This window comes from Neoarius graeffei, chromosome 18 (genome assembly GCF_027579695.1).
Source record: "Neoarius graeffei isolate fNeoGra1 chromosome 18, fNeoGra1.pri, whole genome shotgun sequence".
In the NCBI taxonomy this organism is placed as follows: Eukaryota; Metazoa; Chordata; class Actinopteri; order Siluriformes; family Ariidae; genus Neoarius; species Neoarius graeffei.
The window spans coordinates 53363960-53508138 of NC_083586.1; the positions used below are offsets into that span (position 1 = coordinate 53363960).

Here is a 144179-nt window from a genome sequence, read left to right on the forward strand (position 1 = left end):
TTAGCGGTTTTACCGAAAGTGAAATAGCTGGCGGTCTAAACGGCTGCCGTAGTGCAAACAACTAGCGATAACTTATCAGAGTACGCTCGGAATCTAGAAGCCACTGCTGGCTTTAGATATATTCAGAAGGTTGCTATGTGCAATGGAATCGACCCCTACAGTCTGGGAAAGAAGGATTTGTCATACGATCTCGAAAACTACCCTTCAGTCGAGTTCCCCGACATCTCGAACTATCTGGTGTTGCAGACGTCCTTCTACACCACAAAACACATGAAAGCGTGGAAGAGTATGGAGGCTTACAACTTTTTTTGTACGTGGCTGGGTAAAGGACCTCGGGATCAAGTCACTGCCCAATGAATCCTGTATTGTTTTTGCCCGTGTAAGTATGTTTTTATTTTTTTAAGCTTTTCTTTCACGTCTTTACAACGAAGCGCTGCAAGTTGAAGTGTAAACAAGCAACAGTTGGCTTGATTCTCGCTTGTGTTGGCTCTTATCTCTCAGCTAAATCATTCACAAAGATCATCAGAAACCCCTTTAAAGACCTGGATCTTAGTTAAACAAGACGGAGAAGTGATCACGGCGCATTGTAACTGTACGGCTGGGGAAGAATTTTGTCGCGACCTTCATGCATATGGACTTTGTGAGGAGGAAACAAAGAAACAGCTGGGGACTTTAGCGCTTCGTGACTAAAAAAAGTACCGTAAAATAACGACACATAGCAAGAAAAGTACTTGGAGAACACTAAGGACAGAGCTGAGAGGGAAATACAAACCTTTCACCAAGTGATCACTGCAAACTCGAGCATGCTTCGACTCGGCTCGCTTCGATGTCAGTGATGACCCTTTTCCACCAAAGCAGTTCCAGGGCTGGTTCGGGGCCAGTGCTTAGTTTGGAACCGGGTTTTCTGTTTCCACTGACAAAGAACTGGCTCTGGGGCCAGAAAAACCGGTTCCAGGCTAGCACCAACTCTCTGCTGGGCCAGAGGAAAGAACCGCTTATGTCAGCGGGGGGGTGGAGTTGTTAAGACCAACAACAATAACAAGACCGCGAAAGATCGCCATTTTTAAGCGACGAGAAGCCGCAGCTGTACAAACGCGAAGTCATCCATTATTATTATTGTTGTTGCTGCTGCTGCTTCTTCCGTGTTGTTTTTGCTTCGATATTCGCGCCAAGGTTTATGCAAACGTAGCGACGTAACTGACGTAGACAGCGACGTAACTGACATATACAGTGACGTAATGACGTGTCTTCTCTTAGCACCATGAGCTATGGAAAAGCAAACTAGTTCTCAGCTGGCTCGCAAGTTGAACGAGTTGTGAACCAGCCCTGGAACTGATTTGGTGGAAAAGGGGTATGAGAGGTTCAAAAGCCACCTTTCTCGACGTCTTTTTGTGAAATCCTGTGTTCGTTCACCGTTTTTTATTAGTTCACGGTGAACCCTGAAGAAACTTTTATCAGTTTCACAGGTTGATCGATTCGAACAACCTAAAACACCGCAAGCGTAAGGCATTTTTCATGCGAGCAATGCACCTTCTCCGTACAAATGCTTTGTCAACTGAGCTTTAGTAGACCACCAGCTAAAGGTTTGAATAACTAATGAGGCGGACGTGACGTCACATGAAACCCAAGAATTTAAGTGGCCGGTGAGTGTAATTTCACTATAGTCACCGGCCACTATTAATTTCATGAATATTAAGACTAATATGTCAGAAGTATAAGAGGTTTTTAAAAAAAAAAAAACTAATACACTTGTGGGAAGGATACAAAAATTGCAGTTGGGTTCATACAGAGTGGAGCCTGACTGATGTATAACTACACATTATTATATTTATACTCAGGGTCTCAGAAAAAAATCCATCTTGTCGGTCACGTAGTCGAATTCTTAGAGCTGTACTGAAAGCCTCATTTTGACTGTTGTACGTGTAGTGGCTAACATGATCCATTTCAAGGCTTTTAATAAAGATGTGCATCCATAAGGCTACAGGGCTTTGCTTCACAATACACCCGGTGATGAATGACCATGCTTATTTCTTCTGAAATGGGCCACGGCTTGTGATGAAATTGCCCCACTGATGGATGGTTGCCATGCCTGCTGCAATATCAGGGATGTTAATATAAACCTAGTGTGTGTAATTTAAGACATCGAAGGATTGCAATGTGTCACTGTGTGTCTGTAAGTGTGGGTGGCTCTTTAGCTAAAGGGCTTGTGCATTACTGAAAGACACGATATACCAAGGGTGCTGAAAAAAGTAACCCATCACCTACACAGAATTAAAGCAAGGACAAGATACCATTTCTGATTTACAGCCCAAAAAGCCTTCTTAACAAAATCACTGATTTAAAACAGAAACGACTAAAACAGGCCGAGTTTCTTCTTCTTCTTCATCATCATCATCATCATCTGGGGCCGATTTGCATTTCAAATGCTGATTGTTATGCAGAGAAGGCATTGCGTTTTCCTTTTTCCACCCCCCTCCCTCCACCGTTCATGCTGATTTCAAGGTGAAGCGTGTCTGAAGGGGGCACCACACGAAAATAAACTGCCACGTTAGCAGTGCAGCTGAGCAAGGTTCAGGGGCACGTGTTTGAATAATACATGAGGGACATGCTCTGGTACACCCCGCTGTATAAATTTCAATCTTACAGATGTTTTGTCCAATCATGTCGTACATACACATTAGGTGTCGTCTATTACTGTGCAGAAAAACAGCAAGCTCACAAAATTTTAATGCAGGGAGGGAAAAAAAAAAAAAAGGCATTGGGCTGCATTGGGCCCAAAGTCACCTCAGAAAACCCCTCAAGTGCTGCGTTGGAGGTCATTCAGGTGCATGAGGGTCACTGTTTGACTTAGAGGCATAATTATGATGATTTTTTCTGAAGGTGTCATCATGATGTCATATCCTGAGGAAACCCTGCAAATAGAACTGCATTAATGCTGTAAATATAATCGGAATGCGAAACTCCTTCAAACAGCTGAATGTACGATATGCATGACAAAGTCACAGCTTGCGGGAAAGTGGAACGGAAGAACGTCTAGAGGAATAACATCTGTGTGTGGTTTTTCTGTGTGCTTTTAAATGCATTTCAATACAAAGATCATTACATGACCTTGCCTGACTGAGTAAACATGACAATACTGTGACTTAATTAGCTCGTCTGGCCATAAGACCGATGAGTTATTGCCATGGCGTTGCGTCTGTCCGCGTCGTCCACAATTCAGTTAAATCGTATCTCCTCTGTTGATTCTCCATGGATTTCCGTTCTGATTGGTTTGTATGAAAGAACTCCTCACTCTGCACGAAACTTGATCGTTGTTTTGTCAAATCTTTTGCTAACAAGTTACTAATTAGGCCAAATTAATGAATTTGTCCAGGCCTCTCACTAGAATTTTATCTCCTCTCTCGTTTCTCATCTGATTCCAGTCCGGATCGATGTTTTGGGTAGATCTTCCCTCGAGGAACAAAACTGTCTTTTTTTTTTTCCCCCTGTTGTAAACAATTTGTTTACAACTTTGTTTACTTTCAGTTCAATCATATCTCCTTTCTGTATTCTCAATGGCTTTCAGTTCTGATTGTTTTGTTTGAAAAAACTGGACCTTTTGCACAACACTTGGTCATCTCATCTCATTATCTCTAGCCGCTTTATCCTTCTACAGGGTCGCAGGCGAGCTGGAGCCTATCCCAGCTGACTACGGGCGAAAGGCGGGGTACACCCTGGACAAGTCGCCAGGTCATCACAGGGCTGACACATAGACACAGACAACCATTCACACTCACACCTACGGTCAATTTAGAGTCACCAGTTAACCTAACCTGCATGTCTTTGGACTGTGGGGGAAACCGGAGCACCCGGAGGAAACCCACACGGACACGGGGAGAACATGCAAACTCCACACAGAAAGGCCCTCGCCGGCCCCGGGGCTCGAACCCAGGACCTTCTTGCTGTGAGGCGACAGCGCTAACCACTACACCACCGTGCCGCCCACTTGATCATTGTATTGTCAAAATTTTGCTAACGACCTGCTAATTAGGTCAACTTAAATTGTCTTCTCACTAGAATTGTACCTCCTCTCTCATCCATCATGCGAATTCAGTTCTGATCGATGTTTTGGGTAGATCTTCACTCGGGGAACAAAATTCAGGCCCTGTCCACACGGCAACGGATTCAGGTGAATCTGATAAAATTGTTTATCGTTTCAGCCTGGCGTCCACACGGCACCGACGTTTTGGGTGCACCAAAACGATATTTTTTGAGAACGGGTTCCAGAGTGGAAAAATCTGGCAATGGCGCCGTTGCGAAGTCGTCTGGATGAGTAGAACGGATTTGTTTACGATGACGTCACAACCACATGACTAGAACAAGCAGCACTCTCGTGCGCATCATTCGTAACACCAACAGCTTTTCTTTTAAATAAACAAGTAACTGAACCATTTCTTGAATTTCTTTTTTTTATTGGATAAGACTGCTTTTCAAAATGTTCACACACAATATAAAAAGTTATATAAATGATATAAAAATGCTTTTCAAAATGTTCATACACAATAAGAAAATTAAGTTATATAAAACTATGCACACTAATAAAACTAATTTGTACACACAGAAGGCACGATTTCCTCGCGTAGTCACAGCCATCTTCTTCTTCTTGTTGTGTGTGTGTTCCTGTGAGTACTTCACGCCGGGTAGAAGAAGGGGTTTATGCGCATGCGTCCTACTTCTTCTATTGTTCTGGTGTCTCCGATGGGACCGTCTTACAGCGCACGTAGAGGTGTGGCATGTGTATTGCATCGTTTTCAGCAAGCGTTGTGTTGCCATATGTACCTGATATTTTACTGATCCGTTGCCCATGTGGACGCGATATTATTTTACCCGCTAAAAAAAAAATCTCATTGCCGTTGTCGTGTGGATGTAGCCTTAGTCCTTTGTTGATTTTCCTGTTGTAAACAATTTGTCGTGGAGGTTGATCCTCTCTCACATTGTCACGTTTCAGTTCTGTTTGATGGTTTGGTCGTCATGGTTGTTTTGATGGCAGGCCAGATGACCTACTACATCCTTGACGTTCTGGTGTTTGGATTGTAATGCAATTGAACCGCTTCACTTTAAAGTAGGGAAGTAATGCAATGCCTGTATTGTGCAATGTGAATCTGTTTAGTGCTCCAATTATCCACATCTGTATCTAGATTTAAATCTGAAGTGGGTGTGACCTAAACCAGAAGGATTGTTCTTGTCTTTTCTTCTTTTCTTTCTTTTTTTGAAATAGTGACTTAGTTACACTCACTCATTTCTTATTGTTTATACCTAACCATGACTCTCTTCACAAATTTAACTGGTTCTATTTTCTAAAATATAAAAAACTAGTAGCTGAACTGAACCACCATGATCCTGACCAGGCAGTTACTAAGGATGCCCAAACGAACTCTGTAGATGCATTGTTCATGTTCATCTTAATTAACGTGGTCTTTCTTTGTCCTACGACTTCATGAAAGTAAAAACTTCCTCATATGACTTTTTTGTTGCCACCCAAAGGACCCCACTCCCGATGCACACCTCTCATCTTCACCAGATACTTTATGAACCTTTGTGACAAGCTTTCCAAAACAACAGCAACATGCCTCTATATTCGTATCTGCGCAGAACATGTTCTCTGTTCATTCCAAATAATGTATTCAAATTCAGTTAATTCCCTACTTTAAAAGTACTCATTAATGCAGAAGTCATATTGGATATTTGTCTCGCTGTCTAATTTAAAACTAATCTCTGTGTGACTATGGGAGGCTTTTTTCCCCTCCCATTTTGTCCCTAAATTAGATATGGCCAATTCCCACCAACCAACTAGGTTTCCCCTATCACACGAGGGTGAAGCTCATCATGTGCATCCTCCAAAACAAGTGACACCAGCCAACCGCATCTTTTCGAACTGCTGTTTATGCAATGAGAGGGGGCGGCATCATACTCCTGGAGGAAAGCACGATCCACCCATTTCCTGTGGCATCATTGGTATTCAAACTAGTGATCTCCGGATGATATAGTGCCACTTGTGAGCCCTGGGAGGCTCCTTTGGATAATTTAGGGTGTATAAGGTGATAACATTAGCTAGCTATTATTATTATTATTATGTAACTGAGTTTAAAAAAAAAAAGGTCACTAAATAATTACCATTGCCTCTGTTTCAGGATTAACTCATTCCCTGTGTTAACATGCACCTAGCTCATCTCATCTCATTATCTCTAGCCACTTTATCCTGTTCTACAGGGTCGCAGGCAAGCTGGAGCCTATCCCAGCTGACTATGGGTGAAAGGCGGGGTACACCCTGGACAAGTCGCCAGGTCATCACAGGGCTGATACATAGACACAGACAACCATTCACACTCACATTCACACCTACGGTCAATTTAGAGTCACCAGTTAACCTAACCTGCATGTCTTTGGACTGTGGGGGAAACCGGAGCACCCGGAGGAAACCCACGCAGACACGGGAAGAACATGCAAACTCCGCACAGAAAGGCCCTCGCCGGCCCCGGGGCTCGAACCTGGACCTTCTTGCTGTGAGGTGACAGCACTAACCACTACACCACCGTGCACATGCACCTAGCTGAACTATGGAAATGCAATTAACCTCTACTGGTACCGAATTCCTCTCTCATTTTTGCATAATATTCTTCCATTTACGTGAATTGCTCATCTCATCTCATCATCTCTAGCTGCTTTATCCTTCTACAGGGTTGCAGGCAAGCTGGAGCCTATCCCAGCTGACTACGGGCGAAAGGCGGGGTACATCCTGGACAAGTCGCCAGGTTACGTGAATTGCTATTTTGGTAAAAATGTTATTAGCATTTCATTTAGCCACTGCTTAATAAAGGACCGTGAGCTGGCCTAGTGGTTATCGTGTCCATCTCTCAATCAGGAGATTGCGAGTTCTACTCACACTCGGGCCATACCAAAGACCATCATAAAAAAATGGTACCTCCTGCCGTCTGGCAAGGTATGGTGCAATACAGATGTGAGTGGGGAGTCAAACTCTCACGGTTACCAGAGAACTAGCGCCCCCCACTGTAACCCTAGCTGTATAGGCAAGAGGCCTAGAGCTATAGAAGCGGAGATTGGTGCTGCCCAATGCGCCTTAAGGGCCTGGTTAGTACTGGGATGGGAGACTGCCTGGGAAAACCAGGTCCTGGCACAGGAAGGACTTTGACTGCTTAATAAAGCAATAGTCTGAGAAAATATTGTCAATACCATGACTTAGGATTCTGTTAACATTTTTGTGGCCCAGGAATTAGATCCTCCTCCAGCTTTAAAGGAACAGTCCACCGTACTTCCATAATGAAATATGCTCTTATCTGAATTGAGACGAGCTGCTCTGTACTTATCCGAGCTTTGCGCGACCTCCCAGTCAGTCAGACGCAGTCAGACGCGCTGTCACTCCTGTTAGCAATGTAGCTAGGCTCAGCATGGCCAATGGTATTTTTGGGGGCTGTAGTTAGATGCGACCAAACTCTTCCGCGTTTTTCCTGTTTACATAGGTTTATATGACCAGTGACATGAAACAAGTTCAGTTACACAAATTGAAACGTAGCGATTTTCTATGCTATGGAAAGTCCGCACTATAATGACAGGCGTACTAACACCTTCTGCGCGCTTCGGCAGCGCAGCATTGATATCTGAGGTCCGTATCAATGCGCTGCCGAAGCGCGCAGAAGGTGTTAGTACGCCTGTCATTATAGTGCGGACTTTCCATAGCATAGAAAATCGCTACGTTTCAATTTGTGTAACTGAACTTGTTTCATGTCACTGGTCATATAAACCTATGTAAACAGGAAAAACGCGGAAGAGTTTGGTCGCATCTAACTACAGCCCCCAAAAATACCATTGGCCATGCTGAGCCTAGCTACATTGCTAACAGGAGTGACAGCGCGTCTGACTGACTGGGAGGTCGCGCAAAGCTCGGACAGGTACGGAGCAGCTCGTCTCAATTCAGATAAGAGCATATTTCATTATGGAAGTACGGTGGACTGTTCCTTTAAAGATTATTAGATCAGCTTTATTTTTTCTTTAAAAGGCAACCCATAACCCATGGTGGGGTCTTTTGAGAGGAAGAGAAGGTGTGTCAATGATTTTGTTACATATCACCACCTAGAAAGCAGAGGGCTCTAAAGACTGCTCCTTTAAAAAAGAAAGTATATGTAAATGAACAGAATTTTGTCTTGTAAATGAAGAAATTATTTTTGCTGCCAAAAATTCAGGACATTTCTGTAGCGTTTTAACACTTGATCTCAGCATGCAGCCCATAACCGAATCACATACATGGCTGTAAATGGTTACCACAACACATGTTGAATACTGAGGTGAGTCAGTGAGTTAATGCTGTGAAATGTCCCTCTGTGTTGGTATGCAAGGCCTAATGTATCCCATCTGCTCTGCCTATTCTCCCATAAGCAGCCACCTGTAATGACTGAGTGCTCAAGGTCAACAGCTCAGAACCATAGCCATTAATCATGGAGAAAAGACAGGCCAGCGTGCCTCCCCTTTCTTTCCTGATTATGCTTGCTCACTCTAGGGCAACATCCACACGACGAGATTTTTTTTTTTTAATATCGCGTCCACATGGGCAACGGATCAGTAAAATATCAGGTTCATATGGCAACGCAACGCTTGCTGAAAATGATGCAATACACATGCCACACCTCTATATGCGCTGTAAGACGGTCCCATCGGAGACACCAGAACAATAGAAGAAGTAGACGCATGCGCATAAATCCCTTCTTCTGTAGCATCAGCCACATAAAGTTTTGATTATTAATCAGTAGTGTAAAAAGAAAGACGCGGAAAGAGGAATGAATGGGGGTAGATGGAAGCCGGCACGCCAACATTCTGATATCCTCCAGAATTCTTTAATGGTCCGGAATAAATTGAATGCTACACGTTGATGGATTACTTTGTTCTTCTACGCCCTTTTTGAGGAATGTATTGTCGGACTTAAACCAACATCTGAAGAGGTGAGATCGCTCCTTTTTTTTTTCCTATTTTTGCTGGCAGGATTGTTTTTGTTTTTGGAAAGCGCATGGGCGGTGCACGGTTTGGTACTGCTTCCGCAGTGTTTGGACTAAAGACTCTGCCCTAAGGGCTATTCTCTCTCTCTCTCTCTCTCTCTCTCACTTTGCACCATTACACAATAAATATTCACAGTGAAAATATTTTGTAAGTGCGTTTCATGAACCAAGTTATAGGATTTGTTGACAACTCGCATTGAGTTCGTTACACTTCTACCCAGCGTGAAGCACTGACAGTCATGTGGTTGTGATGTCATCATAAACAAATCCGTTCTACTCATCCAGACGACTTCGCAACAGCTCCGTTGCCAGATTTTTCCACTCTGGAACCCGTTCTCAAAAGATTTCGTTTTGGGGCACCCAAAACGCCGGTGCCGTGTGGACGCCAGGCCGAAACGATAAACAGTTTTATCAGATTCACCTGAATCCGTTGCCGTGTGGACAGGGCCTAGATGTACTTCATGTCCACGGCTTGATTTTTTTTTTTAATGCCTCTAGCCTCTAACCTCTGGCTTGTTCACTTTCTCATCCTTGCTCCCTGTCTCAGAAGGTTGCGAGTTCACATCCTAGCACTGCCCTCGTCTTTGAACAATGTCCATAGACCCTCTTAAATGTTTGGATTGAACTCTGCCACATTTGGATAAAGCATCAGCTCAACAAATACATGCAAATCATCAGTACTTTCCACACATTTGTACGCCAGGTCCTTTAGTATGCAGGCAGGCATCCTGAGATCTGAAGCTCTTCTTCACTGTAATAATTAACATTTCAATGTTTCGGAGTGTTATTACCCAGCATTGACAGCTGGGATATTTAACTGATTCATTCTTTAATTTCCAACCATATTTTTTCCATTTCAGTACAAATGCAGTGTCTGGAACTTGGGGTACAGACATCAATAACATCAGAACCTCCTGAAATTGCAGCAGTGACTAAAAATGTGCTTCATTTTTTCACCATGGAAATAAAAAAGGCAATAACTGGCAGCTGATAATAGCCATGACACTGTAATCATCAAGCTCTCCAGTCATACTGTTCTCAACAGAATATATAGAGCACATCGGAGAGACTGTCAGCAGGAAATTCAATATTTATCCAAATGGGAATGAAGTGAAATTACTTACGCTAGGGCAGTACGGTGGTTAGCACTGTTGCCTCGCTGCAAGAAGGTTCCGGGTTTGAACCTCGTAGCCGACTAGGACCTTTCTGTGTGGAGTTTGCATGTTCTCTCCTTCCTTTCAAAGGCATACAGATTAGGTGAACTGGCTATTCTGAATTGCCCATAGGTGGGAAGGGTTGTTTGTCTCTGTGTTAGCCCTGTAATAGATTGGTAACCTGCCCAGGGTGTAGTGTACCCTGCTTCTATTGCCCGAAATCAGCTGAGATTGGCTCCAGCTTCCTCTATGGATGATGATGATGATCTATGTTATGGGAACAGCATATGATAACCAGAGGGCTTACATGATGAGCAGATACAAATGTACAACATGGTTGTCACTGTAGAATATTTGAAGGAAATCAGGAAGATCAAGGCAAGAAAGGCCTTTATCTCTCTTTTTTTTTTTAATATGAGCTCCAGCTGCTATGTAAGGTGGTTCAGCACATGTTCCAGTACTATACACCCCAGGGAGCCCAAACAACTTCAAGACCAGTGGCCTTAACCTTTCACCTGATGAAGACCATGGAAAGGATCATACTCAACCACCTCAACTGACTCCCGGGGAGGATCTGGACTCCTTGCAATTCATCTGTCAACCAGGCATTGGGTGGATGACAAAATCACCTTGAAAAATACAAACACAATACAACCAGGAGTAGACTGCCACCGGGCTGTGTGGACCATTGACCACCTCCCCAACAGACCATGCCTGTGTGTCTGATGTGGTGGTTTGCAGTACAGGATCCCCACAGGGTACGGTGCTCTCCCCCTTCTGTTCATCCTGTATACATCGGACTTCAGGTACAACACAGGCAAAGGTTACCTCCAGAAGTTCTCAGAGGATTTAGCCATCACTGGATGCATATCAGAGGGGAATGAACAGGCATACAGGGAGGTCATAAAGAACTTTGTCAATTGGTGCGAGTTGAATCACCTTCACATAAACGCCAGCAAGACAAAGGAAATGGTGATAGATTTCCACAGGAAGAAGCCCTAGACTACACTGGTGAACATCCAGGGATTGGATATTGAGATGGTGGGAACATGGGTGTTCACCTCAATAATAAACTGGACTGGCCAGACAACATAGATGCCCTGTACAGAAAAGGCCAAAGATGTCTACACATGCTGAGGACCATGCAGGACTATGCAGTGGTCTGTTGGGGTAGGTAGATTCATGAAGATGGACAGAAAAAGACTAAACAAATGGGTAAAGAGGGCTAGCTCTGTCCTGGTGGCATAGTGATGCAGTGGTTAAATAAAATACCCAGCCACTGGGTTTGTACAAGACAGTGCATGCTTAGTGCTGGTTCCAAGCCCGGATAGATTTGAAGGCCCAGTGTGAGACTAGCATGAGCTAAACTGGTTATTAACCTTCTGAAAATAATAAGGTCATGGTCTATCTTCTAGAATCCATAGAGAAGGTGGCTCAGAGGAGGATGTTAGCCAAGTTGTCGGCAATCTTAAATAACTCCTCTCATCCCCTGCACGAGGCTGTGGGGGCCTTGAGCAGCTCCTTCAGCAACAGACTGCGGCACCCACACTGCAAGAGGGAATGCTACTGCACATCCTTCGTCCCAATGACAGACTCCTGAACAGCAGCACATTGTAACAACTGTTGTCACCATCACCCACCACTCACAGCACATCATCCAGTTGCATATCATCATCCCAGGCAATATATCTCAGGTAATATTACTTCATTGTTCATCTATCTGCTGTCATTTATTTATCTACAATATTTACCTAGAATATTTATCTGATGTTTCACCCCTGTGCAATAACTTTTTGATAGCATTCTTTCTACCATCTTTCAGTGCACTATTTATTTTAATATCACTCAACCTCCTGTGCAATATTTATCTCCATTATACTGTTCAGTATTTGTAATAGTTTTATATATATTTTGTAAATCATGTGTATAGCGTTTGTGTTTTCTCATTATCTCTACACACTCTCTAATACCTAATACACACACACTTACTTTCTGTAACATGAATTTCCATTACGGGAGATCAATAAAGCTCATCTCATTTTAAATCCAAGCATTTGTCCCAGAGAAAAATGGCTACATGGGCTATGAAAATGAATTTGTTTGTTCCTTTAGCATTATATGACATTTTTTATTTACAGGAAATGTACTATATACCTGTGATGGACTGGCATCCCATCCAGGGTGTATTCCTGCCTCACATCCAGTGGTCCTGGGATGGTCTCCAGGTCAATGAATGATCAATACATAATGTAGTGTAGACGTACGTACATACAGTATTTAGTTTATGTTTAAAGACTATACATGATGGATTGCAAACCATTATCCATCCCAATGGAGTCTAAGGCCCTGTCCACACGGCAACGGATTCAGGTGAATCTGATAAAATTGTTTATCGTTTCGGCCTGGCGTCCACACGGCACCGGCGTTTTGGGTGCCCCAAAACGAAATCTTTTGAGAACGGGTTCCAGAATGAAAAAATCTGGCAACGGAGCCATTGCGAAGTCGTCTGGATGAGTAGAACGGATTTGTTTACGATGACGTCACAACCACGTGCTTCACGCCGGGTAGAAGTGTAATGAACTCGATGCGAGTTGTCAACAAATCCTATAACTTGGTTCATGAAACGTGCTTACAAAATATTTTCACTGTGAATATTTGTGTAATGGTGCAAAGTGAGAGAGAAAGAGAGAGAGAGAGAGAGAGAGAGAATAGCCCTTAGGGCAGAGTCAATCCCACCAGCAAAAATAGGGAAAAAAAAGGAGCGATCTCACCTCTTCAGATGTTGGTTTAAGTCCGACAATACATTCCTCAAAAAGGGCGTAGAAGAACAAAGTAATCCATCAACGTGTAGCATTCAATTTATTCCGGACCATTAAAGAATTCTGGAGGATATCAGAATGTTGGCATACCAGCTTCCATCTACCCCCGTTCATTCCTCTTTCCGCGTCTCCATTCAAAAAACGAGCACGTGATTTAAAGGGACTATATCCATAGGATAGGGAGTGAGAAAGTATGTGCGTGTGACAGTGACCGTCACTGTGCGCATGTGCAGTTATGCGCATGTGTCTACTTCTATTGTTCTGGTGTCTCTGATGGGACCGTCTTACAGCACACATAGAGGTGTGGCATGTGTATTGCATCGTTTTCCGCAAGCGTTGCGTTGCCATATGAACCTGATATTTTACTGATCCGTTGCCCATGTGGATGCGATATTTTTAAAAAAATCTCGTTGCCGTGTGGATGTAGCCTAAATCTAGCAAGTCAAGGAGTCCAAATTTCTGGAGTCAGTGGTCCAAGAAAACAAAGTGCCATCCACAGAAGACATTCAGGGCAGGAGCAGATTTTTACTGAAAGAAAACAAATTCAAGATAAGCAGGAGACATGGAAAAGCTTGAAGTCTTCCAAATGTGATGTATACAACAAATCCTGGGAGTTGCCCCTCCTCAATCACCTTTGAACCAAGACTAATATGTCAACATCAACACAAGACTGAAGAGAAAATCCAGATACAAAGGTTGCAATAGTTCCCACACTGTGGAAAGTGCAGCAATTGGCACCAAAGAAAGACATGGACCAACCAAACAAGTTGAAAATAATCTGAGACATCAGTCTCAAAGAAGCCAGGAAGGTCACCAAAAGGAAAAAGATATCCATGAACTCTCCTTTATTTTTTTCTCCTGACTTTACTGCTTACTTCAATCAACCATAGTGTTCATTATAAACTTAATTGTCTGCTAGTTACGTCTGAATCTAAACACGACCATCGTAAGTGCTTTTTTGGTGTGGTAGAATTGACTATGCAACAGAATCATGTTTATCTCAATACTTTTTAACACATTTAGAATGTGAATAAACAACCTCGGTGTTGATTTACAGCCTCAGAAGCCACACCCCCTTTAAATACCTGGAATTATTGGACTGAATATCTTCGAATGTTCTGGGGTTTTTTTTTGGTCCCATCAGACTACTTTTAGTCTATTATTAGAAACAGTAATCCATCCATCCATCCATCCATCCATCATCTGTAGCCGCTTATCCTGTCCTACAGGGTCGCAGGCAAGCTGTAGCCTATCCCAGCTGACTACGGGCGAAAGGCGGGGTACACCCTGGACAAGTCGCCAGGTCATCACAGGGCTGACACATAGACACAGACAACCATTCACACTCACATTCACACCTACGCTCAATTTAGAGTCACCAGTTAACCTAACCTGCATGTCTTTGGACTGTGGGGGAAACCGGAGCACCCGGAGGAAACCCACGCGGACACGGGGAGAACATGCAAACTCCGCACAGAAAGGCCCTCGCCGGCCACGGGGCTCGAACCCAGAACCTTCTTGCTGTGAGGCGACAATGCTAATCACTACACCAGCGTGCCGTACGGTAATCCTTCTAACACACTATTGAATAGAAATATGTGATTTAAGGCAATGACCCCATCACAAGCAGTGAGAATTCAATCTGAATGACGGCAGCGGCCTCTCCTCTGGTCAGTTTGTGTAGGAAGAATTACCCTTCCAGCATGGGATTGCAGGCTGCTTATTGAGAGAAAATGGATTGTGTCTGAAAACATGAAGAGTCCCGAGAATGAAAATGGGATTCGTCAGTGTCACGGGAATATATACATTCATCATCGCTAGCCGACTGTCGTCACGGCCTCGTTAGCGAGCTGATACGCATGTTACAGACTGAAACAGATCATCAAACAGATCTGTGCAAGCTTGGAGGAAATGCAGGATTATTCACTAGCTCTGGCATACCCAAGATTACAAAGAAGACTTTAATACATTTTATCTGTTATATAGCTCACTTTACTTTAAAAATAGCCTAGGATGCCTAATGTATTGAGTCAACTTCAGAATTATTGGCACCCTTTTGGAAAATCAGCAAAAATTATATCAATAAACTCCACACACAATAATGCAAATAGTTTCACTACAATTAGACGAGATACTTGCCTTTCCTGGAACAAAATTATTCCCATATAGACTTTTTTTTTTAAGTAATGTCTCTCAAAACTATATTGATTATTAACACCATCAAGGGAAAGCATGGTGAGCACTGTCTCGTCACAGCAAGAAGGTTCAATCTTGCAGCCTTTCTATGTGGAGTTTGCAGGTTCTTGACGTGCCTGAGTGAGTTTCCTCCCACAGTCCAAACACACCTGGTCAACTGACTACTTGAAATTGCCCATGTGAGTGTGACATTACATTAATGGCATTTCACAGATGCTCTTATCCAGAGTGACGTACAACATACCCAGAGCAACCCAGCGAGCAGTCAGGAGTTAGGTGCCTTGGTCCAGGGAATTGAACCGCCAGCCTTTTGGTCCCAAAGCTGCATCTCTAAACATTAGGCCATGGTTATTCACCTCAGTGCTGGCCCTGTAATAGTTTGGTGACCTGTCCAGGGTGAACCCCGCCTCTTGATCGAAGTTAGTTGGGATTAGCTCCAATGTCCCCCATGACCCTGATGGATAAGCAGTGTAGATAATGAATGGCTGGCTGGATGGATGGATAATACCCCCAAGGAAAAGGAAAGTGAATCTAAGAAGAGTTGAATGATCAGTTACAGAATTGCACAGTTTAATTCATTTTTAGGGTAGGGAGGTTTCAAACTATAATGATGCCACCTCCATAGCAATACGCTATATAAATGGCACATAAATGCAGCACATGAACTCCAGTCTCATTGAACTCTACTGCAATAAGCACCACTGGCTGCAAAACATAGGTGAAAAAAGGAAGCATAGTCCCAGTGAATTGGGACCACAGTTTGTCTACGCTTTGTGAATACTGATGCAATCCGGTACCAGTGAAGTACAGTACCAAGATATTCTATCCCAAAGCATGGTTGCCTCTGTTGGGAGGTTAAGACTTACAGTTAGGTCCATATATATTTGGACACTGACACAAATTTTGTTTTTTTTTTTTACCTGTTTACTGAAACATATTCAAGTTATAGTTATATAATGGACATGGACATAAAGCCCAGACTTTCAGCTTTCATTTGAGGGTATCCACATTAAAATTGGATGAAGGGTTTAGGAGTTTCAGCTCCTTAACATGTGCCACCCTGTTTTTAAAGGGACCAAAAGTAATTGGACAATTGACTCAAAGGCTATTTCATGAGCAGGTGTGGGCAATTCCTTCGTTATGTCATTCTCAATTAAGCAGATAAAAGGCCTGGAGTTGATTTGAGGTGTGGTGCTTGCATTTGGAAGATTTTGCTGTGAAGAAAACATGCGGTCAAAGGAGCTCTCCATGCAGGTGAAACAAGCCATCCTTAAGCTGCGAAAACAGAAAAAACCCATCCAAGAAATTGCTACAATATTAGGAGTGGCAAAATCTACAGTTTGGTACATCCTGAGAAAGAAAGAAAGCACTGGTGAACTCATCAATGCAAAAAGACCTGGATGCCCACAGACGACAACAGTGGTGGATGATCGCAGAATAATTTCCATGGTGAAGAGAAACTCCTTCACAACAGCCAACCAAGTGAACAACACACTCCAGGAGGTAGGCGTATCAATATCCAAATCTACCATAAAGAGAAGACTGCATGAAAGTAAATACAGAGGGTTCACTGCACGGTGCAAGCCACTCATAAGCCTCAAGAATAAAAAGGCTAGATTGGACTTTGCTAAAAAACATCTAAAAAAGCCAGCACAGTTTTGGAAGAACATTCTTTGGACAGATGAAACCAAGATCAACCTCTACCAGAATGATGGAAAGAAAAAAGTATGGCAAAGGTGTGGTACAGCTCATGATCCAAAGCATACCACATGATCTGTAAAACACGGCAGAGGCAGTGTGATGGCTTGGGCATGCATGGCTGCCAGTGGCACTGGGTCACTAGTGTTTATTGATGATGTGACACAGGACAGAAGCAGCCGGATGAATTCTGAGGTACTCAGAGACATACTGTGTGCCCAAATGCAGCCAAACTGATTGGTCGGCGTTTCATAATACAGATGGACAATGACCCAGAACATAAAGCCAAAGCAACCCAGGAGTTTATTAACGCAAAGAAGTGGAATATTCTTGAATGGCCAAGTCAGTCACCTGATCTCAACCCAGTTGAGCATGCATTTCACTTGTTAAAGACTAAACTTCAGACAGAAAGGCCCACAAACAAACAGCAACTGAAAACCGCTGCAGTAAAGGCCTGGCAGAGCATTAAAAAGGAGGAAACACAGCGTCTGGTGATGTCCATGAGTTCAAGACTTCAGGCAGTCATTGCCAACAAAGGGTTTTCAACCAAGTATTAGAAATGAACATTTTATTTACAATTATTTAATTTGTCCAATTACTTTTGAGCCCCTGAAATGAAGGGATTGTGTTTAAAAAATGCTTTAGTTCCTCACATTTGTATGCAATCATTTTGTTCAACCCACTGAATTAAAGCTGAAAGTCTGAACTTCAACTGCATCTGAATTGTTTTGTTCACAATTCATTGTGGTAATGTACAGAACCAAAATTAGAAAAATGTTGCCTCTGTCCAAATATTTATGGACATAACTGTAGCTATAGAACAATCTGTAAACAAGAGAATGACTACAAAAATATATTACATACTGTTCTCATATGCTTAAACTTAAAATATCATTCGTTGCATTTGATTTATTTCATTAACTGCATCTGGAAATGACTGTAAAAAAAGGGGAACAAGTCCACTTTAGAGAACTGCTCCATAAAACAATCTTTTATATTAAATATTGCAACCTATATTTCCTTGGAGTTTTTGTTAGTAAGTAAATGGACTAAATGAAATGATGCAAGATAATTTCCTAATGGTAAGCTTAAATGACTTGATTTTTCAAGGAAAAAAGTGGAGAATATTTTTCAGAACCCAGGGGAACGCTGTATCTTGTAAACTCCATACCACTTGTAATTCCATGTGTCCATCTTTTCTCAAAAAACTATTTCGCCACACTATCTTTGAGAGAGAAAAATGTCTGCAAACGAAATAAAGCTCACCATGTACCTTGCAAACAAAAAGCGTAAACAGACCTTAAGTGATTCTTTTCAATTCCCCATGTCATCGGCTACAAGTAATACTGGTGTTCGTTGTCTGGCTGGCTTTTATGCAACTGGTTTTCTGCCTGCAAGTGTCCGATTGTGAAAAAGCCCAGTGAAATTAAGTTTTTGAATCCTCATTCACATCCACTCGTGCTCACAGCACTTTCTTGGGGATAATTGAAATGTCTCCAAATTGAAAAGAAATGGACTTCAAGCAGATGCGGCCCACTACGCTGCTATTATTGAGTGGCTGAATGGACTTTTGTCAGTGTGTGATACCTGTGCGTACTTTGAATGATGATCCACGGGTCTATGAGACTGAAAATGAATCCCTTTTGAATGAACAGAAATGTAATATTGATACATATGAGGATGGGGTTTTTTGTACTCCAAAGAACAAAAGCAGAGCGAAAGAGCCGAGAGTGAAATTTGAGAGACTTAATCCAAACTGTAATTATAACGCCACAGAGAGCTTTGTTTAACCTGGATACTTGTAAAAGAATTGAGTAAATTGTTCAAATGTGCACTACTTGTACCTTTTGAAGCATGTGGATTTAAGTATTATATTGTCTTTGATTTCATGGAGACGAATACTTTGCTTCTGAGTTCTCGTTTAAGTCATTTGCTTCAGCGAGATTGAGAAAGAAGACTGCTGACTCCAGAGGATTCATACACCATTTGTAAGTTAATTACAATTTAATTAGATCTAATTTGCACGCTGTTTGTAGGGACTGTATAATAGAAATGTTTCATAAACGGGAAATTATCGAAATCCCAGAACGACGAAAAACAGCCAACAGGAAGTTCAACTCGCATAAACAGGCATCCATCATGGATCCTGTGTTTAGTGGAAACGCTGACTAAAATTACACTGAGCGTCATGTTGAAGGATCCGACAGTGGCCTTGTGGCTGTCCTGGGATTTGATCTCAGAACCATACAGAGACTAGGACAGAATCATTTTGTTGGTGTAGCACTAAAAGACTGATTCAGGGTCAGATTTGAAAGAGAAGAACCAAGACAGTCAGTCAATGGATGGGTGAGAGGAAGGGTGAATGAAATGTTGGATGAATATAGGGCTGCATGTTGGACGGACTGTAGGATGGATAATGAAAGGATGAACAATTGGACAGATAGATGGATAGATAAATGTATGAATGAATGGATGTTTGGATCAGAGGTTGAATAAATAGACAGTTAAATGAATAGATGTACAGACTAGAAAAGCACTCGGAGAGCGCAGACCTCCACCAAGAATCCTTTAAAAAAATCCGGGATCCAGAAGGTGATCTGGATCACCGCCAAAATTTAATGGATTGTTACTTGTGCCCAGTCACACCTCTGGAAAAAATTTCAGAGCAATCCGTTCAAAACTTTTCCCCTAATGTTGCTAACAGACAAACCAACAAACAAACAAACCAACGCTACCGAAAACATAACCTCCTTGGCGGAGGTACTGAATGTTTGATGGATCAGTGAATCAGTGGATGGGTACATGGATGGATATGTTATTGGAGCACTTTAAAGAAGACTGATTTAGGGTCATTTAAAATAGAAGAATTAATACAATCAATGGATGATTGGATAATTGTTTAGATGGATGGATGGTTGGATGGATGGAATAGGTGGGCAGATTAATGGGTGGATGGATGGATGGATGAGTTGTGGCATTAAAAGAATGCGAAGAGCGAGCAGAATCAAGACTCAAGAAATGCAAGGATGGATTTTAGATAGGAAGATAGATACATGAGTCAATGTGGCACTAGGCTTATATTTGAAAGAAAAGAAGTGAGGCAGTTAATGGATGATTGGATGGATTGATAGATGAGTTAAAGTGGCACTAAAAGAAAAAGAAGTGAAAGAACAATCAAGTTGATGGATGGATAAATGGGTGGATGAGTTTGTGGTACTACAAGATCCGCTTTATGGTCAGATATGAAAAAGAATAATTGAGACAGCTGATGGATGATTGGATAGATGAAGGGAGGGAAGGGCTGAGTGGATGGATGAGTGGACGCGGTGTTAAAAATCTGCTTTATGATCAGATATGAAAGAGAATAATTGAGACAATGGATGGGTGAGTTGACGTGGTGCTAAAAATCTGCTTTAGGGTCTGATGTGAAAGAATAATTGAGAGAGTTGATGGATGGATGAGTTGACGTGGCGTCAAAAGAAGAAAAAGCGCAGAATCAAAAACGGTTGGATGGATAGATGATGGACAGATGGTTAGATGGATGCATGAGTTGACAAAGATCGAGGGACAGATGTGAAGAAGAATCGAGGCAGATGATTCATGAATGGATAGTTGAAGGGATGGATGGATGAGTGGATTGTATAGTGTAGATCATACAACAATCCTCAGGCTAAAAGTGGCTGCTGTCTTGTTGATAGAAGAGGAGAGACAGCAGAAAGAGGTTGTGTCCTTCCATATGGCCTCGAGTGGACAACCTCAGCTGGTTGCCCTGTCACAGCTGTAACGGGGCAAAAGCAATCACTCCATGCATATCAATGCTATCTTATCAGATGTGACTAACGAATGACAGAGCAGGGAAGCTGATGCAAAGCAGCAGTGTGTGTTTGCTCGCGGATTATTCTCTAGCTTGCAGTTTGGATGCTATAAATGCCTGCTGTCTTTCTGCACACAGTCTTGTGTGAGCATGGGAAGTTGCTTGGGCAAATAATCTTTATTCTATGCTTGTTTTGCTGATTATCTGTGCTGCACTGTTTGCTAGACTGGACGGCGTCATTGCATAGCATTAGCCAATTCAAAGCACTTTCGTGGGCTGTTCAATCATGAACGTGTGCTGTCATTCCTTCAGGAGTCTGATTTGAGTATCAGGTCATTATTATTGAGCCACTGTAGTGGGTCATTTGTAGATCTGATCATTTGGTGGATCAAGACTAATAGTTTATTTAGAATCGTCATTATTGATCCTCATTCAGCGTGACGATCTCATTTAGCTGGAAATGACGTTCAAATCAGCATCAGCACTGATTTAACATTGCATGGGGACAAAGTCAGGATTAGCCTCTTTATTTTCACTCACCCAGTTACAACACAGTCATTCACTAATTGTTCGATAAATCTAAATAGGTTTCTGATGCTCATCTCATCTCATTATCTGTAGCCGCTTTATCCTGTTCTACAGGGTCGCAGGCAAGCTGGAGCCTATCCCAGCTGACTACGGGTGAAAGGCGGGGTACACCCTGGACAAGTCGCCAGGTCATCACAGGGCTGACACATAGACACAGACAACCATTCACACTCACATTCACACCTACGGTCAATTTAGAGTCACCAGTTAACCTAACCTGCATGTCTTTGGACTGTGGGGGAAACCGGAGCACCCGGAGGAAACCCACGCGGACACGGGGAGAACATGCAAACTCCACACAGAAAGGCCCTCGCCGGCCACGGGGCTCGAACCCAGGACCTTTTTGCTGTGAGGCGACAGCGCTAACCACTACACCACCGTGCCGCCGGTTTCTGATGCTATAAATCGAATTAGGTTCAAAGTCAGTCTCACCGAATGGTACTGCAAGAGTCTTTATTCCTTCGTCACATCCTCTCTCGCTCTCTCAGTTTATCTTCTAATGGAATCTCTTCCCATGCGATAACTCCACATTTGTCATGATTGCACAAATATAGCAAAGATGAGCACTGAAGGATTTCTATACATTTTCCTTTCGAATTTCCAACTTTGGCCCACTTTTCTGAACATAGTGGTGCTTGAAAGTTTGTGAACCCTTTAGAATTTTCTAGATTTCTGCATAAATATGACCTAAAACAACATCAGATTTTCACACAGGTCCTAAAAGTAGATCAAGAGAACCCAGTTAAACAAATGAGACAAAAATATTCTACTTGGTCATTTATTTATTGAGGAAAATGATCCAATATTACATATCTGTGAGTGGCAAAAGTATGTGAACCTCTAGGATTAGCAGTTAATTTGAAGGTGAAATTAGAGTCAGGTGTTTTCAATCAATGGGATGACAATCAGGTGTGAGTGGGCACCCTGTTTTATTTAAAGAACAGGGATCTATCAAAGCCTGATCTTCTCAACACGTTTGTGGAAGTGTATCATGGCACGAACAAAGGAGATTTCTGAGGACCTCAGAAAAAGCGTTGTTGATGCTCATCAGGCTGGAAAAGGTTACAAAACCATCTCTAAAGAGTTTGGACTCCACCAATCCACAGTCAGACAGATTGTGTACAAATGGAGGAAATTCAAGACCATTGTTACGCTCCCCAGGAGTGGTTGACCAACAAAGATCACTCCAAGAACAAGGCGTGTTTGTGTTGGTGAGGTCACAAAGGACCCCAGGGTAACTTCTAAGTAACTGAAGGCCTCTCTCACATTGGCTAATGTTAATGTTCATGAGTCCACCATCAGGAGAACACTGAACAACAATGGTGTGCATGGCAGGGTTGCAAGGAAAAAGCCACTGCTCTCCAAAAAGAACACTGATGCTCGTCTGCAGTTTGCTAAAGATCACGTGGACAAGCCAGAAGATTATTGGAAAAATGTTTTGTGGAAGGATGAGACCAAAATAGAACTTTGTGGTTTAAATGAGTATCGTTATGCTTGGAGAAAGGAAAACACTGCATTCCAGTATAAGAACCTTATCCCATCTGTGAAACATGGTCGTAGTAGTAGTATGGTCTGGGCCAGGACGGCTTGCCATCATTGATGGAACAATGAATTCTGAATTATAGCAGCGAATTCTAAAGGAAAATGTCAGGACATCTGTCCATGAACCAAATCTCAAGAGAAGGTGGGTCATGCAGCAAGACAACGACCCTCAGCACACAAGTCGTTCTACCAAAGAATGGTTAAAGAAGAATAAAGTTAATGTTTTGGAATGGCCAAGTCAAAGTCCTGACCTTAATCCAATCGAAATGCTGTGGAAGGACCTGAAGCGAGCAGTTCATGTGAGGAAACCCACCAACATCCCAGAGTTGAAGCTGTTCTGTACGGAGGAACGGGCTAAAATTCCTCCAAGCCGGTGTGCAGGACTGATCAACAGTTACCGGAAACATTTAGTTGCAGTTATTGCTGCAGAAGGGGGTCACACCAGATACTGAAAGCAAAGGTTCACATACTTTTGCCACTCACAGATATGTAATTACCAAGTAGAATATTTTTGTCTCACTTGTTTAACTGGGTTCTCTTTATCTACTTTTAGGACTTGTGTGAAAATCTGATGACCAAATCTATATTTCTGCATAAATAGGTCATATTTATGCAGAAATATAGAAAATTCTAAAGGGTTCACAAACTTTCAAGCATCACTGTAAAATCACCCAAGTATTTATATATTGTACCAGTCAAAAGTTTGTACACACCTTCTAATTCAATGGCGTGTTTGTTTATATTAATTAAAAGGCACTTCATGTCTGAAAGTAATGATGGATGTCGTTTCTCTTTACTTAGTTGAGTGGTTCTTGATGTAATATGTATGGATTACTACAGTTGTGGTGTCGAATAGGGCTATTTACTGTTTGATCTCAAATACATGAATAAGAAAAAAAAAAAAACCTTGTCCATTAATTAACTTTTGATGAGACATACTTTTTAATTGAAAAGGATTCCAGGTGACTCTCTCATGAAGCTGGTTAAGATAATGCCAATAGTGTACAAGGTGTCATCAAGGTAAACGTTTACTTTGAAGAAACTAAAATATGAAAACACGCTTCGTTTCTTTAACACTTATTTGTTCTGTATGTTATTTCATTGTTTTGATGTCTTCACTACTGTTCTACAGTGTAGAAAATGGTCACAACACAGACAAACCTATGAATAAGTAGAGTAGGGGTGTACAAACTTTATCATACTTCCAACTTACCGACCACTTTCATCGGAACACCTGTACCCTTGCTTCTTTATGCAATTATCCAATCAGCCAATCACATTGCAGTACAAAAATCTTTTCAGAAATTGCTGATTTGCTGGGAATTTCAGGCACAACAGCCTCTAGAGTTTACAGAGAATGGTGTGGAAAAAACAAACATCATCCAGTTCTGCAGGCCTTGTTGATGAGAGAGGTCAGAGGAGAAGGGTCAAATTGTCTCAAGCTGACAGTAAGGCTAAGAGAACTCAAATGAGCACTCTTTACAACCGCAGTGAGCAGAAAAAGCATCTCCAAATGCACAAAATGTGTTGGGTGTGGGTTCAAATTGGATGGGCTTCAAGAACAGAAGACCACACCAGGTTCCACTCCTATCAGGCAGGAAGAGGAACCTAATGCTACTTTTTTTTGGATACAAGACTAGTTTTTGTTTATTATTTTTAGGTTTATTTTTCCAATACCAGGCCAATTGTGCTGCAATTATTACTTTTTTTTCTTAATTGATCACCACTGCGATGCTCTGGCGACTTGTCCAGGGTGTACCCCGCCTTTCGCCCGTAGTCAGCTGGGATAGGCTCCAGCTTGCCTGCGACCCTGTAGAACAGGATAAAGCGGCTAGAGATAATGAGATGAGATGATCATTCACCACTGCGATGATCTGGAGACTTGTCCAGGGTGTACCCCGCCTTTCACCCATAGTCAGCTGGGACAAACTCCAGCTTGCCCGTGACCCTGCACAGGATAAGCAGTTACGGATAATGGATGGATGGATCATTCACCAAAAAGCTAACTATTTGGACTAAATACACCCATCCATCCATCCATCTGCTGTTTTATGCAGTTCTCTAATCAGCCGATCCCTTGACAGCAGCACAATGCATCAAATAATGTTGATACAAATCAAGAGCTTCAGTTAACGTTCACTTCAAACATCAGAATGGGAAAAATTGTGATCTCAAAGTGTGACTTTCTTTCACTGTGGCATGGGTGTTGGTTTGAGCCAGATGGACTGGTTTGAGTATTTCAGAAACTGCTGAAGCGCCGTGTAAGCCAGGCGCTGGACATTAGGTTGTCATATTGCACTATGCCACTGGGGCGTTTTGTAGGCTGAGAGGGATGTCAAAACCTCACAACCACCCAGGCAATAACAACCTTTGGAACCCATAGCAACCTTTGGAACCAGCAGGAGGTGGTTGTGAAGATGCCACCATCACTTGGGTCCGAACTGCTTGGGGGAAATTCCGTGAGCTACTCCCCATCTTGACAAGCAAAAGCTTTTCCCTAAAGACCCGTGGCTCCGTTTACAACTCTTGTGTACGAAGCACAATGCTCTATGCCAGTAAATGCTGGCCTATGAAGAAGGCCGACCTGTATCGTATACAAAGGAACGAGCGCTCCATGCTTAGATGGGTATGCAGTGTGCGGGGAGACGCCAACATTCTAACTTCCTCCCTGCTAGGAAAGCTCCACCTCACCGATACCAACACAGCCACTGCTGTAAGACGCTTGAGGTGGTATGGACATGTTCATCACAGTGCTGCTTGAATTTCCAGGGTTGTTGATCTTGATGCGTGTGGGCGAAAACCTCAGGGCCGCCCCCGAAAAACCTGGTTAGGAGGGTGTCAATAGTGATCTCAAGAAGTACGGTCTTTCAGTAGCTGACACGCAGAATCATGGAAAATGGAAGGCTGCTGCGAAACGTCTAACCCACCTAGAGGTGGAACCATGATGTAAAACTGGATGGCAGCAGCTAATCTCCTGGGGTTTTCACACACAACAGTCTCTCGAGTTTACACAGTGCGAAAAACAAAAAAGACTGAGTGAGCGACAGTTCTGTACATGGAAACAAACGCCTTGTTGATGAGAGAGGTCAGAGGAAAATGGACAGATTTGTGGTTCGAGCTGCCAGGAAGGATACAGTAACTCTTTACAACCGTGGTGAGCAGAAAAGCATCTCTGCATGCAACAGCAGAAGACCACATTAGGTTCCACTCTTGCCAGCCAAGAACAGGAATCTTAGAATCAAGAACAAGTTCCTATTAAAGTGGCCGGTGAGTGGGTATTCAAACAGGGGTGTTGGCTCTCTCTGTGTGACTACTACAACACATTGATGGAAGGCAGTAATATTACAAGAGCCAGGAAAAGGGAAATGGATTGCCGTGACATCAAAGGGAAGGAATTAATGGGCCAAAGAAGATTATTGAGTGAAAAATATTAGACACACATTGCCATAGAGGAGAATACTAAGGTTCCAAGGAAAATTGTAAACAAATGATGAGACGTGTCTGTGAAGAATCTCAGTCATCCAGGTACATAGTAATCTGTGGTTGGTAGAAGAGAGCAACTGGACTTGCTTGAAGATTCTTGAAAACGTTTCGCCTCTCATCCAAAAGGCTTCCTCAGTTCTGTCTGACTAATAGGGAGTATCAGGTATTTATCCTCTCATGGATCATCATAGAATCCGAATCAGAATGCTGATGGCTGCATTGTAGGTGGCTGATAAAAGATGTCTTAGACACCCACCTCTGTTCAGTGATGGTCGTTCCCAAGGACGCGTTATCCTAATGGGCTTCATGGGCAGCTACCCAGGGCCTCGGCCACTAGGGGGCCTCGGAGGTAGCGAGATCGGAAAATATGAAACGATTTGAATTTCTCTAGTTGTTGTTGAAGGTTTGAAAATTCATCTTGGATATACAGATCTTCAACTGCTTTTATGCCCTTACGAACCCAATGGCTCAATATTCCATCTGTAATCTGATGGGAAATGCTGGGATTATCACACAGAGGAGTTTTACGAAACAGAGAGATGTTCAGACCGATGACAGCATGAGCTTCACGCCATGCAGAGAAAGAGTTCAAAATGAGAGGGTTCTTAGTAATGTTTAGGAGTATTTTCTTAGAGGTTAGGAAAGGAAGAGACTTCAACGGAACATGTTTTAATTGGTGTTCAATAGGGCGCCATCTTGCCATACATTTGTCCCCATGTAGCCAGCAAGGACGCGTTATCCTAATGGGCTTCATGGGCAGCTGCCCGGGGCCTCGGAGGTAGCGAGATCGGAAAATATGAAACGATATTTTCAGAAGTTTTGATCATATTGATAACATTTTTGATGCATTTCGCCACCCGTAAGGAAGCCCACCTTGTCCCGTCGCATAAATCACCCGTCATTGTCAATATGATCACTGTCCACCATGTCTTCACACGCTACGCCAGCTTGAGTTCAATGATTGAATTAATGACTTCGCTTTCCAGAAAAGTAGGAAAGTGTCCTTGTAAGTTGACCCATGGCTGTCAAACTGAATGCGCAAAGCTGCGTGCCACTGCTGTTTGGGACTTTACGTGTGTGAAAGGATGAAATGTTTCACATAGCCTAACATTTTGAGATTTATTTCTGAGAAGCAAGATATTTTTCTTTCTTTGTTATCGCTCTTTGTTTTCACAAGTTAAAAGTCGCCTGGATTCCCAAATGAAAACGAACGGTTATATACCGAATGAATGTTCTTGTTCTGAATACTAAAGAAACCGTTGTAGGCCGAGGTTATGTTCTTGCCATGTTGTTCATTGACTCACTCATTCAAAGGCTTCTCGAGGCTAAACTTTAGTTACCCAGACTTGTTAACCGTGATGTCTGATGGATTTTTTCACCATGCAGTTGCCTATTTCACCATTGCTTTTTCTCGATTAAATAGGTGTTGATGGAGATCAAGTTGTATCGTTCAATAGTATTTCTAATTGTGCCACTGTCATTATTTAAGTTTCTGTGTCTAGTTAGACAAACACGTCTGAGGGGGTGAATTTGCTGAGCGCAGTTGACAACAGGCGGGGGTGGGACCTCGGGGGTGTGTCTGCCCAGGGCCTCGGCAAGGGTGAATGTGGCCCTGGTCGTTCCAGGTTGACAAAAATGAACGATCCTATCTAGCTAAGATGTCTGCCAGTTTTCTGGAAGTCCTCTCATACTCCTGCACCAGTCAAAGGGAGCTCATCCCAAAGTGCGTAGAAACATGTCTGTGAAGATTCTCAGTCATCCAGGTACATAGTAGAAGAGAGCAACTGGACTTCTACCAATCTGTGGTTGGTAGAAGTCCAGTTGCTCTCTTCTACCAACCACAGATTACCATGTACCTGGATGACTGAGAATCTTCACAGACATGTTTCTACGCACTTTGGGATGAGATCCCTTCCCTTCGACTGGTGCGGGAGTATGAGAGGACTTCCAGAAAACTGGCAGACATCTTAGCCAGAGAGGATCGTTCATTTTTGTCAACCTGGAACGACCATCACTGAACAGAGGTGGGTGTCTAACACTACGTTCACACTGCAGGCTGAAGTGACTCAAATCCGATTTTTTCGCCCATATGTGACCTGTATCCGATCTTTTATTGACAATATGAACGACACAGATCCGATTTTTTCAAATCCGACCCAGGCCGTTTGGATATGTGGTCCTAATTCCGATTCCTATCCGATCTTTTCATATGCGACTTCAGTCTGAACCGCCAGGTCGCATTCATCTGACTTACACGTCATCAACAAGCCACAAACGTCACTATTCTGCGCTGAAGTAGGCGGCGGGTCTCTCAAAAAAAGTTACAACAACATGGCTTTGATGTTCCTTTGAACGGAGGTTGCAGTCACTACCCCACAGAACGCCTGAGCCAAAACCCTTGCCCTCTTCCTTCTCAACCTCCTCCTTAACATCAGGCTATTGTGCATGTTCTGGCTCCGTCGCAACAACAACTGCATCATCGCCAGGTACTCCATGCTGGCTACTGTCATACACAGGAAACTTTAGGTTACTTCCGTAAACACTGGCCATGCTCACTGCGTGTGACGTCGTCGTATCCTGCAATGCGCATGCAGAACACTTTTAGGTCGCTTTTCGTTCATACTGAGGATCACATACAAGTCGCATATATTTGTTAATGTGAACAACCTCACAAAAAAATCGGAATTGAGCATTAAGCCTTGCAGTGTGAACGTAGTGTAAGACATCTTTTATCAGCCACCTACAATGCAGCCATCAGCATTCTGATTCGGATTCTATGATGATCCATGAGAGGATAAATACTTGATACTCCCTATTAGTCAGACAGAACTGAGGAAGCCTTTCGGATGAGAGGCGAAACGTCTTCAAGAATCTTCAAGCAAGTCCAGTTGCTCTCTTCTACCAACCACAGATTAAACGATAAGATGGCATTGTTTTTACTTAACTGGTAAAATCAGTGATACATTTTCCATCACAAAACATACACCCAATCAATCATCTTAGAATCAAGAACAAGTTCCTATTAAAGTGGCCGGTGAGTGTAATCCAACAACTACTGGAGCACAAATCAGAACAGATTATAATAGCAACTTGTTTGTATGTGAGGTTTGCGGAGGAATTAGTCAGTGATCATTTTATTATATTTTATTATATTTTCCCCATAAAAAAACTTCGGGTTTGATTTCCAGTTTTTGGCCAAAGCTGTATTAATCTTGGATAAGACGACGCTAGTAAATGACAAGGACCTTTTAGAGACCTCTAATTCTATGACCCTAACATAATAAGGAAGGAAACACCAGGAAGGGTGGATTCAGACCACAGGGCTTTCTATAGTTTTCAGCACTGTTCATAAAATGCTATTTTATGAATTTTAATTTGCTTCCGAGTGGCGCAGTAGAAAAGTATTTACCCTATCATCGGGAAATTGCACACGTCCGAGCCCAGATGATGCCACAGCCATCCGTGACCAAAGGAGCAAGATTGAAGGGCGCAGATAGCGCTTTCATCCAGTGTGTTATGCTGCCCTGTGATACAGCATGAGCACCAGTTTGAAAAGGTGCAGTCAACTGGTTTCACGTCTCCCTGTTTGTGTGCTGTAGCGTCATGAAGAGAGTTGGCGAGTGACCAAATTGGGATGCAAGATCCTGTTTTATGGACAAGGATTAGCGTCAGAGATAAAATCATCGACACACAATAATAATAATCACCACACTGTTTCTTACATGATTAGAAAATTATTCAAATCGAAACTGCATACTTTTCCATTCCCGTGCAAGAACCGTAAAGAGATGAAGAGGGGCTCAGATGGTGTACGACAGGTCCGAGGAGTCCTTCGTGTCCTCTGAGCAGATGCTTTTAGAAAGCTTTCAGCCGAAGGGGGACAACGACAACGTCATAACATCGAGTCAAATAAATCACTGAATTTATTTAGGGCAGTGTTTCCTAATCCTGGAAGTGAACTACTATATTTTAACATTTCTCCTTTTCTAGAACATCTTCTAAAATATTAAGATGGATGCCTCAATAGATTGCTCTAGATGCAAGAAGCAGATTTTTTTTTAAATATTGGTTCCTTCTATTATAACTCAGTAAGCATAATGAATAACTGTGTCAATGAATTAAAGATTGGGGAAGGAAGGATCAGTAACAGGGTGGAGTGACCTGAAGCAGAGTTACTGTTATCCTGAAGTTGATTAACTTCTTGTTACAGAACATCTAGAAGTGTCTTGGTTTGTACGTTAAACTCGTGTCAAGTCAACACAGGTGTATACACACACGATGCCACCGACTCTGTTCAGGAAAAATGAGGATTGAAAAGGAATGAGCAAGAACACAAAATTCAACAGGCATAACTGATGCTTTTGATTAGCATCAGCTGCTGAATGTGGAATCACTGAAGAAAAATCAGCTCCAGGAGGCATTTCTGCACTGTATTCCATGTGTGTAAGCACCACGATTAAAATTACAACGTATACAGAAAAAAAAAAAAGCAATTTTAAAAATAAGATGCATATAATATCGTTTCAGATGTATACATTCAATGGCAGGAAACAGAAACATAATATAACACGGGTTTTCAATTCAGCAGTGAGTGCCAGATACAGGGACAAGGTGCTTGGCTTTTTTTTTTTTTTCTTTCAAATCTAGGATTTTTCTAATCCCAGTGAAGCGAACTCAGAAGAAAAGAGTTCCAGCACAGAGTGTTTTAGGATTGGGTCCCGTTAGATGACATGGATAAAGAATAAATCAACAATAAAATGAGCTCGAGAATGAAAACTGGTACGAATAAGTATATGTGTTACAACATTCTATAAAAATGATTTTACAAGTAAGTGTAGCTCTTACGTTTGAAAAGCGTATAACTGTATTTTGTACATCGTAGATAGAAATCATCACTTTTATCCTGATTTAGATGGAAGGTCCTACTTCCTGTAACACAACAAACAACGCAACGATGCAGGAAGGGAAAAGAAAGAGGAAAAGGTGCAGGATAATTGGCAAAAGAATCCATAACAGGAGCATATAACATACATATTCGATAGATTTTTCCATATCAAAATAGGGTTCATGTGTTAGTAACAGGAGCACATAGAAATTCAAATGAATCAGAGTTCGTGTTAATTCACCGAAGTCCCACTTGGTGATATCGGACGAACGCCGTCTCCCAAAATATAAGCATGATTGAAGGGAGGCGTGGCCATCCAACACCGGTGCATTGTGGGAAATCTCCGAATGAAACCGCAAACATGGAGAAGGACTTGAGATGAAATCAGTCCTGTTTTTGTGTCCGTGATGCCTCTTAACACATCTGTTGGGTCACTTTGGAGTTTTACGTGTCATTTTACTCTTTTAAAAGGTTGGGTCTTTTTTTTTTTTTTTAAATACAGAAGACAATTAATGCATTTACATTTTTCTGGCCTTCTCATTTCTTATACGCCAATATTTTTATATTTAAAAAAAAAAAAAAGACAGGCAGGAAAAGAAAAGACTGCTGCCCAGGTGCCTGTGTAAAGGGAAGAGTCACTGTCTCAGTAGGACCTGGGGAAAAGCGCAATATGTCTGCTGTGTGTGTGCGCGTGGTGTGTGTGTGTGTGTGTGAGAGAATGAGTGAATGTGTTATTCCGATTTATGACAGTACAAGTCCTTAAGTGCTTTCAGCTCCTCGATGAGGGTTTTGTTCTGGTTTTCCAGCACGGCCACGCGATTCTCCAGACACTTCACATACTCCTTCTTCTTGCGACGGCACTCTCGCGCTGCCTCCCTGTGGCCGAAACGCAGCGTTACAATCAGAGAACATTAACACGTTAAGGGTTGTTTTACAATCAGGGTACAAAGTTTGTGTCACAGGGGACCAAAATTCAAATTGATTCAAACTGGTTCTTGTACCAGTTTTTAAGTGAAGGACAAGTTAAAGAACAGATTTCAGGTAATTTTTTGACATATGTGTATGGTAGTTTTGTGTAAGATGGGAGAAACAAATGAAGTGATTCTCGGAGAGGACTTTTTTTTTTGACAATTCAGAATCCACTACTTCCATAGTGCTTTTAAATACAAGGCTGTAAGCTTTGTGTTAGTTGTCTCTCATATTTATGTCCCAATATCTTGACCACATTTTAGGATGAAAATAATAAATTTAAATATGTTATTTTATATTGAAAAATTAGCTGTCTCGGAGAGGACATTTTTTTGACACAATTACATACTAATTTGATCAAAATAGTCTGAAAACTTACTGGCATTCAACATTAAAACTTAACTATGTTTCCAATGATCTCATCTCATCTCATTATCTCTAGCTGCTTTATCCTGTTCTACAGGGTCGCAGGCAAGCTGGAGCCTATCCCAGCTGACTACGGGCGAAAGGCGGGGTACACCCTGGACAAGTCGCCAGGTCATCACAGGGCTGACACATAGACACAGACAACCATTCACACTCACATTCACACCTACGGTCAATTTAGAGTCACCAGTTAAAGGTGGGGTATGAGATTTTGGAAGGACGGTTCCCGCAAGCCATATTTTGAAAAGAAACAAGCCCGCCCTCGCCATGCTCCCACCCCCCGCGTCTCGTTAAGTTAGAGTGTAGAGAGCTTGGAAAAATAGCTAAAACTTTCTCATTTAAACTGTGTTTTCAGCCCCAATTTTCACTCCACACACATACTTTTCTCAAAAGTAGTAGCCACACTTGTCCTGATTCACACAATGTGTCTACCTACACGATAGGACTTGCAGTTTTTGAACGAGAAGCCTGAAAGTAAGGAGAGGACAGCCGCGCAGCCCCACAGACTGCCATTATAAACTTGGCAGAAAAGTCACTCGTTTTTAACTCGCTCTAGTGACCTCATTTTTTACACTACAGACAAAAAATTACATCAGTGTGTTCAGGGGAGCCTTGTGGCACTCACTGTGAAAGAATTTTGTGAATATCTCCTTCCGTTTTCGTGTAAATCCCCGTTGTTTGGAGGGACCTTTTTCTATGCATTTCTGTCTCTCCCTGCTCAGCGCGCGGGTTGGAGGAGGGGCTGCTCGCTCGCTCTCACACACGCACACACACACAGAAGGGCCGGGCTGCTCGCGGGCTTCAGTCTGATTGACGTGTCAGTATCCAATCATTTTGAGGTGGTACCTTGACAGGATTGGATGGCGTTTTTCCTTTATTTTACACTGTAGACTGGATTAAAATATTTCGTTTTTGGGTCAAAACTTCTATTGTACTGCTTGCAACATGGGTGTGAGGAGCTTTTCAAGCAATATGGTAAAAAATACTCCTGAAAAAAATCTCATACCCCACCTTTAACCTAACCTGCATGTCTTTGGACTGTGGGAGAAACCGGAGCACCCGGAGGAAACCCACGCGGACACGGGGAGAACATGCAAACTCCGCACAGAAAGGCCCTCGCCGGCCACGGGGCTCAAACCCAGACCTTCTTGCTGTGAGGCAACAGTGCTAACCACTACACCACTATGCCACCCCGTTTCCAATGATATGGAACCAAATATTTGTTTTATGGTATAAAGAATGATTTAAGTGCATCCCTTTTGGAGCTACCTGTAGTCAAAAAAGCACTTTTTCTAAATGACACGAGTACTTTTGCTAAATATGACACATATTGCCATACATTCACCAAAAATAACATTATCACCAATTTTTTTTTTGCATGGTAAATAGATCTATCACAGGGCTACAATAAACAACCAAGTTTATTTAGTCAAGCCTTTTGATATTGAAGATAATAAGTGTTAAATGTGATTTTTAGCTTGTGTACCCTGATTGTAAAACAACCCTTAAATCTGACCCGGTTTAACACAGTTTCTTTCCCACCACAAGTTGTCACGTTTCAGACCATGACTGTGTACGAGCTGTACCTGTTCTTCATGAGGCGGACCTCTCTCTTGCGCGTGGCCTCCTCGGCACCTCCCTGACCCGACGCCATCACCACCCCGGGAGTCATGTTGCCTGAGGCTGCTGTGCGGATCTGATACGCCTGTACGTCGCCGGATGCAGCTGAGAAGCATGACAGACAGAGATAATGTTATAGCGCCACAGAGCAGGACGCACAAAAATGACAACTTTTTTGTGTGTGTGTGTGTGTGTGTGTAATGCAATCTGCACTCAGGATATACATTAAGCCAGCCTTTCTCAACCGCTTCATTAGGGGTGCCGTCAAAAAATTATATATTCTAACATTGAAATAAATAAAATTAATTAAAATTCCAAAAAACGAGTGATACACTAATGCAGATCATCGCCGCCTCATGCATCATCAAAATTTGTCTCACGGCCCCCTTTCCCATGTCACAACGTCACCGCCGGGGTCAGCGTGACTGCGTATATTTTATACGCATACTTCTGAAGGGTGCCGTGACTGAAAAAAGGTTGAGAAACACTGCATTAAGCTTTCAAATATCCATCACAAATTACAGCTGTAATACGGACAAAAATTTTATACCGTGATTATATAGTTCTTTACATCATGATCAGAGTAATCAAATGTACCATGCACTGAGAGGCTCCGGTTGAAATTATGGATTCTCTGAGATGACTGCCATAGTACTATTTTTTGAGCAGCAAAGCCCTGGAGACAATAGTAGTACACCAGTGACCTCAGAGAATCCATCATTTCAACCAGTGTCTCTCAGTGCATGGTATATTTTATTTATATCCATCCATTTTCTTCCGCTTATCTGAAGTCAGGTCACGGCGGCAGCAGGCGAAGCAGGGTAATTCCAGGTGTCCCTCTCGCCAGCAACACTTTCCAGTTCCTCCTCAGGGATTCCAAGGCACTCCCAGGCCAGATGATATATAGAATCTCTCCAGCGTGATCTGGGTCTTACCCTGAGGTCTCTTCCTAGTTGGATGTGCCTGGAAAACCTCCAAAAGGAAGGTGCCCAGGAGGCATCCTAATCAAATGCTCGAACCACCTCAGCTGACTCCTTTCGAAATGAAGGAGCGGCGGCTCTGCTCCGAGATCCCTCTGGATGTCGGAGCTCCTCACCCTATCTCTAAGGGTGAGCCCAGCCACCCTCCTTCCGGAGAAAGCTCATTTCAGCCACCTGTATCCGCGATCTCATCCTTTCGGTCACTACCCAAAGATCATGACCATAAGTGAGGGTTGGAACGTAGATTAACTGGTAAATCGAAAGCTTTGCCTTCCGGCTCAGCTCCCTCTTCACCACGACAGTCCGGTACAACACCCGCAACATACTGCTGACTCCGCCTGTCCATCTCGCACTCCGTTTTACCATTACTCATGAACAAGACCCCGAGATACTTGAACTCCTTCACTTGGGGCAGCAACTGAAAAAGCTGAAAGGTGTCGGCCTGAACTTTTTTTCAGCAGTTTGTGCTACAGTAGCTCTTCTGTGGGATTGGACCGTATGGGCTAGCCATCTTTATAACAGATAGCGAGTGATCAAACACTCGTTCCTGATTCATATGCGACCCTCATGTCTTACAAAGCCAGCCGGTGGAAAGTAGGGATGTCCCGATCAGGTTTTTTTGCCCTCCGATCCGATACCGATCATTTGATTTTGAGTATCTGCCGATACCGAGTCCCGATCCGATACTTCTTATAATCCATAAAAAATAAAGACGAGGAAAGAAACGGATCCAGGATGTTCCTCATTTTTTATTTAACACCTTATTTTAACATCCAACAACTCCGTTAGCAAACAGAGCACTTACGTGAGGCAGTTTGAACAATAAATAACAAATTAAAAAAATAACCTTAAAATACCTGGCAAGAATGTAAACAAATAAAAAAAAATAAAGTGCCACAGTGCCGGTAATTTGCTTTTAAGAACGCATCTCACAGTGGTGTACAGTAATTTCAATTAAGGAAATGAACGTTTTTCTTGATGAAAACAAGCATTTCTACCCTTTCAGGTTTGAGCCCGTTTCTTTTGTCATCCAACGAAAAAAAAATGATCTCATGCTTTGCTTTCCGCTTCGAACTGCTTCCGTGTTCAACTTTGCCGGCAACAGGCAGCCAATAACCAATAGCGTCTCCGCTACAAAGTGATGTCATGCCGCACGCGTTGATGTTGCTGTGTTGAGACAAGAGGTCTGGTCTCACTCTGTGCCAACGCATAGCTATTGATGTGTTAAAAATGAGAATATATTATATAGATATATATCCGATCCCTGATCGGGAGGCAATGCCCGATTCCGATCGAGTCTGAAACCATGTGATCGGGCCCGATTTCCGATCACGTGATCGGATCGGGACATCCCTAGTGGAAAGTGGACAATGCATTTCTTAAAAGTTTGTGACCATAGGTGAGGGCTGGAATGTAGACTGACCAGTAAATCGAAAGACCGGTACAACGCCGCCCCAGTCCGCCTGTCCATTTTGTCATCACTCGTGAACAAGACCCTGAGATACTTGAACTCCTTCACTTGGGACAGTAACTCACTCCCAACCCGGAGGGAGCACTCCACCGTTTTCCGCCAGAGAACCAAACCATGGCCTCAGACTAGACTAGTCTGATTTATAGCCCTCATCAAAAATTCCAAACTAAAAGAAGGGTTAACTTTTAACTTTCGTCTATGAGATTGAATCTTGGCATAAACTCACTGGAGGCAGCCATGTTTGTCGTTTACGTCAGAGTGACCTTCGATCTGCGCAGGTGCAATATACCATGCTATCGCCTGCCTCACCAGGCATGATCATGATATGCAGATCTACACACACAGAAATGCTTGTTGAGCCACAGCTGTGACTCGAGTTGGTTACTAAACCGTTATTTTTGGTATTTGAAAAAGAGACCAAGCAGTACATAAAAACAATTACTGACTCACAAAATCAGAAAGCTGTTAACTCTACTGATTTATGTGGTTATTTTAATGTGTTCAGCTGAAAATCCCCCGGGCTGAAATGTTAATGTTTCTGTTTCGCTTGTATTAATGACTTCTATTTTTGTCTGTCTTTATTTGGAAAAACAAACAAGCAAAAAAAAAAAAAAAGACTCCAGTCGTCTGTACAGCTTGAAACTGTGATGTCAGTTCATGACTGACTCACACCATATCCATTTTTTTTCCCATCTGTGACGTTACAAGATACACAAGCCTTAATCAGTGGCGGAACTATTTTATGTCACATGAGCCATCCTTGGCCAATCCCTGCATGGGAATTTTTTGACGAGGGATATAATGTGCAATATGTTAAAACACACGGGTGAATTATTCACTCGGAGTGAATTACTCAACCAAATCTATTTTTAATAATATGAATGCTAGGGATTCATCACCATCTTGAACCTGAGATAGGTTTAAACAGAATAACAGTGTACTGGCTTCTGCAGCATCAATTAGAGATTAAAGTGGAGCAAAGAAAAAAATCCTGAACTTTTGAAAGTCAAACTAAGATTGGGGGGGGCAACGTCCCCCGAAAAAATGTTAATAACATAACACGCAAAACCCTGCATTCTTGTACTTATTTTCACTAAAACAAGTTATAACTTTTAAGCTTTTTTCTTTCATGTACATCAATGATTATCTCCTAGTTAATGAGTAATTTTCAGGAGTGCATTTAGAAAACGCGGTGTTTTTCCTGGCTACACAGTTCATTACTTTGAAAAAAAAAAATCAGACAGTTGAAGGTAAACTCAGCATGAATGAATGAATGAATTTTATTTTTTTTGAACATGTATAAAAAATGTATGTAACTATTTGTACATACAAAAGAAAGAAAACGAGAAATTAAAAAAAATAAATAAAATAACAAAGAGCTAAGACATTACAAAACACCGCACATTGTTCGAAAAAGGAGTGGGAAGAAGTACAATACTTTAATTTCCCACCCCTTTTTAACTACCCCGAAATCCAAACTACATTAATACACCTATAAAAATATATACCATATATACACTTCATGAATGTCTATATAAATATATCTCATCTCATCTCATTATCTGTAGCCGCTTTATCCTGTTCTACAGGGTCGCAGGCAAGCTGGAGCCTATCCCAGCTGACTACAGGCGAAAGGCGGGGTACACCCTGGACAAGTCGCCAGGTCATCACAGGGCTGACACATAGACACAGACAACCATTCACACTCACATTCACACCTACGGTCAATTTAGAGTCACCAGTTAACCTAACCTGCATGTCTTTGGACTGTGGGGGAAACCGGAGCACCCGGAGGAAACCCACGCGGACACGGGGAGAACATGCAAACTCCGCACAGAAAGGCCCTCGCCGGCCCCGGGGCTCGAACCCGGACCTTCTTGCTGTGAGGCGACAGCGCTAACCACTACACCACCGTGCCGTCCTATATAAATATATAATAACAAAAATATATACTATATACCATATATATATATACACACACACACATAAATATGTATACAAATATTTAATTACAGCAAAATCCCAAAACAGTCCTGTTAAAAAAGTAAAGGTCTGTTTGAGTTTCTAAAGCTTTCAGGTTTCAATGTTGGGGACATTGAGCCTCGTTTATCAATCTTTTAGTAGAGTTGTGCGTTTGCAGAAGCTAAAGTGAACTAAACATTTCCAATTCATATTTATGCGAGTTGAAGCCAATTGTTTACATTAGTTCGTATTGTCTGTAAACTTAAACACACCAATGAATACCAAATTTCTCATATAAATCAGGGGCGTAGCTAGGATTTTTCAGGGATGTGCGCGCGTGTGTCACACACTGACTGGCAGCCTGAGTGCATTATGTAACAAAAAATAAATTACCATTGCTAGTTTTAGGCAGCTTAGAAACCGGCTCTTCCATTATTGCTGTTTCTTCCACGTTTTCTTGATGATGTGTTCTAGAAAGGGCACTAAAACTTAGCTTCAAAGCCACAAAATGCAACTTTGATGGAAAAAAATATATACTAAATCGCTTACCTCTCTTCACGTCAAAAGAAGGAGGAAAGTTTCGCTTGTTTTGACATGGCGAATTATTAACACGAGGAAATACTTGTAATTCGCAACTAAAAAGACTGCAGCTACACTGGCAGCTTGACCATGCTTTCTAGTGCGATTATGTTGCGCTTGCGCAGAACAGTGTCAGTCCTGCGCGCCTTAGCTCGTGCACCTGAAGGCGCGCGCGCCGTTAACAAAGAACACCTGTCTTTAATCAATGAACTATGTTTGGGCTATTTAAGGACTGCGCCCGTGCAAGGACGATACGAAGTATTACGCCACGTCTAGGAATGTGAAAAATCCGAAAAATAAATTTCTCCATTCGGAAAACTGGAGATTTTCAAGAGTTTTGTCAAATATCCGGATTTCCGGGTAAATCCGGAAGACTTTCATCTATAATCAATATTGCAATAATGATTGAAAAATTATATATTGTGCAATGCCAGGAGAAGGGAAAAAAAATCATTCCATGTTACTGACCAACCACACTTCCACACTCACAGGGTGGACTTCAAGAAGGGAAAGTTCCCCATTTAGTCATGCAGCTTGAAGAGGAAAACAGGAGTGAAAATATGATTCAAGAGTGATTCACAATGAATAATTCATAATGTTTAGATTACGTTATTGAGCCGAAAAGTTTTGCCTCCTGAGAGATTTACGGAGTTGCTAGTTGGTATGCTGTAATGCTGTTTTAATGTGTCGCAAGTCAAATTCAAAGTAATGTTTCTGCACTTGATTTAGTAAACTCAAGAACATAATATTATTGACACTTTGACACGACTGACGACAATATTTTAATTAGGGATGTTAACCGATGACCGTTTGACCAGTGGTTGACCGAATCAACGTCAACCGGTTAAAATTTTTTTTTGGTTGTCGGTTAAAAAAAATAAATAAATAAATCGTTTTGAAGATGCCGATTTTGGAGCGGAGAACCTGGAATTCTGTGTTGTAAACGCTTGGGGCATGCCATGCGGTGTAAGGACGACAGCTGACAAATCAGAAACACCCATTCAGTCATGTCCCGCCCTCCCGCTGCCACTCGGCGAAAGAAAAGTGTAGACACAGGCTTTTTAGCTTACAAATTACTATTCTGTTTTGTTTTTTTTTAATTATTATCAGAAGGCACATGGAGTTTAGTCCTGCCTTGGCCAGTGCATTCTGAAAGTATGTTTCGGTCTGTAGCCAACAATGCATGTTATTGCAGATCAGATCTCTCCACACAAACTAAAGGCGCAGATGCCGACTTTTTCACGGCTGAATCGTGCAGCTCCGATTTTTTTTTGGGGGGGGCGGGTGTTGGAGTGTCTGAATAATTTCATCAGAGTAAATTCTGTATTAAAATTACTAAATAAGCAAATGCCGTTACAGTCCATGAAACAGGAAGTATGAGAAGAAAACAGTAAATCAGAAAGCTGCGCACATTTGCGCAGCTTCCGCGAAAACGTGCGCAGCTTTCTGATTTACTGTTTTCTTCTCATACTTGTACTTCCTATGTTTCATGGACTAACAGCATTTGCTTATTTAGTAATTTTAATACAGAATTTACTCTGATGAAATTATTCAGACACTCCAACGCCCCCCCCTAAAAAAAAAAAAATCGGATCTGCACGATTCAGCCGTGAAAAAGGCGGCATCCGCCAAAAGGCGCGCCGTTTGCATCCCTGTAAACTCATAGGTTAACCGACTTTAACCGGCTAATGAGGCTCGGTGGTCGGTCAAGATTTTTTTTTAGTTTTCGCCATCCCTAATTTTAATGTCCAAGCTTGAAAACAATTTAGATCTAAACTGTTAGCAGAAGTTAGTTCCTGTTCTAACTTGCCTTCACCAGCCTCACTGCAAATTCTTGCACGAAGTGAATAATACAAAACAACAACAAAAAAAAACCTTCACGACACAACTTGTCGTGAAGTTTCTACAGAGAAACCGGAAAACAAAGCCTTGAAGACTTCCCTGTGGTGGAAAACCTACTGACTGTTACAAAGCGCTGACATTGGAGACTCCTTCCATAAACACTAAAGAAGCGTCGTGACACAGAAATTGCAATAACTACTAGAGGTGTGACGATTAATCAAGCCCCGATCTATCGATCCGTTTCAATCCGCGATTCAAAAAATTTAATGAATCACAATTCACTGATGATTCATTAACAATACCTGATTTCATCCAGATAACCCTAGATGCATAAACAAATTTCGACAAACGGCAAAAGCCTGATATTAAAAATTCGATTCGGTATCCGGAGCTTTATGTGGGTGCAGCCATGTTTGTGGTTGCTATAGCAATCTCATGAGATCATGTGTTGATTTGTGAACAACATGGTGGATGAGTCAGAATTCCTGAAGCCACCGGCTTTTAAAAGATTTCTTACGATCTCAGTGCCTTACAATCTCTCTGGACAATGAATGTTGTGTCTCAAGAGGTGGAATTCACTTTAAACACAAAAGTGACTGTATTTTTGTGTTTTAAAAGATTGAGACAAAAGTCAAAGTTTTCATTGCTTTTTTGTTTCTGAGTGTTTTACAGTTTGCAAATTAAAACATGCCAAAAATGACTGAACTGTGATACATTCATAGTTACGTTCAAAGTCAGTGGATTGACCGGAGTCTGAATAAAGACTGCAAACACAACGCTACTTGTTTTTTTATTGCTCTACATTTCTAGACTGACAGTTAACAGAATATTGACAATGATTTGCATCAGTTACAGAATAGAGGAAAAAACAAAACAAAACACTGAATCGTTATTCAAATCGAATCGAATCAGAAGGTCAAAATCATGATTCGAATCGAATCGTGAAAAAACTGAATCGTCACACCTCTAATAACTAAACAGATTTTTTAAAATGTGTGCATCTCGAGCGTCCACCACACAACTTCCCTGTGCAAGTTACTAAAGAAACAATATAAAACTGCAAGGTCTGGAAAAGCTGTTCAGGCCCTCCAGGATTTCGCGATGTTGCGATTTGCAACTTCAACGCAAATTCAACCAATCCCCGTGCATTCAGGGCGGTGTTGCAATTATATCCAATCACCGCAACTTTCCCGCAAATTTGACCAATCGTTGGCGTCGTCTTGAGGTGACGTCGACAAACTACCTTCCGCCTTACTTCCGTGTATACGTTCAAGAGAAGCAGCATGTGCGCAGTGTTGCCAGATTGGGTGGTTTCCCGCCTAATTGGGCGGTTTTAAGTGCATTTTGAACATATTTTGGGCTGGAAAACGTCAGCAGTATCTGGCAACATTGCATGATGTGCGAGTCAGTGTTTATGTAGGCTTAAATCAGAATTCCTGAAGCCACCGGCTTTTAAAAGCCCAGTTTGGCGGCATTTCTTACAATCTCAGTGCCTTATGTTCTACCAATCAATGTTGTGTCTCAAGAGGTGGCGTGTGTGTGTACGCTTAGTCGCTTTAGTTAAAATCCGATACGCTTAGATTTATACCGATACGTTAAATTTCCTACCCACAAGTAACTAGATACACTACCGTTCAAAAGTTTGGGGTCACCCAGACAATTTTGTGTTTTCCATGAAAAAAGTCACACTTATTTACCACCATAAGTTGTAAAATGAATAGAAAATATAGTCAAGACATTTTTCTGGCCATTTTGAGCATTTAATCGACCCCACAAATGTGATGCTCCAGAAACTCAATCTGCTCAAAGGAAGGTCAGTTTTATAGCTTCTCTAAAGAGCTCAACTGTTTTCAGCTGTGCTAACATGATTGTACAAGGGTTTTCTAATCATCCATTAGCCTTCTGAGGCAATGAGCAAACACATTGTACCATTAGAACACTGGAGTGAGAGTTGCTGGAAATGGGCCTCTATACACCTATGGAGATATTGCACCAAAAACCAGACATTTGCAGCTAGAATAGTCATTTACCACATTAGCAATGTATAGAGTGGATTTCTGATTAGTTTAAAGTGATCTTCATTGAAAAGAACAGTGCTTTTCTTTCAAAAATAAGGACATTTCAAAGTGACCCCAAACTTTTGAACGGTAGTGTACACAGGAGAGCAAATAACAGATGCATTTACATATTGATTGATATTTGTGTTCAACAAGTGGCCTTTTTCCCCCCAATGTTTGTGTTGATTCTGTCAAAGTAATATGTCCGTGTGGTATGATGTAAACAAACTAATCTGTTGGCTGTGTCAAGATCATGTGTTCAAACCGTCCAATAAAAATATTGAAAGAAAACGTCAGACATCCCGGAATTTTCCGATTCATTATAAGCGATCTCATTGGCTGCCGATGTCCTCCCCCACCAGACGGACAAAGCCGACTTATTTTAATCACACAAGTTTGACCTCGTCTATTATCATTCATGAATGTGTTTATAAGTACATAATCTTTCTGCAAACTTAAATGTATGAATTAAGTTTTCTTTTCCTTTAAATATGCTTTAATCTTAATCGAGTCCATTTAATAAAGTGCCAAAATTTAAACTTTATAATATGCAGTTGCCTTACTTTTCTTTTCAGTGTATCTTAGTTATACATATATTACGGTAATTGCATCAGAAACATTCTAAACCATTAGTTATGGTAATACAGCGACTTATTTTAAAGTGGCAGTTCTTAGGTTCAGATCCCTTTGTGATCAACAGGAGGTCATGATGATCAATTCTCTTCATTGGACTGCATCAGACGGAGCAAAACCACTGTTCATATTTTCATGCACATTTTTGTTACAACACTACTTGATCATAGATAATTAAGGGATCCCCGTAGATTTTCAATCTATCATATACCTCAGTAATCTATAACAAAACAGTTTAACTTGCATGTTGAACTTTAAGGTGAGATTTCAAATGTGTATACATTAATACTATTTAGGTCAGAAATCATTGAAACACTGGTAAAATCTATCCTATAATCATGGATCTAAAACAGACCTGGGCATTTTACGGCCCACGGGCCGCATCCGGCCCTTTGGTTCATTCTGACCGGCCCGCGTAAGGTTAATGAGAAATTACAAAATAAACGTATTTTCTAATTTTACCTCATGCATGGACTGAATGTGCATTGCTTTTATTTTGAAGTTGTGTTCAACAAAAACGCAATGCGCGCGACATGAAAATGACATGAAATCCCACGAAACCTAATCGCGCGATAACTACTTCCGTAATTTGTCCAGACCAACCACAAACTTGTACGTCATCCTTCAACCGGTCCAGCCAATCACATCGTGTGACGTCACCAGCAGGCGCCGGAGCCGATCTCCGGCGAAAAGCACCAAATGAGGTGATTAGACTACAAATGTGGGCATCATTATTATAATATGATGTATCTTGCTTGATATTTGGAGTAGAAAGACAATATTGTGATGTCTTTATTGTGTTTTGGGGTGAATGTGACTGAAAAAAAAAAAGGTACAAACGTTCACATTTTGTTAACCATTGTTTTGGGAAATTTGATTGAATAAATGACATTTTTTTGTAAGGCAACCTCGTTTTTTCCATACTCTTACCAGTTTTAGCAGCTTGTAAGAACAATGTTATTTATTGCTTTATATAAAGAAATACAATTAATATTATGCAGAATTTAGTTCAGCCTTTTGGTCCGGCCCTTCACAAAATTTTCTGTTTCTCATGTGGCCCCATGGGAAAAAATAATTGCCCACCCCTGATCTAAAACCTCTCAGAGACCCTGAAAATGTACCTGAGCATCTATTTTCAAAAATATTTTAGTTTCGCTTCACGCCGTTGGCGCTCAATTGTCTGTGTATTATCATGCCAGAATTTAGGGCTTTAATTTTTTTCTGGGGAAAACACTGATATATATGAACTACTTAAGCATGCTCACCCTGCACCACCACCTGGTTACTGGGCACCAGGATCTGCTGGCCGTCGCTGGTCTGAGCGTACTGCAGGATGGTGGCGCCTGACTGGTTCCCCGCTGTGTTCGTCATCGTCAGAGTCTGCAGGCTCTGAACGCCGTCTGTGCCGTTATTGGCCAGCTGGATGGCTCCTCCTTGTGTGATGGCAACTGACAAGAAATGAAGCAGAAAGCTATTTACATACTGCAGTCTTTCCCAACAAACATTAAACGCTGAACTAATACGAACACGAGTTTATCATCACTGAAATTGCTTAGGTTTAGTGTACACATCGTAGGAGTGGTTAGACAAGGGTCATTTCTCGCTCAGCTTTCAAGATCTCTGGATGAAACTTGGTGCGCATATACTGTAGGTAGTGACCATCTGTGATCTCCATATCGTGCATGATGTCATTTTATGACATCATAAAATTTTCAGGAATGGCTATGAATGGGACCACGTGGGAAAGTACCAGGACAAGCTAGACAAAATTCTTTCATGGCCCTTATACCCTTAATACTTTTTTGCACTCGGTTGACCTCTGACCTTGACCCTTTGCCGGAATTAGGTCAAAAGTCACTGATGCGTTAAATCGCTACTCCTCCATCAGTTTTTCATGAATTTTCACCAAATTGGGTATGGAGAACCTATTCTGGGGGCTTCAAAATAGTTCGTGTCGGTTAAGCGATTTTACCTCTTTTCACCGAGTTACGTGACCCTGAACTTATCAATTAGGTGACTCTATAGCAAAAAGTCAGAGTTTTGTCTATTTTTCATGGCCCTTGAGCTAGCCTTGCTCCTTTGCCATAGAAAAACACGTTTTAATGAATATTTATAGTTTTGATCTACTGACCTTTGACCTAGGTCAATATTAGGTCACATATTTTCAGTGTCCTATATCTCATAAACGACGCAAAATAAGGCTATGAACCATGAATAGGAAGTCATATATGGACTTTCTTTTGACACCAAAAAGTTGACCTGGAGTGATGTAATTTCCCTTTGTCATCAGATTCCAGACAAGTGGCCTAATTTCTCTCAGTTCTGTGACCTTGACCTTTGTCCCAAGGCCTCAGGTGTGTTAATGGGGTACCACTAGTTTTAATTGGTTATTGTGGAATGTTTCGTAACAGTATTTATTTTTTTCGCAGTCCGGTTTCCAGCAAATCCCGTGTTCTGATTGGCTGGCGAGCGGGTACGTATCCTATGGTACGGACCCCAATTACGGACCTCTGGCGACTCGCTCGTTCACAACAACAACAAACATGAATGAGGACTCAAAATGGCGGCTCGCCTCGGTTTTCCCTTTCGGGCGCTCTCGTTTTCTGTTAGAATTTGATAAAGAAAAAAATAAATATATTATTTACCAGCTTAAGGTCGGTCCGTATGGTGAAATACCGTGACCTTGGCCTCGAATGCTGACCTCGGCCCAGAGGGCCTCGCTCAGTACTTTCAAGATCTCGGTCACGGTATTTCACGACATGGACCTTCCAGCTGGTAAATAACATTTTTCGCAGTGCGGTTTCCATCAAATCCTGCGCTCTGATTGGCTGGCAAGCGGGTCCGTATCCTACGGTACGGACCCCAGTTACGGACCTCAGATACAGACCTCTGGCGACTTGCTCGTTCACAACAACAAACATAGTAGCATTTTTTTGTCAACATTTATCTTTGGTTTTTTTAAATAAGATGATCAAAAATCTTATAAATTTTTGCCAGCATTTCTCAGGAGAATAGCATTAATTTTACAGCATGGATGGCGATAACGACAGTGTTCACAGCGAAAGCGAGTTTTACTACCCTGAGGAAGAAGAAATAAAAGAAAATATTTCAGGAGAAAGCTAAAAACCTCTAACTTACTAACACTGAGCAAAAACATGGCTGAATCCTGAATGACTCAATTTTGTATAAATAGGGGACTACATAGGCGGCACAATGAAGTTTTTTTCCTGCCATGGAAGTGCACTTGTATACCGAGGAGGAAGCCATTTGCATTACAGCCGTGAATGAGGATTCAAAATGGCGGCTTGGCTCGGTTTTCCCTTTCAGGCGCTCTCGTTTTCTGTTAGAATTTGGTAAAGAAAAAATAAATATATTATTTACCAGCTGAAGGTCGGTCCGTATGGTGAAATACCGTGACCTCGGCCTTGAATACTGACCTCGGCCCAGAGGGCCTCGCTCAGTACTTTCAAGACCTCGGTCACGGTATTTCACGATACGGATCTCCCAGCTGGCAAATAACATACATACATACACACACACACACACACACACACACACACACACACACACATATATATATATATATATATATATATATATATATATATATATATATATATATTAGTGCTGTCAAAAATGTCGCGTTATTAACGCGTTAACTTGACTCAATTTTAACGGCGATAATTTTTTTATCGCGAGATTAACGCTCTGTGACATGATGCCACGCCCCGCACAGCCAGAGTCCTCTGCCCTCCCCCGAAGAGCCACGGTGCTCGGCTAGGTTTTGTTTTCCCATCGGCGGCTCTAGCCCCACATTGCAGTGGCTGTGACAAGACGTGTTATGCTCTGCAATAAAAAAAACAACAACATTGGTACAACCAGTGTTCGAACTATGCCGATATTTTCGGGGGGGGGGGGGGGGGGGGGGGGTGTGTCCCTTATTTTCCCTTGGCGGGGGGGTGCTGCTTGCGCTTGTCTCAGAGCGCGGATCTCCATCGCACGCTCACTTCGGATATGCAAATGCTTCCCGTTACACACGATTGCTGTGTCAATAAACATCATTTTGCCAATATTTTAGAGACCCCCCCAACATTTCCCAAATCATGTTTTCAAGGGATCTCATGTCTGTTTCAGGGGATCTCAGATCCCCCGAGTACCCCCGTAGTTCGAACGGTGAGCAAGCCCATTCACTTTTTTATGCTGATAAGAGAATTACAATGGTTTTTCATGTGACAAAAATGTGCGATTAAATTGCGATTAATTGCGAGTTAACTATGACAGTCGCGACATTAATCGCGATTAAATATTTTAATCGCTTGACAGCACTAATATATATATATATATATATATATATATATTTTTTTTTTTAAATAACTCAGGGCTGATAATCTTTTACACAACATGTAAAAGATGACACTTTTACAATTACACAGATGCATCAGCCATGACTTTGCTGAAGATGTTTTGATGACGCAAAATCAGTACAGATTCGAGGTTTCCTTCCTGGTATAGAAAGGATATGATTGCTATTATAGTGATTTATTTTATCAATTTCAAAACAAAGTATTTTATGTGACTCACATAGATAAGCGACAGAAGTCTGCGCTGCGTCATTATTACATTTGCATGCCGTGTTTGAAAATTGAAATAAATTATTTTTACATATGATTTATTGTTTTTTTTTTTAATAAAATCACCTGTGTATTTTTATTAAAACAATTATCTGCCTCAGGCTCAGTCAGTATCAGTGAATAATAATCTCGGCTCTGTCTCGATTATTATTCACCGATATTAATTTCAATTTCTGCGAATAATTGTTAAATAACAGACGCCTGCCAGCCAATCAGAATCACATATTTTCTCTGGTTATGATATACTTAACAGTTATTCCACGAAATCGAGTTGTGCATGAGCAGATAGCCGACGAGGCGCGTAGCACTGAGTTCACTATAAGCCATGTACGACGAGATTGAGTGGAATAACTGTTTTATTCTATCCACATTCACTGGATTTTGAGAAATGGAGCATTTTTATTTTTAGCAAATTCGATAAATTAAAAACTTTATATAAAACATCCGACAAAATCATTTTCACTTGGTATGTAAACAAACCGGTGAAATGACCGTAGCAATTTGTAAAAAATGCGATAATAATAATAATAATTCTTGAAAAAAAAAAAAAAGATACATTCTTATCATCAAATACGTTCGTTCCATATTTTGTTGGAAATATGGTAGTTTTTATTTCGTCCTCGGTTGGTTCAGCAACACGCTCCGCCATTTTGTTTTTCTCAACTCACGGTATAAGAGCTGATATCCTAGTAGTAGAATACCCAATCAGAGTGCACGATTGCTCATATCCAGTGAACGTGGATAGAATAAACTGTGATGTTCAGTAGGGTTGGGCGGTATCCAAATTTTGATACCTTTAAACTGTCTCTGTGTTTTCCCGGGGTATACGGTATTACCGAGAAAAAAATAATATTTTGTTTCGGCCTACTGTGTAACGTGCGCCGATACCGGCGGACCTTGTCCAGACCTGCGCCTATGCCTCAAACGTACTATTTAAAAGCAGCATAGCGAATTGTGTGCATTGTGGTATGGATTAAGCAGCAAAGCAAATTTTGTGCATTGATGAATGGATTAAGAGATATTTCAAAGCATCACGCAACTCTTCCTTCATCTTGAAAATAGCATTCAACTGTCGTTTACACATGTCTGCGTTGAAACGCCATTTGCAGCACTATTTCACCTGCTCCATCAAAAAAAAGTACACGATGAGCAGGATCATACCCTTTCAAGCATGGGAAATAAAAAAAGAAAAAGAATCAACCAACACCCAAGTCCGTTTAGACTGCGCGATAAACCATATTCTTCAGCGCAAATGAGGCGAACCTAATTCAAATGCGTGATAGCTGCACAAGGCAAAATCATATGGGCCCACGTCATGCCATGGCGGGGAAATTAATAATCAAATGGCCTTACCTTGCTTAAAACGTTGTCTTGATCACATAACTCCTTACAATTATTCCACTTAAATCCATACGGTTTAACACACCCAACAAAGATAGCAAGCGCATTGCTAATTCCCACCAGAAACCTAACAGTTTACGCTACGATGTTTTCTTCCGTTTCTTCAGTAGATGACATTTCAAACGTTTATTACCCACAACCCAAATGTCATACGTTATATTATTTTACCTTGTTGTTACTCATGTAACCTACTCAAAACACTCAGATTGGAGGTGTTCCCCTCTCGCGCCGTGACCGTCTTCTTACATACTTTACACACAGCTTCATCTGTGTTTGCTGGCTCTCCCTTTTCGTTTGGTTTGAAACCAAAATACTGCCACACTGCCGATGTTGTTGTTTTTTTGCCACTAACTCGTTATCTTGACTTGCCATCTTTCAACCGCGGTCTCAGTCTCTTGCGAAGCTTTCTGTCAGACTCCAAATGTCATGCAGGGTTGCCATGGTAACAACATAAACAACCCTGCACGCGATGAGAACTTCTCATCTCATCTCATTATCTCTAGCCGCTTTATCCTTCTACAGGGTCACAGGCAAGCTGGAGCCTATCCCAGCTGACTACGGGCGAAAGGCGGGGTACACCCTGGACAAGTCGCCAGGTCATCACAGGGCTGACACATAGACACAGACAACCATTCACACTCACATTCACACCTACAGTCAATTTAGAGTCACCAGTTAACCTAACCTGCATGTCTTTGGACTGTGGGGGAAACCGGAGCACCCGGAGGAAACCCACGCGGACACGGGGAGAACATGCAAACTCCGCACAGAAAGGCCCTTGCCGGCCCCGGGGCTCGAACCCAGGACCTTCTTGCTGTGAGGCGACAGCGCTAACCACTACACCACCGTGCCGCCCCGATGAGAACTTCTTTAGGAAATTGATAGAATTAGTGAAAATACGATCACACAGTTATTCGGGATGATCTTCAATTTATTATTTTATATTATGACCTCATGTACTCCATATTTATTTAGATATTATATATTTTTTTTTAAATGACGGTAATGAGACCGATACCGTTGGTACTTTTGGATACCTCGGGATACCTTCTTACCGTAATACCGCCCAACCCTAATGTTCAGTGTGTATGATAAATTTATTTGTAATTAATTAAATTACTAAAGGTTTTATAAAATAGAGTGTATAAGTGTGTCTAAAATAAGAGTAATGTTTTTGTGATGAAGTAAATCTTTTCTAAAATCGATCTAATTCAAAATGACTAATTCAGTTACATTCAAATACAGCGGAACTGCTTTATCAAAGTGTGTGTCATCATCTCACTCACTGTACTGTCCGCTGCTGGTTTGGTAAATAGGGGTGGGCACGGTGACTGTAGTTATGGCTGGTGTTGATTCCTCCTCGTTTTTTTCCTCCTCTATCCGAGGCACAGCTGGAGTGTCCGACGAGAGATCGTTTAAGATTTTTCTGTTGAGGAAATCAAAGAATCGGATTTCGATCATGCTAACGAATGATGACTACAAAGAACCCGAGAGCTTTGAGACAATATGGACTGGAGAAAAGTCTAAACCTGTATGAGGGTCGTCTGGAGAGGATCTCCCTCCTCTTCTGGGTGTCCGTCACACTGTCCACTGACTCTTGAGAGTCCTCACTCTCAGCAATGGTGGAGATCTGAGACCAAGCATAGCAGATCATCAGTGTTGAGTCAGTCAGTGAAAGAAAATCAGACCTGTCAGCCAGGAGGTTCTCTCGCTCACCTGTACGGCTTGGACCTGGGGAGGCTGGATGACAGACGGCTGTGCGGCCTGGATCACCCCATGAACCTGCACCGTTTGACCATTCGGCAACTGTACCAGCGTGACGGTGGGCCCGGTCGCTGAGGCCTGGCCCGCTGCCATGGAAGCCTGCTTCGCACAAACACAGTGTTATTCAGAAATACTGTATACAATAAGAATACTTTAATGAGAAATTATAAAACACCATTCCTTTGTGTACATATTAAATATACAACCCCGATTCCAAAAAAGTTGGGACAAGGTACAAATTGTAAATAAAAACGGACTGCAATGATGTGGAAGTTTCAAAATTCCATATTTTATTCAGAATAGAACATAGATGACATATCAAATGTTTAAACTGAGAAAATGTATCATTTAAAGAGAAAAATTAGGTGATTTTAAATTTCATGACAACAACACATCTCAAAAAAGTTGGGACAAGGCCATGTTTCCCACTGTGAGACATCCCCTTTTCTCTTTACAACAGTCTGTAAACGTCTGGGGACTGAGGAGACAAGTTGCTCAAGTTTAGGGATAGGAATGTTAACCCATTCTTGTCTAATGTAGGATTCTAGCTGCTCAACTGTCTTACAGTGGTGCTTGAAAGTTTGTGAACCCTTTAGAATTTTCTAGATTTCTGCATAAATATGACCTAAAACATCATCAGATTTTCACACAAGTCCTAAAAGTAGATAAAGAGAACCCAGTTAAACAAATGAGACAAAAATATTATACTTGGTCATTTATTTATTGAGGAAAATGATCCAATATTACATATCTGTGAGTGGCAAAAATATGTGAACCTCTAGAATTAGCAATTAATTTGAAGGTGAAATTAGAGTCAGGTGTTTTCAATCAATGGGATGACAATCAGGTGTGAGTGGGCACCCTGTTTTATTTAAAGAACAGGGATCTATCAAAGTCTGATCTTCACAACACGTTTGTGGAAGTGTATCATGGCACGAACAAAGGAGATTTCTGAGGACCTCAGAAAAAGCGTTGTTGATGCTCATCAGGCTGGAAAAGGTTACAAAACCATCTCTAAAGAGTTTGGACTCCACCAATCCACAGTCAGACAGATTGTGTACAAATGGAGGAAATTCAAGACCATTGTTACCCTCCCCAGAAGTGGTCGACCAACAACGATCACTCCAAGAGTAAGGCGTGTAATAGTCGGCGAGGTCACAAAGGACCCCAGGGTAACTTCTAAGCAACTGAAGGCCTCTCTCACATTGGCTAATGTTAATGTTCATGAGTCCACCATCAGGAGAACACTGAACAACCATGGTGTACATGGCAGGGTTTCAAGGAGAAAGCCACTGCTCTCCAAAAAGAACATTGCTGCTCATCTGCAGTTTACTAAAGATCACGTGGACAAGCCAGAAGGCTATTGGAAAAATGTTCTGTGGATGGATGAGACCAAAATAGAACTTTTTGGTTTAAATGAGAAGCATTATGTTTGGAGAAAGGAAAACACTGCATTTCAGCATAAGAACCTTATCCCATCTGTGAAACATGGTGATGGCAGTATCATAGTTTAGGCCTGTTTTGCTGCATCTGGGCCAGGACGGCTTGTCATTATTGATGGAACAATGAATTCTGAATTATACCAGCGAATTCTAAAGGAAAATGTCAGGACATCTGTCCATGAACTGAATCTCAAGAGAAGGTGGGTCATGCAGCAAGACAACGACCCTAAGCACACAAGTCGTTCTACCAAAGAATGGTTAAAGAAGAATAAAGTTAATGTTTTGGAATGGCCAAGTCAATGTCCTGACCTTAATCCAATCGAAATGCTGTGGAAGGACCTGAAGCAAGCAGTTCATGTGAGGAAACCCACCAACATCCCAGAGTTGAAGCTGTTCTGTACGGAGGAATGGGCTAAAATTCCTCCAAGCCGGTGTGCAGGACTGATCAACAGTTACCGGAAACGTTTAGTTGCAGTTATTGCTGCACAAGGGGGTCACACCAGATACTGAAAGCAAAGGTTCACATACTTTTGCCACTCACAGATATGCAATATTGGATCATTTTCCTCAATAAATAAATGACCAAGTGTAATATTTTTGTCTCATTTGTTTAACTGGGTTCTCTTTATCTACTTTTAGGACTTGTGTGAAAATCTGATGATGTTTTAGGTCATATTTATGCAGAAACATAGACAATTCTAAAGGGTTCACAAACTTTCAAGCACCACTGTAGGTCTTTTTTGTTGTATGATGCGCCAAATGTTTTCTATGGGTGAAAGATCTGGACTGCAGGCTGGCCAGTTCAGTACCCGGACCCTTCTTCTACGCAGCCATGATGCTGTAATTGATGCAGTATGTGGTTTGGCATTGTCATGTTGGAAAATGCAAGGTCTTCCCCGAAAGAGACGTCGTCTGGATGGGAGCATATGTTGCTCTAAAACCTGGATATACCTTTCAGCATTGATGGTGTCTTTCCAGATGTGTAAGCTGCCCATGCCACACGCACTAATGCAACCCCATACCATCAGAGATGCAGGCTTCTGAACTGAGCGCTGATAACAACTTGGGTCGTCCTTCTCCTCTTTAGTCCGAATGACACAGCGTCCCTGATTTCCATAAAGAACTTCAAATTTTGATTCGTCTGACCACAGAACAGTTTTCCACTTTGCCACAGTCCATTTTAAATGAGCCTTGGCCCAGAGAAGACGTCTGCGCTTCTGGATCATGTTTAGATACGGCTTCTTCTTTGAACTATAGAGTTTTAGCTGGCAACGGCGGATGGCACGGTGAATTGTGTTCACAGATAATGTTCTCTGGAAATATTCCTGAGCCCATTTTGTGATTTCCAATACAGAAGCATGCCTGTATGTGATGCAGTGCCGTCTAAGGGCCCGAAGATCACGGGCACCCAGTATGGTTTTCCGGCCTTGACCCTTACGCACAGAGATTCTTCCAGATTCTCTGAATCTTTTGATGATATTATGCACCGTAGATGATGATATGTTCAAACTCTTTGCAATTTTACACTGTCAAACTCCTTTCTGATATTGCTCCACTATTTGTCGGTGCAGAATTAGGGGGATTGGTGATCCTCTTCCCATCTTTACTTCTGAGAGCCGCTGCCACTCCAAGATGCTCTTTTTATACCCAGTCATGTTAATGACCTATTGCCAATTGACCTAATGAGTTGCAATTTGGTCCTCCAGCTGTTCCTTTTTTGTACATTTAATTTTTCCAGCCTCTTATTGCCCCTGTCCCAACTTTTTTGAGATGTGTTGCTGTCATGAAATTTCAAATGAGCCAATATTTGGCATGAAATTTCAAAATGTCTCACTTTCGACATTTGATATGTTGTCTATGTTCTATTGTGAATACAATATAAATTTTTGAGATTTGTAAATTATTGCATTCCGTTTTAATTTACAATTTGTACTTTGTCCCAACTTTTTTGGAACTGGGGTTGTACCATCACTTCTAACATTTCCTAATCAACTGACCATGTCAAAACATTCCCAGGTCAGCAAGGGCAGGGCTTAGGTTACATTTCATAACTCAAGAGCAGCGATGGGAATAACGGCGTTAGAAATAAACGGCGTTACTAACGGCGTTACTTTTTTTTAGTAACGAGTAATCTAACTAATTACTTTTTACATCGTTATAACGCCGTTCCCGTTACTTACAATAAAATACTATGCGTTACTTTATTAAAGCTGTTCTCATCTGGCACGCTGCTCGCTCAGCCTTTCTTTACTCTGCTTTCGTGTGGGGCGGGGAGACAACGGCACAGTAAGCCAATCAGAGTAGATTTGGACAACATGCGTAGGTAGGCCACGCCTACTGCACTACTGCGCACTCTTTCAATCAGAAGACCCAGCGATGGCGAGCGGTCAGCCCAGCACTGCGCTTTCACATTGGAAATACAGCCAGTACTTTTCATTACTTGAAATAAAAGGCAAAAATGTCTACGTGCAATGCACATTATGTCGAGGAACAAAGCGTTTGTCCTCGTCAGTGGCCAGTAATTAGTAACAATTTTAATAACTACAAAAATATATTAAATTTGATAGATGTCTTCTCACATTGTCCCACAAAAATATTAATATAGTGTAGATAACGTTACTGGTTGGTTCTGTTAAGTGTCCATTTCAGTCATTAAACACATTTAACATTCACTTTTATTATGATTACACTAATTGAATTTGATTTTTTTTTTTGGGGGGGGGGGGGGGTAAACACAAAATGTAACGGAATAATTACTTTCCCTGGTAATTAGTTACTTTAATGACAAAGTAACTCCGTTACTAACTCAGTTACTTTTTGGGAAAAGTAACTAGTAACTATAACTAATTACTTTTTGAAAGTAACGTGCCCAACACTGCTCAAGAGCAAATTTGATTACACGACATCTGCACAAAGGTTTAAACAAAGCTAACTAACTCCGCTTGCTGTGCACAATTTCACTAGAGTGTCACAGTTTCATCGAATTCTCAATTCTGATTGGTCAGAAGGTGTTGATTTTCTACGACGGTAATTATAGTCACAGGGTTAGATTAATGCGCTGCTTCGAATACGTTATCATTTCTATAGTAACAACATACACAGGGACTTTTACTGTATGGTAGCAGATGCTCCACAACAAGTTAAAGGAGATACGCAGACCCATGGCCTCACTTCCGTTTATAAATGCCTTGAGACCTCAAGAATGGCACAGGAATAGTTTTAAGCGTTAACAATAAATCTAAGATAGTAATTTTTACGATTAAAGTGATTCATATAGGTAGCGGTCTGAGTGAATGACCTTGACGTCCGTAACGTCACAGCAGGAAGGCTATCGATCTCGTCACCATTTCCGCTATACTAAAACACAGAGCTGACTGCAACTCCAGTCCTCTATTTTGAGCTAATTTATTGCCACACCACGTAGATGTGCCAAAAACACGACAGAAGGTGGATTTATGTTCAAACTGCAAAGCTTTGGACGCGTTTTGTGAGAAGTTCACGGGCAAATTGGGCGGCTATGAAGTGGTCTCTGCTCTGTACATTTTAATGAAGACTCATATGAGACCTCTGATCTGTTGGAGCGTTAGCTATAAGCCCGTATTAAAAGAGGGTGCAGTACCGACAATTAAATAAAACAAGAAAAGGAAAGCATTTATTTTATTTATTTTTTAAAAGGAAAGTAAGTTCAGTTGCACCAGTTCTCCCGGCGTGTGAGCCGAGGGTTGTTGGTAAAACCCGGGACGGGATATATCGCTTGGGCAGTGATCTCCCTGTGGTTGTTGTTAAAACCGATGATGTTCCGTTCCGTCCCGGGTTTTAGTAATTGCCTGAGCCGAGCAGTAATGGCGGAGTACTCAGTATGGAGAAAATGGTGAATGAGTGGAACAGCCGTCTGATCTCTCCGCTGGATATTGCTGCCATCTCGCCCTTACGTGGAAGAAGCGAATGAACGGAGAACTGAACGAACAACTGAAAGTCAGATTGTTTTGAAACAATCGGCCACAAGATTGGCCTTCAAGAAGTGAGAACACAGATGGGTAAGCTCCGACTCTCATTTGGATGCAAAACAACAAAAACTACACGTTGTTTACCTGCATTTAGATTAATACATGTAACTTGTATTGTGTGTTTAAGTTACCGGTATAAGATTATTTAATTTGCTTCAGAATGTGATTGTCTCAGTTCATCTGATTATTTAATTATCCTTTTGCGTTTTATCAGTGAAAATGCACGCATGTACATGTCTGTTGCATAAGTTATAACACCTATCCTGTTTTAATGAGAGTCAACCCACAATCAATGAAGTCAAATCAGTCTTAGCTGAGCGAGCTGGTAACGGTATTTCTTACTTTCACCATAAATTTTTATTGATATGACTTTGGTCTATAGCTGTCAAAGGCCTCGGCCTTAAAACCAGTTCCCGCAGTGACGTCACGCACTCAGGGCAGGCTGGCTCAGCGGGGCAGCTCGAATAACTCTGAGGCCAATTTTAACTCTTAAAAATGTATATTTTTTAATTCCCATTTATGCATCATACAAGAGTCAAGGATGGAGATACTATCCACTCAGAAATTTATTTAAAAACAAAGGATCTGTGGATCTCCTTTAAGGAGGAAGGAAAAAAAAATGTTCAATAAAGAAAATGTATAAATCACTGATATGGAGAAGTTTTCTGGAAGGAGTCTCCAGTGTTAGCACTTTGTAACCACTGGTATGTTTTTCCACCATGGGAAAGTCCTCAGGATTAGATACATCATTAAACATATCTCTATGTATAAACAGATAAAAGGGAAATTGCTGTGGTATAAGAGAGAGAGAGAGAAAAAAAAAAACACTTTTGAGTGAATTTGTAACACACCACCCCATAGTTTATTATTTACCAACAACAGCGCACCCCAAATGTTTTAAAGTTCACATCACGGGTAAATTCAGGAGCAAGATCAATGTAATTCTCCTATTTTATATTAAACTTTGGTCAAATATCTGTAACATTCTGCATTTTGTGCAATTTTTTTAACCTTGCGCAATACCAGAAAAACTCAGTTGAAATCAAGCCATTTGAGGCGAATTGGTCCGCCTCTGAAAAAACTTGGCATTTGGATTTCCCGGCAAACATTGATTTTCGTGACGTCGCGTGCGGGACGCCTCCCTCTGAATCCTACGTCAGCGCTGGTTTGTTTATGAGAAAACGACCTGGTGGTTTTCTGCAAATTTCTTCAACGTTATCGCGTAATTATTAAAATGGTTAACAGATGTATCGTAGGAGGGTGTAGCAACACCAATCATGATGGGATTAGTACTCATCGTTTCCCAAAAGACCGGACAATGAGAGAGAAATGGGAGCGCTTGGTCTACACAGGCTGTGCACTGAAACCGTGCAAAGCTCTCGCAGCCTGCTGGCGCTTCCGCAGGTGACGTCACGAATCTGGCTCCAGACTCCCTTGGGATTTTTCCAGACACGTTTTGTTATTTTATTTTTTTCTGCTGTAGACAGATGGCCTTGTGCAAAATTACCCTTCTGGATGAGTGTGTAAAGGGACATACTTTCATATAAAAAAAAAAACACGAAATTGGTCCAGAATAAGCACTTTAATGCTTATAGACTGTGTATTTTAATGGAAAGCACTACACAGATTCAGTGATGAGGTCACATGATGAAGTTTGCAATCAGCTGATGAACTTGAACTCAAGTGCCTTGGCCTGTTTAAGTAACATATTGAGCCAACTGCAGGATGTTGTGTAAGAATCCTGTTACGAACCCATGCACACATTTCTGAACAGCAAAACACAGTGGAGTAGAAAACAAAAACGTCCAGAGTCTTACGGAATCGTCTTCTGATGTTAAATGGTCAGAATTATCTTCTGAAAGAATTTCACACACACAAACTTTCTAATTGTAGTACTCCAACAGCGCAGTGTGGATAACGCATCGGGCTCACCTGCGCCAGGGTGGCAATCTGCTGCGTGTCTGTCTCAGAGACAGCTGTCTCACTGCCCTGCTGCACATCTGCTCCTGCGTCCATGGTCATTTAGAAAAGCTGCAGTGAGAAAACGAGGTGGACTCGGTTAGCACGGCCTGCCTGAGGGGACGAAGAAAAGGAAAAACAATCACGACGAAGCCACTTACCCGAAGATTTTCATCTCAGACACTGTACTCTTTTGACATGATGTCCAAAATCATTGCGGAAGTCAATGTGAACAGGGAATTGCTTGGATTTTTCTTTTTTTGTGCGCGTGTCAACTTTTAAACACATTATTGTGCCATTTTATAAAACTGATCTTGTACTAAGAATCTCGTAACCCAAGTGTGCGCCGATTTCTGTATGATCATCATCGGTGGAATTATACATCAGATAATTTTTTTTTTAAATTGCCAGAAAATGCACTTACATGCATCGCTTGTTTGCTGTTGCTCTTCACTTTACATCTAAGGTCTTTTACAGTCTCAAGTAGGGCTGTGCGATATGGGAAAAAATGAATATCCCGATACGTTTTCTCCATTTCACGATATACGATATATATCTCGATATATTTAAATCTCCTCTAAAGGACCCCGTGAAATCTAACGTTTACTCTTTACTGTTTTCACTACAATCCCTGAAGATTAAATAACATTCTTGGTTAACTTTACAGGTGGTTTTCAACAACACATTTTAAATTTTCATGTTCGTGATTTAATCACAATTGAGTTGAAATAAGACTATTTTTATTCAACAAAGATGTGGCACAAACTGCAAAAACAATCTTGAAAATTGCAACAAAGGGGCAAAACAATACAGAGCTGCTCAGAGCTCAAACCAATAAAGCGCAAACTCAACACTGAGAAAGACATTTAGCCTAAATAAGAAAAGTGCTCATTCATTAAATTATTTAAAAAATAGATCTCCAAGCTATTAACCTGACTACTGAGAACCACTGGAACATTCACAATAGAGAGAGAGATTGAGGGAGAGAAGAGAGAGATCTGCAAAACATCATTTCTCTCTTTGCACACTTTTGAACTGAATGTTTTCTGGCTCTGACTCTCAGATGTGTATAATTCCGGTATTGCCTTCTCTGTAAAATGTCTGCGACCAGGCAACTCATGTTTGGGATCGAGTGTGTTTGGTAATTTTTGGAAGCCTGGTTTTTCCACTATACTAACTGGGATCATGTCTTCGGCAATGAAGTTAGTGATTGCATCCGTTACAGCTCTCCATCTCTGACTCGTTTTCTCATATGGGGTGGGCTTGGAGAACGAGGCCGCTATGGTCGTTTGTTTAGCTCGTGGGGGGTTTTAGCTCGTGGGCAAGTAGTTCGGAGTTTAAGAGACTCTTCATACTGTACCGGGTGAGTTTCAGGTGATGGAACATATTTGTCGTGCTGCTGCCTTTAGTGATGACAGGTGTTTTTTTTTTTGCACACTTTACAAACTGGCATTTGCTGTTCCACGTCTTCCTCGCGATATCCAAAAAATGCCAGTTGACTGACCCCTTACTCGTTCTTTTAGGAAGTAATTTGTCGCTGAAATTGCCAGAGCTTACACGGTAGCCTATGCAACACCAGCGATTGCACGAACTGAGTCAGCGCTGTAAACCGGAACCAGGAAATCTTCCCGCCGGAAGTGTTGCCAGATACTGCTAACGTTTTCCAGCTCAAAATATGTTCAAAACCCGCCAAAATGCACTTAAAACCGCCCAATCTGGCAACACAACCGAAACTAGAAAATCTTCCTGGAAGTTCCTTTCAGCACCGAGATGTCGCCCGGGATTGGTTAGCGAGTGCGTGACGTTATTGTTTTCTTTACCCTTAGGCAGCCTCTCACGTTACTGCCTGAGGGACAGAGAGAAAACCACCGGAAAAGGTTTTAAACAAACACGAAACAAATGCAAGTCGGAAGATGACCATAAAATACTCGATAGTTCCGATATGAGTGATTCAACGCTTATGGGTACTGAAATTGGGACATGAACTTATTCACCTAAAACCATTTCTTTTTTTACCATCAGGTCACAAAACATGTAATCTTTAATGAATGATATGTTAAAAGATAACTTTAATTTTCTGAGATGTAATAAAAACATATTTATATGCCAAAGTCAAGCCTATGAGTTCCAAAATGATGTCTGTTCCATTACTTCTGTTACGATTGTCCATCTCGCGTCTGTTACAAATTAATTACAATCTAGCTCTATACCATGTTAATCTTATTGAAAGAATGTGTATGTTTATTCTACTACACATGTTTATTAATTCTATTTGCTAAAACATCACCTTCCTATGTTTCAAAAAGTAATTCTACATTGTTAAAATTGAGAATATATATGTCCACAACACTTCTGTTACATTCTGACTTTGGCATATAAATATGTTTTTATTACATCTCAGAAAATTAAAGTTATCTTTTAACATATCATTCATTAAAGATTACATGTTTTGTGACCTGATGGTAAAAAAAAAGAAATGGTTTTAGGTGAATTTTTAAAAATAAGTTCATGTCCCCATAAGCGTGGAATCACTCATATAATAATTTTATGTATCACACACAGAGTTTTTGCGATATATCGAGTATATTCGATATATCACACAGCCCTAGTCTCAAGAATTATTTAGAAAATGGTGCCTATATACCGTACACTCTCCAGTAGGGGTCGACCGATAATCGGCCTGGCCGATATATCGGGCCGATATTCTGCATTTTTAGGGTTATCGGTATCGGCCATAATTTCCACCGATATGCCGATAACATGCCTTTTTGCAGCCATTTCGTTCCTAACGCGACTGTCACTGCACGTCCTTTCCTGCACTCGCCTCTCGGAGTTCAAGAACACGGTCCCGCCCACCACAACATCTGATTTGTTTGGCACAAGAGATACAGCCAATCGACACCCGTAGCTAACCGCTGTGAACTGTTTCAAGGCGCCCGTATGGGCACTCGGGCAGAAGCAGATCCCACTTCAAGGTAAGGACACGCTGCTTTTGCCGCAATAAGTCACAAACACACAAGTTGCAAAAGCACAACATCATTATATGTTTACATTCTTCATCTACTACTCGTTAAAATTGTCCATTTGCATCTGTGTAGCCAGGCGAACTTAGCTTACGGAAGGAAGCACTTGAATTAGCCTACAACCAACTAGTCTCGCTGAAACGACATGTCATGTTGTCCATAGTAAGCAGTCCCCAGCATAACGTAGGCTGCAGTCATTTTTAAATCCCCATCTGGAAACGTTGTGAATGTGTCAGTAGTTCTACTCGAACAGTAGAATGAGAGCCATACAGAGAGGTGGTTAAGGGAAGACGAAATAAAACGTAGTGTTTGTGTTCTGTAGGCTAGCGCAAGCCTACTGGCTATTTGTTATGGTGATGAGTAAACTTTATGAAGTGACTCGTGCTCAGAAAGCGCATTGCACTTGTATATGTTAGGTAACTTTATAAAGCGCTATTTGAACATTTAAACAAGCCAGGTGTGACTAGTATTTATAATTCTTGCGCAAGTGATTCTCCTCGCTAGCGCTTCTGATTCGGAAAACGATATACTCTTAAAGGAGCAGCTGCTCCTTTTAACCAGAGCTTTTAACATGCAGAGCAACTGCGCTTCCTTCACTACAATATAATCCTAAATTGGGAATATTAGGCTTGGGCATTAAAAGCATTAGAATGTAGATGGTTACTTGTTAAGTTGTTACATAATAAGGAGTGATAGCCGACTTTATGTTTGATTTTACTTTTTAAAAAATGCTGCAGGCAGCTCCCTACACTTGATTTGTTATTTAAAAACTACTTGAAGTTGGTAAGTCTTACTTAGTTCTTAGTGTAAAAGAATCCAGAGTGTATTTTCATTTATTTTCCACTGAAAATGGTGAGCTGTAATATAGTAGGGAGTGATTTTTTATTTTATTGGTGAATATTTTATTATTATTTTATTTCTCATTTTATTCTAACTAATGTTTGATTTTATTGTACAAATGCTGCTGGCATCTCCCTGCACAAAATTTCATGTTCAATTTTACAATTATACATTTCATGGATATGAAGGTCTGTGTCAGTGTGTGCTATGTTTAATTTCATGTGAATTATAATGTTTACATTTATCGGTTGCACATATCGGTTACCGGCATCCCAATTCCATAATAATTGGTATCGGCCCTGAAAAAAACATATCGGTCGATCCCTACTCTCCAGCCACTTTATTAGGAATACTCATCCATCCACCTGCTGTTTTATGCAGTTCTCTAATCAGCCGATCCCTCAACAGCAGCACAATGCATCAAATCATGCAGATACAGGATCCACACTGCAAAAAGTAAAATCTAACCAAGATTAAATATCTTAAATCAAGACAAAATATGCTTGTTATTTGTCTGCCAAGATAATTCTCCTTTCCAGGCAGGTTTTGTGTAAGAGTATTTCACTTACTTTAAGCATTTTTTCCCTCAATTATCTTTATAAGGTATTATAACTTGTTATTGAGATTTTATTACTGGTTATGAGTAAGTTCCGTCTTAAAATGAGAATTACCATAATTTCATAGGTGTTATATTAACCATGACAAGTTTGTCAAAGAAGTCAGAATTTCTTATTTCAAGCATCTTATCCTTTCTTTTAATCTCTTAACACAAAACAGATAACTAAATTAAATGAATTGTTGTATTGTCAATCTGGCAACAAAAATAGGCTACAAAGAAAATCAGTAATCACAGCTTCCGCAAAAACGTGTGCAGCTTTCTGATTTACTGTTTTCTTCTCATACTTCCTATGTTTCATGGACTGTAACGGCATTTGCTTATTTAGTAATTTTAATACAGAATTTACTCTGATGAAATTATTCAGACACTCCAACGCCCCCCCCAAAAAAAAATCGGATCTGCACAATTCAGCCGTGAAAAAGGCGGCATCCGCCAAAAGGCGCGCCGTTTGCATCCCTGTTTAAACTCATAGGTTAACCGACTTTCACCGGCTAATGAGGCTCGGTGGTCGGTCAAGATTTTTTTTAGTTTTCGCCATCCCTAATAGGTCATAGTCTCAGAACAGGCCTAGTTAATTTCTGACAATCCACAGCCAAGGCCAGGGGGCAGACGAACAGGCTAAACCGACTGTCTGCTAGCTGCACAGAGTCGTCACTCAGGGTCCACTACATCGAGACTGTGTCTGTTCCCCGGGCTCAACAAAAAGGTAGAAATATTCAGAGAGTTTGTTCCAGTAACCTAACCAATATAAAATTAGATCACACTGACACTACAGCCGCTGCCAGCACCTTTGATCTAAAGTTGGGGCTATTAAATATTAGATCTCTTACATCTAAAGTGCTAATGGTTAATGAACTCATTACTGATCAGGAGTTTAATGTACTTTCTTTAACTGAAACATGGATTAAGCCAAATGAATATATAGCATTAAATGAAGCGAGTCCTCCTGGATGCAGTTATATACACCAGCCTCGTCTAACTGGCAGAGAAGGAGGCGTCGTGGTTATTTATAACGATTATCTAGGTGTAACACACAAACCTGGTTATAAATTTAATACATCTGAAGTTCTTCATACTCATATAATGTATGTAGCCTCAAAAAATAAGTCTACCCAGTTAATTCCATTACTTATTATTTACAGGCCCCCGGGGCCATATTCTGAGTTTCTTTCTGAATTTGCAGATTTTATCTCAGACCTGGTTATTTCCTTAGACAAAGCTTTAGTTGTTGGAGATTTTAATATTCACTTCGATAACCCAGAAGACCCTTTAAAAACAGCGTTTGTGTCCATTTTAGATTCAGTAGGGGTTAATCAGAATGTCACAGGACCGACCCATAATGGTGGTCACACCCTCGATCTAATACTAACATTCAGGTTAAACGTAGAAAATATAGTCACACTTCCACAGTCTGAAGTTCTCTCAGATCATTCAAACTATGTCTGAGTAATAATATATGCACCTCACCACGCTACTGTATTAAACGTACATTCACGTCAACTACTGCGCAGAGCTTTATAAATGATCTCCCAGAGCTGTCAACTTTGATTGGGTCACTGTCAGCCCCTGCAGAACCTGATCAGGCAACTGAATGCTTAGAGTCAACGTTCCGCCATACTTTAGATAATGTAGCTCCTCTTAAAAGGAAAATGGTCAGAGAGAAAAAAATGAGCACCCTGGTATAATGACGCTCGCACATGAAAACAGACCACTCGAAAATTGGAACGTAAATGGCATCAAACAAAATTGGTAGCGTTCAAATTAGCGTGGAAGGAGAGCTTCCTGAAGTATAGAAAAGCTCTTAGTGCTGCGAGATCAACATATCTCTCCTTCCTAATAGAAGATAACAAAAATAATCCTAGATTCCTATTTAATACTGTAACAAAATTAACCAGGAATAAGTCCACTATAGACACATGCACACCTGCAGTATGTAGTAGCAACGACTTCATGAATTTTTTTAATGACAAAATTGAGAATATCCGACAAAAAATTCAAACTACTAATTTAAGGTCAGACAATGTAAGTGACCCTGTAGTTAACTATCAGATCAGCAACCTAAAAGAAACTGAATTACTTTCATTAATCTCCGCATCAAAAGCCTCAACTTGCGTACTAGATCCCTTACCTACACGTCTATTCAAACAGATAATACCTGAAGTAATTGAACCGCTTCTAAAAATAATAAATTCTTCTCTTACGATTGGCTATGTACCCAAATCCTTTAAACTAGCAGTGATCAAACCCCTGATTAAAAAACCTGACCTTGATCCCTGTCAGCTGTCCAATTATCGGCCAATATCAAACCTCCCCTTTATCTCAAGATCCTTGAAAAAGCTGTGGCACAGCAGTTATGCTCATATTTACATAGGAATAACATCCATGAAATGTATCAGTCAGGATTTAGACCTCATCATAGCACAGAGACAGCTCTGGTTAAAGTAGTAAACGACCTACTGTTGGCGTCTGATCAGGGCTGTGTCTCGCTGCTTGTGTTGCTTGACCTTAGTGCAGCATTTGATACCATTGATCATTCCATTCTTCTGGATAGACTAGAAAATGTTGTGGGAGTTAAGGGAACGGCCCTCTCCTGGCTCAGCTCTTATTTAACCGATCGCTATCAGTATGTTGATGTAAATGGTGATTTTTCTAGACACACTGAGGTAAAGTTTGGTGTTCCACAAGGTTCTGTCTTGGGTCCACTGCTTTTTTCTTTATACATGTTCCCTCTGGGTGATATTATTCGTAAACGTTGTATTAGTTTCCACTGTTATGCTGATGACACACAGTTGTATGTTTCTGCAAAACCTGATGAGAGACACCAGCTTAATAGAATTGAGGAATGTGTTAAGGACATTAGACACTGGATGCTTATTAACTTCCTTCTGCTTAACTCTGACAAGACTGAAGTACTTGTACTCGGACCACATGCAGCGAGAAGTATTTTTCTGATTCCACAGTAACTCTGGATGCAGGGCTCGAAATTAACTTTTTTTCTTTGTGTCCCCCAGTGGTCCCGAATTCTGTGTTGCATTGTCCCGAACAGGGCTCGAAATTAACTTTTTTTCTTTGTGTCCCCCAGTGGTCCCGAATTCTGTGTTGTATTGTCCCGAATGGAAGCAATAGTGTCCCCATTTTTTTCCTCTCTGAAATAACCAGTGGTTAATATTATCATATGAAGTTACTATTATATTTGTAACTATGCGATTTTGAACCCTTTATATCATTTTTACAATAAGTCACAAAACACAAGTGACATGTACTATACATCATCTACTTCAAAATTGCAGTTATTGCATTTTCAGTTTATTAAACTTTGGCGATCTCACTGTATGAATAGATACCCGTTTATTTAAAGGGGCCAACTAGCTCATTCAGAAAATGTTTCAACTCACTACATCTGCAGTACACTTTAGTTGAAAATAAGACCCCTTTTATGTTCATTTCATCTACTTATACCTTGAATATCTGTTGGCATATATAAGGCCAACTTATCATTTTCACCATTACCGTTATCCATTTTTATGTAATATACCTGTTGCCCCATTCAGAGATGTTTTGAAAGCCATCAGCCATACCATCAATGGATGAAATGCCCTTGAGCAAAGCACCTACCCCCCCCCCCCCAACGTTGCTACAGGGACTGTAACACTGTAAAAAACCGTAAAGTCACTTTGGATAAGTGTCATATCATAAGTGCAAACAAAGCAATGTAATGCACTTTTTTTTTATTGTAACCTTTAGTCATAGAAATCATTTACATTATTTACAGTGCTTAATTTCATTTTCTTTGACCTAGATAAATTTCCCATTCATTTCTATGGAATTATTTGAAAAACTACACACATTTTCAAACATCCGCTGCTCTGGCATGCTTTCACCTAGAGACATGATTCAAACTTTAAAACGCAGAGAAACTTCTCCTCTGTGGATCTGGCATTCAACTTTTTGCTAGGTTCTATACTTTTGGTTCAGACCCAGCTCAAACACCATGTGGGTTCCTGGAGAAATTCCGGCTTTATAATGGGTGTCTGTTGCGTTACACACCAGTGGAGCTCGTTAAGTTACAGTGTAGAGAGCTTGGAAAAATAGCTCAAACTTTCTCATTTAAACTGTGTTTTCAGCCCCAATTTTCACTCTACACACATAATTTTCTCAAAAGTAGTAGCCACACTTGTCCTGATTCACACAATGTGTCTCCCTGAGCGATAGGACTTGCAGTTTTTGAATGAGAAGCCTGAAAGTGAGGAGAGGGCAGGCGCGCAGCCCCATAGACTGCCATTATAAACGTGGCTGCGCTTTGACTGTTAAATCAGAAAAGTCACTCGTTTTTAACTCGCTCTAGTGACCTCAATTTTTACACTACAGACAAAAAAAGTACATCAGTGTGTTCAGGAGACCCTTGTGGCACTCAATGTGAAATAATTTTGTGAATATCTCCTTCTGTTTTCGTGTAAACCCCCGTTGTTTGGAGGGAGCGCTCTGACGGAAAGCTGCCCTTTTTGTGTGCTCCTCCCCCACCCGCACGCTGAGCAGAGAGAGACAAAAATACAGTCCAGCTCAGCTCCGGCAACTGTGACTGCTACGCGCACTGCATCACTCTCACGATTTCCCCCGGGGGAATTATCGTCTCTAGATCTATTTTTTTCCATTGTCCCGGGATTGTCCCAGATATGATAATTTTGTGTCCCGATGACATTTTTTATGGTCCCCGGGACGTCGGGACACCGTTAGTTTCGAGCGCTGGTCCCGAATGGAAGCAATAGTGTCCCCATTTTTTTTCCTCTCTGAAATAACCAGTGGTTAATATTATCATATGAAGTTACTATTATATTTGTAACTATGCGATTTTGAACCCATCTCATTCTCATCTCATTATCTCTAGCCGCTTTATCCTTCTACAGGGTCGCAGGCAAGCTGGAGCCTATCCCAGCTGACTACGGGCGAAAGGCGGGGTACACCCTGGACAAGTCGCCAGGTCATCACAGGGCTGACACATAGACACAGACAACCATTCACACTCACATTCACACCTACGGTCAATTCAGAGTCACCAGTTAACCTAACCTGCATGTCTTTGGACTGTGGGGGAAACCGGAGCACCCAGAGGAAACCCACGCGGACACGGGGAGAACATGCAAACTCCACACAGAAAGGCCCTCGCCGGCCCCGGGGCTCGAACCCAGGACCTTCTTGCTGTGAGGCAACAGCGCTAACCACTACACCACCGTGCCGCCCCGATTTTGAACCCTTTATATATCATTTTTACAATAAGTCACAAGACACAAGCGACACATGTCCTATACATCATCTACTTCAAAATTACAGTTATTGCATTTTCAGTTTATTAAACTTTGGCGATCTCACTGTATGAATAGATACCTGTTTATTTAAAGGGGCCAACTAGCTCATTCAGAAAATGTTTCAACTCCCTACATCTGCAGTACACTTTAGTTGAAAATAAGACCCCTTTTATGTTCATTTCATCTACTTATACCTTGAATATCTGTTGGCACTTATAAGGCCAACTTATCATTTTCACCATTACCGTTATCCATAGCCCTGTGATGACCGAGACTTGTCCAGGGTGAACCCCGCCTTTCGCCCGTAGTCAGCTGGGATAGGCTCCAGCTTGCCTGCGACCCTGTAGAACAGGATAAAGCGGCTACAGATAATGAGATGAGACCGTTATCCATTTTTATGAACTTTCCGTTATCCATTACCGTTATCCATTTTTATGAACTTTCCGTTATCCATTACCGTTATCCATTTTTATGAACTTTCCGTTATCCATTACCGTTATCCATTTTTATGAACTTTCCGTTATCCATTACCGTTATCCATTTTTATGAACTTTCCGTTATCCATTTTATGAACTTTCGCTGCCGGGTGCAAATGTTAGCAACATCAGCATAGTGCCAGGTCCGAGCCTAGTTGTGCTGCTGACTGACTAAACTTTCTGAACTAGAAAGACACCAAGAAAACTCACTTATTCTGTTGAACGGTATCTTCCGTCAATATCATCCACATCATTCCTGTTGTATTTTATAACGTGTCTAACAGTGTTCATTCAGTTGCTAGCGTTGCCTGCAGACCAGGCGATGACACTTTGGATCCTGAAGGTCCCGGAGACGTTATGTCTGGGCTGTCAGCTTCTTCCCCGCGGTCGGTCCGCTTCAGCCACTTCAGCATTTTTGTTCTGGCAAGAGTCGGCGCAGCGTGTGCGGTAGCAATTCCATTCCAAGTCCATATAATGCGGACACCGGCCGAAGATTCTAGAACAGAATGCGCTGCTCTGTAGCCTACGGATGCAGGTGCATCGAAAGTGTAGCTACTATGTATTTTTCGCTGTTAACGTTTCAAAATTAAAATTGACAAATTAGGTGAATGTCTACGTATGGGTTACGGCTTTGTAAATAATATTAATGTAGAACTTTTTTTCTAGATCTATTTTTTTCCATTGTCCCGGGATTGTCCCAGATATGATCATTTTGTGTCCCGATGACATTTTTTATGGTCCCCGGGACATCGGGACACCGTTAGTTTCGAGCGCTGTGGATGGCCTTTCTGTTTCTTCACGTGCAGCAGTAAAAGACCTCAGAGTGATTATTGACGCCAGTCTTTCATTTGAAACTCACACTGATAACATTACCCGGATAGATAGCGTTCTTTCATCTCAAAAATATTGCCAAGATAAGAAATTTAATGTCACTATGTGACGCAGAAAAACTAGTTCATGCTTTCATTACCTCCAGGTTGGATTACTGTAATGCCTTACTGTCTGGATGTTCCAATAAGTGCATAAACAAACTCCAGTTAGTTCAAAATACAGCAGCAAGAGTCCTGACTAGAACTAGAAAATATGACCACATCACGCATGTCTTATCCACACTGCATTGGCTCCCAATCAAATTTCGTATTGATTATAAAATGCTACTATTGACCTTTAAAGCACTGAATGGTCTCACACCACAGTACCTGAGTGAACTTCTGCTCCTCTATGACCCGCCACGCCTACTTAGATCAAAAGGTGCAGGCTATCTGCTGGTACCTCATACAGTGAAGGCTACATCAGGGGGCGGAGCCTTTTCTTACAAAGCCCCACGGTTATGGAACAGCCTTCCAAGTAGTGTTCGGGAATCAGACACAGTCTCAGCGTTTAAGTCGAGGCTGAAAACGTATCTGTTTAGTCAAGCCTTTTGTTAATGGTGTTTATGAGGTAAAGGAGTAGATCTGGAGGGTCCTCAGACAGAATGTTCTGGTAAACTGGGATGTATGGATGCTGTCAGTCCCCACTCACTTGCTCACTCGAGTTTGCTGACGGTGTAGTGGCTGCAGCTTTATGTCCCGGGGCTCCCTCATGCCTGTGTTACCTTCTGGCTCTCCCCTTTTAGTTATGCTGTCATAGTTAGTTGCCGGAGTCCCTGCTTGTACTCAGTGCAATATGTATACTGTTCCTACTTATTCAGGTGACATTGGGCATACCTAACAACCTGTGTTTTCTCTCTCTCCCTCTCAAATTTGTCCCTCTGAGTTACATGTTGGTCCTGGGATCGAGATGCTGACCTCTTCTGCTCCTCGGACCTGCCTGATCCATCCTGATGCCCTGTGTCTGGTTGGAGTCTCATCGCATCGCTCCTGTGGAGGACGGCCCCATATGGACAGTTGAAAGTCACACTTGGAGGACGCTCTGGACTCTTACAGTAATGCTTTTATGGCTGAGGACTACAGTTGACTTGCTAACTTTAGGACTGCAGTTGTCATGAACAGTTTTGCACTCAAGTTTCCATCAATGAAGAGTTTATAACATCAACGAAGCTGACTTCATGTTAAAACTGTTAATGTTATAGTCATGCTGTCTGTTGTTGCCCAAATGAGGATGGGTTCCCTTTTGAGTCTGGTTCCTCTCGAGGTTTCTTCCTCATGTCGTCTGAGGGAGTTTTTCCTTGCCACCCTCGCCACAGGCTTGCTCATTGGGGATAGATTCGGGATAAAATTGGCTCATGTTTTAAGTCGTTCAAATTCTGTAAAGCTGCTTTGCGACAATGTTTATTGCTAAAAGCGCTATACAAATAAACTTGACTTGACTGATCTCCTGGGGTTTTCACACACAATCGTCTCTAGAGTTTACACACCATGAATGGTGCGGAAAACAAAAAAGCATCAAGTGAGTGACAGTTCTGTGGGTGGAAACAAACGACTTGTTGATGAGAGAGGTCAGAGGAAAACAGACAGATTGTTCGAGCTTTTTTGCCAGGAAGGATATAGTAACTCATAACAACTGTGGTGAGCAGAAAAGCATCTCAGCATGCAACAGCAGAAGACCACACTGGGTTCCACTCCTGCAGCCAAGAACAAGTTCCAATTAAAGTGGCCGGTGAGGGTGTATTTATAGAGTGACATTTTCTCTGAGGAGATGTTTATTCAACATTTCCAGAAGGAGACTCCACTGTCAGTGCTTTGTTACAGTCAGAACTAAAGCCGCTCTGATATGGGAAAGTATTCAGGACAATTCTTGTTTCAATTGTTTCTTATTATAAAAAAACGAAGAAAAAAAAAACCCCGAAAAAAATATACAGGCTGGTGAGTGAACGAATGTTTATAGCAGCTAGGAAATAACTGGTTTTGTGGATGCTCCACAACATTAAACAGCCAAAAAGTGCCATATAGGAGGAATAAAACACATTGGGGCATGCAGTTATTGGAAAGTAATCAACTTCGAGATGGTAACAGTAACTCGTTTTATTCAATAATTCTCCTTTAGGGCTGCTATAAAACTAGTCTCATAATCTCCTCCTCTGAAGATCAACTACCATGATAAGAGATAAAAACGTCTTTTTTAACGCAGACTTTATCTTATCTATTTAATAATAGGTTTATCTGTCTCACTGTACAAAAAAAAAAGTCTAAATAATGAAAAACAGCAGAAAATATCTTCAGTATACAAAACAGAAATATGTAGAAATCGCTGTTTATTGTGAGACGTCTAATAGGGTATGTTCTGCAGTAACCATGTTCCTTTAACCTTCTGACCTGGAACTGTAGTGTACAGGTTTATATGTCAAAGTGTCTCGGGTTCACAGTAGTAAAACCGTGGATGGAAATAAACCACTGCCAAATCCGATGAAGTCATGATTTGTTTATGGAACCACACCCATGCTACATTTGGGCCAGATGTTTAAAATAACATCTGTTTCTACACCTCAGAGCTGGACGTAACAATATTCCTGTTTTTTTTTTGGTAGGTCCTTCCTATCATACAACATTTACCAGTCTGAGAGGGTGAAGGGTATTTCCATGCTTCGTCTGAGTCACTTGAAGCTGTTAACCACATTATGTTAAATGACTGCGATCTCTGGATGACAGGGCGAATGCTTTTCTGTTGAGCTGGTTAACTTTACAGGGCTCTACATAAACTTTTGAAACCACTTGTCCTGTCGGGCAAGTTGAAAGGAAATTTACTTGTCCGAATGTGAAGTTGACTTGTCCGAAGAAATATTTGAGAAAAACACAAAAACTATTTGTAACCCAACAATCTTTATGGCATTTGTTTCCGAATTCACAACATATGCATTATATCTATGAATCAAAAGTAATCAATACTTGATATACTGAGGCAAAAGTTCAAAAATATAGTAAAACAGACTGATTGATACCATAATTCACCAATTATTATGCTGAAGTTCAGAAGCAATATATTCCAATAGAGTAGAAATTCATCTCATCTCATTATCTCTAGCCGCTTTATCCTTCTACAGGGTCGCAGGCAAGCTGGAGCCTATCCCAGCTGACTACGGGCGAAAGGCGGGGTACACCCTGGACAAGCTGCCAGGTCATCACAGGGCTGACACATATGCCGCTTTTCCACTACAAACGCGGCTGAGTCGGGCTGAGCCGTGCCGTGCTGAGTTGGGCTGAGTCGAGCTGAGTGGGGCTGTTGGAGTTGCATTTCGACTACCACCGCGCTGAACCGTGCTGGCTGGAAGTGGGTGGACACATTGGGTGGAGTTAGCGAAAGTGGGTGGACGTCACGTGATGTCGTTAAGCGGCGCAAACAGTGACATCAGTGACCTTTTAAGCGGTAGTCTCACGACCCGGATAGTAAACAATAAACATGGAGGACATGGAGTCGTTAGTGTTGCTGGTCTTGGTGCTGTGGCTTGTTGTCACCGACAACGCCAACAGATACTGGCAAGAGCGTATAGATGAGGCGAGGCGCATAAGGCTCCAGAAATTCTCGTAATTCTTCTTCTTCCGGGTTTACGGTGTTTACAGATCCCAGCGTGCTCGCGGGGCGTGTGTGGGCATGTGAGGACACTCCTCCTCACCAATCAGTGCACAGGGGAGTGTCTGCTCACCCCCCCAGCCTCACTCAGCTCGGTTTGGCTCGCTTCAGCCCCACTCCAAAACCATGCGAGTTTTGGGTGCTAAGCAGGGCTGAAGCGAGCTGAGTCGTGCTGTTTTGAGATAGTCAAAACGCGAGCCGTGTCGGGCTGAAGCGAGCTGAAAAAGGGTAGTGGAAAAGGGCCAATAGACACAGACAACCATTCACACTCACATTCACACCTACGGTCAATTTAGAGTCACCAGTTAACCTAACCTGCATGTCTTTGGACTGTGGGGGAAACCGGAGCACCCGGAGGAAACCCACGCAGACACGGGGAGAACATGCAAACTGCACACAGAAAGGCCCTCGCCGGCCACGGGGCTCGAACCCGGACCTTCTTATTGTGAGGCGACAGTGCTAACCACTGCACCACCGTGCCGCCCAGAGTAGAAATTATGAACATAAAATTTTAAGAACAAAATAACTATACTATGAGATCCAAAAACACTAACCATTATACAGGTATATACACAGATCAGTACTCTGCAGTTCAGTAACAAATATCACAAAAAGTAACATTATCATAAAATTTATGACTTGATGAGATATCACTAGTTTGGACAAGAGAAACAAATAACAACAATGCTACAAATAAAAACAACTGATAACAAAATTGACTGATTAACACTGTAAATCACTGATTATTAGACTCTGAAATCGAGTTACCAAATGACAAGATAATATATCTTGTTATGAAAACCTCCACACCTCTATTGACTCTCCGATGAATGGATCCAAATAAAGTTTCTATTCATCTTCATCTATCAACCCTTGAGTTCTGCTCCATCAATCATTAATTTATTTATGAGAAATTGAAAACCAGAAAATTTAAATTATATATATTTTTAAATAATTTATTTTGAATATATATCCTCCACTGATTAATTGTTGTTGTCTAATTATTCAGTGTGGCTCCTGTATGGTATTTAATGGTAAAAAAAGATCATTTCAAATTATCCATAATTATATCTAAATTATAGAGCCCTATGTTTCAAATCCCTAAACTCCCATTACTAATTAGTTAATTAATACAGCCGGTAACCTAATTAGCAGCCGTTTGACAGCTTGGTATTTCCTAGATAACTTTCCCCACTCTTACCTCACTCCCTGTCAGTCCACACGCATGCAGGCGCACATTCCAAGCCCAGCCAATTCAAAGATTTGGAAATTACCACATACTCAACGGAAATATACAGTTGAATAATGATCCCACCAACAAATCCACGTGTATGACACGATTAAAACCGATCATAAACGACCGTTTACTTTTCAGCTCAAATACACGAAGCGGTATTGGCCGGTTTCGCAAGCGGAATATTGCGCATGCGCACATCGCTCTTTCCGAATAGAAACATCCGGCGATTCATCAAAACAATATGTCGAGTGTGAATAAACTGATAAATTTGATATGTAACCCGAATATCGGCGTATTTTGGCACTTGTCCGATCGGACAAGTGCCAAGAGTACACTTGTCCGATCGGACAAGTAACTGAGACGATGAACTTGTCCGACATAAAGGATCACTTGTCCCGGACAAGCATTAATGTCGAGCCCTGGTTTAATTCTAATTCTAAGGGTGGACTCACACTCAGACGATCTGTACTCTGCCTGAGCACGTTTGACCCCCAAAGTCCAGTTTGTGATCACCGTGTACCGTACTCAGGCACAGGATGCATCTATCCATGCCTGGAACATTGTGCTTAGTGTGAGAGGCCAGAGTTGGGAAGTAATGACGTACAAATACTTCATTCCTGTACTTAGAGTTCTCAGGTATCTCTAGCCACTTTATCCTATTCTACAGGATCGCAGGCAAGCTGGAGCCTATCCCAGCTGACTACGGGCGAAAGACGGGGTACACCCTGGACAAGTCGCCAGGTCATCACAGGGGAGACAGGGGAGAACATGCAAACTCCGCACAGAAAGGCCCTCGCCGGCCACGGGGCTCGAACCCGGACCTTCTTGCTGTGAGGTGACAGCGCTAACCACTACACCACCGTGCCGCCCGGTATCTGTCCTTTACTTCTGTATTTATTTTTCTGACAAGTTTTTACTTTTACGACCCACTACAACTTAACACGAACGTGTACTTTCTACACCTTAAATTTTCAAATCAGGCTCGTTATTTTAGTTTTAATGCATGTAAGGGGAATTATCAATTATTTTCACACATTTATAACACATAGAGAAGACTACACTGATGACACCAACTCAATCTGGCAACCCTGGCTCTGAAGCAAAACACGAGCTGCGTTCAAATTCAGCAAACAGGGTTTCTTTGAACGTTTTTTTGTGTGTAAACATTCAAAACTGTTTGATTTAAATACCTAATGCTTTAACTGTATGTTATAAGTCTGTGAAGATTCTCAATCATCCAGGTCATAGTAAACTGTGGGTGGTAGAAATGGGCAACTGGACTTGCTTGAAAATTCTTGAAAACGTTTCACCTCTCGTCCAAAAGGCTTCCTCAGTTCTGTCTGACTAATAGGGAGTATCAGGTATTTATCTTCTCCTGGATCAGAATCAGAATTCTGATGACCAGCTCATCTAAGGTGTCATTGAGGCATCATGTTGGTGTGGGTCACTGGAGGCTGGGTGTGAACGGCGAGTCATTAGGGTGATCAAAGGACTGCCCGTTAGGGTGATCAATGGCAATCTGACTCTCTCTGTCCTCCTCTGAGTCACCGAAAACAGCTGGGTCCTGGCGTACACTCAGCCGTCTGGGAAGAGTGTCCAAGACCGCCTTGTAGATGTTTGACAAATGATGTCTTAGACCCCCACCTCTGTTCAGTGATGGCCGTTCCAGGTTGACAAAAATGGCTTCTTTAACTCCTCGCTCATACCAACGATCCTCTCTGGCTAAAATGCGTACGTTACAATCCTGAAATGAGTGTCCTTTGTTAAGATGAATGTAGACAGCTGAGTCCTGGCCTGAGGAGCTGGCTCTCCTGTGTTGGGCCAAGCGCCTGTATAGCGGTTGTTTCGTCTCCCCAATTGAGGTTTTTCACCTGACGTCACAGGGTCACGTGACGCCCCGGTGTCGGACATTTTGAAGGTCAAGCTAGCTAATGTCAACATCATCATAGCTGGTATGTTACTGTAGCAATGTTTACGTTCAGTCATTTGGATGACTGTTAAAACCTTTCAGTCTCAAGTTTTTCCTTTACTGGATTTACTAGTTTACTGTAATTATGATCCGGCAGCTATTTACACCGGATCCAGTGTAAATAGCTGCCGGAGCGCGTTCCGGCTTGCTCCCCCTCAAATTAAGCAGCGCGCTCCGGCTTGCTGCTCCCGGAGTGCTCCGGCCGAGGTTCCGGAGTGCGCTCTGGCTTGCTCCCGGAGTGCTCCGGCTTGCTCCCCCTCAAATTAAGCAGCGCGCTCCAGCTTGCTCCTGCAGTCCTCCGGCTGAGTTTCCGGAACGCGCTCCGGCAGCTATTTACACTGGATCCGGTGTAAATAGCTGCCAGATCATAATTACAGTAAACTAGTAAATCCAGTAAAGGAAAAACTTGAGACTGAAAGGTTTTAACAGTCATCCAAATGACTGAACGTAAACATTGCTACAGTAACATACTAGCTACTATGTTGTTGACATTAGCTAGTGCTAACAGCTAGCTGCTAGTGCACTGCTACAACACAGACACCGACCCTAATAATACAGTTCTTGGTCATTGCCTGGTAACAGCAAATTTATAACGGGCCATTTCTCAACAGACTAATAAGTTATTTCAATGACATTTAATAGCATTTTGTTTATCCTGAGGACCAAAAGTAAATGAAAATGTGAACAAACCTTAGCTGTAATAAGATGGCGACCACCAGCTCCAGGGACGACCCGCTGATGTAGGCATGTTACCCAGCCTGACACAAAATATTTGTAGGCATCCAAACTCTTGTACGCTGTGTATGGCGATGGGTTTTTAACGACATAGGTATACAGATCATGTGGGCCGAAGTCAGGTAAAGACGAGGGCTTCGTGTACTTCCGTACGTCAGTGAACAATCCTGGTGGAAGCAGGTAAACGTCGTTCTCTAAGCCTGCTAACCTCAATTTTTGCAAATACCTCTCCCTCTGCTCGCCCTGTAAATGCCCTACGTCGCTGGATAGTGAAGGTGTTTTCTGCATCTCGCTCCTTTTTCTTTTATGTTTTTCGTTTGTCGCCTTCAAACTGATTCGAGCCGTGACGTCCAAAATGGCAGCGTCACGTGGGTGAAAAACCTCAATATACGAATCCGTGCAATCATCACTGCACTGAATTGCATACACCACGTTGTCCTGTTTGTGTCTGGCTATTCTGTCCTTAGGGTGGACCAGTTTCTGCTTCAGGGTGTTACTGGGTCTGAAATGTACCGGAATGTTGTGTTTGTAGAAGATCCTCCTGAGTTTCTCGGATAGACCAGAAATGTAGGGAATGACAATGTTCTTGCGTTTGTTCCTGTTATCATCCTTGTCAGTTATGTTCCTTTTTATGCTCTTTAGGAAAGCCCAGTTGGGATAACCGCAATTCTGAAATGCTTTCTTGATATGATTCTGCTCCTTCTCTTTTCCCTCTAATGTTGTAGGAATGTTCTGAGCCCTGTGTTGCAAGGTCCTAATGACCCCCAATTTATGTTCCAGTGGGTGGTGAGAGTCGAAAAGTAGGTACTGGTCTGTGTGGGGGGGTTTCCGGTAGACCTCGATACTAAGGCTTCTGTCTTGTACATCACAATCCAAGAAGGCTAGATTATTCCCACTGACATCTTCCCGAGTGAAGTTGATGTTGCTATCCACTGCATCATGCTATCCACTGCATCCCACACTTGAAAGGGCAGGACTCGGACACAGGATTCCACTCGTCTTGTATTTTATTGGTTTCAGTGGAGCTGACGTTATAGTAGAATTGTGGTAGTAGTAAAATATAGGGTTTTTCCAGAAGAAGAGGTAGAAGTAGAACCAGAAGTAGAAGTAGAACCAGAAGTAGAAGGTGAAAAACCTAAACATACAAACCAGCTGTTTTCGGTGACTCACAGGAGGACAGAGAGAGTCAGATTGCCATTGATCACCCTAACGGGCAATCCTTTGATCACCCTAATGACTCGCCGTTCACACCCAGCCTCCAGTGACCCACACCAACATGATGCCTCAATGACACCTTAGATGAGCTGGTCATCAGAATTCTGATTCTGATCCAGGAGAAGATAAATATCTGATACTCCCTATTAGTCAGACAGAACTGAGGAAGCCTTTTGGACGAGAGGTGAAACGTTTTCAAGAATTTTCAAGCAAGTCCAGTTGCCCATTTCTACCACCCACAGTTAACTGTATGTTATGTTTGTTCTTCAAACGAGTTATCAGGAAGCCTGTAAGGAGCAGCTAGTAAGGTAAGGATAGCTAAAAGTTACCATTAGCGAATCAAGATCGACTACGTTCGAGTGGATTACTGATTTATTACAAAGTACTTCACAACAGGCTTGTAAGTACTCGAGTCAGACTCGTGCCCTAATTTTAAGGACTCGTGACTCGACGTGGACTTGAGCCCTGATGACTCTGATTTTTTCTTTATTTTTTGTAACATACCATAATAATTTGGCATAAGATATTTACATCTAAATTTATTTTGGTACTAATTTCATGCAAGAGTGTCACACCTACGCGCCTTGGTGTGTGCATCAGATAGACTATCGGGCGTGCTCCGGACAGCGTGCGTGCCATAAACGACTCACACCTGCACAGAATTAAAGCGCAATCAGCGCGCCTATATAAAAACTGTGAAAACACACTTACTTTGCGAAGTATTGAGTTGTGTTGCTGACACATTACCGAGCCTTATTTCCTTGTTTGGGTTCCTGATCTCCTGTTTCTCGTCTTTGATTCTGCCGAGTCTATGATAGCCTGCCTGTTTCACCGTTTTATGATTTTGCCTGCCGTTTTGGATTGTTTACCGTCTTCACTTGTATTAATAAACACACCTTCTGCACTTATATCCATCTCCCAACCATCTCTGACAGAATACTTCACGCTCCCTGACAAAGAGAAGCGCATTCACCTGTTCATACGTCACGTTCAGGTTAATGGCGCTGAAACAGCCACCGTCACATGGTGCGGTTCGAGTCTTGGACTCAACTCGATTTTTTTTTTTAATGACTTGGACTTGAACACTGGAGACTCAAGACTGGACTCGGACTTGAGGTTTAGTGACTCGACTACAGCGCTGGTGGGAATCATTAAGTCAATAAAAGGAATCATTATTAAGTCATAAAATCATTATTAAGTCAATAAAAACGTGTCTTCCACATAAATTTATTTAGTTTTATTCCGAGCTTTCGGACCAACAGTCCATCATCAGGGACAATTGAGGTATTTCACCCACGTGACCAAGTCACGTGATGCAGCCATTTTGGACGGCACGCTTAAGTCCTTCAGTGCAAGGCGGTATGAGATGGTGGAGACCTTTGCACATTTTAACAAGAAAATAAGCTGTGATTCGTGTTAAATTGGATCTGTCTTTTATCACAAACACTGTACCCAGCCTTGGTATGGAGCCAAGGTTGTCGACAGAAGTCAACAGTTTGATGAAGGATGACCCCAGCAGTTTGAAATGGTACAAGGTAGGCTATGTTCACAACACTGTCTTGTTACTCGGGGGATCCGAGATCCCCTGAAACAGACATGAGATCCTTTGAAAACATGATTTGGGAAATGTTGGGGGCAGGGCTCAAAATTAACTTTTTTTCTTTGTGTCCCCCAGCGGTCCCGAATTCTGTGTTGTATTGTCCCGAATGGAAGCAATATTGTCCCCATTTTTTTCCTCTCTGAAATAACCAGTGGTTAATATTATCATATGAAGTTACTATTATATTTGTAACTATGCGATTTTGAACCCTTTATATCATTTTTACAATAAGTCACAAGACACAAGCGACACATGTCCTATACATCATCTACTTCAAAATTACAGTTATTGCATTTTCAGTTTATTAAACTTTGGCGATCTCACTGATACTGATACTGATAATAGATACCCGTTTATTTAAAGGGGCCAACTAGCCCATTCAGAAAATGTTTCAACTCCCTACATCTACAGTACACTTTAGTTGAAAATAAGACCCCTTTTATGTTCATTTCATCTACTTATACCTTGAATATCTGTGGGCACTTATAAGGCCAACTTATAATTTTCACCATTACCGTTATCCATAGCCCTGTGATGACCTGGCGACTTGTCCAGGGTGTACCCCGCCTTTCGCCCGTAGTCAGCTGGGATAGGCTCCAGCTTGCCTGCAACCCTGTAGAACAGGATAAAGCGGCTAGAGATAATGAGATGAGACCGTTATCCATTTTTATGAACTTTCCGTTATCCATTTTATGAACTTTCCGTTATCCATTTTTATGAACTTTCCGTTATCCATTACCGTTATCCATTTTTATGAACTTTCCGTTATCCATTTTATGAACTTTCCGTTATCCATTTTTATGAACTTTCCGTTATCCATTTTATGAACTTTCGCTGCCGGGTGCAAATGTTAGCGACATCAGCATAGTGGCAGGTCCGAGCCTAGTTGTGCTGCTGACTGACTAAACTTTCTGAACTAGAAAGACACCAAGAAAACTCACTTATTCTGTTGAACGGTATCTTCCGTCAATATCATCCACATCATTCCTGTTGTATTTTATAACGTGTCTAACAGTGTTCATTCAGTTCATTCAGTTGCTAGCGTTGCCTGCAGACCAGGCGATGACACTTTGGATCCTGAAGGTCCCGGAGACGTTATGTCTGGGCTTTCAGTTTCTTCCCCGCGGTCGGTCCGCTTCAACCACTTCAGCATTTTTGTTCTGGCAAGAGTCGGCGCAGCGTGTGCGGCAGCAATTCCATTCCAAGTCCATATAATGCGGCCGAAGATTCTAGAACAGAATGCGCTGCTCTGTAGCCTACGGATGCAGGTGCATCGAAAGTGTAGCTACTAATGTATTTTTCACTGTTAACGTTTTAAAATTAACAAATTAGGTGAATGTCTACGTATGTGTTACGGCTTTGTAAATAATATTAATGTCGAACTTTTTTTCTAGATCTATTTTTTGCATTGTCCCGGGATTGTCCCAGATATGATAATTTTGTGTCCCGATGACATTTTTTATGGTCCCCGGGACATCGGGACACCGTTAGTTTCGAGCGCTGGTTGGGGGGTCTCTAAAATATTGGCAAAATGATGTTTATTGACATAGCAATCGTGTGTAACGGGAAGCATTTGCATATCCGAAGTGTTGTGTTTACATGACAACGACTGCTGCTGCCAGGTTGGTTGTTGAGTAGCCTGACTTTTTTTTTTTTCTTGCGTGTGGTATCATTGTTGACGCGAGGTTGTTTTTTGAACATGCCAATGCGGACACGATTTCCCCTGATGAGTTATGACTTCAGACGCGATGCGTGTGTGGAGTCTGCATGATATGTGCGTAAGATAGGCTTCTTATGTGTTTGGAGATCCGCGCTCTTTTTTTCTTTTTTTCTCTTTCTTTCTTTTTACTTAATTTCCCTGTTTATTTCTGTGTCCCATTTCTTTCTAGCCTCTGTTATTGCGTTTTATGTCTGATGTCTGCTACATGCAACCCTAGACAAATTAACACTGCCTTGTTTCACTGCTCAGATGGGTTAACAAACACTGACCCATTTACTTTTTTCTATATATTTTATCAAAATTGCGTTAACTGATAAACTAACCTGAAATGAAATGATCACTGCAAAGTCTGGAGTACTCTGTTGGCCCCCAATCCTGTCTCTTCACAGCTGTAATCTAGGGTTGGGCGGTATTACGGTAAGAAGGTATCCAAAAGTACCAACGGTATCGGTCTCATTACCGTCATTTTAAAAAAATATATAATATCTAAATAAATATGGAGTACATGAGGTCATAATATAAAATAATAAATTGAAGATCATCCCGAATAACTGTGTGATCGTATTTTCACTAATTCTATCAATTTCCTAAAGAAGTTTTCATCGCGTGCAGGGTTGTTTATGTCGTTACCATGGCAACCCTGCGTGACATTTTGGAGTCTGACAGAAAGCTTCACAAGAGACTGAGACCGGGGGTGTCATGGCTCAGATGGCTAAGGCACCGTACCATAAATCCGGGGACCCGGGTTCGATTCCGACCCGAGGTTATTTCCCGATCCCGTCTCTCTATACTGTCCTATCTTAAAAAAAAAAAGAGACTGAGACCGCGGTTGAAAGATGGCAAGTCAAGATAACGAGTTAGTGGCAAAAAAAAATACAACATCGGCAGTGTGGCAGTATTTTGGTTTCAAACGAAAAATCTAATATGTCCCCTAAGGCACACCATAGCCTGGGGTACTCCACTTCCACGAGATCTCTCCAATGAGTTGTGTTTTGAGTAGGTTACATGAGTAACAACAAGGTAAAATAATATAACGTATGAGATTTGGGATGTGGGTAATAAACGTTTGAAATGTCATCTACTGAAGAAACGGAAGAAAACATCGTAGCGTAAACTGTTAGGTTTCTGGTGGGAATTAGCAATGCGCTTGCTATCTTTGTTGGGTGTGTTAAACCGTATGGATTTAAGTGGAATAATTGTAAGGAGTTATGTGATCAAGACAACGTTTTAAGCAAGGTAAGGCCATTTGATTATTAATTTCCCCGCCATGGCATGACGTGGGCCCATATGATTTTGCCTTGTGCAGCTATCATGCATTTGAATTAGGTTCGCCTCATTTGCGCTGAAGAATATGGTTTATCGCGCAGTCTAAACGGACTTGGGTGTTGGTTGATTCTTTTTCTTTTTTTATTTCCCATGCTTGAAAGGGTATGATCCTGCTCATCGTGTACTTTTTTTTGATGGAGCAGGTGAAATAGTGCTGCAAATGGCGTTTCAACGCAGACATGTGTAAACGACAGTTGAATGCTATTTTCAAGATGAAGGAAGAGTTGCGTGATGCTTTGAAATATCTCTTAATCCATTCATCAATGCACAAAATTCACTTTGCTGCTTAATCCATACCACAATGCACACAATTCGCTATGCTGCTTTTAAATAGTACATTTGAGGCATAGGCGCACGTTACACAGTAGGCCGAAACAAAATATTTTTTTCTCGGTAATACCGTATACCCCGGGAAAACACAGAGACGGTTTAAAGGTATCAAAATTTGGATACCGCCCAACCCTACTGTAATCCCTCTTGTCTGGGTCAGTAGGAAACCGGTAGTGATGTGTCGGTCGCGAACGATCCGGTTCAAAGAGCCGGCTCTTTGAAGTGAACGACGGGAGCCGGCTCTTTGGTGGGAGCCGAGTTGGGGAGCCGAATTAGTTTTTTGTCCTTAGGTGCCTCAGAGAGAGAGAGACTTTCACAAAAAAAGTTGCTGTCCGATTGCGTCTTTGTGTTGTCTATTACCATTCAAAGTAAAAAAAAGTAGCATGGTGTACGCCTACTTTTTTTGGTTGATGTCATTCACAGCTGCGAAAATACGAAAATTGGTGTAATGCTTAAAGCTGTGGAGCGCAGGAGAGAGGAGTCCGTGAGGCACCTGAGGAGGGGAAAATCAGCTGTGTATTTTATATTGGTAATATAACACAGTTTTGCATTATGTTTGTGAGAAAATAATTTATTAATTGGTAAGTAAGTTTTATTTCTATAGCTAGAACATTGTTACACTGCTATACTTTACAAAGCTTTACAATGGCTACAAAAACTAAAAAATAAAATGGAAAACATCCTATTGATAAAATATAAATAATAATGTAATTAATTAACTAGTTAATTGCAGCAATTAAATCAAAAATAAAATCTCAGGAGCCGTTTGGGAGCCGAAAGAGCCGGCTCCTTATAGTAAGAAGAGCCAAAAGAGCCGAAATTCCCATCACTAGAAACCGGTAAAAGGAGCGTCCTGCACGCTGTCCCTGTCTGTTGTGGCAGCCCACAGCACAACAAGCAAACACCATGGTTATTTATAGAGTGCTTACTGACAAATTAATCTATTCTAGGTGTCTGTAACACGTTTTTTTTTCAAGCTGGTTCTCCCTCTCTGTCTGCAGCGTTAGTATGTAGCTTGACGTTCAAAATGGCGGACACCGGGGCGTCACGTGACCCTGTGACGTCAGGTGAAATACCTCAACAGAAAGTGCATTTACTGTATTTAAGAGTTTGTTCATGTTTGTAAATACATTTTCCATTCTGTCCCTTATGGACAGTATGCCCAAAATAAAACTTCATAAATTTATGTGGAAGACACGTTTTTATTGACTTAATTTAACTGATTTTACTCTGATGTGAAAGCTTTTCGAAAGAAACGTTACGTAATTACCCCATCATGGTTTCCTTAGCTTGCAGTTTCATGATTTTTCTTTCTGGGGATGTGTTGCATGATTACTACATCGTGAGTTCCTAAGTTAATTTTGAAGTTTTATAATATACAGTATTAGGCTACCTATGTAATGTTACAGCTGCTATGCAAATTTCTTAAACTTTATGATTTCATAGGTTTTTCAAAGTAGCAGCATTGTGCAATTGCCACATTGCAATTTTATTGTTGTTTTTTTTTAATGATTTCTTGAGTGTGCACCTGCTATCTTTTCTCCTCAATTGTTGATATCATTTTTGTGCACGTGTTATTTAAAAGCAGACAGCCTTTCAATTTCATAAAATCGGTCAAATTTAGTTCCTCTAAAATTTGGTCACTGTGATACGTGTTTATTTCTGTAATATCTAAAAAAAAAATATCAGGCAGTTCTGTGGCTGGGAAGTTATTTAATTTGAAGGGATTAAAGCAAATAACATGCATGAAATCGATCGCTTCGTGCAGTCAAGCAGACGGATGAAGTCCGTGTGTGTCCGTGTCCGCATGCGCAGGTTTACCTTTGACCGTGCACTGACGGTTCTAACAGCTGATCACACCGAGGTGCTCGCTGACACTTATTAGTTTGGTCCTGCGTTTCCTTTCCTTTGTATATAACATAACGTCTTTTCTTCTCGCTTTCCGTTACTGTCATCAGTCTTTCACGTTTCATTCGCACACTCGCATCCTCCATTTTTCTCTCCTGTTTCAAATTTTTATCCCACAATGGGGAAAATCCACCACGTCATGCATGACATAGTATCTTGAATTGGATCATGGTGAAGCAGGAAAAAATATTGGAGAAATTAGGCCCATGTGGCCTTAAATTAATTAACTGTTCTAATTTTTTAAAACGCGAATAATATTGGAAGTCTGTGATTCGAATTCAGTAGCTTTCAGTCCACTAAACAAAAATAATTGGGTGTCGAGGGGAAAATCTGAAAGGCAGTACAGCTTTAATTAATTTCTTTCTGGTTTCTATTTCTTGTAATTTTGCTGTGGATTGTTTGGACAGGGTGTAGAAGAGGAGCCACCTTGTGGAATCTGTTGAATAAAGCTTTTATTAATTAATTGATTACAAAAAGTGTGGGTTTGCCTACTCATGGATAAAAACTCCAACCCGCCAAATATATTATACAGTATTATTATATACCATATATTATACCAATATTGCATGAGGTTCAGCTAACTTTGCACCAAAGCAACCAGTAGAAACGTCAGTACTTCTACTTTTATCAGTCCCCCCCACAAGTATCTGGACTTCTACTTAAAGTGCATATCATGGGTAAATTCAGGAGCAAGATCAATGTACTTCTATTTTATATTAAACTTTGGTCAAATATCTGTAACATTCTGCATTCTCTGCAATTTTTTTAACCTTGCGCAATACCAGAAAAATTCAGTTGAAATCAAGCCATTTGAGGCGAATTGGTCCGCCTCTGAAAAAACTTGGCATTTGGATTTCCCGGCAAACATTGATTTTCGTGACATCATCTGCAGGACGCCTCCCTCTGAATCCTACGTCAGCGCTGGTTTGTTTATGAGAAAACGACCTGATGGTTTTCTGCAAATTTCTTCAACGTTATCGCGTAATTATTAAAATGGTTAACAGATGTATCGTAGGAGGGTGTAGCAACACCAATCTTGATGGGATTAGTACTCATCGTTTCCCAAAAGACCGGACAATGAGAGAGAAATGGGAGCGCTTGGTCTACACAGGCTGTGCACTGAAACCGTGCAAAGCTCGCGCAGCCTGCTGGCGCTTCCGCAGATAACGTCACGACAAATCTGGCTCCAGACTCCCTTGGGATTTTTCCAGACGCGTTTTATTTTTTTCTGCTGTAGACAGATGGCCTTGTGCAAAATTACCCTTCTGGATGAGTGTGTAAAGGGACATACTTTCATATTAAAAAAAAAAAAACACGAAATTGGTCCAGAATATGCACTTTAAGTAAAAAAATGAGTATTTTTGCGACCTCTGGCACAGATCATCAGGGGAGTGGGGACAGTCGTACTCGGGTACGGCACAAGGCAACCGTATGTCGTGTGAATATGTCCTGAACCTGCTTTGGTGCAGATCTGGTAATCATTTCAGGTATTGGGCTGTTGTGACACGAGGTCAGCTCTGAGATACAGATCTTGTGAAGATGCAACGGTACCTTTGGCCCAAATCTAGTGCAGCATATATTCATTGTCTGGGGTATTAAAATGCTTGGTGGTGATCTGTATGGGTTTCAGATGGACTCTTGGTCGCGATCAATGCCATATCTAACTAATATGTCTAGAAAAAAAAAGTTAACTATTATAATGTGACTCCAAAGGGATTTATCATAATTGCAGTTAACATGGTTCAAAATGTAGCACGTTATACTCCATTAATAAGGGTTTATTATTCTGGAAGTGTGTTTGTTGGGTGTTTTTGCACTGCATCATTCATTCAATCAGTCCAACCATCAAGATTTCTGATGCCTTTTGGCGCCTTTTTACTTCCGCATACACAAACAGCAAGGATTAGGATTCACTCTGAAGAATCGACTCCTCCGAACTACTCGTTTAAGTGAATCGGTGCGCGACTTTTGATTCATTTGATTTGAATATGCATTCTCAAACACTGTACAAAATAAATACAACGAACCAATAGAGGAAATTACATGTTTTGTCTGTGTAACATATATCTACTTTGAAGTTGGGCTGTTTTTTTAATATATATATATATATATATATATATATATATATATATATATATATATATATATATATATATGAGTGATTCCACGCTTATGGGTACTGAAATGGGGACCATGAACTTATTCACCTAAAACCATTTCTTTTTTTTACCATCAGGTCACAAAACATGTAATCTTTAATGAATGATATGTTAAAAGATAACTTTAATTTTCTGAGATGTAATAAAAACATATTTATATGCCAAAGTCAAGCCTATGAGTTCCAAAATGATGTCTGTTCCATTACTTCTGTTACGATTGTCCATCTTACAAATTAATTACAATCTAGCTATATACCATGTTAATCTTATTGAAAGAATGTGTATGTTTATTCTACTACACATGTTTATTAATTATATTTGCTAAAACATCACCTTCCTATGTTTCAAAAAGTAATTCTTCATTGTTAAAATTGAGAATATATATGTCCACAACACTTCTGTTACGTTCTGACTTTGGCATATAAATATGTTTTTATTACATCTCAGAAAATTAAAGTTATCTTTTAACATATCATTCATTAAAGATTACATGTTTTGTGACCTGATGGTAAAAAAAAAAGAAATGGTTTTAGGTGAATTTTTAAAAATAAGTTCATGTCCCCATTTCAGTACCCATAAGCGTGGAATCACTCATCACTCATATATATAAATATTAAAATGTACCTAGTGCTAACATTTACAATTAGTTACTACAAAGCGTATATTGATTACTGTAGTTAATCAAATGTAATTAAGGCAGGTATCCGGAATGCAAATTAGACATTAAATAAAAAAAAAAAATAAGCACAACTCAATTAGATAAATGTGTTTTTTCGTGTTTGAGAGTCGGCTCGCCTGATTCGATTCAAAGAATCATTCTAAAAGAATCGCTTGAGTTGCTTTGGACGGTTTCTCAGTAAGAAATCAAAAATGACACTTGATAAACACAAATGTGCAAAAGTATAATCGTGTTTTATGAAAAGAATGTGAGCGATTCATTGCGAATTCATATACATGATTCGTTTCATGGTGAAAACGTTGGTGGGGGTTTTTTTCTGGACCTGAATGGAGAATATTTCAGGTTGTAATTCCCAGATCGGTCAGTAAAAATGCAGTTAAAGAGAAGAAGCGCAGGCTGAAATGTCCTGTGATGGCTTGTTAGCAGGCTAATGCTATATAACTCTACAGACAGCCCTCCCGGTTAGCCACTGCAGCTAGGCTGCTAAGACTGCAGGCTTGTGCGCGCGCTGGAAAGCGTTTTTCCTGTGGCTAGGCTAGCGGTTTGATCGCTTTTCGTCTCCACAGCTCAGCTTCACTGTCGTGTGTTCTGAACACATTTCTATTTCTAAGCGCCCATTTGCTTCCCCTGTGCTTCCCCCGACTCAGTATGACTCATTGAGTGAAAGTGGCTCGGTGTAGCTTGTGCTGAAGAAACAACAACATGCCCGCCGCCGCCATGATCGCTTTGTGTGAGGAAACGCCATGGCTGAAAACTAGACGCGCGTTTTATTTGCGTTGCGTATCTCCTCCTTACCCGGTCACGGACTCGCTTACTCGCTCTCTGTGTTCTCGCGTCACTCCCGGGCCTCCGGAGCTCCACTTTTTATTCAGTCCGACACGTAAGAGCCCGCGTCAGGGTACACCTCCGCCGCGTCACCGCAGACAACAACAACGCGAGTGAGGACGAAACTGCGGCACGACCCGCTATCGGGAACGCCCGGAAAGCGTCGAGCGCGCGCGAACACTCACGAGCTCGACACGAAGCGCTGCCGAACTTTCTCGAAGGCGAGGAAGGGGAGGGGCGAGCGTGTTCGTTCGTGCTTATACTGCGCGTGCGCGGAAACTCGTAACGTGATTGGATAACACCGAAGAACTTACTTCCAGCAGCCTTTCTACAACAGATGTCTGACTGCATCTTAAAAGTCAAGTTAAGTTTATTGTTAAATATGCTATACATGCTCGACATACAGCACAGATGAAATACCAGTCCTCTCTGACCCACGGTGCAAACAGGCAATGCAATAATAAAAATAAAATAATTGAAAAAAAATATATATATAAACAGTATAAACACTCTAGATAAGAACAAGACATAGACTAAACACTCAGACAAACAATATAAACAGTGTAAACACTAAATAAGAACTACAGTGGTGCTTAAAAGTTTGTGAACCCTTTAGAATTTTCTATATATTTCTGCATAAATATGACCTAAAACATCATCAGATTTTCACACAAGTCCTGAAAGTAGATAAAGAGAACCCAGTTAAACAAATGGAGACAAAAATATTATACTTGGTCATTTATTTATTGAGGAAAATGATCCAGTATTACATATCTGTGAGTGGCAAAAGTATGTGAACCTTTGCTTTCAGTATCTGGTGTGACCCCCTTGTGCAGCAATAACTGCAACTAAATGTTTCCAGTAACTGTTGATCAGTCCTGCACACCGGCTTGGAGGAATTTTAGCCAGTTCTTCCATACAGAATAGCTTCAACTCTGGGATGTTGGTGGGTTTCCTCATATGAACTCCTCACTTCAGGTCCTTCCACAACATTTCGATCGGATTAAGGTCAGGACTTTGACTTGGCCATTCCAAAACATTAACTTTATTCTTCTTTAACCATTCTTTGGTAGAATGACTTGTGTGCTGGGCGGCACGGTGGTGTAGCGGTTAGCACTGTCGCCTCACAGCAAGAAGGTCCGGGTTCGAGCCCCGTGGCCGGTGAGGGCCTTTCTGTGTGGAGTTTGCATGTTCTCCCTGTGTCCACGTGGGTTTCCTCCGGGTGCTCTGGTTTCCCCCACAGTCCAAAGACATGCAGGTTAGGTTAACTGGCGACTCTAAAATTGACCATAGGTGTGAATGTGAGTGTGAATGGTTGTCTGTGTCTATGTGTCAGCCCTGTGATGACCTGGCAACTTGTCTAGGGTGTACCCCGCCTTTCGCCCGTAGTCAGCTGGGATAGGCTCCAGCTTGCCTGCGACCCTGTAGAACAGGATAAAGCGGCCACAGATAATGAGATGAGATGAGACTTGTGTGCTTAGGGTCGTTGTCTTGCTGCATGACCCACCTTCTCTTGAGATTCAGTTCATGGACAGATGTCCTGACATTTTCTTTTAGAATTCGCTGGTATAATTCAGAATTCATTGTTCCATCAATAATGACAAGCCATCCTGGCCCAGATGCAGCAAAACAGGCCCAAACCATGATACTACCACCACCATGTTTCACAGATGGGATAAGATTCTTATGCTGGAATGCAGTGTTTTCCTTTCTTCAAACTTAATGCTCATCATTTAAACCAAAAAGTTCTATTTTGGTCTCATCCGTCCGCAAAACATTTTTCCAATAGAATTCTGGCTTGTCCATGTGATCTTTAGCAAACTGCAAAGGAGCAGCAGTGTTCTTTTTGGAAAGCAGTGGCTTTCTCCTTGCAACCCTGCCATGCACACCATTGTTGTTCAGTGTTCTCCTGATGGTGGACTCATGAACATTAACATTAGCCAATGTGAGAGAAGCCTTCAGTTGCTTAGAAGTTACCTTGGGGTCCTTTGTGACCTTGCCGACTATTACACGCCTTGCTCTTGGAGTGATCTTTGTTGGTGGACCACTCCTGGGGAGGGTAACAATGGTCTTGAATTTCCTCCATTTATATACAATCTGTCTGACTGTGGATTGGTGGAGTCCAAACACTTTAGAGATGGTTTTGTAACCTCCTCCAACCTTATGAGCATCAACAATGCTTTTTCTGAGGTCCTCAGAAATCTCCTTTGTTTGTGCCATGATACACTTCCACAAACATGTGTTGTGAAGATCAGACTTTGATAGATCCCTGTTCTTTAAATAAAACAGGGTGCCCACTCACACCTGATTACCATCCCTTGATTAAAAACACCTGACTCTACTTTCACCTTCAAATTTACTGCTAATCCTAGAGGTTCACATACTTTTGCCACTCACAGATACGTAATATTGGATCATTTTCCTCAATAAATAAATGACTAAGTATAATATTTTTTGTCTCATTTGTTTAACTGGTTTCTCTTTATCTACTTTTAGGATTTGTGTGAAAATCTGATGAAGTTTTAGGTCATATTTATGCAGAAAGATAGAAAATTCTAAAGGGTTCACAATCTTTCAAGCACCACTGTACACACAGACTAAACACTCAGACAATATAAACAGTGTAAACACTAAATAAGAACTACACACAGACTAAACACTCAGACAATATAAACAGTATAAACACTCTAGATATGAACTAGACGTAGACTAAACACTCATATATATATATATATATATATATATATATATATATATATATATATATATATATATATACATACATATATATATATATATATATATATATATATATACACACACACACACACACACACACACATAAATTGGTTCAAATAACATCACAAATAGACAAAACAAAAAGTCTCAACATCATTTCCAGATTTTATTTCGAGAGACAATTTAACATTTGGTATGATCTTGCAAAAACAAGAATGATGAACTCTCTAGGAATGTAATTCTATGTCTGGCTAGGTTTATATATTACACTATATTGCCAAAAGTATTTGCTCACCCATCCAAATTATCGGAATCAGGTGTTCCAATCACTTCCATGGCCACAGGTGTATAAAATCAAGCACCTAGGCATGCAGACTGTTTTTACAGTTTGGAGCTGGCCCTGGCATGGTGGTGTAGTGGTTAGGGCTGTCGCTTCACAGCAAGAAGGTCTGGGTTCGAGCCCCGTGGTCGATGAGGGCCTTTCTGTGTGGAGTTTGCATGTTCTCCCCATGGGTTTCCTCTGGGTGCTCCGGTTTCCCCCACAGTCCAAAGACATGCAGGTTAGGTTAACTGGTGACTCTTAATTGACTGTAGGTGTGAGTGTGAATGATTGTCTGTGTCAGCCCTGTGATGACCTGGCGACTTGTCCAGGGTGTACCCCGCCTTTCGCCCGTAGTCAGCTGGGATAGGCTCCAGCTTGCCTGCGACCCTGTAGAACAGGATAAAGTGGCTAGAGATAATGAGATGAGATGAGGAGCTGGCCCCTTCCTCTTCCAACATGACTGTACACCAGTCCACAAAGCAAGGTCCATAAAGACATGGATGACAGAGTCTGGTGTGGATGAACTTGACTGGCCTGCACAGAGTCCTGACCTCAACCCGATAGAACACCTTTGGGATGAATTAGAGCAGAGACTGAGAACCAGGCCTCCTCGTCCAACATCAGTGTGTGACCTCACAAATGCGCTTCTGGAAGAATGGTCAAAAATTCCCATAAACACACTCCTAAACCTTGTGGACAGCCTTCCCAGAAGAGTTGAAGCTGTTCTAGCTGCAAAGGATGGACTGACGTCATATTGAACCCTATGGATTAGGAATGGGATGTCACTTAAGCTCATATGTGAGTAAAGGCAGGTGAGCAAATACTTTTGGCAATATAGTGTATCTCTATATCTCATCTCATTATCTATCTCTCGCCGCTTTATCCTGTTCTACAGGGTCCCAGGCAAGCTGGAGCCTATCCCAGCTGACTACGGGCGAAAGGCGGGGTACACCCTGGACAAGTCGCCGGGTCATCACAGGGCTGACACATAGATACAGACAACCATTCACACTCACATTCACACCTACTGTCAATTTAGAGTCACCAGTTAACCTAACCTGCCTGTCTTTGGACTGTGGGGGAAACCGGAGCACCCGGAGGAAACCCGCACAGACAGAACATGCAAACTCCACACAGAAAGGCCCTCGCCGGCCATGGGACTCGAACCCAGACCTTCTTGCTGTGAGGCGACAGCGCTAACCACTACACCACCGTGCCGCCCATATATATAGTGCTCATCGTAAATGAGTACACCCCCTTTGAAAAGTAACATTTTAAACAATATCTCAATGACCATAAACAATTTCCATAATGTTGACAAGTCAAAGCTTAATATCACATCTGTTTAACTTATAACGTGAAAGTAAGGTTAATAATATAACTTAGATTACACATTTTTTTTTCAGTTTTGCTCAAATTAGAGTAGTGCAAAAATGAATACACTGCACAACAAATATTACTAAATCTAGTACTTTGTATGGCCTCCATGATTTTTAATGACAGCACCAAGTCTTCTAGGCATGGAATGAACAAGTTGGTGACATTTTGCAACATCAATCTTTTTCCATTCTTCAACAATGACCTCTTTTAGTGACTGGATGCTGGATGGAGAGTGATGCTCAACTTTTCTCTTCAGAATTCCCCATAGGTGTTCGATTGGGTTCAGATCAGGAGACATACTTGGCCACTGAATCCCTTTCACCCTGTTCTTCTTCAGAAATCCAACAGTGGCCTTAGATGTGTGTTTAGGATCATTGTCATTTTGGAAAAGTACACGACGACCAAGGGCACGGAGTGATGGTAGCATCTTCTCTTTCAGTATAGAGCAGTACATCTGTGAATTCATGATACCATCAATGAAATGCAGCTCCCCGACACCAGCAGCACTCATGCAGCCCCACATAAGGACACTGCCACCACCATGTTTCACTGTAGGCACCATGCATTTTTCTTTGTATTTTCATTTTTCTTTGACAATTTGAGCATCACTCTCCATCCAGCATCCAGTCACTAAAAGAGGTCATTGTTGAAGAATGGGAAAAGATTGATGTTGCAAAATGTCGCCAACTTGTTCATTCCATGCCTAGAAGACTTGGTGCTGTCATTAAAAATCATGGAGGCCATACAAAGTACTAGATGTAGTAATTTTTGTTGTGGGGTGTACTCATTTTTGCACCACCCTAATTTGAGTCAAACTGAAAAATGTGTAATCTAAGTTATATTATTAACCTTACTTTCATGTTATAAGTTAAACAGATGTTATATTAAACTTTGTCTTTTCAACATTTTGGAAATTGTTTGTGTTCATTGAGATATTGTTTAAAACGTTACTTTTCAAAGGGGGTGTATTCATTTATGCTGAGCACTGTATGTGTGTGTGTGTGTATATTATTATGAATAATAATAATAATAATAATAATAATAATAATAATAATAATAATAAAGAAACTTCTAGGACTCTTACCTTCTAACTGAATTATTTACAGTATTCAGTAAAAATAATTAAGTAATTATGTCTTAAGTTTTTTTTGGTGCTGCGTTTATTATAATAATAATAGTAATAATAATAATAAAGAAACTTCTAGGGTGGGCGGCACGGTGGTGTAGTGGTTAGTGCTGTCGCCTCACAGCAAGAAGGTCCTGGGTTCGAGCCCCATGGCCGGCGAGGGCCTTTCTGTGTGGAGTTTGCATGTTCTCCCCGTGTCCGCATGGGTTTCGTCTGGGTGCTCCAGTTTCCCCCACAGTCCAAAGACATGCAGGTTAGGTTAACTGGTGACTCTAAATTGACCGTAGGTGTGAGTGTGAATGGTTTTCTGTGTCTATGTGTCAGCCCTGTGATGACCTGGCGACTTGTCCAGGATGTACCCTTCCTTTCGCCCATAGTCAGCTGGGATAGGCTCCAGCTTGCCTGTGACCCTGTAGAACAGGATAAAGCGGCTAGAGATAATGAGATGAGAAACTTCTAGGACTCTTACCTTCTAACTGAATTATTTACACTATTAAGTATAAATAATTAAGTAATTATGTCTTAAGTATTTTTTGGTGCTGCGTTTATAATTCTCCTGTGGGTTCACCACCCACAGAGGTAGCAGTAGGGGGCTGTTGCAGTGTGGATTGGGCGGCAGTCGAAGGCAGGGGCCTCGACGACCTTATCCCCGGACACAGCGGCTAGCTGTTGGGACATGGAATGTCACTTCGCTGGGGGGAAAGAGCCTGAGCTTGTGCGGGAGGTTGAGAGGTGCTGGCGAGAGATAGTCGGGCTTACCTCCATGCACAGCTTGGGCTCTGCAACCCAGCTCCTCGAGAGGGGCTGGACTCTCCACTTCTCTGGAGTCGCCCATGGTGAGTGGCGGCGGGCTGCTGTGGGCTTGCTTATAGCTCCCCAGCTCAGCCGCCATGTGTTGGAGTTTACCCCAGTGAATGAGAGGGTCGCCTCTCTGCACCTTCGGACTGGGGAGAGGGCTCTTGCTGTTGTTTGTGCCTACGGGCCAAATAGCAGTATAGAGTATCCGGCCTTCTTGGAGTCCTTGGGAGAGGTACTGAGGGGTGCTCAGACTGGGGACTCCATTGTGCTACTGGGGGACTTCAATGCTCACGTGGGTGATGACAGTGACACCTGGAGGGGCGTGATTGGGAGGAACGGCCTCCCCGATCTGAACCTGAGTGGTGTTTTGTTATTGGACTTCTGTGCTAGTCACAGTTTGTCCATAACGAACACCATGTTCGAGCATAGGGGTGTCCATAAGTGCACGTGGCACCAGGACACCTTAGGTCGATGATAGACTTTGTTGTCGTTTCATCTGATCTCCGGCCCTATGTCTTGGACACTCGGGTGAAGAGAGGGGCTGAGCTGTCAACTGATCACCACCTGGTGGTGAGTTGGATCCGATGGCGGAGGAGGAAGCCGGACAGACCTGGCAGGCCCAAACGTATGGTGAGGGTCTGCTGGGAACGTCAGGCCGAGCACTCTGTTGGGGGGGGTCTTTAATTCCCACCTCCGGGAGAGCTTTTCCCAGCTTCCGAGGGAGGCGGGGGACATTGAGTCTGAGTGGACCATGTTCTCTACCTCCATTGTGGACGCAGCTGTTCGGAGCTGTGGCCGCAAGGTCTCCGGTGCCTGTTGTGGCGGCAATCCCCGAACCCAGTGGTGGACACCAGAAGTAAGGGATGCCGTCAAGCTGAAGAAGGAGTCCTATCGGGCCATGTTGACCTCCGGGACTCCTGAGGCAGCTGACGGGTATCGGCAGGCCAGGCGTGCCGCAGCTCGAGTAGTTGCGGAGGCAAAAACTCGGAACTGGGAGGAGTTTGGGGAGGCCATGGAGAAGGACTATTGGTCGGCCTCGAAGAAATTCTGGCAAACCGTCCGGCGCCTCAGGAGGGGGAAGCAGTACTCTGCCAACACTGTTTACAGTGCGGGTGGGGAGCTGTTGACCTCGACTGGGGACATTGTTGGGCGGTGGAAGGAATACTTTGAGGATCTCAATCCCACCATCATGTCCTTCCATTGAGGAGACTGAGGCTGATGACTCAGAGGTGGACTCGTCCATTACCCAAGCCGAAGTCACTGAGGTGGTTTGCAAGCTCCTCGGTGGCAAGGCACTGGGGGTGGATGAGATCCACCCTGAGTATCTCAAGTCTCTGGATGTTGTGGGGCTGTCTTGGTTGACACGCCTCTGCAACATTGCGTGGCAGTCGGGGACAGTGCCTCTGGAGTGGCAGACTGGGGTGGTGGTCCCTCTTTTTAAGAAAGGGGACCGGAGAGTGTGCTCCAATTATAGGGGAATCACACTTCTCAGCCTCCCAGGGAAGGTTTACTCCAGGGTACTGAAGAGGAGAATTCGACCAATAGTTGAACCTCGGATCCAGGAGGAACAATGCAGTTTTCATCCTGGTCGCGGAACACTGGACCAGCTCTATACCCTTCATAGGATGCTCGAGGGTTCATGGGAGTTTGCCCAACCAGTCCACATGTGCTTTGTGAATCTGGAGAAGGCATTCGACCGTGTCCCTCGTGGTATTCTGTGGGGGGTGCTTCGGGAGTATGGGGTTCGGGGCTCTTTGCTAAGGGCTGTCCGGTCCCTGTACAAATGTAGCAGGAGTCTGGTTCGCATTGCCGGCAGTAAGTCAGACCTGTTCCCAGTGCATGTTGGACTCCAGCAGGGCTGCCCTTTGTCACCGGTTCTGTTCATAATTTTTATGGACAGAATTTCTAGGCGCAGCCAGGGGCCGGAAGGAATCCTGTTTGGGAACCACAGGATTTCATCTCTGCTTTTTGCGGATGATGTTGTCCTGCTGGCGTCTTCAAACCAGGACCTTCAGCATGCACTGGGGTGGTTTGCAGTCGAGTGTGAAGCGGCTGGGATGAGAATCAGCACCTCCAAGTCTGAGGCCATGGTTCTCGACCGGAAAAGGGTGGCTTGCCCTCTCCAGGTTGGTGGAGAATTCCTGCCTCAAGTGGAGGAGTTTAAGTATCTCGAGATCTTGTTCACAAGTGAGGGAAGGATGGAGTGTGAGATCGACAGGCGGATCGGTGCAGCCTCCGCAGTGATGCGGTCACTTTACCGGTCCGTCGTGGTGAAGAAGGAGCTGAGCCAAAAGGCGAAGCTCTCAATTCACCGGTCAATCTACGTTCTGACTCTCACCTATGGTCATGAGCTTTGGGTAATGACTGAAAGAACAAGATCACAGATACAAGCGGCCGAAATGAGTTTCCTTCGCAGGGTGGCTGGGCGCTCCCTTAGAGATAGGGTGAGAAGCACAGTCACTCGGGAGGAGCTCGGAGTAGAGCCGCTGCTCCTCCACATCGAGACGAATCAGCTGAGGTGGCGCGGGCATCTTTTTCGGATGCCTCCTGGATGCCTCCCTGGGGAGGTGTTCCAGGCATGTCCCCCCAGGAGGAGGCCCCGGGGAAGACCCAGGACACGGTGGAGGGACTATGTCTCTCAGCTGGCCTGGGAACACCTCGGTGTTCTTCCCGAGGAGCTGGCCGAGGTGTCTGGGGAAAGGGAAGTTTGGGCTTCCATGCTCAGACTGCTGGCTCCGCGACCCGGCCCCGGATAAAGCAGAAGAAGACGAGACGAGGCGTTTATAATTTATAATAATAATAATAATAAAGGGGCGGCACGGTGGTGTAGTGGTTAGCGCTGTCGCCTCACAGCAAGAAGGTCCGGGTTCGAGCCCCGTTGCCGGCGAGGGCCCTTCTGTGCGGAGTTTGCATGTTCTCCCCGTGTCCGCGTGGGTTTCCTCCGGGTGCTCCGGTTTCCCCCACAGTCCAAAGACATGCAGGTTAGGTTAACTGGTGACTCTAAATTGACCGTGAGTGTGAATGGTTGTCTGTGTCTATGTATCGGCCCTGTGATGACCTGGCGACTTGTCCAGGGTGTACCCCGCCTTTCGCCCGTAGTCAGCTGGGATAGGCTCCAGCTTGCCTGCAACCCTGTAGAACAGGATAAAGCGGCTAGAGATAATGAGATGAGACAAAGAAACTTCTAGGACTCTTACCTTCTAACTGAATTATTTACATTATTAAATATAAATAATTAAGTAATTATGTCTTAATTTTTTTGGTGCTGCGTTTATAATTTGTAATAATAATAATAATAATAAAGTCTGCATCCACTTGGTTGTACGTAGTTTTGACGCAAACTACTGCAGTGCATTGTGGGTAGCAAAACCCCCTAAAATAGTGAGCTCTGTGTGTTGTTTCATACATACCGCAGAAACGCTAAAGTATATAAATATATATGTGTAAAATCTAAAAAAAAAAGTAAATTTATATATATATATATATATATATATATATATATATATATATATATATATATAAAAATAAGGAACACAAAGAGTCTTTATTTTCCTTTCCACTTCATGCTTTAGCGTGAGAACGATTCTGATTGGTTGATTCTAAAACATGACATAAATATGCACCAATCCGAGACTTCGGTTAGTCTGTTTGTCCCGCCTATCGGGGACAGAACCAGGAAATAGGTTGGTATGTCATTTTATTAGACGGTAGAGAAGTAGCAGAAAGTCTGATAGAAGGGTTTGTTTAATAGGATTTTTTTTTCTTTGGTCGATATTTTAGGTTATTATGGCATCGCTGTTCAAGAGGAAGACGGTGGAGGGTGAGTTTACAGCCGAAATGATGAAGTTTTTGATGAAGGAAACAAAAACAAGCTAAATTTGAACTAGCTGTATGGAGTGAGCTAAGTGCAGTGTTTACTGTTGGTTTGGGTGTTATAGCAATATTATTAGTATCATCATCATCTCTTAGTTTCTTATATGTAATTCATTACTTATTGTCTGTAATCCTATCCTATATCTCTTGGCAGTCAGTATTAACCTTTGTAAACACAAGTTAATCATTTCTGGTGGATATTTTAATAAGTAGACAATTCCTGCTCTCTTAATATGAACATTCTGACAGAATGAAGAGGAAATCAAAAGGAAAGGGCTAGGAAGTGATTTGAGCTGATTGAGTATCAGAATTCCTCAACAACAGCGTAATGGACATGTTGACTCAGAGTCATTTGTGTTCCTGTTTTACAGATGTCATTAAGGAGCAGAATAAGGAGCTGAGAGGACAGCAGAGGCAGATCACGCGAGACCGAGCCACACTGGAGAAACAGGAAAAACAACTGGTGAGAGATACCTCCCTCGAGTTTCACGGTACCAGTAATGCTCTTAGATAAAGCGTTTGTGATTTCTGGGATCACAAACACTTTTTTTTTATCTGAAACTTTTTTTTTCTTTTGATTCAATTACACTGACGCAAATCGCAACACGCTGAGCGTTTCGAGTTCTTATCCCTTCAACTGGATGGGTTTAATCGCTCAAAAACAATAATAACTTGAACCGAACATGCCCGGTCAGTGGAATGTTCAAGAAGAGAAATGTCTATGGCTTGAATAAATAGAAAATATTACACATGTACACGTGAATAATTAAATAAGTCTCTGCTGAGGGACGATCAGTGGAATTTATTTTACAATCCTGGCTACAAGAGACGATTGAGACCAATTGCTTTACATAATCACGAGTAGGGCATTCACACTGAAGTGTAGCATTTTTGTTATCTCATTTTCTGTAGCGACAAGTGAAAATATTTTTTTAAAAATATAACAAGGAGTGAAATACCAATACATAACAGCCAATCAGATTGTCGAATGTGGCACAGCAATCCGCTCTGGAGTTCTGCAAGGCTGAAGTAGGGGTCGACCGATTATCAGAGCTGATATTTGATATCTGACGCACCTTATTTATTCTGATCCAGTGTCCCACCCATAGTGTTGTTGGATTGATAGAAATGTGGACCATGTGTCAAGTAAATACAATCAAATATATTTTTTTGGTGTTTATGAGGACTTGCGTTCACATCCACAGCGAGAGGGAAGGTAAGAACACATTGAGGTTGAACAACATACTTGGCACAATTAAGCACGATGCCCTGTTTTGTATCCTATAATTTCACTCTCTCTCTCTCACACACACATCTGGAGATGATGACGGTCATCAGTGTACTTTCTGCACTTTTTTTTTAAAATAGTATTAATTGTTCCTTTCATGTAAGTTGAGAGTAAGAAGTAAATACCTGTAAGTTTTCAAACAACAAATATCATTTACAGTAAATAAATATTAGTTATCAGCATCTGTGATATTTTCCCCTCCTTTTCCACATATCTTATTGTTTTTTATATTTGTATATGCAAATACCTAATTTAATTTATCTAGAAGTTTTTCTCTATTTCTATTCTCTGTTTATCCTGTAATGATGCTACTGGAATTTTAATTTCCCTGAGGGAACCTGCCCAAAGGGATCAATAAAGTTCTATCTAATGATCTGCTTTCCGAAAGTCAGCAAGGGAATGTTAGTATCTTATCAGCCAGTACTCGGACATCTGATATTGCTCAAGTTTCTAAAAATACATTCGTGAAAGCTCCTTGTTGTCCAGTGTTGTATGATGTGGATGTGTTACACAAGCTTATAGACATTATAAACATTTTCAATCCAACCCAAATTGCTTGAAACTGGTTTCACTGAATGCAGAACAACATACTTTTTACAGAATTAAAATACATTTATCCATTCTTGAGATATTACAAATCAGAGATCGAAAAAACGGCTTAATTTTTAGAAAACTGCTGTAATATTCTGTATGAGGATCGCATGGTCCAAAATGGACCTCATTAACCAATGAGATCAAATGTTGTTTTTTCTTTATAAATTTTTAAAAAATTATTTTTCAAGATATTTACATGGAAATTGGCGGCACATAGATGGCTGTATACTGAATGCAAAGTTTAAAAAATTACTAAAAACCAATTATGCAAATTAGTATTAATTATGCTAATTGGGTAAACACGTTAAATTGGTACACTCTTTTTAAAAAAAAAAAAGTAATAAAAGATTATTTCTAATACCCTCTTTGTGCTCTGTAGGCCTTTGTATTTCTAAGTAGGGCCTACTGGTGTTTATATGAAAGAATATAAATGATAATATTCATAGCCTTCAAGGCGAATCTCGAATAAACTGTGTGATCCACATCCAATAAACAATTCCAATTAATTGAATTGAAATTGACACTCGCATTTCTGACTTTTTTTTTAATATCATTCTGACCACTAAGATCTCAATATTTTTCATCAAAAGAGCTAGTTATATTCTAAAATTATTTATTTACATGAATCAGTTTGATTTGAAAAAATAAGTAGGTAAAGCTATGAAAACTCAGTTCAAAATCTCCCGTAACATCAAAACTAGCTGAGGGAAAATTTTGCTGAGTCAGAAACAGTGAGAGCAAGACAACATCCCTATAAAAGTTATCTGATTGATATTCACGAGTAATCCAGTCGGAAACCTATCAGAAGAGAGAGAGAGAGCCCGACCGCTTTCCCGTGACTCAAAAAGCACCGGAAGTTTCTCGATGTCACACAAGCAGAGTTTTTACTCTGTTATACCAACTTCAACCTGCCGTTACTCCCAAAGTCCTGAACAGATCTTAACCAGATACATTTCTATGGAAAGCAGTGATTATAAGCTTTTTAATGATCATATTCACAATAGAAAATATTGAAGAGTTAAGCAGTGGCAGATTTGGAAACTTAGGGTGTATTCAGACCAGGATAGTTCGATAGTTCACTTGCTTTGGTCCGAACCAAATGTTGTTGTTGTGTTTTTTTCATTTTGGTGCGGTTCGCTTTCACACTGTACATTTTAGTAAGCGGACCAAAATCTGTCGTCAAAGCCACGCGCCCTGAGGTCGTTCAGCTATTGGTCAGAGACGACACGCGCACAAAGCGTTAAGTTCAAAAGTAGCCATGGAGGCTTTCCGTGCTGTTATTCTTTAATGTCATCAAAGCTATATGTTTTTTACTGTTTTCACAATTGTGCGATTACTATGCTGTTGTACAAGTAATTTATCAACGACGACAACAAAGGGCAAGGCGGCTACGGAGGATAGCGCTGATGAGCGCACATCATGTTGTGACAGTTCTGGCTCTTCACGCAATAGATGAATTTCTTTTTTGCGTCGCTAGTACCGCCACTTTTTGAAAGAATGTCCCTGATTTTAATGCAAGTCTGACGTAGTTTCTTCACTTTTAGCCGACATTGTTCTGGGGAGCGCGTGAACCCCTTCTCCTTCATTTTCTCACTGAATACAGCAAACACGTCGGCATTTTTGTGTGTTCTCTCCAAAAGCTCAGATATGTGGACATCTGCCCATATATCCACAAGGGTACGCGTTTCTTCCTCGGCCCACGTTTGCCCCCTACTCATTTTTTGTACTCTGTAGTCTAGCCTCCCACTGGTCTGAACGACTGTTGTAAGGTTCCCTTGACAACAGAAACAGTGTTTGCACTTTGCGGTGGAGTGTCAAGACTCTGTTTCCCATAATGCTCGACAAACGATGGAAGCTCCCGAGGTACAAAAAAGCAAAACTGTCGGATTAGGTCCGGTCTGCTTTCACACCTCCAAAAGATCCGCACCAGGGTTCCTTTGGTCTGGACCGAGTCCGACCTTGCAGCTCGGTCTCGGTCCGCTTGTTTGGTCCGGACCAGAGTTCGGTGGTTTGTATTCAGACCAACCCAAAAGGTCCGGACCAAGGGAAATTTGGTTCGTTTGGTCCGGACCAAACAACGTAGGTGTGAATACGCCATTAGATGAGCGTCTGCATGGACGGTTTTCACAGCACGGCCAGCGAGCGTCTGATACGCCTACTTTAAGCAGTTTATTAATTTTACTCCTAGCTTGTGCAACTTCTGCCCTTGAAATTCCAGTTCCTTTGGTTAAGCAGTTTATTAAGCTTGTTCTCTTTATCTTGTAGAAGGTGTTGATTAATCTTCTATAACAGCTGTAACAGTGGTTCCAGACAAATGCAAGACGAATCCCAGGCGTTCATTCTAATCCATTACAGGGGCTTTCCAGAGGATGATCCAAATCAACACCCAAAAACATGTCTCATCGTGAAGTTCTCTGTGAGGAGGCCTTTCGCTTTTTTGAAAGGGGTCTCCAGTGTCGGGGCTTTGTAAAGCAAGTTTTCTGACTTGAACGGCTTTGTTTACCAGCATTTTTTGAACATGACAAGCTATGCTTTTTTGTTTTGTTAATGTCGGGGGGAGTTTGTTTCATGGATGTTCTACAAATGAAGTGTAAAGGCCAATTTATGCTGACAACCCAGTCCTCACAGACGGCGTCGCAGGTAGCGTCTGCGTAGCCCCCCCACCTTCGCAGATGCTCTGCGCGCACCTCCCAAAAATTGTGACCACCGCAGAAGCCTCGTAGACAGCGTCGCAGACAAGAGGGCTCTGATTGGTCCACTCTACATCCGCTGTACACGCACTTCCGCTTCCCTACTTTCCCGGTTTGTTTTGTTTTCACTACCGCCATTTTTAAAAACACGAGCGAAGATGGAGCAGCACGAAGAGCGGTTGATCGAGGAAGTATGTACATCTATACGACTCCAGTTCTAGTCATTATAAGTAACTGGAGGATAAACACTCCACTAACCACACCCACCAACTACTCCTAGCGATTTCGCGACTTCGCGCCCCCTTGTGTTGTGGCGGTGAATAACATCGCGCACACCTATTACTCCCTGCTCAACGGTAAATTACAACTGTCTGCGAAAAGCTATCTGCGAAAGCCTTGTCGCAAGAGCATGCAGAGGCCTTAATTCTAAATGGATAGAAAGAACAATGCATTGAATAAGCCACGTCAGGACATGCTATTGTTTTAAAAAAAAAATCAACTATGGAATGGTAACAGTGACTACACAGGCAAAATTGATTATTATTTTGTATATTTTTTTCATTAAAGAAAGCACAACTTTATTCATCACACACTTGTGAAATTTCCTCTCTGCATTTAACCCATCTGAAGCAATGAGCACACACACATACCCAGAGCAGTGGGCAGCCATGCTAACAGTGCCCGGGGAGCAGTTGGGAGTTAGGTGCCTCGCTCAAGGGCACCTCAGCCCAAGGCCGTCCCATATTAACCTAACTGCATGTCTTTGGACTGTGGGGGAAACCGGAGCACCCAGAGGAAACCCACGCAGACACGGGGAGAACATGCAAACTCCACACAGAAAGGCCCTTGCCAGCCGCTGGGTTCGCTGTGAGGCGACCGTGCTAACCACTACACCACTGTGCCATCCACAATTATGTTTTTTTTTTTTTCCTTAACGCTTTGTGCTTAAATCTAGCCAAGGAGCTCCACCTCACCTTACATTGCTGCTACAAATTAATAGTTATAATGTTCACAATGTGCAAGGCTAACTTTATTTATTTAAAAAATGACACCTGGTTATCAGTTTATCATTGACGATGACTCAGTGACGTGAATATCGGTGCATAATAACCGAGACAAAGTCAAGCCTGAGGTGGATAATGCAAATGTAATAATGGCGCGCACAGACTTGTCGCTTATCTACGCCGACTCACATAAAATGCTTTGTTTTGAAATCGATAAAATAAATCACAATCTCACTTTACCTTTGAATAGTTTTAGACCAAGCTTCGGAGCATCTTTAGTGCTTTTTAGGAACAGCATTTTCTTTCAGAATTTGTAATTCTTCCTCATTTACGCTATTTTGCCGAGTCACTTGAGGTGATTCTTGAGAAATAGTCTGAATTTCTCGACCAATCAGCGCATGCTATTTTCTATAATCACCTGCGTATTTATATTAATTACGTTTATTAAAGCAGCAGTAAGTAGATGGAAAAATCAGGCTTGCCAGGCTCCACCTAGTGCTCTTAATGCCATTTGCAAGAATCCATCATGACTGGAAACAAAACGACCAATCAGAGCTCGGAGGCGTGTCTGACGGAGTGTCAATCACTGATTGTGCACTTGCTGTGGGTAGACCCTCCTCCCCCTCATGCATAGGCTGCATCCAAATTCTCAGTATGTACTAATGAAGGTTAAGTACCTACTACTTGACTGTAACTGTAGTGTGGGTGCATTTGGGTAATTGAGTGATCAATCTCATTAAATCAGTCTCATAACCTTCAAATTTAATAATTAAATTGAATCAGTCTCATTTGAATCGTTTAAATTGAATCATTTAAATTGAATCATCCAAGTGAATCATCCAAGTGAATCACTCAAATTATTATGATCACTTACTGTATTACATTATTGTAATAATGTAATACAGTATGCACCTTGTATGCACCTTTTTTAATTCTTTGAGAGATTGGGGACTTCAAAGATTGTTAGACACAACAAATAAAGACACAGTTTTCAATAATAAATGAATTTATTATTACAAAGATAAAAATGGATAATAGCAGATGGAATATATACAAACAGTGAGGTGTATGTGTGTGGGTGTGAGAGGCCTTGTGTGGGTGTGGCTTAAAAGAGAATTAGCTTTGTGTAGCTAACTCCACGTGTGTGTGTGTGTGTGTGTGTGTGTCCCCACGTGGTGTAGGCCTTGTGGCTTGAGCAAAGGTTAGCCTAGCTTGCTAACGAGACCAAGGAATTAGCCGTGTGGCTAGCTAAAGCCCAATGACCTTACCTCGTGGAGTTAAACAAAGGAAAGTGTGAGTGTGGGGGAAGGACTGCTATGTGTTCGAAACAAAAGGCTAGCTCTGTATTGAGGTATTTCACCTGACGTCACAGGGTCACGTGACGCCCCGGTGTCCACCATTTTGGACGGCAAGCTAGCTAATGTCAACAACAGTAGCTGGTATGTTACTGTAGCAATATTTACGTTCAGTCATTTGGATGACTGTTAAAACCTTTCAGTCTCAAGTTTTTCCTTTACTGTATTTACTAGTTTACTGAGCTAGCGCGCGCTGGCTCCCGGCTTGGCCGGCGAGCGCGCGCTGGCTCCCGGCGAGCGCGCGCTGGCTCCCGGCGAGCGCGCGCTGGCTCAGTAAACTAGTAAATCCAGTAAAGGAAAAACTTGAGACTGAAAGGTTTTAACAGTCATCCAAATGACTGAACGTAAATATTGCTACAGTAACATACCAGCTACGATGTTGTTGACATTAGCTAGTGCTAACAGCTAGTTGCTAATACACTGCTACAACTACACCGACCCTAATAATACAGTTCTTGGTCATTGCCTGGTAACAGCAAATTTATAACGGGCCATGTCTCAACAGACTAAGAAGTTATTTCAATGACATTTAATAACATTTTGTTTATCCTGAGGACCGAAAGTAAATGAAAATGTGAACAAACCTTAGCTGTAATCAGATGGCGATCACCGGCTCCAGGGACGACCCGCTGATGTAGGCATGTTACCCAGCCTGACACAAAATATTTGTAGGCATCCAAACTCTTATACGCTTTCAGATCAATACCTGTGTATGGCGATGGGTTTTTAACGACATAGGTATACAGATCATGTGGGCCGAAGTCAGGTAAAGACGAGGGCTTCGTGTACTTCCGTACGTCATTGAACAATCCTGGTGGAAGCAGGTAAACGTCGTTCTCTAAGCCTGCTAACCTCAATTTTTGCAAATACCTCTCCCTCTGCTCGCCCTGTAAATGCCCTACGTCACTGGATAGTGAAGGTGTTTTCTGCATCTCGCTCCTTTTTCTTTTATGTTTTTCGTTTGTTGCCTTCCTCGCATTCAAACTGATTCGAGCCGTGACGTCCAAAATGGCAGCATCACATGACTTGGTCACGTGAGTGAAATACCTCAATAGCTAACCAAAGTGTGTTTGAGCATGTGGTAGGCCTAGATTAGCTTTGTGTTGCTAATGTGTGTTTGTGTGGGGCTAGGCCTGGTGAACACGTGTTTCTAAGTAACGAAGGGCTAGCCGGTAGCTAACCCACTAGCTCATAACAATACTGAATCCGCTGAAATCTTGATGAGATCAAGATGTGTGATAATGAAATTGAGGATATTAGTAAGGAATAAAGAAGCATGCAAAGCCTATCTAATAAAACAATTGAGAGATTAACAAAATATAACAATCATCAATTCAACACGCTGCGTGTTTAACAGTGTAACAAATAAGCCTGGGTTTAAATTCACACTATTTTAATAAAAGCAAATTTCTAAGACTAGCTTAATTATGCCCAAAGTTGCTAAGTTTTACTCAATATCTTGCCTCTAGCAAGGTTCTGAGAAGATGTCTGCCGTTGGAGTTTCGCCGTTTGTGAAGCATGTGAGTCGCTTCTGTAGAAAGCGCAGAGAATTTCTTGAGTCCGGCGTGCGGTCGCTCGTGATGAAAAGAGAGTCTCTGATCAAAGTAATATGCGCAGCGCTTCAATCAGGAGGAATTCTGCTCGCTCCTAATTACAAATTAACTGCTTTGACTGCAGTCCGTACGTACTTAATGAATGAAAACCGGTTGTAACTCACTGAGTTCAAAATCGCGCTATTCTGGATTTTTACCGTGGCCAGTGGTAAACAAGAAATCGCACTAACTCGTGGATCTTGCAAGAAAGAAAGAAAAAAAATGTCTTTTTTTTATTTGCCCAGCGGAGCGGCCGATTCCCTCTGTGTCCGTGTAGATCACGGCGCCAAAAGAGAAGGAAGCGGAAGCGTGTTCCGTTGCTTATGCTTTCCTGTAGGATGTGACGTTGGTGATCCCGCCCTGGCGTGACGCAGGTCAACACGGAAGTGGGCTGATGGGAAATGTAGTTTCTTAAAGAGACAGTGGATGTACCTACAGTAGTATGTTGTTAAGAGAACGCGAGCGAGGAATAAGGACGCAGTTCGGACGTACTCCACCACCATCTTGCCTGTTCTCTAACCCGGATGTGTACAGATGATGTACAGTCACGTATGCCACGAAATAAAAAATGTATATATTTCTGCAACAGCAGGAATGTTTCAATAATTCCTGATACATTTGTACACTGCAGTAGCAACCAGCTTCACTTTGGACAGCCATTTTCTTTCTGTTCTTCCCAGGGGAATTTTCTCTTTCTCCTCCTTCTTTGGTCATTCGGAGTCTCCAGCTGAATTATGGGATAGCATAGTGTGGTATGTTTCCAAACTACAGACGTAGTAGATCATCCAAGTCCCGTTCAACTACTAGTAAATGCCTACTGAGTATTCAAACACACCCCATACTGCTTTCTGCGTACTAATAGTATGGAAGTACGTGTGTTTGGATGCAGCCGTGCTCTCGCTCCATGCAGTTTATCTGTGCCGAGTTTCCCAAAAGCATCATAGCACAAAGATCATCGTTAAATGGTTAAGGTGCTCTTAGCGTTGGTTAAGATGCTCTTAGTGTTAAGAGGCTTTTGGGAAACCTACCGCAGGTCTTTTCTGTTGCCATGGTTGCTAACCTGCACATGCAAGCTGCAGGGAGGGGCTTGGAGGCGGGGGTGGAGTGCAGCGGAGAGGGAGGGACCTGGAAGTTGTACTCGTCAAATTTTCAAGCTAATTCCACTCTCTTCTTTTCAATCTTCCTGACTTCTGGTTTGATATAAACCTGTGAGTTGCCTTACAGCACTCTCATCAGAGAAAATAAATCAACAAATAGATTCTGACCAATCAGAGTCAAGATTTCAGTTGTGGAATAGCATGAAGTGGTCCAACAGTCACTATGTAGTGAATATACTCAAACTGTATACATACTGTAACTGTTGCATTTCTTCTTGCTGGAACAGGAGCTGGAGATCAAGAAGATGGCCAAATCAGGGAACAAGGAGGCGTGCAAGATCCTGGCCAAACAGCTGGTCCAGCTGAGAAAACAGAAGACCAGGACGTACGCCGTCAGCTCCAAAGTCACATCTATGTCCACTCAGACCAAACTCATGCACTCGCAGATGAAGATGGCAGGAGCCATGGGCACCACCGCTAAAGTATGGGGCAGCACATCAAATAGTTCACATATGTATTTATTAGGTGTTCATCATTAACAGTCTTAACGGTAGATATTTCAGTATAACGGCTCATTACCATTACATTTTAATTCCGTCTGCTCATTCCATGGGTTTATCCAGACGATGCAGGCAGTCAATAAGAAAATGGATCCTCAGAAGACTTTACAGACGATGCAGAACTTCCAGAAAGAAACAGCAAAGATGGAGATGACTGAAGAGATGAGTAAGTATTTCCCTTCAATTTTTAATGGTTAAAACCTCTTCACGGATCAGAGGACTCATTTAAAGGGTATCGATCGGGTGGAATCCGACATTAGCCGTAGAACATAATGATCCCGGGTTGTTGTTGTTTTTTCTTTTTCTCATCTTCTCAGTTAACGACACACTGGACGATCTGTTCGAGGACTCAGGAGACGAGGAAGAATCTCAGGACATTGTGAACCAGGTGCTGGATGAGATTGGCATCGAGATCTCGGGGAAGGTGAGAGCGATGTGTTTCGCACACGGCTGAGATTTAAATAAATTCATTAATTCGGTGTATATAACCACAAGATTTTTATTATTATTATTTTTTTTTAATTAAAGGAGCAGTCTGTCATTTTTAGTGTCCATAGAATTTACATACTATGTATACTACTCGTACTAAACAACACACACACGCACCTGCTCAGTCTTGGAAATATCCAATCAGCCAATCATGTGGCAGCGGCACGGTGTATAAAATCATGCAGATACAGGTCAAGAGCTTCAGTTAACGTGCACATCAAACATCAGAATACGGAAAAATGCCAATGTCCAGTTTCTGGAGTCCAACTCAAGGTTCGTCATGTGGATTCCGAGTTGCTTTTCTGCTCACCATGTTTGTAAAGAGTGCTTATTTAAATATACCATAGCCTTCCTCAAACTAATCTGGCCTTTCTCCTCTGATCTCCCTCATCAACAAGGTGTTTCCACCTTCAGAACTATCGCTCTGCTGTTGTGTCTGTCAGAGATCCCGTCCTTTTTTTTTTTTTTTTAGCTGCAGGCCAGGCCGGATGAGCTTATGCAATCACGTCTTGTCCATCCACAATTTACAAAAATCGTTACTCCTCCTACAGGAGTGATCAGATTTCGATCAAACTCGCTTACTATGTTCCCCAGGTTGGCATGTATAAAAGTTGTCAAGATGGTGGCGCCACTGGTCATATTTAACATTTTATGGGTGGTTTGAAAATTTTGGGTGACTCTCTTCACACCAAATACTACTGTTTGTAAACTGCTAGGATGTTTTCACTGAAACTCACCCACCCAGAAGACTCTAAAGACATATTCCAACAACAATTGTTCACCAGGTGGCGCCACCTACCATGGATGCGGCTACACAGGGGTCCTGTGTAATTTCATGAAAATCACTACTCCTCCTATAGGAGTGATCAGATTTTGATTAAACTCGTATGGAATGTTTTCCAGGTTGGTTTGTATAAAAGTTGTCAAGATGGTGGTGCCACCTGTCATGTTTAACATTTTATGGGTGGTTTGAAATTTTTGGGTGACTCCTCATATCAAACACCACTGTTCGTAAACTGCTAGGATGTTTTCACTCACCCAAAAGACTCTAAAGACATATTCCAACAAGAGTTGTTCACCAGGTGGTGCCATCTGCCATGGATGAGGCTCCAGGCAGGGCATGTGCAATTTCATGAAAATCACTCCTCCTCCTACAGGATTGAGAGTTTGATGGAAATCCGATTATACGGTCTTCCCCAGGTGGGTGTGTGTAAAGGTTGTCAAGACGGTGGCGCCACCTGTCATATTTACGTTTTATGGGTGTTTTGAAAATTTTGGGTGACTCTCGTCATACCAAACACGACTGTTCATAAACTGCCAGGATGTTTTCACTGAAACTCACCCACCCAGAAGGCTCTAAAGACAGTTTAACAAGAGTTGTTCACCAGGTGGCGCCACCTGCCATGGATGTGGCTACACAGGGGTCATGTGCAATTTTTCACAAAAATCGCTACTCCTCCTTCAAGACTGATCAGATTTCAAACTCGTACACAACCACACTGGCCGGTATGAGCTACAGCCTCACTGACACTATCCCCCCCCCCCCTTTGATGTTTGATGTGAACATTAACTGAAGCTCTTGACTTGTATCTGTGTGTGTGATTGTGTGGTTGGCAGCACACGATTGGCTGATTTGGATAACTGCACGAACGAGGAGGCGTCGCTAATAAAGTAACTGATGAGCGTATATTTTAAAAACAAAATGCAGGGATTTGGTGCCCTGATGTTAAGAGTACATGTTGGTATTTTTCATTTGGATAAATTCTTGCCTGTGTGATTGATTCTAGCAATTTAACATACCTTGCAGGTTCATGTGTTCATTTCTTCGTAGCTGTTGTATCTTTGTCAGTTGTGTATGGAATAAAACCACATGGAGCGTCCGGTTATAGGAAAATAATCAACAAATAAAGTATAATAACAGCACGTCCAGAACTGCCACTTGGACTATGGCAGTTTGCCAACAATTACTTTGTTTTAATTAATTAAAGAATGACCGAATATACATTTTATGCATTTAACAGTTGTTCCACGAAATCAAGTCGTACATGAGTTGATAGTTGACAAGGCGCATAGCACCGACTCAGCTATAAACCATATACGACAAGATTGAGTGGAATAACTGTTTATTCTATCCACATTCACTGGATTTTGAGAAACGGAGCATTTTTATTTTTTGCAAATTCAATCAAAACTTGATACAAAATGTCCGACAAAATCATTTCTGCTTAGGCGGACTTCTTAACCTATCGATGGCTGCATGAATTGTCTTTAGTGGTGTTTTTTCGTACAAAGTGCCGTCTTGCTGTCATGCCGAGGTATAGAATAGTTTTAGGCATTCATTTCATTCTTCCTTGGACATTTCAGTTCTGTAATTTTCAAACTGTGTTGCGATTTTGAACCAGTCTTAAAAAAAAAAAAAAAAAAAATACATTTTAATGCTTAAAGATGACGAATGTAAACAAACCGGCGAAATGTCAGGAGCAATTTGTGAAAAAAATGCTATAATAATAATTCTTGAAAAATAAAAAAGATACGTTCTTACCATCAAATACTTTCATTCCATATTTTGTTGTTTTTTTGGGGGGGGTTTGTTTGTTTTCTTATTTCGTCCTCGGTTGGTTCAGCAACACGCTCTGCCATTTTGTTTTTCTCTACTCGCGGTATATGAGCTGATATCCTAGTAGTAGAGTAGCCAATCAGAGTGTGCGACTGTTCCTATCCAGTGAATGTGAATGGAATAACTGTCTGTAACTATAATGTAAAACTTCTGTGAAGCAAGTTGACAGCTAGTTAGTTGTTTTCCGATAACGGCAAAAGTATTTTGAGAAACATTATAAACTCTAACTTTTCTGTAACGTAAGTGGCTACTTTCCGCTTTAAAACATTTTGAAGATATGCTATCGCTTTGCATGTTTTTCCTGTGCGTTTATCAGCAGGAAATCAGAAGACATCCAGTCCACTTGCCTGTCTTCCACAGTACAAGATTCTTTTGCTATTTTGATAATTATCCAAAACATGTACAGCAAATAAACCACAGCGCATCGTTTCCTTTTATCTCAGTCTCACTAATGGGATATCTATCATATCATATCATATATATGTATATATTCTGAGCTCTCGAGCATCCTGACCACTTGTGTTTCCTGTTGCATTTACGTTTAAAGTGTTTTTTGCATTACGTTTTTAAGCCCTCTTGTTTGCTCGGCAGATGGCCCACGCTCCCTCTGCTACCCGAACCAAACCCGCCGCCTCCACCGCCAAGGCAGATGGGATATCAGACGAGGAGATAGAGAGACAGCTAAGGGCTCTCGGAGTGGACTAACGCCAACACGTACATCTCTGATTTGCCTGGCAACACACACACACACACACACACACACACACACACACACACACACACTACTGAACCCTCAGCCTTGATCTTTGCAGTCATTTAAACATGCCTACTCTGGGTGAAAAAAGCGCCACAGCAGGAAATTAAATTCCATTATTGTGGTAGGACTCTTAACACCAAGCCACTGTTTGAATTGTATTAAAAATTAAAAAAAAGTCCATTTTTGAAGAGATGTTCCTATCCAGTTTTGAGTGCATGCTTGCATATCCTTGGTTTTATTCACTATTGTAAAAACCCATTAAATATATTGAATATGTATTGAAATGTATAAGAGGTTGAGATCAGTTCATAAAGAAAAAAAACCCTTTCCTTTCCCTTTCCCTGAACTCTCCTGAGAGATCTACCTCCAATAACAGACTGGAAACGGTGGCACTGTTCTTTGGGATTCGTTGATTCATCCTTTATACTTTTCATATCACTCTTTTGTTGTTTTCTTCTTTAAAAAAAATCTACCATCCTGGCACATCAGTAGCATTTCTTGTTAAAATTACTTCCAAAATCTCAGACATAGTTGAGCGCTTTATTCTCCGATGCCTCCCAGGTAACTGTCTGCCTGCCTGATTTGCTTTTTCTGGATTGATTTTCTGGGATTTCAACTGAATAACAATGAATACGAGCTAACGAAGCATGAAAATCAGCAGTTAGTGTGACAAAGCTAAATTACTTTCACTCCTTGCTGCCAGTCTTCTTTTTATTTATTTTTTTCCCCTCGCCCTTTGCCTAGGACCTTTTGCTGTTTACTGATTGTCCATCATCAAGGCTTTGTTAAACGAGAATGAATGATGAGACAAGGTAGCATTTTAAACGACTGATCTACATTGCAGATGCTGTTGCTATCTTAAGCTTCGGGGTTCATTAAGCACGTCTTATTGTAGGAGTGCTGGGAAGTAGGTTTGGTCGACTCCAGGCCAACTTCGAGATTAGTTTGGATGGATGGATACTCTTTTGTTTTTTGGAGAATTTACCCTGCAGTCTTCTTGTTTCAAGTCAAACATTTATCACTGCACGGGGGAGTGCACAATGTCTCAAAGCAAGAGTTTTTTTTTTTTACATTTATTCAGATCACAATCCAATCGGCAACGGGATTCCCTTAACAACAGCTCTGTTGTCTGAATCTAATGTTCACCCTACACCAGGCACAATTCGCCGTGTCTTTAAAAATCACTCCAATAGTCTTTATAAATGTGTAAATAGTGAAAGTATGGATGATTTTATGATTGATGTTTTCTGTTTCTGATTCATAGCCATATTTATCAGAGTTATGGGATGTTGATATTTGTTCAACAGTTATGGGAGGTTTTGTTTTTTGTTAACCACAAATAAAACACCTTTTTAACGACCTTGAGTTCTATATCTTCTTTTTTTTAAAGTGTGAATGTAAGTGTAATGCACTCTGTTGGATTCGGTCGTGACGCCAGAGGGCAGTGTGTAGGCATGACATACTGATGCCTCCAGTTTGAACTGTGATTCAAAGCTGCGTATACAGCAGGGATTGTAATCCATAGACCTTTCAAGCTTGAAGTAATGTTGCAGTATGAGAAGCTACAAGCTTTGTCGAACACTTTAAAGGTGTTGTCAGGACTCGATTGAAAAGTTATGCATCGAAGGAAGAGTGGAGGGAAGAAAAAGTCGAAGACAAAGACAGAACCTTCTGCAGAGTCTGGCACTGGAAACGGGTATGAAAGCTATGGACCTGTTATGGTTGGCGTAGGATAGAATTGGTTTCAAAAACATGGTCGGCAACATCATACTCCGATTTGGCACTTGAAGAAGATGATGGGAATCTCTGAGGAAAGTCCTTATTTAACCATGGTTGGACAGCTTCAAGCAAAGCTCTTGTATATCTTTATGTACAATAAATCAAAGACTTGTAACAAATGCATTTGGGCTAAAAAAGGATCTAAATTAAAATATTTTTTAAAAAGCATTAAACTACTATAATTGGTAAATATCAAATCTCATCTCATTATCTCTAGCTGCTTTATCCTGTTCTACGGGGTCGCAGGCAAACTGGAGCCTATCCCAGCTGACTATGGGCGAAAGGCGAGGTACACCCTAGACAAGTCGCCAGGTCATCACAGGGCTAACACATAGACACAGACACCCATTCACACCTACGGTCAATTTAGAGTCACCAGTTAACCTAACCTGCATGTCTTTGGACTGTGGGGGAAACCGGAGCACCCGGAGGAAACCCACGCAGACATGGGGAGAACATGCAAACTCCACACAGAAAGGCCCTCGCCGGCCACGGGGCTCAAACCCGGACCTTCTTGCTGTGAGGTGACAGCGCTAACCACCATGCCGCCTGCAATTTAACTCTATTGATCACAAATATTACATTTGCACAAAGTGCCACTAGTAAGACTCGTTTTCTTTATGGCACTTTTAAACTTGATTAAGGAATCAAGATTACTCAGTTCTGTAGGGAGATTGTTCCACATACGAGTCACCAGGTAAGTTGTCAGCTGTCCATCACTAGCGACAATGACTGCTTTGTTAGGATGTGCAGAAACACAGATGGGCCACTAGGCCCGCAACAGAGCCGTCCACAATGGTGGCACAAATGGCCCGGCAGAGCTGCCATGGAATGCCTGGCCTTGTGAGCTCTTGTATACTATTCTCCTCTCCTAATGAAGCACCTTGTACAGTAAGGTAAGACAAACAATGTCATACCCCCATTGTGCTGTCTCTCTGGACCTCTAGACCTGATGCTAAGCGGTGTACAAAAGTGCCACAGACCTGACGGATATGGAAGTTGCCCCGCAGTGACAACTGACTTGCCATGTAATGCCATCCGTTGGCCATTTGAATGTCTCTTTCGCATGCCATCTGGTGGTGTGCCATTGACCCTGTTGGGTTCATCTGCCACACTGCACCGAAAAGTGCCCTGCTGCCAGCACCTTATTGGTGATGTACGACCTAACCCACAGCTGGAACCCAGGCAGATGCTACCACTCTGGGTCAGAGCAGACCTGAGAGCGATGGTGATTAAGGGGTAACTCCACTTTCCTCAATACTCAAGTCCTCCTGGACCTGAGACTCACCACCGGTTGCAGTTTAAAGTCATACCCAGGATTCTGCCAGACTATTATCAAATAGGTAATTGATCTGAGAGTCCATTTGCTGTTTGACATTGGTTGTGCTAGTCTGAGGTTACCCCCTCTTAAGTTATAACGGCTTTGTTACCTCTGCCAAGGAGGTTATGTTATCGGTAGCGTTGGTTAGTTTGTTGGTTTGTCTGTTAGCAACGTTACAGAAAAAGTTATGAATGGATTGCTCTGAAATTTTTTCCAGAGGTGTGACTGGGCACAACAATCCATTAAATTTTGGTGGTGATCCGGATCACCTTCTGGATCCCAGAATTTTTTAAAGGATTCTTGGAGGAGGTCTGCACTCTCCGAGTGCTTTTCTAGTTGTATTTGAAAGAGTTCCTTTATGTAGTTCAGACCACAGGTAGAGACAAAGGCTTGATAAACCAAGGACAAGGAATGGCATGACTCCCCCCCCAAATCTGTCCCTCTGAGTTACATGTTGGTCCTGGGATCGAGATGCTGACCTCTTCTGCTCCTCGGACCTGCCTGATCCATCCTGGTGCCCTGTGTCTGGTTGGAGTCTCATCGCATCGCTCCTGTGGAGGACGGCCCCATGTGGACAGTTGAAAGTCACACCTGGAGGACGTACTGGACTCTTACAGTAATGCTTTTATGGCTGAGGACTACAGTTGTCATGAACAGTTTAACACTCAAGTTTCCATCAGTGAAGAGTCTATAACATCAACGAAACTGACTTCATGTTAAAACTGTTAATGCTATAGTCATGTTGTCTGTTGTTGCCCAAATGAGGATGGGTTCCCTTTTGAGTCTGGTTCCTCTCGAGGTTTCTTCCTCATGTCTTCTGAGGGAGTTTTCCTTGCCACCGTTGCCACAGGCTTGCTCATTGGGGATAGATTAGGAATAAAATTAGCTCGTGTTTTAAGTCGTTCAAATTCTGTAAAGCTGCTTTGCGACAATGCTTATTGTTAAAAGCGCTATACAAATAAACTTGACTTGGCTTGAAACTTGACATGACCGTTGGTGTTCAAGTGTCTGTAGATTGGCCATGTCTAACGCACCTTTTATATGAACAGTCATGAGGCAGTTTGAAGATAGATCAAAGACCAAAACAACTGGCTTTCTCAAGTTTATCACAGAGACCATGAGTAATACTCAGTAGTAACAGATTACAGTATTCGAAATGCAGTAAGATGAAAGCCTTGTATAGCTTCACAGTGGTGGTGTTGATCACATTTTTTGTTCGTTTAATAATAGGATGCCTTGAATTTATTTCAGTCTAGTGATTACACTGACCAGCCACTTGAACTGCTTCAGAACACCTGTACACCTGCTCGTTCATGAGGTTATCCAATAAAACTGCAGATGGAGGTCAAGAAGTTCAGTTAACATTCATATCAAACACCAGAATGAGGGGAAAATGCACCTTATTGGTGAGAGGTCAGAGGTGAATGGCCATTTTGACAGGAAGCCTACAGTAACTCAAATATCAACTCTTTAAAGCCGTGGTGAGCAGAAAAGCATCTAAATGCATGAACCATGAGGTAGCTGGGTGGGTTTGTGCAAAACAACAGAGTCTACAGTGGGGAATAGCTGACTATGGGCAGGATACACCCTGGACAAGTCACCAGGTTATTGCAGGGCTGACATAGAGACAAACAACCATTCACACCTACAGTCAATTTAGAGCTACCAATTAACCTAACCTGGATGTCTTTGGATTGTGGGGGAAACCAGAGCAAACCCACACAGACATGGGGAAGACATGCAAACTCCACACAGAAAGGCCCTTGTCAGCCACTGGGCTCAAACCCAGGACCTTCTTACTGTGAGGCAAAAGTGCTAACCGCTACACCACTGTGCCACCCCTCCTAGGGGACAGTCAGTTCTATAAAATGTACATATTTTAACGATTCAGACCACACGATCACATCTGGTCGCTCAATCGTTACAGCAATATGTGCTGGGAAGGTTAAGTTCTCACGCAAGTCAACAGCGCCTTGCCAATCCTGAGCACCTGCGAGTAACCTTGATTGTTTAGTCGGTTTCCCACACTGAGCTGGATGTTGACCTTCTCTGCAGAATGTCATTTTGAGAGCTGTTCTCTGTGCAGGATTCTCACTGATGTATTTAAATTGCTTTTTCACTATGTCCACTAATTCTGCCAACACCTTGTCGTGGTGCCAAGTATAGAGAGAATTACATAGAGCTGATCATATTGCGGGTGGCACAGTTGTGCAATGGTTAGCACTGTCACAATACAGCAAGAAGGTTCTGGGTTTGAACCTTGCAGCCTTGTTTGTCTCGGTGTTAGCCCTGCGATAGATTGGCGACCTGCCCAGGGTGTACCCTGCCTCTTGCCTGAAGTTAGCTGGGATTGGCTCCAGCTTCTCCTGAACCTGACAGATAAGTGGTATAGAAGATGGATGGATCGTATTGCAACCTTCATAATCCTGAATCTTGTGACCAGTAATCTTGACACTAAAAGTATCAACTGTTCCAACCATAACCATGGACTAGTGATAAAGCAACAACATCAATCAAACAAGGGGGCGGAATAAAGACAAAAAAGCATTCTCTGTGTAACAAGTCAGATAGAGGAAAACCAGCCTTCTAAAAACTGTGGGTGGTAAAAGAGAGCAACTGGACTTGCTTGAAAATTCTTGAAGACGTTTCACCTCTCATCCAAAAGGCTTCTTCAGTTCTGTCTGACTGGTAGGGAGCATCAGGTATTTATCCTCTCATGGATGAAAAGCTCATCTAAGGCTACATCCACACGACAACGGCAACGAGATGTTATTTAAAAATATATCGCATCCAAATGGGCAACTATCAGTAAAATATCAGGTCCATATGGCAACGCAACGCTTGCTGAAAACGATGCAATACACATGCCACACCTCTAGGGGCGCTGTAAGACGGTCCCTTCGGAGACACCAGAACAATAGAAGAAGTAAGGACGCATGCGCATAAACTATTATGCACGAGACTTCATATTAGCCACAAAGTCAGGAAAATCTGTTTGTAAAATTACATTATAATGACCAAATACAATGAAAAGTATTTTTCCAGTCTCACCTGTGAAAGGTAATCCCATGTGATCTCGTTTGGATGGCAAACCTGTTGGTACAGTTAAACGCAGCTAATCTTTATTCTCCGCTTTGACCTCTCCAAAATGGCGGCGAGGATGACGTATGATTCTACGCGGAAGGCGGCGTCTTTAATGGTCCGGAATAAATTGAATGATACACATTGATGGATTAATTTGTTGCTTCTCACCTGTGAAAGGTAATCCCATGTGATCTCGTTTGGATGGTAAACCTGTTGGTACGGTTAAATGCAGCTAATCTTTATTCTCCGCTTTGACCTCTCCAATATGGCAGCAAGGATGACGTATGATTCTACGCGGAAGGCGGTGTCTTTAATGGTCCGGAATAAATTGGATTAATTTGCTCCTCTACGCCCTTTTTGAGGACTGTATTGTCGGACTTAAATCAACATCTGAAGAGGTGAGATCGCTCCTTTTTTCCCCTATTTTTGCTGGTGGGATTGCACCATTACACAATAAATATTCACAGTGAAAATATTTTGTAAGCGCGTTTCATGAACCAAGTTATAGGATTTGTTGACAACTCGCATCGCAATGAGAAGATCATTGGCACTACTGGTGTTAAGAATCAGACCATTTCATAAATGAATATTTTGCTGTAGAGCTGCAGTGTTTGTACAATTGCATGTTTTTGCTTCACTATTACTGTCACTATTCTGCTTCTTGCATTACTACTGTGAACTAACACTGAACATAATAATAATAATAATATCCAAGCTCGTGTTTCACTCTCACTAGTGCTCTGTAAGGCTTTTTCCTGGTGATATTCGTTACACTTCTACCCGGCGTGAAGCACTCACAGTCATGTGGTTGTGACATCATCATAAACAAATCCGTTCTACTCATCCAGACGACTTCACAACGGCAACGTTGCCAGATCTTTCCACTCTGGAACCCGTTCTCAAAAAGATTGCGTTTTGGGCACCCAAAACGCCGGTGCCGTGTGGACGCCAGGCCTAAACGATAAGCAGTTGTATCGGAGTCACCTGAATCCGTTGCCGTGTGGACAGGGCCTCAGGCTACATCCACACGACAACGGCAACGAGATGTTATTTAAAAATATATCGCGTCCAAATGGGCAACAATCAGTAAAATATCAGGTCCATATGGCAACACAACGCTTGCTGAAAACGATGCAATACACATGCCACACCTCTAGGGGCGCTGTAAGATGGTCCCTTCGGAGACACCAGAACAATAGAAGAAGTAAGGACGCATGCGCATAAACTATTATGCGCGAGACTTCATATTAGCCACAAAGTCAGGAAAATCTGTTTGTAAAATTACATTATAATGACCAAATACAATGAAAAGTATTTTTCCAGTCTCACCTGTGAAAGGTAATCCCATGTGATCTCGTTTGGACGGCAAACCTGTTGGTACAGTTAAACGCAGCTAATCTTTATTCTCCGCTTTGACCTCTCCAAAATGGCGGCGAGGGTGACATGATTCTACGCGGAAGGCGGCGTCTTTAATGGTCCGGAATAAATTGAATGATACACGTTGATGGATTAATTTGTTGTTTCTCACCTGTGAAAGGTAATCCCATGTGATCTCGTTTGGACGGTAAACCTGTTGGTACAGTTAAACGCAGCACATGAATCTTTATTCTCCGCTTTGACCTATCCAATATGGCGACGAGGATGACGTATGATTCTACGCGGAAGGCGGCGTCTTTAATGGTCCGGAATAAATTGAATGATACATGTTGATGGATTAATTTCTTCTACGCCCTTTTTGAGGAATGTATTGTAGGACTTAAACCCACATCTGAAGAGGTGAGATCGCTCCTTTTTTTTCCCTATTTTTGCTGGCGGGAGTCTCTCTCTCTCTCACTTTGCACCATTACACAATAAATATTCACAGTGAAAATATTTTGTAAGCGCGTTTCATGAACCAAGTTATAGGATTTGTTGACAACTCGCATCGCAATGAGAAGATCATTGGCACTACTGGTGTTAAGAATCAGACCATTTTATAAATGAATATTTTGCTGTAGAGCTGCAGTGTTTGTACAATTGCATGTTTTTGCTTCACTATTACTGTCACTATTCTGCTTCTTGCATTACTACTGTGAACTAACACTGAACATAATAATAATAATAATAATAATATCCAAGCTCGTGTTTCACTCTCACTAGTGCTCTGTAAGGCTTTTTCCTGGTGATATCCTGGTGATATTCGTTACACTTCTACCCGGCGTGAAGCACTCACAGTCATGTGGTTGTGACATCATCGTAAACAAATCCGTTCTACTCATCCAGACGACTTCACAACGGCAACGTTGCCAGATCTTTCCACTCTGGAACCCGTTCTCAAAAAGATTGCGTTTTGGGCACCCAAAACGCCGGTGCCGTGTGGACGCCAGGCCTAAACGATAAGCAATTGTATTGGAGTCACCTGAATCCGTTGCCGTGTGGACAGGGCCTCAATGACACCTTAGATGAGCTTTTCATCCATGAGAGGATAAATACCTGATGCTTCCTACCAGTCAGACAGAACTGAAGAAGCCTTTCGGATGAGAGGTGAAACATCTTCAAGAATCTTCAAGCAAGTCCAGTTACTCTCTTTTACCACCCACAGTTTACCATGACCTGGATGACTGAGAATCTTCACAGATAGCCTTCTAAAACTCCAGAAAAAAAAGACTTTGCTGATGTTTCAGCTAGAAGGTTAAAATTCATTCAAGATGTTTGTACAGCCTACAGAAAACTGCTGACCTACAATATTGTCATGTACAGATTCAGCAGGTTCTTTTGTTTTTTTCTTTTTAAGCCTGGAAATTTCCTCTGCCTCCAGCTGAATCACAGCTGCTCATCTATGCATCTTTCCTCAAAAAGCAACCCACAAGCTCTACATCGGGACTTCTTGTTTCCTTAATTGCACCTCCTCATTTTTCCCCCTGCAACTTAGCTCCTCCTTCTGAGGACACAAGGATAGGGAGGACATATTTGCCAAATGAGATGTCCTTTCTTGCTAAATGATGTCACTCACTGATGACATATTTGACAGGTCCTAACGCATCCACATATAGAGAGCGTGCACGGGACGTCACGAGGTCACGTGATATTTGTTTATCTGCCATCTTGGACGGCAAGGCTGCGCATAGAACTTAGACGAACCCGTTCTAATTATCAAGTGTGTGGGAGTAGATCTTTCGAGAATGGTTATACCTTGTTCAGCATTTGGTTGTACCAATAGACAGGGCCAAAAGGAGGGCCTGTCATTTTATAGATTCCCCGCAGACGAGGAGAGACGCGCAAAATGGGTGTCCGCTGTGCGAAGAGAAAACTGGTACCCCAGTTCTACCAGCCGAATTTGTAGTGAACACTTCAGATCAGGTAGGTGTAATCTTCTAATTCAATACTCCTAGTACATCTGTTAAGTTGATTTTCGGATTGAATGATAACTGCATACTTAGAAACTAGACAGTACAGTGTTTGTGGCCGTTAGTCTGCTTGATCTCTAATGTTTAAAATGGCTATGCCTAGCCCTACTACCCTGGCCTAGTCTATGACAATGTTTTATCTTTTTGGCTCATATATGCCTTTGAAAGGCCAATCCATAGTAGGGATGGCGAAAACTAAAAAAAATCTTGACCGACCACCGAGCCTCATTAGCCGGTTAAAGTCGGTTAACCTATGGGTTTAAACAGGGATGCAAACAGCGTATGCCGCCTTTTTCACGGCTGAATCGTGCAGATCCGATTTTTTTTTTTTTGGGGGGGGGGGGGGGGGGGCGTTGGAGTGTCTGAATAATTTCATCAGAGTAAATTCTGTATTAAAATTACTAAATAAGCAAATGCTGTTACAGTCCATGAAACATAGGAAGTATGAGAAGAAAACAGTAAATCAGAAAGCTGCGCACGTTTTCGCGGAAGCTGCGCAAATGTGCACAGCTTTCTGATTTACTGTTTTCTTCTCATACTTCCTATGTTTCATGGACTGAGTTTAGATTTCGAACATTCCTACGATAAAATGTCCTGCATAGTCTCTTTATGATAAACGTTTTAATGCCACTTACCCGTGAGGTTATCAAGTAGACTTCCTTCTTCGGAACCTTCCAGAGGTATAGTTGGGATACCCATCCCGCAACAAAATATTTATAAGCTTCCAGGCTCTTGTAAGCTTTGAGGGCTTTGCCAGTGTAACACGATTCACGACTAACAAGAAAATTGTAAATGTCGTGGTAGGCCATATCGGGCAAATTGCCGGCACCGCAGCTCCGAATTTCCCTGAACAAGGATTGCGTCAAGTTGTATGGAACACTTTTCCACGTAACGCTGCCTCACGTCGCCTTCAAGATGCTGAACAGACTTAGACAAGTAATCGTGCGATGTAGATGGGGTATTTTCCGAATTTTCTTGGGGATTATTCCCTGGATCCATTACGCTCGCACAAGGTAAACAATCATGATGCCGTCCAATATGGCAGAGTACACGTGCGGGTCACGTGACTGCACATCCTCTATACACAGTGATTACCCACTGAATAAACATCAACAAAACACTAATGCACGAGTGTATATCTGTCTGTCTGTCTGTTGATGTCCTCATAGTTGAAGGTCGGTGATCCAGGAAGTTGTCAACGAGCCTCCCAGAACTCTCTTGGGTGATTATGGACCCTTTTCACGTGACGTCACGACAAACGCGGCCGCCATTTTGGACGTGTACTACCAGTAGTTTACCACAGCCAGCATTGAGGAACGGCAGCAAAGAAAGTGTTTATTTTCAGCAAGACTTCCATCATGCCACTATATTGTTGTGCACCTGGATGTAGTAACCATCAACAAACAAGGCAAGGGTTATCATTTTATCGGATCCCGGTAGATGCTGACCGACGGAGAAGATGGATAGCGGCATACCAGCGCTTGTGTAGTGACCACTTTGTTGGAGGTAAGACGAATAAAATTAGCCAGAAAAGGCATTACATTGCTGTTAACATTCTGTGGCGGTGAGTGTGTAACCAAATAGGCTAAAATAACCCATTGTAACCTCTGTTCTTCTGTAGTAGCTATTAGCTAACGACATTAGCTAGCGTTGTGTTCCTTTGCTGTTGGTAGACTGTAGGACAGATCAGAGGCAGTGTCCTACAAACAGCGCTTAATTTGAGGGGGAGCAAGCCGGAGCGCGCTCCGGAACCTCGGGCGTTGGCTCCGGCAGCTATTTACACTGGATCCGGTGATCCAACACCTCTTTTGACTATGTAACAAAAAAAAAAAAAAAAAAATTAAATAAAAAAATGCAAGTTTATTTAGTGTTAATGTCTGATTTTGATATCTGTCTTGTTGGTGATTTCTCTCATGAAACGACATCCACAAAATATCTGCAGATGAACTTAATTTGCAGTGTTATTACAAAACATGCCCAGAAGCGCAGCGCCGCGCTCCCCTCCCCTCCCTCCCTCCCCTCCCTCCCCCCCCTCCCCTCCCTCCCTCCCCTCCCTCCCTCCCCTCCCTCCCCCCCTCCCCTCCCCTCCCCTCCCCCTCCCTCCCCCCCCTCCCCTCTCCCTCCCCTCTCCTCTCCTCTCCCCTCCTCTCCTCTCCTCTCCCCTCCCCTCCCCTCCCCTCCCCTCCCCTCTCCCCTCCCCTCCCCTCTCCTCTCCTCTCCTCTCCTCTTTTTTCCCGCACCGGAGCCGCTCATCCTCTGCGCTCCGGGACCTCCCACTTTACAAATTAAGCACTGCCTACAAATAAGTGTTCAAAATAAGAGGAACAGGTATTTGTCTCTTAAATCCAGGCCGTTCCCTGTAATCTGTCACAACGGTTGGAGAAAGTAATGGCAAATAGTGAGTGCACAAACCGTAGAAGGTAAACTGTACACAGCGCCAGGGCAGTGTGATGGTATGTCTACTTTTAGATTGTGTTAGCTTATCAATGAACACACTCGTCACTCGACGAGTTTCACGTCTTTACGACGGATACTTAAATGTGTGTTAGGTATTATTGTTGCAGTCTAAGCAGTCATTGTAGCAGCTAGATGAGCGAGAACCGAAAGGGTCTGTGCCTGGATAGCGAAGGTGTTTTCTGCATCTCGCTCCTTTTTTTTGTATGTTCTCCGTTTGTCGCCTTCCTCGCATTCAAACCAATTCGAGCCGAAGTCCGCTACATGTCCAAAATGGTGGTCGCGTTTACGAAGGTCACGTGACTGAAAAGGGTCTATACCGCGAGTAGAGAAAAACAAAATGGCAGAGCGTGTTGCTGAACCAACCGAGGACCCAGAAGGACCCAACCCCCAAAATTTAGAGTAGCCAATCGACCTAATTCACATGTCTTTGGACTGTGGGGGAAACTGGAGCACCCAGAGGAAACCCACACAGACACGGGGAGAACATGTAAACTCCATACAGAAAGGCCCCTGTTGGTCGCTGGGCAACGAACACAAAACCTTCTGGCTGTGAGGTGACAGTGCTAACCACTACACCTCTGTGTAGCCCTATGTGTGTATAGCACACACTCGAATGTTATTTTAGTCTATGCAAATTTCTGCGTCTAATATGCTCATTTTGATTGTTATTTATCTCAGTATTTTTATTCATACACACTATTTCTTATTTAATTAATATGACTAACAATGGGCGGCATGGTGGTGTAGTGGTTAGCGCTGTCGCCTCACAGCAAGAAGGTCCAGGTTTGAGCCCCGTGGCCGGCGAGGGCCTTTCTGTGCGGAGTTTGCATGTTCTCCCTGTGTCCGCGTGGGTTTCCTCCGGGTGCTCCGGTTTCTCCCAAAGACATGCAGGTTAGGTTAACTGGTGACTCTAAATTGACCGTAGGTGTGAATGTGAGTGTGAACGGTTGTCTGTGTCTATGGTGGGGTTTACATTAGACCGTATCAGCGGATCATCAGATTAACGTTTTTAAAAACGATTAGCGTGCACACAGCAACGCCAATACACGATTCGCGTGCACACAGCAACGCCAATACACGGATACGCTAATCACATGACTAATTCGGCACGTAAGTTGAAATGTGTCAGTGTGGCTCATCGCTTCCTCCTCAGCGGCTGCGCTCCAAATCACTCCGCCCTGAACAGCGAGTGCCCTCTGGAGGGTGCGCACTCCGGCCCTGCGCAGCTCACAGAGCGCGCAAGTGTAGTGCACGAGCAGTGATTCGGGACTGAGCCGCTGTGCGCAAGTCACTTACCACTTGCAAGTGGAAGGATGGCAAGCCTAAAGACCATCATAACTACACAATGGGCAGTATTTGCATCAGTATTTGCAGTATTTTTATAATTTTATACTCTTTAATGAAAGGTGATACAAGGCGGAAGTCCGCGCCATTTTTCAGCAGTCGCGTCACATGACCAACGCCAGCGAATCAGGAAGGTGGATGTTACAGTGACGTTGTCCAATGACAACGCCAGCTAGAGCTCAGCACAGCGTATCCGCGTATTCTCAATGTTTACACAGCACCGGATCAGACACGATCTGGATTGAATACGTGGACCCTGGCGGATTCCCGTTTCCCGGAGTTTCCAGGCGTTTTAATGTAAACGGACAGTGCATCCGCGAAGAAAACGAGACAGATACGGTCTAATGTAAACTTAGCCTATGTGTCAGCCCTGTGATGACCTGGCGACTTGTCCAGGGTGTACCCCGCCTTTCGCCCGTAGTCAGCTGGGATAGGCTCCAGCTTGCCTGCGACCCTGTAGAACATGATAAAGTGGCTAGAGATAATGAGATGAGATGAGATGACTAACACTCTATTATTGCTTCTTTTTATCATATTACTTACTGCAATTTATTTTTGGAGCAGGGGAAGCATTTACACCCAATGCTTACACCAGAAGCTGCAAAAAAGAGACTGCAATAAAAAGCACAATGTCCTTAATGTACTGTAAAAGTGCTTCTCTCTCATTGCTTGGGGGAAGCCATGAATGAACGCTTAGGGAAGCAGCTTTAGGACCTGAAGGTTGCCAGTTTGATTCCCTGCACCAGCAGGAATGGCTGAAGTGCCATTAAGCAAAGCACCTAACCCCCAGGCTGCTTTGGGTATGCTGTACATTGCTCTGGATAAGAGTGTCTGCTAAATGTCATTAATGTAATGATTCTCCTGAGTGTGTTTAAACAATTTTTATGCCCTTAAACGTCTTTAATAGATTTTTGGATCATGGATAGAAGAATGTAAAATGAAGGACTCACTGAGGCACAAGTTAAAATGACGGGATGCCAGAGTTTCGTTATAGGAGGTGTGGCTCGGTTGCGGGAACGAGAAAAATGGAAGGCTTGTTAACATTTTCATTGCAGTAGTACAGTACATTATTTTGATGGCATCAAAAGCCTTTAAAGGTGGCATATTATACCCCTTTTCCACAAGCTGAGACCCTGAGGTCATAATAAAATATCTATGACATGCTTGGATCAAAATACCACAAGGATAAAGCCCCACAGCTTCCTTCTCCCCCTGTCTGAACAGCCCTGTTCAAAACAGCTGATTTAAGGAACGGCCTGCTCTTTTAAATGATAATGATCACCACACTGTTCACCCCACCCCTTTCTTCTGCAGGTCAGTCAGGTAGCACTTTCCTCATGAATATTCGTTCGCAAAGGCAGTTCTCAAGCTGTGAGTGGAGATATTCAGTTGAGGAGGCGGGATTATTCAAACGAGCTCCAATTTCTTATGACATAGAAAGAGGAGCCGAATCTGAACGGCTTCTTGAAGCATATGTTTTCTGAAATAGGCAGAACAAAAGAAACTGACTGGGTAACTTACTCATATTTCAGAGGTCTCATCTCATCTCATTATCTCTAGCCGCTTTATCCTTCTACAGGGTCGCAGGCAAGCTGGAGCCTATCCCAGCTGACTACGGGCGAAAGGCGGGGTACACCCTGGACAAGTCGCCAGGTCATCACAGGGCTGACACATAGACACAGACAACCATTCACACTCACACCTACGGTCAATTTAGAGTCACCAGTTAACCTAACCTGCATGTCTTTGGACTGTGGGGGAAACCGGAGCACCCGGAGGAAACGCACGCGGACACGGGGAGAACATGCAAACTCCACACAGAAAGGCCCTCGCCGGCCACGGGGCTCGAACCCGGATCTTCTTGCTGTGAGGCGACAGCGCTAACCACTACACCACCATGCCACCCTATTTCAGAGGTACTCACTCCAGATACCCAAATGTAGGTAAGCACAGAAAAAGTGAAAATTTTTCCCCCTTTAAAAATTACAAACAACTCTGTTATTACTGTAGACACACATATAGACACGTTAAATGAACATTAGAAACCTGATAATGTATCACCACCATCGGTTTTATCAATAGAGGTTTTGGTCTTCTAGAAACCACAACCAGAACCATCTCATTATCTCTAGCCGCTTTATCCTGTTCTACAGGGTCGCAGGCAAGCTGGAGCCTATCCCAGCTGACTACGGGCGAAAGGCGGGGTACACCCTGGACAAGTCGCCAGGTCATCACAGGGCTGACACATAGACACAGACAACCATTCACACTCACATTCACACCTACGGTCAATTTAGAGTCACCAGTTAACTTAACCTGCATGTCTTTGGACTGTGGGGGAAACCGGAGCACCCGGAGGAAACCCACGCGGACACGGGGAGAACATGCAAACTCCGCACAGACAGGCCCTTGCCGGCCACGGGGCTCAAACCTGGACCTTCTTGCTGTGAGGCGACAGTGCTAACCACTACACCACCGTGCCACCCCCAACCAGAACCAATCTATTAAAAATTAATTTTCTTGCTTTAGGGCACAACAGTAGATCTCTGCTTTTGGATTTGAACTCACTGTAGCAGTTTTACCCAGAGCTACCACTACACTGTTGGGGAGATTTGATGTTCAGAATGAAATCTGTGTTGAGAGAAGTGAAAAACACTGGAGGCATTCACCATGTGTCAGTCACCATCTGTCTGGGAAGACCGCCATGAACTTGTGTAATGTCTGGTGTTGGCTGTAACCATTAATAACATTTCAATAATAATAATAATAATAATAATTTTATATATATATATATATATAAGCACAAACCGGTACATTTGTGTGTCATGTTGAAGCTTTTTCTTTTGAAATTTTTTGTAGCATGGGTTTATCTGGAATATACACTCACTGGCCAGTGTATTAGGAACACCCACACACCTGCTGCTTTATCAAAAAAGTCAAAAGTCTTTCCCGTGCCACCAATCTCCATTTCTGTAGCCCTCAGCCTCTCACATAGCTAGGGTTAGAGTGGGGGGGCTAGTCCTCTGGTAACCGCAAGACTTTGACTCCCCACTCACATATATTACAGCATGCCTTGACAGACAGCAGTAGGTGCCATTTTTATGATGATCTTTTGTATGACCCAACCGCAAGTAGAACTCATAATCTCCCGGTCCAGAGGCGGACACACTAACCACTTGGGCAGCTCACAGACACCTACTGTTTGATGCAGCAATCTAATCAGCTGATCCCTTGACAGCAGCACAATGCATCAAATCATGCAAATACAAATCAAGAGCTTCAGTTAATGTTCACTTCAAACATCAGAATGGGAACCACTGTGATCTCAAAGTGTGACTTTCACTGTGGCATGGGTGTTGGTTTGAGCCAGATGGACTGGTGTGAAACTGCTGATTGCCTGGGGTTTTCATACATAACGGTCTTTCAAGTTGACAGAGAATGGTGCGAAAAACAAAACACATTGAGTGAGCGACAGTTCTGTGGGTGGAAACAAAGGCCTTGTTGATAAGAGAGGTCAGAGGAAAATGGCCAGATTGGTTCAAGCTGCCAGGAAGGATAAAAGTAACTCATATAATCACTCTTTACAACTGTGGTGAGCAGAAAAGCATCTCAGCATGCAACAGCAGAAGACCACACTGGGTTCCACTCCTGCAGCCAAGAACAGGGATCTCAGAATCAAGAACAAGATCCTATTAAAGTGGCCGGTGAGTGGGTATTCAAACAGGGGTGTTGGCTCTCTCTGTGTGACTACTACAACACATTGATGGAAGGCAGTAATATTACAAGAGCCAGGAAAAGGGAAATGGATTGCCGTGACATTGAAGGGAAGGAATTAATGGACCAAAGAAGAAGATCGAGTGACAAATGTTAGAGACACATTGACACACAGGAGAATACTAAGGTTCCAAGGGAAATTGTAAACAAATGATAAGGTGGCATTGTTTTTACTTAACCGGTAAAATCAGTGATAAATTTCCTGTCACTACAGAGTCTGCTACAATCCATTACAAAACATACACCCAAACAACTCTAAGCCTTCCGGAGTGCATGGTTGAACACGCATCTTGTTTATCTGTCACTTACATTTTCAAGCAAATCTCTTGAAATAATTTTTACAGATTGGATGCCATGAACTTTTTTTTTAATCTAGTGACTATATTGTGTTCCAAAAAGCTAAATGTGTTACAGGGTTTAAAGTTTGTTTCCTTGGCAGAACCGTTATGAAAAGAGCAGAGAACTACACTGCAAGATCCTGAAGCTTGTAGCCAGAAAAAGGTAATAGTGATTAAATGTTCCTTAGCCTGTTGGCAAAACATCTGCGGCTGAGATGAGTAATAAAGTGTCCTGCTTTCTAAACAGGGGCGATTTCTCAGAGACAACAAGGGAAGCCGAGCTTCCCCTAAAATTCTCTCCCCAAACTGCGGCGTCTGAATTCTCATTAAAATAATAACTTGCATAACATAATATATGCCCAAGATTGTATTTCTATTCATAACTATCCTGTAACTTATTTGAGTGATGTCTGACGAACTTGCAGTTCGCTACGAGAATCACCTTTGCTGCCAGGCTGTAACCTTTCTTATTTCAATGGGCTCTATGGACTGGCAGCAGTGTTGCCAGATTGGGCGGTTTTAAGTGCATTTTGGCGGGTTTTGAACATATTTTGGGATGGAAAACGTCAGCAGTATCTGGCAACACTGACTGGCAGCCGGGTATCCGTTGCAGTCTACGAGACGGTTCTGAACAGCCAATTTCGGCTAGTTGTTATTGGTTAAAATCAACAAAATCGTCACTTCCAGGGAAGCCGGGCTTCTCTGGGACTAAACGAGACAGTGGGAGGGACAAGAAGCCGGGCTGATAAAGGATTATTGGAGGTAGTGTTTGAAAGACATGAGGAGGGCGGTACTTCGGCGAGGAACACGGAAGCATGATCAGTCAGTCCCTAGCGGATGTCGAGAAAGTGTAGTCGTGTGCCAAAGTGCTGTCCGAATTTCTTTTCATATAAACGTTTCTTCTCATTGATGTCTCTGTACATTACTCTGTAAATAAATGTAAATATTACTCGTTGTGCTCCGTTAACTTTCATCCATTCTATCAGTTTGATAATTCGTGAATTCACTCGTTTATTTCATTTGTAGTTCGATCTGGTTGTAGGCTAGCTTGAGCCTTATTGGGATCTGCAGTGCTAGCTGCTAACAGAAATTTTTAAAGTCTCTGGAAAGCACAACCAGCTGGTATGACAGGGTCACAGACCATTTTCTGGAAAAGGAGCGGAGGGCAGAATTTGTGTATAAATAGTGTTCATGTTCATGAATCTGAAGTGTGTATATTGTTCAGTAATGTTAAGAGAATGGTGGGCTCTGTGTTATAGGTTATACCTGGGTATAATATTCAAGGTTCTGTGTGTTGCATAGCCTACCTGGTTATGAATTTCCAGACTGTGTTGCAGAAGATGTTCAAGGATGTGTTGCACAGCTGGGTGTTGTGTTAAAGACTCTGTGTTGCATATCAGGGTATGATGTTCAAGGCTCTTCGTTGAATAGCCAGTGATTTTTGGATGTTTGATATTTTTGATTAAGGATATGAGGCACTAGCCTGGCAAGCCAGACTATAACATGAAATGTACAGGCAAAAATACTTTCTGCCACTAGGTAGGGTTGTCTAGTTCACTATGCTAATGGGGCACACCTTTCTATGCTTTGATATCCGGCCTACAGGTTTTACGATGAATGCGTAAAATGGGCTTCCCCTGTTTTAAAAACCAGCAGCCGCCACTGTTTCTAAAATACTCCAAGGAATAATTTTGCTGAAGTTTCATGAGATGAGAGTGCATTCAAGAAGTTTGCAAGACTTTGAGGAAACAGTTTTGTTGGGGATCAAATATGTGAATGGAAGCAAAATTGCATTTGTTTATCTTACAAGAACATCAAAGGGATCCTCCAGCGGATTGATTTTCAAATTTATCTTACGTAAAATTAGTTGTAGATTTCAAAAATCAGACTTTCATTTTCAAAGACCAAATAGTTTTTGAGAAAAATGCATTGTTTTAGCATACCAGATGGGCTTCCTGTGGTAGGTAATGACATAAGCTATGATGTCAGGTAGTGGTCGCTTGCAACAGCTTCAGTTGCCTCAGTGTGTTTGTAGTACAAAATCTCTACTAAGTTTACGTTTTAGTATATGGCTTTACCATTCCAGTTCAAACCAGAATATCATGAAGATGAAACAGTGGATTATGAGAGTGATTCCAGCGGAGAGTACAGTAGAACGTACCTGAAGCTCAAGCGAATGCGCCGTCTCTTGATCTGTCAGTGATTGTTCTTCAACATCAGTGTTTTCTTTGTTACCTGTATTTTCTTCCAATATACACGGAAGAACCTACAACACATCGGAATATCGATTATAATTCACCGGGTAAGACTCTGATAATGTACTCCAAAGAATCATGGTAGAACCAAGTCAAAAGTAACCTCTCAGTGTTGTTGTTGTCTCTCTTGATGTTCAACACTGCATTGGCAGACTTTTGTAGTTGAACAATGGGCAAATATTGGCACGGCATCATCTTTTAGCTTTCTTTTAATTCTAGAAGACCCCATTAATCTTGCTTTTAATTCCATCGAATCGTCAAAACAGGATGATTCAAAATGTTCGGAACATAAATAGAGCACCACAGGCAGGTTGTTTTGAGGTCTTCTGATGGCGTGAATCCATTTCTTGTGAATAATCAGGCAATTCTGGCCAGGTAAACGGTGAAAAGAGATCTTCTCGTCTTTCTTTTGCGCATCATTGTGGCATTTATATGCTACACAATGAGGCATAATTATTTAAAAACTGATAAATTTGGTAAAAATATTTGTAAAACTACAACCCCGATTCCAAAAAAGTTGGGACAAAGTACAAATTGTAAATAAAAACGGAATGCAATAATTTACAAATCTCAAAAACTGATATTGTATTCACAATAGAACATAAACAACATAGCAAATGTCGAAAGTGAGACATTTTGAAATTTCATGCCAAATATTGGCTCATTTGAAATTTCATGACAGCAACACATCTCAAAAAAGTTGGGACAGGGGCAATAAGAGGCTGGAAAAGTTAAAGGTACAAAAAAGGAACAGCTGGAGGACCAAATTGCAACTCATTAGGTCAATTGGCAATAGGTCATTAACATGACTGGGTATAAAAAGAGCATCTTGGAGTGGCAGCGGCTCTCAGAAGTAAAGATGGGAAGAGGATCACCAATCCCCCTAATTCTGCACCGACAAATAGTGGAGCAATATCAGAAAGGAGTTTGACAGTGTAAAATTGCAAAGAGTTTGAACATATCATCATCTACAGTGCATAATATCATCAAAAGATTCAGAGAATCTGGAAGAATCTCTGTGCGTAAGGGTCAAGGCCGGAAAACCATACTGGGTGCCTTTGATCTTCGGGCCCTTAGACAGCACTGCATCACATACAGGCATGCTTCTGTATTGGAAATCACAAAATGGGCTCAGGAATATTTCCAGAGAACATTATCTGTGAACACAATTCACCGTGCCATCCGTCATTGCCAGCTAAAACTCTATAGTTGAAAGAAGAAGCCGTATCTAAACATGATCCAGAAGCGCAGACGTCTTCTCTGGGCCAAGGCTCATTTAAAATGGACTGTGGCAAAGTGGAAAACTGTTCTGTGGTCAGATGAATCAAAATTTGAAGTTCTTTATGGAAATCAGGGACGCCGTGTCATTGGGACTAAAGAGGAGAAGGACGACCCAAGTTGTTATCAGCGCTCAGTTCAGAAGCCTGCATCTCTGATGGTATGGGGTTGCATTAGTGCGTGTGGCATGGGCAGCTTACACATCTGGAAAGACACCATCAATGCTGAAAGGTATATCCAGGTTCTAGAGCAACATATGCTCCCATCCAGATGACGTCTCTTTCAGGGAAGACCTTGCATTTTCCAACATGACAATGCCAAACCACATACTGCATCAATTACAGCATCATGGCTGCGTAGAAGAAGGGTCCGGGTACTGAACTGGCCAGCCTGCAGTCCAGATCTTTCACCCATAGAAAACATTTGGCGCATCATAAAACGGAAGATACGACAAAAAAGACCTAAGACCATTGAGCAACTAGAATCCTACATTAGATAAGAATGGGTTAACATTCCTATCCCTAAACTTGAGCAACTTGTCTCCTCAGTCCCCAGACGTTTACAGACTGTTGTAAAGAGAAAAGGGGATGTCTCACAGTGGTAAACATAGCCTTGTCCCAACTTTTTTAAGATGTGTTGTTGTCATGAAATTTAAAAATGACCTAATTTTTCTCTTTAAATGATACATTTTCTCAGTTTAAACATTTGATATGTCATCTATGTTCTATTCTGAATAAAATATGGAATTTTGAAACTTCCACATCATTGCATTCCGTTGTTATTTACAATTTGTACTTTGTCCCAACTTTTTTGGAATCAGGGTTGTAGAACTTGAAAAATAACTACGATGTAACCAGAGAATATAAACAGCTGAGTTGGTCCAAGCGACCGCTACTTGACGTCATCGCATACGTCACTACCACAGGAAACCCATCTAGTATTCTAAAAAAATATTATTTTTCTCAAAAACTATTTGGTCTCCAAAAAAGAAAGTTTGATTTTTGAAATTTACAACTAATTTTACATAAAATAAGTTTGAAAATCAATCCGCTGGAGGATCCATTTAAATGTTGTTACCTTATTACCTGTTACATGACAGCAACCAGCCAGAAAAAGATGATGGTTCACACATGCTGCTCTGAAGCTACAGCTTTTCAAATTGCTGCTCATGCTACATCACAGAGCAGATGCTCACGATGCTTTTGGTATACAGGAGCTCATCCTTGCCGATGTTTTGCCAGTGATTGACAGGGGTTGATTGACTGAATCTATCTTCTGCACCCAGATAGCTGCATCAATTTTACTCTTGGTCTCCCATAAATTGCTAGGGTGTGGTTTGCATTCAAACTTGCAATTTCCTGATGATATGGTGAGTGCTTTTCCATTGGGAATGCAAATGCACTGTGTACTCATTCAAGTGGTTAAATATCGGGTGAAGCATGGATGCAAAGTGTATGAATGAGGCTAATAATTCAGTTAGCTAGTCAGTGGAAACAAGACAAAACTGACAGGAATCTCTGTTTCCTCAGATGTGTCGGTAAATTAATTTAAAAAAAAAGAAGGAAAGACTTCATCCAGCTCAATCACACCAGAATAAATATTAGCACTGACTGCAAACTGAACTAATATGGGTTCCATCATATTGTGACTCAGTGAGTAAACTCAGAACCACTAGTGGCGAATACCACAAGACTATGGCTTTTTTGTAAATTCATATTGTGTACACAATAAAGTCAAGTCAAGTTTATTTGTATAGCGCTTTTAACAACAGACATTGTCACAAAGCAGCTTCAAAGAAAATTAAAGACTTTAAACAAGAGTATTATCCTGAATACATTTATTTATCCCTGATGAGCAAGCCTGTGGTAACAGTGGGAAGGAAAAACTCTCTCAGACAACACGAGAAAGAAACCTCGAGAGGAGCCAGACTCAATAGGGAACCCATCCTCATTTGGGTGATAACAGATAGCGTGAGTATAAAAAACTCGCTTATATAACTGTTTCCTTTATAGTCACAAAGTACAACTGTATAAGCAGGAAATTCATTACAGTTTTAACATGAAATCTGTTTTGTTGAAGGTCATTGATGGAGACTTGAGTGCAAAACTGTTCATGACAACTGCAGTCCTAAAGTTATCATGGTAACTGTAGTCCTCAGCCATCAAAGCAAAACTGTGTCCAGAGCCGTCTTCTAAGTGTGACTTTCGACTATCCATATGGGGCTGTCCTCCACAGGAGTGAAGTGATGAGACTTCAGCTAGAAGTAGGTTATCAGGATGGATCAGAAACATCATTCTAGCGCTACATATGATGAAATGATTAAACGTAAACTTACACTATATTGCCAAAAGTATTTGCTCACCTGCCTTGACTCACATATGAGCTTAAGTGACATCCCATTCCTAATCCATAGGGTTCAATATGATGTCGGTCCACCCTTTGCAGCTAGAACAGCTTCAACTCTTCTGGGAAGGCTGTCCACAAGGTTTAGGAGTGTGTTTATGGGAATTTTTGACCATTCTTCCAGAAGTGCATTTGTGAGGTCACACACTGATGTTGGATGAGAAGGCCTGGCTCTCAGTCTCCGCTCTAATTCATCCCAAAGGTGTTCTATCGGGCTGAGGTCAGGACTCTGTGCAGGCCAGTCAAGTTCATCCACACCAGACTCTGTCATCCATGTCTTTATGGACCTTGCTTTGTGCACTGGTGCACAGTCATGTTGGAAGAGGAAGGGGCCAGCTCCAAACTGTAAAAACAGTCTGCATGCCTAGGTGCTTGATTTTATACACCTGTGGCCATGGAAGTGATTGGAACACCTGATTCTGATAATTTGGATGGGTGAGCAAATACTTTTGGCAATATAGTGTATTATGCTTTCTAATGGACCTCGGGAGTTAAACTTGTGATGACACTGTTACTAGGCAAATGGATTGTGTTGAGCTAATTATACTCTAATCATATGGAGTATCAACTACTAATCAAGCATCCATGGGTTTTGTCATAATTGACAAACAGTTCATGGAAAGACAATTCTCAGGAAAAAGTCAGGAATACCATAAGCATGTTGGGAATTTTCTCATAAACATGGTGGGATTTGAGCTGCAAGCCACGAGCCTATGGCAGCTGTTGTTATTGCTTGCAATTTCAGATTATAAATAGAATCTACAGATAATTAATATTGTAAGAACAACAATATTCTGTACATGTAGATTATTTATTACCTCCGCCAACTTTGCTGGAGGAGGTTATGTTTTCACCTCTGTTTGTTTGTCTGTTCCAAATGTAACTCAAAAAGTAGTGAACGGATTTGGATGAAATTTGGTCTACAGCTTTAGTATTATCCTAGGTTCAAGTGATTTGATTTTGATGTTGATCCAGATACAGATTAGTAAACATCTGGATATTCTAATATCTGGCCTGGCAGAGGAATGCTGCCAAGCCAGATATTAGAATGAGTGCCCTTCTAGTTTGTTTGTTTGTTGATATAGATGTAAACTTCTTGATATTCTAATAGTAGGCATATCAAGTGAAAATTGAAATTCAGTCCAAATTGCTGGAAACTGCTCTCATTGAATTCAGAATTGAATGCAGAACAACATACTTTTTACACAATTAAAATATGTTTATCAGTTCTTGAGATCTTACAAATCAAAGATTGGAAAAACGGCTTAATTTTTAGAAAACTGCCATAATATTCTGTATGAAAATCACATGGTCCAAAATGGGCCTCATTAACCAGTGAGATCAAATGTTTTTTTTCTTAATAACTTTTTTATTTTTCAAGATATTTACATGGAAATTGGCAGACACATAGATGGTTGTATACTGAATACAAAGTTTTAAAATGAGTAAAAACAAATTATGCAAATTAGTATTTAATTAGCAATAATCATGCTCGTTAGGTAAAACCATTAAATTGGTGCACTCTCTTCTTCAAAGTTTCACCAAACAGCTTTAGTTGTGCAATATAAAGCTGATCTTAACTCTCATTTATACATCACAAAGAAGGAGAAATCAAATTTAATTACTATTACAAATTATAAATACAATTATAAAATATGCATAAATAAGCACTGAATGTCATTCACGTCTACCATTCTCTATCAAAATAAAAAAAGTAATAAAAGATTATTTCTAATACTTTTAATTGTGCTCTGTAGGCCTTTGTATTTCTAAGTAGGGCCTACTAGTGTTTATATGAAAGAATATAAATGCTTATTTTGATTAATATTCACAGCTTTCAAGGCGAAAAAACTGTGTGAGCCATATCCAATAAACAATTCCAATTAATTGAATTGAAATTGACACTCGCGTTTCTGACTTTTGTTTTTTTTAAATCTCATTCCGACCACTAAAATCTCAATATTTTTCATCAAAACAACTGCAGATATGTTCTAAAATAGTTATTTATTGACATGAATATGTTTGATTTGAAAAAATAAGTAGGTAAAGCTATGAAAACTCACTTCAAAATCTTCTCTAAAGCATAACATCAAAACCAGCAGCCGGAAAATTTTGCTGAATACTTCATCAGAAACAGTGAGAGCGAGAGAACATCTCTATAAAAATTATCTGATTGATATTCACGAGTAATCCAGTCAGAAACTGATCAGAAGAGAGAGAGACTGAGTGCTTTCCCATGACTCAGAAAGCACCGGCAGTTTCCCAACATCACGCGAGCAGAGTTTTTACTCTGTTGTACCAACTTCAACCTGCCGTTACTCCCAAAGTATTGAACAGATCTTAACAAGATACATTTCTTTGTAAAGCAGAGGTGATCAGGTTTTTAATTATTGTATTCACGATAGAAAATATTCAAGAGTTAAGCAATGACAGGTTTGGAAACTTAGATGAGCGTCTGCATGCACAATTTTCACAGCACGGCTAGTGAGCATCTGATACGCCTACTAATATGTGGCTTGGCGGAGGTATGAAATCTACCAAGTGCCCTTCTAATTGCTTTTAGATTCGATTCGGTATGGTGCTGAGACTTTGTTTTCATTGCATCGTTGAATTTTATGGGTAATTGACACTTGACTGCTCTCTCTGCCTTCTCTCTCTCTCTCTTTCAGTGAAAAGACACAATCCTCTTCTCTGCTTTGCTTCTCTATATACAGCTAATTTAATGTTTCATGCTGTTTTTAGTTTGATTAAATTCTCCTCCCCTTTAGATTAGGACCATTTAACACAGGCTGAGGTCAGATGATCACGTTTTAATTGCAGTTGTGTATACAATCTGATTGAAATTCCACAGTGAACTGTAAAAACTTATTAAAGTGTTAGACTGATGAATTACGAGCTCATAAATGAGCCTGATGTTTAGACCATGGATGCATGATGTCATTGGAGTCATCAACAAACATCTGGACATCTTGTTTGTTGTTTCTTACACAAGTTCGTAGGTCAGTAGTAAACATCTTGAGGTCTCCTGAACATTCACCGAATTTTGATTTCCCCCGTTTATGTGCAATATTTCTTTTAAGAATTTAAAAAGAAATTGCTTCAGTCCTTCAACCAGCTTATCATTTGTTCAGTGCTACTGTTACAGTACAAGAATGCATGCGACTACATTCAGCAGCCTTTTTCTTCAAAGATTAAAATTGATTTCTCGTGATCAAATACAAATCCAACATCTAATTCTTTTAAGACTTTGAATTTCAACTGTGGGCATCAGTTGAAGGTCACTGGAAAGAAAAAAGAAAAAACAAAAACTAGACAGTTGTGTACTGGGAAAATGGACCATGCACTTCCTTTATGATTAAACAGGAGGAATCAGGGTGTCGTGGCTCAGGTGGCTAAGGCATCATACCATAAATCCGGGGCCCTGGGTTTGATTCTGATCTGAGGTCATTTCCCGATCCCTCCCCATCTCTCTGTCCTGTCTCTACACTGTCCTATCCAATGAAGGTGAAAAAAGCCCAAAAAATATCTTTAAAAGGTATGAATCACACAGGACCACTTTGCACTTTAGTAGGTTTAACTGCAAGCAAGTGTCTGGTCTCAAAGGTAATCTTCTTACCACACATGCTTAGGTTCTCTCTTCAAGTCATACAAAACAACCAGTGACAGTCCAGGTGTTGACAAATAATGGAGTGCATTGACTAAAAACTTCTCAGGAGTCTCTGAAGCAAAACAGCTTAAAGTTCACATCACGGGTAAATTCAGGAGCAAGATCAATGTAATTCTCTTATTTTATATTAAACTTTGGTCAAATATCTGTCACAGTTTGCATTTTGTGCAATTTTTTTACCTTGCGCAATACCAGAAAAATTCAGTTGAAATCAAGCCATTTGAGGCGAATTGACCCGCCTCTGAAAAAACTTGGCATTTGAATTTCCCGGCAAACACTGATTTTTGTGACGTCACATGCGGGACGCCTCTCTCTGAATCCTATGTCAGCATTGGTTTGTTTATGAGAAAATGACCTGGTGGTTTTCTGCAAATTTCTTCAACGTTATTGCGTAATTATTAAAATGGTTAACAGATGTATTGTAGGAGGGTGTAGCAACACCAATCTTGATGGGATTAGTACTCATCATTTCCCACATTGCACTCAGTTGACAATTCCATATCTCATCTCATCTCATTATCTCTAGCCGCTTTATCCTTCTACAGGGTCGCAGGCGAGCTGGAGCCTATCCCAGCTGACTACGGGCGAAAGGCGGGGTTCACCCTGGACAAGTCGCCAGGTCATCACAGGGCTGACACATAGACACAGACAACCATTCACACTCACATTCACACCTACGGTCAATTTAGAGTCACCAGTTAACCTAACCTGCATGTCTTTGGACTGTGGGGGAAACCGGAGCACCCGGAGGAAACCCACGCGGACACGAGGAGAACATGCAAACTCCACACAGAAAGGCCCTCGCCGGCCCCGGGGCTCGAACCTAGGACCTTCTTGCTGTGAGGTGACAGCGCTAACCACTACACCACCGTGCCGCCCACAATTCCATATTTCAATGCAAAATCTCTAGCTGCTAAACTTGGTCTACACAGGCTGTGCACTGAAACCGTGCAAAGCTCGCGCAGCCTGCTGGCGCTTCTGCAGGTAACGTCACGAATCTGGCTCCAGACTCCCTTGGGATTTTTCCAGATGCGTTTTGTTATTTTATTTTTTTCTGCTGTAGACAGATGGCCTTGTGCAAAATTACCCTTCTGGATGAGTGTGTAAAAGGACATTCTTTCATATAAAAAACCCCAAATTTGATCCAGGATATGCACTTTAAGATTCGTGCTAGTCAGTTTGGACTTTCTCCCACTTGTCTGAGGTTTAAATAACAAAAATAAACCTGGAAGGCTGTTCAGCTACATGGCTTGGATGTTGGCACTCCCAAACGTTCCATGTCACAATATTGAATCTGAAACTCGATTGCGAGGACAAAAGGAATTCCTCAGAAGACCCATCACAAACCGCACTGATAAGTGCCCAAGGCTCAAGTCGCACAGCAGGCTGGGCTGTCTGAACACAGTGGAAGCCATTCAAGTCCATTAATGTTGAACCTGATCAGATACCGGTAAAATGTGTTTCGATGCACCACTGCCTGGAGATCTTCTCAGCTGATTAGAATGCAAATGCGATCAGAGACTAAATAGGAAGTAGATTTCAAGCTGGTGCAAAGAACTTTAGTCAAAATTTCTTTCTGGTATCAAAAGTGAAGATCCTGTGAAGATAACACTGCAGTTATTTGAGAAGTAGACTTATTATAACCATGGCTGGGGGTGTAATGGTTTGAAATTTTCACATGATGTTAATCTAGTCTAAAATATAATAGACTGGTACCAAAATCCAGAATTGTGACACCCAAAGGCATTTTTGAGACAAAGTCGGCAAACAGTCTTATTTTGTCAATTTGGGTGTGCCAAATTCAAATCTGCAATATGCCGAGCTCAGGGTTAGTATATATGAGAGTTTTTTTCTTTGTTGTTTGTTTTAAATGGGGTAAAGCCTTTACAAACAACAAAGAAAAAAACTCTCATATATACTAACCCTGATTAACCTGTATACCCTGTATGCCCCCACATTTTGTATGCTGCTGAATCTGTCCTTTTTTCAGTAGCTTTGTATAAACAATAACCGCTAAATGTAATGCAATGTTATGTAAGGTGATCGCCTAGGCATTCTCATTGTGAAAAGTAAGTCACATGTACATGGACTGGCATTTAATGTTGTATTTGTTCCTTTCTATTTGTTTTTTGTCCGTTCATATTCTTTTTGGGGGAGTAAAGTCAGTTTAAAAATGCCGTTAAATGCATAGGCCTATAGGCCAAGTTTAATGACCTTGAGGTTATCAGAGGTCATATGTCATTTTACAAATGAAAAATGAATTCAGCACCCAAACATTTAACAAACAAGGCCATTTGCTAACTTCATTAATCATTTTAGTACATTTCATTCCTTAGAAAGCTGAGAAACTGGGTTCAGCTGAGACGTTTACAGGCCCAAAGTTCAATGACCTCTAGAGGTCAACAGAGGTCAGATAGAGCTCGGCATATTGCAGATTTGAATTCGGCACACCCAAATTGACAAAATAAGACCTGTTTGCCGACTTTGTCTCAAAAATGCCTTTAACTCCTTAAATAAGCACTTTTTTGAATTTTCGTACCAGTCTATAATGGTTTCACCATGTCTTGGCATAAAATAACCTTTTCAAAACAAAAAATAAATAAATAAATAAATAAATAAATAAATAAAGGGAAATTGTATGGCATTCACAATTCACTGCACAAAAGTATCTTTGCACATATACAGTCATGCGAAAAAGAAAGTACACCCTCTTCCAGTTACATGGTTTTACCAATCAAGACATAACAAAAAAATCATCTGATCCTTACCAGGTCCTAAAATTATGCAAATCTAATCTCAGGTGTAAAGCAACACACAACAGATTGTCATTATTTATTTAACAAAAACTAAGTGAAAATGCAGAATGCGTGTGTGAAAAAGTAAGTACACCCCATGATTCAATAGCTTGTAGAACCACCTTTTGCAGCAATAACTTGAAGGAATCATTTTCTGTATGATTTTATCAGTCTCTCATATCGTTGTGGAGGAATTTTGGCCCACTCTTCTTTACAGCATTGCTTCAGTTCATTCATGTTTGAGGGCATTTGTTTATGCACAGCCCTCTTCAGGTCTCACCACATCATTTCAATTGGATTGAGGTCTGGCTTTTGACTTGGCCATTCCAACGCCTTGACTCTTTTGTTTTTCAGCCATTCTGCTGTAGATTTGCTGGTGTGCTTGGGATCATTGTCCTGTTGCATGACCCAATTGCGGCCAAGCTTTAGCTGTTGGACAGATGGCCTCACATTTGCCTCTAGAATACTTTGGTATACAGAGGAGTTCATGGTTGACTCAATGACTACAAGGTGACCAGGCCCTGTGGCTGCAAAACAAGCCCAAATCATCACCCCTCCACCACCGTGCTTGATGGTTGGTA

At 41.9% G+C, this 144179-nt stretch overlaps 2 protein-coding genes across 6 annotated transcripts; one reads left to right on the top strand and one right to left on the bottom strand.

Annotated features, from left to right (window-relative positions):
- Positions 1–30749: 30749 nt before the first annotated feature.
- Positions 30750–89567, bottom strand: creb1a (cAMP responsive element binding protein 1a). 5 transcript variants are annotated; one of them, XM_060898998.1, is made up of 8 exons: positions 89407–89567; positions 58940–59038; positions 51511–51660; positions 51324–51424; positions 51081–51220; positions 45028–45210; positions 34205–34343; positions 30750–32099 (listed from the first exon to the last, which is right to left on the bottom strand). In XM_060898998.1, exons 2-8 carry the CDS (start codon positions 59027–59029, stop codon positions 31955–31957), a joined length of 948 nt encoding a protein of 315 aa, XP_060754981.1. In that variant the 5' UTR covers positions 59030–59038; positions 89407–89567; the 3' UTR covers positions 30750–31954. The 5 variants fall into 5 exon arrangements, with proteins under 5 accessions (XP_060754981.1, XP_060754980.1, XP_060754983.1 ...); XM_060898997.1 differs by having other exon boundaries at positions 58940–59080; positions 89407–89566; XM_060899000.1 differs by having other exon boundaries at positions 51511–51657; positions 58940–59080; positions 89407–89565.
- Positions 89568–99477: 9910 nt separating this feature from the next.
- Positions 99478–115076, top strand: chmp2bb (charged multivesicular body protein 2Bb). The gene is made up of 6 exons (XM_060899002.1): positions 99478–99621; positions 100046–100137; positions 109582–109776; positions 109918–110020; positions 110172–110278; positions 113552–115076. Exons 1-6 carry the CDS (start codon positions 99588–99590, stop codon positions 113663–113665), a joined length of 645 nt encoding a protein of 214 aa, XP_060754985.1. The 5' UTR covers positions 99478–99587; the 3' UTR covers positions 113666–115076.
- Positions 115077–144179: the final 29103 nt, after the last annotated feature.

Coding starts and splice junctions, on each gene's coding strand:
- creb1a (XM_060898998.1), bottom strand. CDS start 59,029: ATGACCATGGACGCAGGAGCAGATGTGCAGCAGGGCAGTGAGACAGCT. Junction 51,661..58,939: donor AGATTGCCACCCTGGCGCAG/GTGAGCCCGATG, acceptor GTTTGTGCGAAG/CAGGCTTCCATGGCAGCGGG. Junction 32,100..34,204: donor GTCCGCCTCATGAAGAACAG/GTACAGCTCGTA, acceptor TTTCGGCCACAG/GGAGGCAGCGCGAGAGTGCC.
- chmp2bb (XM_060899002.1), top strand. CDS start 99,588: ATGGCATCGCTGTTCAAGAGGAAGACGGTGGAGG. Junction 99,622..100,045: donor CAAGAGGAAGACGGTGGAGG/GTGAGTTTACAG, acceptor CCTGTTTTACAG/ATGTCATTAAGGAGCAGAAT. Junction 110,279..113,551: donor GCATCGAGATCTCGGGGAAG/GTGAGAGCGATG, acceptor TTTGCTCGGCAG/ATGGCCCACGCTCCCTCTGC.